Below are 142,556 nucleotides of genomic sequence, written 5' to 3' on the forward strand. Positions count from 1 at the left end.
ATTAAATCTTATTGACCATCTAAAGACACAGGTATAATTATGGTTTCTTTTTTAAAAAACACTTTTCCTTTTATATTGAAATATAGTTGATTAACAGTGTAGTGATAACTTCAGGTGTATAGCAAAGTGATTCAGTCTTGCATATGGTGATGGTGGTTTAGTCGCTCAGCCGTGTCCAGCTCTTTTCGACCCCATGGACTGTAGTCTGGCAGGCTCCTCTATCCATGGGATTTCCCAGGCAAGAATACTGAAGTGGGTTGCCATTTCCTACACCAGGGGATCATCCCCAATCCAGGGAGGGAATCTGCATCTCCTGCTTGGCAGGATTCTTTACCACTGAGACATCTGGGAAGCCCAGTTATACATACTCATGCATCTATTCTTTTTCAAATGCTTTTCCCATTTAGGTTGCTACATAATATTGAGCAGAATTCCCTGTGCCCTGCAGTAGGTTTAACCTCTTTTTTGACAGATGAGAGAACCAAGTCTCAGAGTGGGGAAATGGCTTGATGGTGCAGAGCTCAGGTTCTGGCCCAAACTGTCGAACCCCAGGACCTTCCTTCAACCACAGATCTCTGCTCACTCCAAGCCACACTGAAGACAAGTGATTCCCGCAGGGAGACGGGGCAGGGGGTCAGAGCACAGAGGTGCCAGGCGGCTGGCTTCTCGCCTCGCCCTGTGGACTCCCCGCCCCTCCCCATCGTGCGGCAAGAGCATCCTGCCTGCCCCACCCCCACGTGTCAGCAGCTGTGACCTCCAGCAGCCCAGGGGGATGCCTTTCTCCGGAAGCCCCCGCATCCTGCTTTCTGCTGAACCCAAGCACATCAGGCCGCCCATCCCAGCTGCAGCACGCAGACAACCTGACCTGACAGGCTGGGCTGAATCACCAGCCCCCTCAGCTAGAAATAGCCCTCCAAGAAGTGTGCGGTGGCTACGTGTCCACTGGGAGGGGAGGAGGCTGGGCAGGGGGGCCAAGGAGTCCCAGGACCCCGAGATAACACAGGCCCGGATGTGCGGCATCCCAAACCCGGTGGACTGGCCTGGGTCACAGGCTCCGAGGAGGTGAGTGGGCACCAGGATGTCTGCTCTCCGACGTGGGCTGCGTGACAAGCCCCAGGCATCCTGCGAGGGCGGGCTGGGTTCCGATGGGCAGCCTGCAAGTGCCAATCAGATCAGGCAGGCCGTGCACACACACACACACACACACACACACAAGGCAACTCTGCAGTTCACAGTTCCCATTGTTCTTCCCTGGACACAATCCCAGCTTGACAAGCATCCTTGTCTTCTCTCTGGTTCTGGTCAAAAGAGCAGAGTAGGAGGGGTTAGGAGGAGATAGCAGCCCAGCAAAGTTTAGCGAGCAGGATAACCAAGGCTTCTAGACCTTTCTCCTTCTTCCCCACCTGTGTGTGTGTGCTCAGTCATGTCTGACTCTTTGTGACCCCATAGACTATAGCCCACCAGGCTCCTCTGTCCACAGGTATTCTCCAGACAAGAATACTGAGGTGGGTTGCCATGCCCTTCTTCAGGGGATCTTCCCAACCCAAGGATGGAACCCTGGTCTCTTATGTCTCCTGCATTGGCAGGCAGGTTCTTTACCACTGGTGCCACCTGGGAATCCCTCTTCCCCACCTAAAAGAGAGAAAACATTCCAAGTTCCTCCTGCAGAGCCTAATTCCAGGGTACCAGATCCCTCCAGCTCTCCCTGCCACTGCTCTCTGCCCACCATGTTCCCACCCCAGCCACTCGGTTAAAGTCCCTGAAAATGGGAACACACACCAGATATGGGGCAAGGGGCTATCTTTGGCAGAGCTCTGAATTCAGAGCAAGAAGGCCAGGGTCTGTCTCCCGGCTGTGCCTCAGAGGAAACATAAAACCTTGCATAAGTCCCAGATTGATCCTCGGTTTCTTCAGACATCAAATGGGATTCCTACTCTCCCACGGAGTGGTTCGGAAGATCAGATAAGAGAATGCATGTAAGAGGGGCTTCCCTGGCGGTCCAGTGGATAAGACTCTGAGCTTCCAATGCAGGGGCCACAGGTTTAATCCCTGATCAGGGAACTAGAAATCCATAAGCTGCAGAGTAGCCAAGAAAAGAGAGAGAGAGAATGGATGTGAGGATGTTTTGTCAGACTATTCCATTTGGAAAGCCCTTTGTAAATGTTAAGGGTGGAGCTTTGTTATTACATGAGACCTAGGGCATGAGGGCCAGTCCCGGCTTCAGTGTGGATCACCTTGGAGACACTGCTGAAAATCTGCTGGGACACTGCCCTCACCTCCTCCTTGGGCTTACACAGGGGCTCGGGCCTGAGTAGGTGTGAGAAAGCACTTTATCCCTAGGGCTGTTTTTATACCTGGAGCAAGTGTGATGACCTTGGAAAAGGGCTTCCCAATCTTCCTCACACGGGGGTCCAGATAGAAGGTGGCATCTGTCTGCAAGCTGACCACCCATCCCCCCAGGTCCCAGCCATGCCCTGCGCACCTGCTATCCCTGGGGATTCACAGGACACAGAGCTCAGGAAAGCACCACTTCAAATTATAAACTTTTTTTTTTCAAGTGAGATTTGTTGGTGGGGGTCAGGGTAACAAATTGACAAACTTTATATTGAGAATCCACAGGCGGCAGAGAATGAGATGGTTGAATGGCATCACTGACTCAATGGACTTGAGTCTGAGCAAACTCCGGGAGACAGTGATGGACAGGAAGCCTGGTGTGCTGCAGTCCACGGGGTCGCAAAGAGTCGGACGCGACTTGGCAACTGAACAGCAACAGCAACAAACACTGAGAATCCTTATTCAAAAGCTGGCTACCCCGGTCCATCCCATGCTGCCTTCCCCGCTTGGTTTCCATGTTTGTTCTCTGTGTCTGTGTCTCTCTTGTGCAAGTAAGATCATTTATACCCTTTTCCTTTTACTGATTTACTTCTGTCTGGATGACACACTCTGGAGTCATCCCTGTCTGACTGGGACTGACACATATACACTCTGGATACCATGTATCAAATAGGTAACTAATGAGAACCTACCATATAGCCCAGGGAACTCTACTCAGTGCTCCGAGCAACCTAGATGGGAAGGAAATCCCATAGGGAGGGGATGTGTGTATACGTACGGCTGATTCACTTTGCTGCACAGCAGAAACTAACTCAGCATTGGAATGCAATTAGACTCCGATAAAAAATTAATTTTAAAAAATAAATGAAATCTTTTGTTTTTATACAAAAACATATAAAGTCCTATCTCAAAATAAAACCTCATCTCAAAAACAAGCTGTGTTCCCCCATTCCCTCCCCCACACCCTCAGGCCCACCTCTCCCCGCTTCCCCAGCAAGCCTGACCCCAGTCTCTGGCTTTGCTCTGAATGGACCCAGTGCAGCCCCTCTCTTGTCACCCAAAGTGAACCCTCTGAAATCCCTCCCGCAGCCCGGGACACGCGGTGTTGTCTTATCTCTCCCCGGCCGTCGTGGAGGAGGCCAGGAGAGGGCTTCCAGTAAGAAGGGTGTCAGCGGAAAAGAGGAAGGGGGGAGGTGGCGGAGGAAAGGGGACGTGAGCTGCAGCCTCGGGTCAGTCTATGTTCCGCTGTCAGGCTCTTCTGTGACCCGCCCTTGACCAGGGTCCCCAGCGAAGGCGTCTGCAAGGCTTTAACTCCTCTTTGTCCTGCAACATAAGCTTCATTCGGACCACCACAGGCCAGACAGCAGCAACATGGGTTCTGTGACATTCGAGAAGCCGTTTGCATTTCACTGGGGAATGTATCAGGCGGGTTCTGTCTATATATTTGGATTTCCTCTTGAGCACATCTGTTGGGCTGAGACTGATATTATAGAGACCTATAATATTAAATGTTAAAAATACACAATCCTTTGTGTGATGTTCAATATTAAATTAACAGCATCTGTAGCATTTGTAATTTAAAAAACTACATGATAAAGGACAGAGAGGAAATAGAAATTTAAAAAACAATTTAAAAAAATGAAAAAACCAAGAGCTGGTTCATTGAAAGGATAAACAAGACTGGCAAATCTCTGACCAGACTCACCAAGAAGAGAGAGAGAATCCAAATAAGCGAAATAAGAAATGGAAAAGGAGACATAACAACTGATACCGCAGAAACACCAAATAACACAAGGGAACACTATGAACAGTTACATACCAACAAATTCGACAGCCTAGAAAGAATGCGCAAGTTTCTAGAAACATACAGCCCACCAAAATTGAATTAAGAAAAAAACAGATCATTTAAACAGACTGATCACCAAAAACCAAAATCTCCAATTTTATAAAGTAGTACGATAAATAAAATAACATCTGTAATTTAAAACCAAATGATCGGAGAGGAAATAAAAGACAATAGAGAGTGAAGGCATCTTTCTTGCTTGAGTTGATCCCTAGTCCAGTGTGAACATTGTAAGTAAGGCAAGAGGGGAAAAATGAGGCCAGCAGCAGAGAACAATAAACCCTCTGTCTACATCCGCAGGTGGGCACTTCCCAGCTGACCAGGTCAAGTGTAGCAAGTGATAAAGTGAGTTATTGAGGAGGGGAATGGATGACATGACAGGATCTGACCCCAGAGACACTGCCAGACTGAGACACCCGGTAGGGACTTGAGAGATTATTTCATTCACACATCCACCTCCCCAGCAGACAGCTGGGAACACAGGTCAGAGAGGAGGATGCGGTTCCGCAGTTTGCAGGCACAGATTTAGAAAAAAACAAGTCTACACAGCGACGGAGAAGCTGCTCCATGTGACAGGGCAGGTGAGAGACTGAACGTGTCTTATCTCAAGGCACAAAAGGTGACGAGTCAACGCAGGTGGATGGGTGCTGTTTCAGCAGACCCCATTTCTCTGTCCCTGGAATGAATTGTTCCAGGTGGCAATCCCATTTCAACCCCCATTCAGGCAAATGCCATGGCTGAGTTTTGTTCTCATTCTTTGGAATATACGTTCTTTTTTTAGGGAAGTTATAACAGTGGGCTTCCCAGATGGCTCAGTAGTAAAGAATCTGCCTGCCAATGCAGGAGACATCAGAGAGGCAGATTCGATCCCTGGGTTGGAAACAGCCCCTGGAGGAAGAAATGGCAACCCACTCAAGTATTCTTGACTGGAGAATCCCATGGACAGAGGAGCCTGGTGAGCTACAGTCCATGGGGTCCCAAAGAGTCGGACACAACTGCTTGACTGAGCATACACACATAAGTTAACAACAAAATTGAGCAGAGAGCTTTCATATACCTCCCCCAGCACATAATCTCCTCTACCACCAGCATCTTGCATTAAGTATTGCATTTGTCACAATCATTGAAGCAATATTGAGATGTGATGACTAACAAAGGTCTTGAGTTTACATGAGGGTTCGCTCCTTGGGTCGTGACTTCTATGTGGGTGTGTGTCCACCATTGCAGTCTCTCTGAGAACAGTTTCACAGCCCTAAAGCTCCCCTGTGCTCCAGCGCTTGGCTGTGGGTGTCCTCCCAGCGCTCAGCTCCTCTCACTGTCTTAGATGGTGCCCAAATACCAGCCACAGACGACAGGGTGCAGGGCATGACTGTGCACTCGCAGGGCTGGCCCCGCCCTAAAGCCTTTGCCCTCCAGGGATGCTGTTTCCTAGGACGTTCTCCGTCTCCTCGTTCTCCTCGCCCCCAGCCACTCCTTCCACATTCTCATGACAGCTTCCTCTCAGTCAGCAAGTAGCAGAGCACCCCCACTCACACACAGACATACCCTGCAAGCCTCTTCAGAATTCCTATCCAGCATGACGTATACCTTCTTGAAAAATGTTAAACCCCTATGCTGAGCAAGCACTCAGATATCATTTTCATCAAACACACTTAAACAATTGTTATTTTTCAAAAAAGCTTTCGAGCTCTGTAGTGGTAGCAGTTTAGTCAATAAGTCGTATCCCACTCTTTTGCAACCCCATGGACTGTATGTAGCTCGCCAGGCTCCTCTGTCCATGGGATTTCCTAGGCAAGAATACTGGAGTGAGTAGCTGTTTCCTTCTCCAAGGGGATCTTCCCGACCCAGGGACTGAACCTGGCAGGCAGATTCTTTAACCAGCTGAGCCACCAGGGAAGCCCTTCAAGCTCTGCAGTAAGTTGATACTAGGTGGCAAAGTTAAATGGTATGCATTTGAAAGTCAAAGCTTATTTTTCCAAAAGTCAAGTAAATAACACCCAGATGCCTGTCCTTCTCATCCACAGCCATTGCCGACCCGTCAGTGTCAGTAATTACAGATTTACAAGGTCACTGGAAGCTTGGGGTTCACTGGCAGGAGCAGCAGGTGCAGACGACAAGTCCTCCCAAGGGCCTTTATTTTGGAAAGTTCTTTAAGAACTTCATCACCTCTCAGTCAAGTATCAAAACCTCCCATGGGGTCACTCACCTTCTCTTCCATCTTTATCCTCCCAAAAGAGATGTTTCAATTTCTCCTTCCCAAGGCAGACATTTCAGCTTATTTTTCTTGTCATGGCAAGTGAAAGTCGCTCAGTCATGTCCTACTCTTTGTAACTCCATGGACTATACAGTCCATGGAATTCTCCAGGCCAGAATACTGGAGTGGGTAGCTTTTCCCTTCTGCAAGGGATCTTCCCAACCCAGGGATCAAATCCAGGTCTCCCACATTGCAGGCAGATTCTTTACCAGCTGAGCCACAAGCAGAGCCCAAGAATACTAGAGTGGGTAGCCTATCCCTTCCCCAGGGGATCTTCCTGACCTAGGAATTGAATCAGGGTCTCCTGCATTGCAGGCAGATTCTTTACCAACTGAGCTATCAGGGAAGATTTGGTCATGGTAGCCTTCCCAAAATAAAGGCCCTTGGGGGGACTTGGGAGGACACCTTGGGAGATATTGATTCTTGACTGAGCGGTGATGAGCTTTTTAAGGGTATTTTATTGAACTACAGTGGATTTACACTGTGCGTTAGTGTCTGGTGTACAGCAAAGTGGTTCAGTTATACATACGCTTATATGTTAATATACATGGTTTATATATATATACATGCACTTGTTAATCCCAAACTCCCAGTCCATCCCTTCCCAACCTGCCTCCACCTTGGCAACCACAAGTCTGCTCTCTATGTCTGTGGGTCTGTTTCCGTTTTGTAAATAAATCCATTTGCGTCATATGTGAGAGTCCACATAGAAGTGATATCCTGTGATATTTGTCTTTGTCCGATTTACTCCACTTAGTATGATAATCTCTAGGTCCATCCATGCTGCCACAAATGGCATTATTTCACTTTTTTTATGACTGAGTCGTATTCCATTGTACATATATGTACCACATCTTCTTTATCCATTCATCTGTTGATGGACATTTAAGTTGCTTCCACGTCTTGACTATTGTAAATAGTGTTGCTAGGAACATAGGGTTCGTGTATCTTTTCAAATTATAGTTTTCTCCACATATATGCCCAGGAGTGGGATTGCTAGATCATATGGCAATTTTATGTTTAGTTTTTTGAGGAACTTCCATGTTGCTCTCCATAATGGCTGCACCAATTTACATCTCCACTAACAGTGTAAGGGGGTTCCTTTTTCTCCAGAATTTATTATTTGTAGATTTTTGCATGATGGCTCTTCCGACCAGTGTGAGGTGGTTCTTCATCGTAGTTTTGAGATATAAAGTTCTTGAAGTGACCTGACAGCCTGTCTCACAGGACTGTCAGAGCATCAAGTGGGATGCTGGGTGTAGACGCAGATTGTAGGTTGGGAAGAGCCAGACAGAAGCTAGGCGTCTCCTGCCCCGCATGTTATCAGCTCCTTGAAGAACAGGACTGTCCTTTTTCATTCTTAGGCTTCCCTAAAGACTTCCTACAAAGCACTGGCTATAAGATAGGGTTCCTATAAACACTTATGTGAGGATTGAGTGGATGCATTGGGGAAGAGAGAATCTGATTGGATATTAGGAAATGCACTTTAACTGTCAGCAGAACAACATACAGGGTGATGTTTTCAGGAAGGCCATCCCTCCTGGAGGCTTAGGCATTGATTTCCCTGACTCCAGGGGCTGGATGAGCAAGATGGCGGGGGAAACCACTGTTGAAATGATACACCGTGAAGACGTACAGGTAGGGAGCAGAGACCTTCCTCTGCAGACAGGGGCTTCACAGTCCCACAAAGCAGAGAAAACCCTGACCCACCCTGAGACCACCTCCCCACAAGGGAAGGGGCCAGGGAGGTTTGCCTTCCAACCAGTCTGGGACTAGAGCCAATGCCCACATCCTCCTCCCAAGACACCTGCCCTGCGTCCCACCGTGCCTTGGCGGGGGCTGGGACACCCCTCTCCATCCACCCTGTGAGTCTCCCTCAAGCCTCTCTTGCCCTCAAGTCCTCCTTGACCACTGCGTCCACCCAGAGATCTGTCCCTCCTCCAGATGCCCTCGTAAGCCCCGCCCATCCTGGCCATCCAGTCCTTCTCAGGAGGCAACTTGTAGGGAACAAATCACAGGATCACATCGTGGGTCCCTTGAAGACAAGTTTGCACTGTATTCTGTAACTCCTCCCCTGCCCGCTCTGGCACAGGGAAGGCTCTCAGTACCTGCGGCCGGCTTCACAGTGCTACCCACCACAGGTGCTCCTGAATGACTTGCACTTCAATCCTCAAAGCTGTTTCTTCAGTTCGCTGAGGCATGGGGTTCTTTGCATGGACCATTCTGTGACTGTTCCTAAAGAAGGCTGTCTGACACATAGCATCCGTGGTGGTGGTTTAGTCGCTCAGTCGTGTCTGAGTCTTTGTGACCCCATGGACTGTAGCCCACCAGGCTCCTCTGTCCATGGATTTCCCAGGCAAGAATATTGGAGTGGGTTGCCCTTTCCTCCTCCAGGGGATCTTCCCGACCCAGGGATGAAACCCAGGTCTCCTGCATTGCCAGGAGGATTCTTTACCAGGGAAACCCCACATATAGCACTGAACTGTCCTAAATCTTCTCTCTAACCTGGGGCATCAGCACCCTGTCTTAGAGACACATCCTGGGTCCAGGTGAGGAGCACTGTGCACCTCTGCTCCTGGTCCTTCCTCTCCTGCCCTCGTGACTTCAGCCCCAACCCGTGGTGGGCTCAGGATATGCAGCTTCAAACTCGACCACTCCCGGTATAAGCTGCGTGTTATTTAACTGTCTGCACCAGCCTCCTCATCTACACAGAGGAGGTAACAGTTCCTCCCCCAGAGAGTTACTATGAAGAATAAATGAGTTATATGTAAAGCACTTAGTAAGCTCTCTGTAAGTGCCATGTGTAACCAGGATTATTATTGGTCCAGCGGCCTGGGGAAACTAAGATGCTGTCCCTGCTCTCCCGCTCATCTGATTTGTGACTCCAGACATATAAACCCCAAGAGCTCCCTTTCTTCATGTCTAAAGTTAAAATATTGTTAATGCCTGGTGTGTCTACCTCACAGGGTGGCCATGAGATCAGATGAGCAAATACATGTGAAAAATGCTTTTATAAACTATGAAAACATGTATACGTGCAGAATAACAAACACCCGCTTTCTGTGCCTGCATCTGTGACCTCACACCCCGTGATGCCTTGTATAATAGTTCCTGACTCTTCTCTGCCTCCTGTGTTAGCTGGGGCAGGCATCACATCTCTCTCCTCCAATCAGAGGACACATCCAGTCCCAGGACCCAGGACCCCTAAGAACTGGGACACTGCTTAACTGTGGGGACCCCTGGCCTGCAGCTCTGCTCCAGGGACCCTCCTGGGCACTGCTCCCTGGGCATGGCCAGCAGACGTCCCATCTTCACAAGCTCTCTGAATTCAACTGCACACTGCAGGGGAGACCACTATACTGGTGGAGTGGCTCTGGGCAGTCCTCATCAGGGGAACCAAGCAATCGAACCTCAGCATTTCATAAAGGAGAAGTGACTTTGGGTCTTTATTCTTCCTTCCCATCTCGAATCCTTCCCAAGGCGGCAACTTTGGCTTTGGGTGCCTCAGGCTCTGGCTCCCAAATCTTCACGAGGATGGAGTCTTGGAGGATGCCACGGCCTGATGCTGACCTGGGTTACTTCTGCATCCCTCCATACACCCACCTAGCACCGTACACAGAGAACATTCTGGATGCACAGCTCCTGATTGGAATTCAAAACACTCGTTTGGGAGAGAAGCAAAATGAGTGGACTTGATGGGAGATTAATTGCACAGGCGTCTGTCGACTGCATGGCTGAAGCTGGATTTTTTCAGAACTGCTGGCTGCCTTCACATTTCCTGGTGGAAGTGGGGCAGGTCAGCAGACAGCCCAGAGTCGTAGATAACTTTTGCCCACACATCATTCACTTTTGGGAGCGTTGGCTTGAAATTGAGGGGTGTGTGTGTTTATGTGTGTGTGTGTGTGTGTCTGGAACCGACGTGCCTTCCGTGAGCCTCAGAGATCCCTGTATTCTCTTCAAATGGGCTGATTACAACACAGAGGATGTGGACGGCGGAGTTTTTCCTGTTTGATGTCACACTGCTACCCTTTAAAAGTCTGAGGGGAAAAAAGGAGGGAATGCAGCTGAGGAGCCTCAGGCCAGAAACCAGCAAGGAAGAGGAGAAAGAAGCTGGCAGAGTCAGGGAGGCAGGGTCGGGTTTCAGACTCAGCACCGATCACTCAGAAAGCTGCGATGCTGGGGGCCCGCCTGGGGCTCTGGGTCTGCACCCTGAGCTGTGTGGTCCAAGCCTATCCCAACAGCTCCCCGCTGCTGGGCTCCAGCTGGGGCGGCCTGACCCACCTGTACACGGCCACGGCCAGGAACAGCTACCACCTGCAGATCCACGGAGACGGGCACGTAGATGGCTCCCCGCAGCAGACTGTCTACAGTGAGTGGGGCTTTGCCTACGCCAGGGGGAAGGGGGCTGCTCTGGGGCCTCTGGGGAGGCCTTAGCTGGGCCAGAGGGCGAATGCAGCCTCCTAGACCCTCGTCCAGTGTGTGCGTGTGTGTGTGCGTGTGTGTGTGCGTGTGCGTGTGTGTGTGTGTGTGTGTGTGTGTGTGTGTGTGTTTAGACCTCGGGAGAATATTCTGTCACCTCCTCAGTTAGTGTTTATTGGTTTCTCCCAACAGAATAATTTCCATCTTAACTAAAATCTGTCTTCCCACAAAGAGCAACCTCTTCCCCTTTGCCCTGTCCAAAGAGTCATAAAAATGTACAAATGATAGACAAGGAGGCTGGGAGGAAGAGAAGCCAGACCAGTCAGTAGACACTGAGTTATGCTCATGAACGTTGGACTGGGTTAGCCTTGGAGGTTGTAAAGAGGATTCTTGTACCAGACCAAGGCTTGGGATAGATGAATCCAGGGGCTCTTTCCAACTCCGGGCTTCTAGTATTCTGGCCTTGTAAAAGTTCTCAGGAAAAATGCATCAAAGACTAGACTAGACAGCATTCACTGTCTTGATGAGTCTGACCCAGTGAATCCACACACCCATCCATCCACTCATCTATCCAACAACCTTACTGAGGGCTTCAGTGGTACCCAGGCTGCTATGAGCCAGTGAGTCTTCTCTGTGGAGCTGAAAGGTCTACCTAGTAGCAAATTGAGCTGCTTGGAAACTCACTGAAAACATAAGACAATCAGAATGTTTTTAAAGATCAGGTTTGTGGAAAATTGGACCACAGTCTACAATAGTCAGCCAACTAGCTGTGCTTCCGATGTCCTCAGAAGGGAAAATGGGGTGGGAAGAGGATGGATGTTTAAAAAAACATGGTCTTCTCTTTTATGAAAATTAGTAAAAATTACTCTAAGGATACAGAAAAATGCCAACTGATTCAAAATTCAATCAGAGGAGTGAAAGAGTAATCACAATCTCTGTTTAATTTTAAAAAGTGTATTGTAGGAATGACTTGCCCTTTATTGCTGCACGGAATGATTCAGTAATTTTGCAATGGGCTTGCTGTATGCAAGACATTCATTCTGCTAAGAATCAAAGGGCCTTAAACGTGGTAGCAAGACAGATGAACGTGCAAAGCCAAGAGTTCAGATCTCAAGTTCTCAGCAGATGGTGACGGGAGATAGGAAGAAGGTCTCCCCAAATACCAAATGGTTTCCAGAACTCAGGGGAATATGGTAGGATTCAGGCGTCAACATCTTGGGAGCCAAGTTTGAGCCACATGGCAAAAATCTGAACTAAATCGGGATACAGTTGTTGCCACCAACGGAGCGCGTGTTTTATTCAATGGATACTTAGCAGCATCTGCAATGTGTCCGACATTCCCCAAAGCTAAGGTGACTTCAAAAGAAGACCCAGCCCTTCAAGCACCTCCAGGCTTCTAACCCTTCATGTCTTCCCGCTGTGAAGAGACTATTAGGAAACATGGTTTTGCACCTCTCATTGAGGGTCGTCCTCCCTTCAAGATGAGAGATGATTTTCGATGCAGGATAGTAGAGGAATTACTGTGATTCCCCTAGATGGAAAGGGCTGCAGACAACTAAAGACTGCTTCTAAAACTTATCTTCCTTTGATGAAAGGAAGCCCCCAAAGATGCATCCTGGTGGGGATGGGGGGAGGGCTGTGAGTGGTGCCAGAAGGGGGCGGGGCTTAGCCTACTGAGTTTGCAGAATGAATCAGAGAGCTTTCCCTCTTGTAGCCACTGACCTCAGGCCCCCAAAAGGCACAGAGCGCTAGTTGGAATGAATTAAAATCAGTGAGAGGAAGCAAAGTGAAATGAACTGATTTCAGATCTTTTTTTTTTTTTTTTTTACAGAAATGTGCTTTCGTCATATATAGGTCCTAGCTAAGCCTGTGTCTCTGGCAATTAAGAAACCTGGGGAAGGGACAGAGTCAGGGGTGGGAGGGAGACACTTCTCCTAGTTTGTATAAACTTTTATATTATCCAGATCAGTTATCACATTACATTACATTACATACATATAGATTACATACATATAGAGCATTATATACATATAGATAAAGAAATAGAGAGAGAGAGAGAGAGGTAGGCTAAGATAAAAAGTTACCCAAAAAGGAAAGAAGAAACACCGATACATGTAACAAGGTAGCACAGCTAAGTACCAAGCCGAGGAAGAATTTGTAATGACCTCCCCAGTGAACACCAAGCAATGCTGGAATTTTTGTAAAACCAACGATGGTTTTACACTGATGGAAAGATGTGGGGTGTATTTTCCCTCCTAATTATTTCCAGTAAAATGCAGTTCACTTGATTAATGTGCTTTACTAAATTCTTTTTTTTTAACTTTTATAAGTGAGGGATTTTGATGAATCATTGAGTGTTCAGCCCATCTTTGGTTTGTTGATCATTATTAAATTATCTGCTACAAGATGCTAGAACCTCAGGACTCACAGCTGTGAATAGGGAACCCCTATGAAGCCTGTATCTCCTCCCTACTATAAACAAGATCACCCTTTTGAATTCCGTGAGCCCCACTTTGTGGCAAGAGTAGCAACGAGATGCTTATTACTCCCAGTTAATATTTCTCTCTAGATCCTAAACTTTTTACTTCCTTCACCTTCCCCAGTGTCACTTTCTTTACATGAAGCTGAACCGTCCTTGGGCTTTTTAATCTTTCAAAATAGTATCTTTCTTTTGGGGACCCCAAAGCTGTTTTGGAGAAGGAAATGGCAACCCACTCCTGTATTCTTGCCTGGAGAATCTCATGGACAGAGGAGCCCGGTGGTCTACACCCCATGGGGTCGCAAAGAGTCGGACATGACTGAGCAACTAACACACAACACAAAGCTGATTACACCCATCATCTTATTTATCACTTACTGGCCATGAGACGAGAATAGGGCAGAAAATTTTCTACTTTTACAGCAGAGGTTGAGGCAAATGGTCATAGTAACAATCACTGGTATTTAGAAAGTGTGTTTATAGTGGATAAAAATATTATCTCCTTACATCCCCAAGTTGACCAAATGGGGTAAATGATTGTGCTCCAAATGAGAAAAGAAATTCAGGAACACAGGTATCTGGCTCGTGGTCACATATGGTAAGTGACCTAAAGCACACCTGGACCGCATCCCACGCTTCTTCTGGGGTCAGGTACACAGACACGGCATCATGAAAGGAAATGTCCTTCACACCTGCCGGGCTCCAACAGATGTGGCCCCAGCAGCCAGGGGTTGGTTGATGCTTTCTTTCTGCCAAATTCTGCCCATGGGTCTGTGCAGACCTGCCTTGGGCCCCTGCACCAGGGAAGGAAAGCAGCTCTTGCCTTTGCTAGACTTCTGCATCGGCTCCCGTGGATTTGGTTCAAGCCTGCGCACCCTCACAGCAGCAGCTCCCTGTCCCTCTGCAGGCTGCCTTCTGTCCGCAGTGGCCCTGGACACCACACACACCACCCAGAGGGACGCAGGCATCTGCCAGTGACGGCCCACATGATGGCCTGTTGTCAAGGGCAGGCCAGCCACCCTCCATGGAGCCTTCCATCTGCTAAACATTTTCAAGGCACTTTTACAGCATCATCCCTTTTGATCCTGCTGCAGCCCAGGGGAGCAGGCAGCACAGCTGTGAGACGAGAGCGATGACTTGCTGAGGCTACAACATTAGGAAGAGGCGTAATGGGGAACAGAATCTTAGTGTATGGGTTCCGGGCTGCTGGCTCAGAACCTCTCCCCTGACCCCCTCCAGGGCACCATGACCTGGAAGCCTCATAGCCATGGCCTGGATTTTGGCCCCTGATTGTGTCTTCTGAGGCTTGTTGTGACCTCAGTTGGAGATGAGCTCCTGGGCCGTGGGCAGAGGATGTCAGGGTCATGGATCGGAGTTTGAATATTGCCATAGGTTCCTCATCATTTAAGTTGGGAGGTTGCTATTTCCAATATTAATAGTGGTGACATTAACAACATAGCAGCTGGGGTTTTAAAAAATTCTTTTTTATTTCTTTAGTTTTAGTGCCCAAGGCATGTGGGATCTAAGTTCTCCAAGCAGGAATTGAACCTGAGCCCCCCTGCAATGGAAACTTAGGGTCTTAACCACTGGACCAGTAGGCAAGTCCCATAGCAGCTGTTTTGAGAATTTAAAATATATCAAGTACTCAGAGTACAACCTCTCAAAAACAGTTATGAAGTGTAATTTTTTTTCAGCTAGACTAAAAAATCATCAAGCTAGAAACAGCTTCTTGTTCTTTATGTTTCAGGTCTTCCCTCAACAGTAGCTGTAGATCTGAGACACCCCGACAGACGCTACTATGGAGGATTTCATATCCTCTGTACCTCCCATAACCCACCCCACATCCAGAAGCTTCTGTCAAGGCCAATCCTTAGCCACACTTGGAAACCAATGACCACTCCACTTGGGCTTCTTTCTGGGCTTGCTCTCAGCCTCACGGCCTCTGCCTGTCATCATTCTGACTGCTCTGAGCTCACCTAGGGTCTGAGCACTGCCTGTAGCTGTCCTTGGAGGGCTCTGCATGGAGCCCACATGGGGGTATATCTGGGGTGTAACTCACCCAGGAGGTGACACCACTTACTGGGCACACAGGCCCGGTGTTCACAGCTCTCCAGGCTACCTTTCTAGAAGACCCCTGCCTGAACTACCTCCCTGGGGACTCTGAGGCCAAATGAGACATGTGGGGAACAATTATCTGGTTGGCTAAGGGAAGAGACCCTGAGACTTAAACAAATGAGCCTAGTAGAAAATGTCAGGAAGTTAAACAGCATTTGGGGAGGAAGTCTTGCTCAATTGTCACTCGCATCACACCTTTTATGGCCTACTTGTACCCTTGCTACAAAACAGAAACTTTAGACTTTATTTAACTAGTCACTGGTACTTGTTAAAACTGCAAGTCTCCACGGGGGTGGGCAAGGGAGTGGGGGGTCACACTTAGAGCTGCTGTCACTTACTCAGGGTGTAAGTAGTGTGAATGGCTGTCAGGCTTTTGTCCAGGGCTAGGGGCTTATTCATTTGTTATTTCTGGCTGTGCTGGGTCTTCACTGCCGAGCGTGACTTTCTCTAGTTGCGGCGAGTGGGGGCTGCTCTTCATTGCAGCGCAAGGGCTTCTCATCACAGTGGCATCTCTTGCTGAGGAATATGGGCTCTAGAGCGTGTGGGCTTCGGTGGTTGTGGTGCCCAGGCTTAGCTGCCCCGCAGCATGTGGAATCTCCCGAACCAGGGATCGAAACCGTGTCCCCTGCATTGGCAGGTGGATTCCCAACCACTGGATCACCAGGGAAGCCCCAGGGCTAGGTTTTGAGAGAGGCTACCCCTGGGGGAGAGGGGCACCAGCAAGTGAGAAAAGGAAAAAGAATAGTGATGAAGAAGCAAGAAGTAATTCCCTGCATCCATTCAACACGGAAAGCTAAACCACCTGTTTCTCCACCCTAGAGAGGCATAAACTTATTAACACAGGTGATGAGGTACATGCTCTGATGGTGTGAGGCATTGTTTGGAGGGGCTGAGAAGAAAGAACAGTCCATGCAGATGAGGGAGATTAGAAAAGTCTCCATAAAATGGTGACATATGAGCCTGGCCTTGGAGCATGAGTGACCTGGATACACAGAAAGGAGAGGAGAAGATTCACACAGAAAGGGTGCTGACTGCCGCCTCGCCGGCTCCACACAGCTGTCTCGGTGGAGGATCAGGCTCCACGTACAATCTGGATTCCTGAAAGACATCTGGGCATAGATTTCAAAATCACAAAAGCTTGGGAGAATGTGACCACCATGGCAAACATTAAGCAGTATGAGCCAAGGACTTCCCTGGTGGTCCAACGGTTAAGATTCTGCACTTCCAATGTGTGGGGGAAGGGGGGACACAGGTTCGATCCCTGGACAGGGAACTAAGATCCATACTGTCAAACAATAAAAGTATGAGCCAAACAAAGGGGACAACAGAGTCCAGGGAGAGAGAAACGTGTTGGCACGGGTAGAAGAATGCTGGGAGCTTGGGGTGCTCCCTACAGGCAGGGGAGAAACAGGAGGCAAGGTGGAGGGGAGGGGCGTGGGGAAGTGGGAGTCAGAAGAGGCTGAACAGGGACAACTGTGAGGAGAGTTCTGTGAAGTCCTCACCCTGCCCCTTCAGATCAATCAAGGCAGGCTTCTTGGAGGTGGGGACCACATGTGAAGCCAGGTTTGGACCTGAATGGTTTTCTCCACAGGCGCCCTGATGATCAGGTCGGAGGATGCCGGCTTCGTGGTGATAACAGGTGTGATGAGCAGGCGGTACCTCTGCATGGACTTCACAGGCAACATTTTTGGATCCGTGAGTTTCTTTCTGTGCTGGGTTATTAGTTGCAAATACTTATCCCACAGCTCTGGCAAAACATAGAACCTTATAGCTTAAAGATTTCCACCTGCAGTGTATCTTGGTGATCTTTTCACTGAGGACTTTTACCCATCTAAGTATCAGATGCTCTGGTTTATACAACTGGGGTCTGAACCCAGTAAGTCCAGCTCATGGTTCCTGGGCTCTCAGCTTCTAATCTGACCTGCCCCCCTTTGTCCCCATTTTTGTACCTGGCACAGCACCTTGTCTGCAGCCCAGGTCCTCACGGCACATCCGTTCATACTGTAAAGTCCGTTAGAAAGAAAGGGTGAGGAGCCACTGGCATCTCATGATGTTGTTCCTAGATGTCCCTGTCCTTGGGCAAGTCCTCTATTATCCGTCAATTTCAGTTTCCTGACCTGGAAGAAGTCAAGGGTGGGGATGTGGATCATATGCCCTGTGGGCTTCCCCCAATTCAAGGTCTGTAAGGAATTCTCTCTGTCCCAGCTGTGACAGCTGCTCTGAGCTGGAGAGCAAGGGCTTTTCCGACCTACAAGGCAGCACTGCCATTCCAAACATCATGCCTTAGAACAGGAGCAGGAAGGCAGAGCCCCGGAGCTCCTCCCACCAGAAATTCCAAGACAGCAATTACTTTATGTTTTGCTTGCTGTGTCCCAGCACCCACCATAGAATCTGACCCAGAGCAGATAAATATCTGTTGAACAAATATAGATAAATAGATATGAAAATACCTGTTGACCACATACAGGCATATAGAGAGTCCTCATCTTTAAAATACTGACTTCCTGGACTCTGGGGCTTCCCTGGTAGCTCAGTCGGTAAAGAATCTGCCTACAGTGCAGGAGACCTGGGTTCAAACCCTGGGTGGGGAAGATCCCCTGAAGAAGGAAATGGCAACCCACTCCAGTATTCTTGCCTGGAGAACTCCTCGCACAAAGGAGACTGGCGGGCTACAGTCCACGGTGTCACAAAGAGTCAGACACGACTCAGTGCCTAACACTTTCTTTCCTGGACTTTGAGGATTAAATGGCATACTCTGCAAAGGTCCCAGCAGTCACTGGGCAAAACCCAGCCCCAGTGAGTGGCTGAGTGAGGGCTTGCCTAGGTCATCTGGTGATGAAGTTCATGTCCTGAATTCGCACGTTCTGTCTCGGCTGGGAGCACTCTCACTTATGCGGGGCCCCACAAACCTCACCCCACCTTTGTCCAGGTGAAAAGGCTAACCCAAGTCGCCGCTGAGCCCAAAAAGGGTTTAAAGGGCAGTGACAGGGCGGAACGAGGCTGCATGGAAGTCGGCCTCCCTCCAGAAAGCTAGTTTTGTCCAGCGTGGCTCCAGGCAGCCACAGGCCGCCAGTGAGTCCCCAGGCGGGCCAAGAGGAACCGCGCTGGGGGCCGGGTAGCTTAGAAATGAGTGGAAATCCCTTTTGCCCAGCAGGGCACGAAGGGGTTTTTAAGGCACGGCTCTTGCAGAGTGGGTGGGAGGGATGGGGTCCCTGGGGTGCAGCTGGTCGCGTCCAGTCCCCGCAGGCTCCAGGCTCACCCCAGTCGCCCCGCCCCGCTTGCAGCATCACTTCAACCCGGAGAGCTGCCGGTTCCGGCAGCGGACACTGGAGAACGGCTACGACGTGTACCACTCGCCGCAGCACCGCTTCCTCGTCAGCCTGGGCCGGGCCAAGCGCGCCTTCCTGCCGGGCACCAACCCGCCCCCATACGCGCAGTTCCTGTCGCGCAGGAACGAGATCCCGCTGCCGCACTTCGCCGCCACCGCGCGGCCCCGGCGCCACACGCGCAGCGCACACGACGGCGGGGACCCGCTCAGCGTGCTCAAGCCGCGCGCCCGCGCCACGCCCGTGCCCGCCGCCTGCTCCCAGGAGCTGCCCAGCGCCGAGGACTCCGGCCCTGCCGCCAGCGACCCGCTCGGGGTGCTCCGCGGACACCGCCTGGACGTGCGCGCCGGCTCCGCGGGCGCCGAGCGCTGCCGGCCCTTCCCTGGCTTCGCCTAGGGCGCCCGACTTGGGAAAGCCACATCGTCTCCTGGGGGACAGGTTCCCCTGCCACCCCCAGCACAGGAGGTGGAGTGGAGTGGCGGCTCCCTCTCCGGGAAGACCGGCACTCCCTGCTCCAGGGGGAATCGCCCTTTGAGGCCTGCGGGATGGAACTCCTCACCTTCCTCATCCCACCTCTCCACGCACCCCTGGGAGAGAAGGTGTCCCCACCCACTCTCCTCTTCCCCCTCCTGTCCTCTCCATCAGTCCAATCATTAAGAACAAAGGCTTAGGGACTTCCCTGGTGGCCCAGTGGTTAAAATTCAGCCGTGCCAATGCAGGGCATGTGGGTTCGATCCCTGGTGGAGGAACTGAGATCCCACATATCTTGCGGGCCAAAACAAACAAAATTTAAAAAGCAACAAAGGTTTAGGCAGTTTATCCCCTCAACACGCCCACCTCTCACCCAGGGAGGTGAAGGGGAGACCCAAGCCAGCAGATCCTCCACTACCCACTACTTTGTGTCATCTGCCTGGACCCTGCTTGACCCTGACCTGAGAGGACACTAACAGATGGACTGGGCAGTCCTACTCGCAAACATCCTTAAGCATCTCTGGAAAAGCCTGTCCACAAGATTGGCGGTAGGCTGGTCAAAATTTAGCCAGAATGACTCCTCAGAGACCGGAGGCAAGGGATCAAGGTGGAAACATCCCCTCCCTACTGGGCGGTCCCCCTGCCCTGCCCTGTCCCTCTCTGCAACCAAAGCCTGAGGCCCAGAGTGACGCCTGCAGCCCTGACACAGCTCTGCCTCCTGGACCGCCTCTGGCTTGAGTGAATTGAGCCTGAGGAGGGGATCCGGTCTTGGCTCCAGAGAATCTACCCTGCTAGGATTTGTTTTTCCAAGGGGAAAAAAATTCACTCTGTTTAGAGGCGTTTAGCTAAGTCTCTGCTTCCAGGTTGAGTGGCAATCCCAACTACACAACTGTTGCAGGGAGGGGCCTTGAGAACACTACTGTGGGTTCTGGGGTCTTTGTGGCAATTGTGCCCTTTCATGAAGTGGCATTGAGGATCCTGGGGAAAGAAATCCAGGACTGGGGACCCCAGTGCAGGAGTTAGAAAAAGCCAGCACTGTCAGCTCTTCATCACCACCCTACCTGCCCTGCAGCCATGGCCAGAGGCTTAGCTAGGCTCCTAGGCCGGCATGTCTGGGTGTTACTCCACTTGGAAGTTCTGGGGGCACCAAAGACAGTTTTCAGTCCCAGAAGCCCCAGTGGCATCCTGAGGAATACCGACTCTCACTTACAGACGATGGAGCACCAGGCAGGGCACTGATGACTTAGGCATCCTCAGGGGCCCCGTTCCTACCTCTGTTTCAATGGCCACCTGAAGAGGAGAATGTGGGCAAGCAGGGCAGATCTGAATAGCAGCTTCTTCCCAGTCACCTCACCACCCTCCTTGCCGCCCCCCACTTCTCATCATGCACCCAATCGTAGAAACTGATCCACTGTCCTCGCCTGATGCTTTAGGCTGAAGGACCGGTTCCTATTTTGAAACACTCAGACTGTGTATGACACTAAATAGCAGCACATGGCAACTGTTTCCTCTATAGTCTTCATTTCCCATCAGAGATACTATTATACTGTTTAAGAGCTACTGGAGAACTCCATGGAAAGGACTTTGGCAGAAAACTGGTTCTTTGGGGTTTTCTCTTTGGCAGAGTCGAGGGAGCCCCACAGTCTTTTGTCCCTTAGCACATGGCAATATTTATTTATTTATTTGGAAGATTTTGCCTCTCGCTCTGTATTTATAGATATTTATAAAAATGTAACCCCACCCTTTTCCTTTCTTCTGTTAAAAAAAATAAAATTTATCTCAGCTTCTCTGAGTGTTTCTTTTTTTGTATGCGTACATAAAAATATATCAAAACATGAGAATAAAAGGAATTATGGTAGAGGAGCACTGGGAAAATGTAGAGAAAGCAAAGTTGAAAAAAAATCAGAACTTTAAAATATTCCGGGTTTTCCCCATACACAAACGAACTCAGTAATTTTGACTAATTCAGACAGAATTCTGGAAAACAAAGAAAAAATTTTAATCGTGATTCTATTTCTGATCACTCTAGCTTGTTGTTTCCTTCAAAGAAAGAAAATTTTCTATTTGAAAAATACCCACAGACACAACAACATCAAGATCCCAGTAACCCTCTGAAGGAAGACGACACATTCCAGGCTCTGGACAAAATAAGGGGAAATGGCCCACAGTCCAGAGAAAATGCAATCACTAGAGACCAGCCATTAGATGAGCCAGATCCTGGAATCAGTGACAGGAACTTTGAAGCAGTTATGATAAATATATTTAAGGATTTAAAAGGAAAGAATGGTACTAAGGAATAAACAGATCAGAGAAAAGAAATAATAAAGAACCAAGTAGAAATCAAGAATTGAAAGACACAATATCTGAAATAATAAATTTATTAAGCAGATAAATAGCCATTGAAGATAATAAAGTCAACATATACTCTTAATCTGAAGAAAGAATAAATACGTTAAAAAAAATCATGACCGGTGTCTCAATGATTTGTGTGACAGTATCAAATTGTCCAAAATGTGTGTAAGTGGAGTTCCAGGAAAGGTACAGAAAAAGTTGAGGAATATTATTTGAAGATATAATGACTGAAACTTCCCCAAAACTGATGAAAAATGAACGTACTGATACAAGAAGTTCATCAAACCTCAAGAAAAATAACAACAAAGGTAATCACAGTCAAACTGTGATTTGGGGATGGCTACAGGAAGAATTTGCAGGAAGAATCCACCTGCAATACAGGAGACACGGGAGACCTGGGTTTGGTCCCTGGGTCGGGAAGACCCCCTGGAAGAGGAAATGACAACCCACTCCAGTATTTTGCCTGGAGAATCCCATGGACAGAGCAGCCTGGTGGGCTACAGTCCATGCGGTGGCAGAGTCGGACACGACTGAGTGACTAACACTTTCAACACACTGAAATTTTGCAGGGGAAAGGGCATGGGATCTCCAGATTGCTCTCCAGTGTTTCAGGGGGAAAACATACCCATGAGCCTGCAGGACAAAACAAATGGCTCAAAATGTAAGCAAGTGGTGAATCTGGGTGAAGAGATTAACATGAGGAGTTTCTTGTATTATTCTTGCCACTTTTCTGTGGGCATGACATATCAAAAGCAAAAGGTTACCAACACACACACACACTTTGTTATAATTATTCTCCACTTAATATAAGGAAATAGAAGCTCGGGGACACGAAGAGACTCACTCAGCCACAAAACTACTAGAAGCTGAACGCAAGTCTACTGACCACGGATCTTCCCCATGTTGCCGCCTGGTCCCATCAGACATTAACCCATCAACAGATGAGCCCCAGCCCTTACAACAGGCACAAAGCCAGGCCTCCCTCCCTCATCCCTTCTGCTTTCTGCTCCCTTCTCCTGTCGCCCACCCAGACTTCCCAGTACCTGCTCCCCCCACACCAGCTCGGGTCCCACACAGAGCTTGACCCTTCCTCCTCCGTCCGTGTCCCCATCTCCATCTGGGTTGCTCGTCTCCTCCCACAGACGAGCAGAGTTCACTCTTGGTTTCAGTCTTTGGATCCCACCTTCTGCTCCCACCTGTGGGAACCCTCCCAGCATCCCTCAAATAAAGCCGCATGCCTCCCTCGGGTCTTCCCGCTTCATTTCCCTCCACTGCAAAGAGCCCACTGACAGGTCCTGTATTCATCTTCCTGGACAGAGTATGGCTTCCACAAGGATGGTCTATTTTTCTGTTCATTGCTATATATTCGCAGTTCTTAGAATAGCTCTAATAGTTCTTGTAACAGCCTGGCATGTATGTGCCATGCTCAAAATAAATCTACCGAATGACTAATTGAACACAGGCATGCGATTCCAGTTATAATTGCAACAGAGTTTTTCTGGAAATTAATGAACTGATTCCAACACGTGTACAGAATAGAGGTGCTCCCCGTACAGAGTACCTGGCCATGAAGCTGCAGTAACTGAGAGTGACAGTCCTACGGGAACAGAGTTGTTGTTTAGTGGCTAAGTCATGTCCGACTGTTTGCAACCCCACGGACTGGAGCCCACCAGGCTCCTCTGCCCGTGGGATTTCCCAGGCAAGTATACTAGCGTGCTTTACTGGGTTGCCATTTCCTTTGCCAGGGGATCTTGCCAACCCAGGGACTGAACTCAAGTCTCCTGCATCGCAGGTGGATTCTTTACAGCTGAACCACCCGGGAAGCCCGCATGGGAACCCAGAGCTCCCTGAACTGGGGCAAAGTCCACTCCCTCTAGCACATGTGGGTGCGTGGGGGTCTGCCTGAGAATCAGGAACCAACTGGGAAAAGAAAGACTTGGTAACCGTTCACCACATGGGAAAAAATATCTAAAACAGAATTCTGACTTTACAGTATTCAAAAACAAATTCCAGATGATGAGAGGAAACATTCAGAAAACTCCTTAACACTGTAAGAAAAAGGAGATTAGGATATGACGTCATGGTAGGAAAAGCTTCTTAAAGACACCCCCAACTCCCCCAAATCATAAACAATAGCGTATATCTGTTTGACTTCAAAATAAAAAAAGACACACATATGAAAAAGGTGTATGGTGGCATACACAAGAGATGAGTGAACTGGAGGACATCTTCAAGGCCTCCTATAACTCACCACAAAAAAGCTACGCAGCCGAACAGAAAGCCAGACCAAGAATGCATGCGGACTGATGACTTGCCAGAGAGGGAACCCCATGGTCAAGATGCACACACACACACACAAATGCCCAGACTCCAGCAGTCACAGAAGAGCTCATTAACACAGGGGCATAGCCTTCACTCGTCAGATTAAAACAATTTCACCAGACAAAATCCAGTGTTGCCAAAGATGTGGAGACCAGGAGCTTTTGAAATACTTCCAGTGAGACTGAAAAACCTCTGTTCTGTAGAATACTGGCTCCTGTCAGGCTGGGGATACACGCTTTCTCGGACACAGCACAAGACCACTCCCTGAAGCACTGTTTCTATTCAGAAAAGGGTGAATAAACCAAAACACCCACTGATGGGAGAATAAAGAAATAAAACGTACTGTGCTTATTCTGCAGAATACAGTGGTTAGAGAAGTGACCAGGTCTGTACACACCAGTATAGAGCCCCAAGATACACACAGGAAGTGAGAAGTCAGAATAGACCGATGCTGTGTCCATTTGTAAAACGCCAGAATGATAGCGTTCCCTGATGATACCAGGCAGCCATGTGAAGGACGGGTGGGAGTGCAGACCCGTGGTGCTGGCCGCCTCTGCGGAGCACAGGAGGCAACAGGGCAGTGACGGCTGCTTAGAGGAACTTTACTTCCATCTCAGTGCATTATTTAAAAAAGGAGGGCGTTAGTTATTACTTCTGGAGGGTGGGGGAGTGGGCATTTATTTGTCCTTTTCTGATTACTTGCCAGCTGTCTGCAGTGAGCTCCCTGTGCGCGACCACATCCTCCGTTCCAGGCCACCGGTGGCACTGGACACACTGAGGACTGCGTGATCCTAAACGTGACGCACGTCTAAGTGTGACTTTAGCCTTAAGTGACGGACAGACTCAGTCTTACCCTCTTGTGAGCTGAGGCTCACAGCATTCATCAACATGACTATTTATAAGCAAAACTGCATGGAAAACACTTTCTCCATGGAGACGGGGACTTCAGAGGGACCCCCATCTGTTGCACAGAATTTCAGTTCAGTTCCGTTGCTCAGTCCTGTCTGACTCTTTGCGACCCCAACGACAGCAGCGTGCCAGGCTTCCCTGTCCATCACCAACTTCCTGAGCTTGCTCAAACTCAGGTCTATGAAGTCGGTGATAACCCAAATCCCTTTTCTCTAGCACCATCTGGTGGAAAAGAGAGGAAACCTCATCTTGAACAAATCCCCACTGCTTTGAAGCAAATCAGCAACTGTGTGCTTTCTTAAGCACCATGTTCAAACTAAATTCTTCAGCCCACAGGTTAGATATGAAAGGTCTGCTCTTTTTGTTTCTCCTGCTTTGATTCCCTCTTTGAAAATTCTGTAATAGGTGATGGTTCTTCCTCAGTATACTGTTCTGAAACTACAAGCCACATTCATCTATATCTCAAACCCTCCAGAATCCACAGTTACAACAGTTGATTTCCATAGTAAAGATTTAGTGTCATTTGCTTTTACGTAAACTATGATAGCAGGTTTCCTTTAAGGACTTTTTGAATATAACATCTGTCACATAAATATGGAGTGGAAATTACAAGTACCCTCTTCCAAGCACTGGATGAAGACAGCAAAAGAAAAAAAAAAAAAAATACAGTATCATACCAAGAAAACAAGTTAGATTTTTCAGACATAAAAGAAAAACATTAAAAAAAAAAAAAAGATATTAAAAAGGTGAAAAAAAAAAAAAAAAAAAAAAACCCCAAACCATAGCAACAGGGTTATTCATGCCTCAATTCACAATACTGAGTTCCCTCATCCATTTACAATACAGAGAGGTCACTCAGCAGGGTGGTAAAATTACCCTGGAAAATTCCATCTGTACTTGCACCAAAGAAGTCCATTTTCGATGGTTTTCTATTAGTGTTTTACATGGCTCTGATTCCACTCGAGTTTTATAACCTGCTGTAACAGACAGCTTTTTAACTGTTTCCAAATCTGCATTAGCAGAGGACGGAAGTAAAGTCAAGAGGCACTCCCTCAGAGGCTCACATGTGCTGATTTCCATGCAGATGATTCAGATTTAGGGAGTTTTGTTCACCCCGGCCAGGTGGCCCTGGAGGTTCACACACACACACTGGGCAGTTGGTCTCCCTTTGCCTCCTTTCTCAAAGTTTAGGATGAAGACAGTCATCCCTGTGTTAGGGCTGACTGACGTGAGCTCAGACCTGCTCAGAGTCGCTGGGAACGAGCACTTGAGGTCAGTCAGAAAGTAATCCAACAGGCTTCGTATGTAGGCGCCATGACTCACGACTAAGACACTGGCTGCTAGGCCCGGGGTGCCGCTGTCAGAGTTAAACGTGGAGGCACAGTTCTTCCCTAAAGGAAATATCTCTGCCAGGGAACTTTCCAGACAGCTGCTCGGGGCTTCCTGGGAAAACTGTTCATTCTGACCGGCTTCTTTCAGGATCAGTTGACAAAGAAATTCAAAAAAGTCTTTCCCACGCCTTTTCAGCTGCAATGAAAGAAAAAAAAAAAGGTGAAATAAACTGACATTAATGACTATCTTAAGACATAAACAGGCTTCCCTGGTGGCTCAGATGGTAAAGAATGTGCCTGCAATGGAGGAGACCCGGGTTCAATCCCTGGGTCAGGAAGATCCCCTGAAGAAGGGAATGGCAACCCACTCCAGTATTCTTGCCTGAAGAATTCTACAGACAGAGCAGCCTGGCGGGCTACCGTCCATGGGGTCAAAAAGAGTTGGACACAATTGACTGAATAACACTTAGGATATAAACAGAACTGATTTTTCTGTAAGTCAGTAATACCACAGAAGCAGATGAAACTCTATTCATTCAATCAGTACTTCCACTGATACTAGTAAGTAAGCGCCTAATATATTTCTGGAACCATGAGAGCACTTTGGGGGCAAAGGTGAGTAAGCTACAATGCCCAACTCCTGACTTGAAGCAAACAGAAGGTCGTGAAACAGCGTCACCTAGGAAACCGCGTCCAACGCTTCTGAAGCTCAATGACAGCAAGGATGAAAGGCCGGCCCTCGCTGAACTCTGCAAAGTCCTTACAAGGGAACTACGAAAATTAAAAATGGGGGAGACGACCACCCGTAACACACCTGAGCAGCAGAACACTCCAGGGGATATGATGTCACCTGGAGGGGTGGGGGCGGGGGAGGCGTGACGGCCTCTATCGGCTGCCCTCCCCGAGCGGCACACACCTGCTTCACTGACCCCCCCGTCACTGCAAAGACTGCTGCTCCCCGTTCTTAACAAGACCATCTAACAATGCATTTCCTCAAATCCATGATCAGTAATGATGCCAAATTAATAAACGAGACAGGACAGGTTAAAAGGAGGGAAAAATGGTATCATGCAGAGTTGTTCTGTGAACCAAACAACTTGCAAATTGCTCAGCTAAAACTCAGAAAACATCTCGCTCACAAAGAGGAGTCAGGTTTCAGCTACTCGGATGTCGACCAGCTCGTGGACACAGCCACTTTCCCCCAGGCTGCATACCTGGTCCAAGGTCTCTCCTCCAGGTGGTGTGAACGCTGGGCACTCCTCCCCTGCCGCTTTGGCCATGGCCCTCAGCTCGCTCAGCGGCCTGCCTTCTGCAGCCCCATATTTCTGCAATGATCCAACAGACAAAAGTGCCTCAAGGGGAATTTGCAATTCACAGACAATTAAGTACATGTTTACAGCACACTTTCAGCTTACTTTATCCTATCTCCTCTGAAAAGATGCAAACCTAGGTCCATGTGACTTCATAGCTCGTTAGCTATTTAGGCTCTTAAAAATCAAGACTTAGCAAAATGCACAAGTCACAGAGGAAATACCAATGGCCAAGAGACACGGAAAATCTACCTTCTCAGGAATCCATAGTAAGAAAGATTAAAATGACACCTTTCATAAGTCATTAAATCAGAAGACCAAAGAGACCACTAACAACCAGTGTTGATGTAGAAGGATCAGAGGCTGGGAAGAGAACTTTTCACTTTTAAACTCTTCTGTACTGAGTCCTCACAAGTATGCCTTACTTTTATAATTTAAGATGCCTCTCGCCTACGATTTTAATGATTAAATAAGACACTATTCACGAGAGTAAGTAAGAGTAATTGCCACACAATAGATTCTTCATGTAATAGCCAATTTCACATCCCAAGCAGGAAGGCATTTGATTTCTAGCCATGGATAAACTGAGTTGCTGTAGTGATATTTTATGGTAGAAGAACAACATATAAGTAAGCTATTAATACTTACCCTTTCTCGGAGTCTTGAATCATACTTTACTGTCATATCTTTGCAAAATTTGCTCTTCTCCAAAATCCCATGCACGGTCTGCAAATCAAAAGACAACCATTTCTTTTCTCATAAAAATAATCATTACTGGGGAATCCCCTAGCACGCCAATGGTCGGGGCATGCTTCCATTGCAGGGGGCACTGTTCAGATCCTTGGTTGGGGAACTAAGGTTCTGTATGACACGCACCCCGCCCCCCAAAAAAAATCATTCTGGGAGGGCTCAGGATGGTATCATAGGAAGACTCTCAACTCACCTCCTCCCAAGGACAAGGAAAACCCCAAAAGGCTAATAGTAGATTTTCTAGTAGAAATCTTACAGGTCAGAGGTAGTGGTGTGACATATTCAAAGTGCTGAGAATTCCAGCTAAAAATACTCTACCCAGCAAGGTTGCTCGGAATTGAAGACAAGATCAAGAGTTTTCCAGACAAACAAAAACTAAAGGAGTTCATCACCACGAAACCAGCCCTACAAGAAATATATATGGGGCTTCTTTAAGCTTAAAAGAAAGGGCACTAATTAATAGCAAGAATACATGAAAGCAAAAATCTTATTGGAAAAGGTATATATATTAATATAATAAAGGTTGTAGATCAATCACTTATAAAAAGTTATTTACTGACAAATATATATGTGTCAGATATATACACACATATATAACATACACATTTATAATTTTCTCCCTCTATGTGTCTTATTTATGCTTTGTCCCAAAAAACTTTCATAAAGACCTTTCTCCTGTGTTTTCTTATAGAAGCCCCATAGCTTTAGCTTTTAGACTTGTTCTATGATGGGCTGCAAGTTAGTTTTTGTGTACTGTGTAGGCAAGAGTCACATGTCATGTTTTTCCAGATGGCTGGCCCATTGTTTCAACACCTTTTATTGAAAAGACCACCCTTTCAAACACAGAATTATCTTGGCATCTCTGTCAAAGTCCAACTGACCAAAAACACTTACAAAAACAACTGAGCATGTGAGTGTGGGTCCCTCAACTCACGCTTGAAAGAGAAAGTCTTTATTTCACCTTAATTTTTGAAAGCACTGCAGGGTTGTCATTTCTTCAAAGTATCTTTTACCTTCACACTCACCCCAACTCTCTTCCCTGTTTCCCTTTTGAGACTTCAACTATATGTTGAAGTCTGCACTGCCTGGTACTGTCCCACAGTTCAGAGACTCTTCATTTTTCCTTTTCCAGCCTTTTTTCCTTCCACAGTTAATTTTGGAATGTTCAGTTTCCATGTCTTCACATTCACTGACCTCCTCTTCTACAGTGTCTGTTGCTGTTGCTGCTGCTGCTGCTGCTAAGTCGCTTCAGTTGTGTCCGACTCTGTGCGACCCCATAGACGGCAGCCCACCAGGCCCCGCCGTCCCTGGGATTCTCTAGGCAAGAACACTGGAGTGGGTTGCCATTTCCTTCTCCAATGCATGGAAGTGAAAAGTCAACGTGAAGTCGCTCAGCCGTGTCCGACTCTTAGCGACCTCATGGACTGCAGCCTACCAGGCTCCTCCATCCATGGGATTTTCCAGGCAAGAGTACTGGAGTGGGGTGCCATTGCCTTCTCCATCTACAGTGTCTAACCTACTGCTAATCCCACCCTGTGGAATTATCATTTCAGAACACTGCCTTTTTCATCTCTAGAAGATGGAGTTGCTTCTGCCGCCTCCTACTTCTCCCCTCGTTATGCTCCTCTGAGGGCAGTTTAGCCTCACGGTGAAGGGGTGACACACTCTCTGTATTCAGCAAAGCCTCCACTTGTGCTGTGGGAGCTCTCACACCTCCCCACTTTGTGTGGGCCCCAGGAATCAACTGGACAACCGCATCCCAGCAACTGTTCTCCCCCGGAGTTCCGTTTTCTGCCCTCGTGCGGTTCCAGCCACACCTGTGCAGACTAACTGTTCACCAGAGACTGATGAGGACTTCTATACACGTGTCTAGAGTCTTCTCTGTGCATTTCTCCCTCCAGCACGCCCACAGATTTTAGTTACTTAAGCCTTCCAAATTTCTAAGCTTTGTTCCCTCAACTCGGAGACCAATGACCTCCAGCTGGCTGCTTTTGCAGAAGTCTGGAGATCACTTTAGTCAGAAAACCACGACAACTGAGGGCTCATCCCCTTTGTTTCACCCCATCTGAGACTGCAGCCCAAGCTTCCTGGAGTCCACTATCTGAAAACAGTTGTCTCACAGGTTTTGTCTTGTTTTCTGGTTGTTTGTTGGGGGAGGCTACATTCCAGCCCTGTTATTCCCCCATGGTTGTCACTAAAGTCTCCTTCCCTTAGCTTTCAGAAGTTGATTTGGTTTTTTCAAACCTCTAGGATTGTTTTTATAGTAATCTGCTCCCTAAAGATATTTCACACATCTTTCATTTCTTTATAGCAACATAACTGCTTTTTAAACTCTATCTGAGTTTCAATATCTGATATCTCAATCGTTAAATCTCTGGTGTTTCCACTGAGTTTCTCTCACAACACCCTCTTTGCCTTTTTTTTGGCATTTTGTTAGACATTTCCCCCCAAGCTGCTCTGATTAAATTACCAAACTAAAATAAAATATAAAAGTGAAATAAAAAGAACTTCTGTCAGCGAGGAAAGAGGATTGGGGATGATGTTTGTGTGCGATTTAATTCTCTATGAACTCTGGGAGGAAATTTTTCAAGGTACAACTGTTGAAACTTTTGACTTACGAGCCTCATCCTTGACTAAACTTACCTGCTTTGTCCTTGTAAGGTCACTGGAGAAAACATGAGTAAACTTCACATCTTTAAGAAATATACCAGCAGCAGCTGCTTGTTTAAATCCAGTTTCTGAAAGAGGCTCATCTATTCCTTGTCCTGCAGTATTAAGAGAAGGAACAATAATGTTCAAATATATATAACGGATGCAAATAAAAATCATACCTAAGAGAATATAAAGAGCGTTTATATTTTATTAAGACTTCCTTGAGTACTTTCCACATAACTGTTCAGAAAACCAAAAGCAAGCAAAATTAAGCTATAATCCCTATAGAGGTTCAGGTATCCAAGTGTTTTCCAGCATGTCTGCCTGATGGGAACTGGTGGGTGATGAGACTGTCTTCAGCTCCCCTGCCTTGCACCGCCCACCGCTTTACCAGCCTGTTTCATTAGTGCTGCCTCTGATCTACCTTCTCGGCCCAGCTGCTGTATTTGGGTGGTTGGATCATCACCTGGAGAAGTTTTCCTTCTTTATCTACACTGTTTAAATTCAGTAACATACAGTACTGCAAATTACTCTCCATAAAGGCCGACAAGCCTTCTACCAGCTTAGAGCAAAGATCAGTTCGGCCAGCGACACGACACAGGACAATAAACCATCGTGAATGAGGGTCAGCAGAAACAACGGGTAACGGACTTGGAACCGCCAGTGCTTGAGACGTGGGATCAGCAGAGGCTGCACTCTGCATCACAAAGACAAGCAACAGCAAGTCCTCAAAACCAGACAGGTTTCTGAAGGGGCTAAACAAATCTTTCAACAATGAAAAAACGGAATTGCTGTGGAGGTAAAAAATATCCCTCAGTGGATAAAAGGAAATTCATTAAGCTGAGAAGCTTCACGAACCCAAAGGTAAGGCTGAAGTCGTCCCCTGTGCCCCTTTCCCACAGATATGAGGAGATAAGAGCACGTCTCAGACAAGTTAAGACATGGAGGAAGGACAAGGATTCCTAACTACAGCCAGTGGGAACTCAAGAGAGAGAGAAATGGAGAACAAGAAGCATGAAATGGAACAGGAAGTGCTAAATGAAGAATAGGAAGTGTGAAATGGAGAACAGGAACTATGAAACAGAAATAGGAACAGGAAGTGCTAAATGGAGAACAGGAAGTGTGAAATGGAGAATAGGAAGTATGAAACGGAGAATAGGAAGTATGAAATAATAGGAAGTGTGAAATGGAGAACAGGAAGTGTGAAATGGAGAATAGGAAGTATGAAACAACAGAAGTGTGAAATGGAGAACAGGAACTATGAAACAGAACAGGAAGTGTGAAATGGAGAACAGGAAGAGCGAAATGGAGAACAGAAATCAGGAAAGACATAAAACTACAGATAAAGGAAACATGATGCACACCAAGGATAAATTATTTAAAAAAAAAAAAAAAAAAAACCTACCAGATTTAGTAAGAGAAACTGTAGAAAACCAAAATAAAAAGACTTTAAAAACAGCTACAGAGAAAGACAGATGGGACACCATGGGATATGATGGGACACCATGGCCATGATGGGATATCCACCATGGGACACCATTTGGTTGAGAGAAGATCTCTGGACAGGAGCAACAGAAGCCAAAATAAAAAAACCCAGCAGAGTAATGGCTTCCAAAAGAACCATCAGTCTAGAACTGGACTAAAGAAGACTAAAGAAAATAGAAACAGAACTGCCTGGAATAGAACTGATTGAAACTATCTTTACCACCAACCGATTTACACAAGAGAACTTCTCAGAAAAGATGCTTCAGGAATGAAGGTCTGAGATGCAAAAGAAATGGTGACAGGAGAAGCTGGCAAGTATGGCTGTAAATTAAACAAACACTAAGTAAAATAATGCCTAGGTTGCACAGGTGAAAAGGACAGGAGACTAAAACAACAGCACATGCCAACACATCTTTCAGGAGAGAGGATATTTACCTTATACTTTATTAGGTATGAATGGTGAAGATACAAAGACAACTATTAAAAGAACAGACATGGCTTATTTCAAGGCCAGAAGGCAAGATAACAGTGGGTTGGATAAGGGAAAGAAAAGCAGGCACCTAAGAAGTAAAGGTGAGTGAGAAGGAAAAGATTAGAAAACGAAGGAAAAAAAAGAACCACAAAGGAAAAATCCAAACACACCAGAAACCAGAGTCAACATGGATTAAACCACTCTCACCAGTTAACAAAAAGACTGCTTTTTTTTTTTTTTAAGAGAACCAGAATCAGCTGCCTACCATTGACAAGGTTAACACTTAGGAGACCAGTACCCAGCAATGCTGAAAAGAAAGGGATGGGAAAATACACACCAGGAAAATTCCAACCCCACACAGCTGGAGCTGCCATATCACTCTCAGAAATACATGACTTTGTGACAGAAGTCTCACTAAGGATTGTGAAGATAACTATAAATAAGGTTCAATTCACCAGGAAGATAGAGCAATCTTTAAATTTGTATGTACCTAATAAAATAGTCTCGAAGGATGTAAAAGCAGAATATATATATATAAAGCACAAATTGATAAAATTGAAGGTATTTAAGGATGAATTGGCTATCACAGTGGGAAATTCAATATATCTCATGCATAAACTGACCCTTAGGTCATACAGGCACATGAGTAAATTTACAAAACTAGTAAAGTATGGGAAGATTTGAACGACAAAATCAAGATTAATGATTTGATATCAAACTCCAAACCCAACAATTAGAAAACAAAGATTTTTCTCAAACATATAGTAAATTTATAAAAACTGACCACGCTAACCAATTTCAGACATATTACCAAATAAGCCATATTGTCAAAACAGAAAGCAATCACACTCTAAGTCAATCACAAAAGATGAAGAACAAAACCAAAGAGTCCACTCATTTGGAAATTTAAAAAACAGTTCGAAATAACTTACAGAAATCATAAATCATAATGGAAATTTAAGATACTTGGTACTGACTATTTACTAGATTACTATAAATCGAAACTGTAGGCATGCAACAAAAACGGTACTTAGAACCATATAAGCTTGAATGCTGACAAAACTTAAAAGAAAAAGGTGGCTGTGACTGAAGAAACTAAGCATCTAACTTCCAAAGTGAGAAAAAGAACACAAAACAAATCTAAACAACAGGTCCTGAACATGGAAACTTTTATTCATGTTCTACTGCCAGTTTCAAATGAAACGAGACAAGTGAGCAGGGCCCATGAACAAACAAGGTAATGAGTCCTGAGGATGCTCTGCGTGGGGCCCAGGTCAGTGGGAAACAGACTGGTTTCCAGCAGAAGGAGGCAGGCACGTGGGGTATTAAAAATCAGCTCCTGCAAACACCAGATGTCCCTAGCCCCAAAATATAAAACTCAACGCTTGTATCATCAGAGCACAGAAATAGCATGTCTAGCTGAAAGATATTCTTTAGAAGCCAGACCAGCTGGATCGCAGGGAGATTAAAAGAACCTGAGCCCAAATTAACAGAGCAAGCTCGGCTGAGGTGGGGTGGGGAGCAAGACAGAATAAAGTAACAACCCCATGTGAGAACAGGAATTCTCTTTTTAAACTATTTATTTCTTACGACTAAAAATAATATATCTTAGCAGGAAAAATACCATTAACACCAGCCAGTAAATTTTTGTTTCCAAATATGAAGTCATTTTAAACCCTGGCAGATATATTTGAAGACAATTAGACCCAATGCAGCTCCTTAATCAGCTGAGAGGTCGCTTTGGAGCCGCCCACAAACAATTTAGACCACTGGTCTTCACATCCAACTCACTCAAGATACTCACTCCTCTTGAGTACCATCTACTCTGATCATACTTCTGTGACCATAGGCTTTAATTCCGTAATCCCAGCTCACAGTCCAGACCTGCCCCCGGTCCATCCTACCCTATCAGATCTCTTTAACCTACATTTCACATGAACATGAAGAGAGAGAGCTAAACAATAAAAGTCAGAGAATACCAACCTTGAATTATTTTCTCCTTGTTAAGTCTTGTTTCTCCACTAAAATAGAAACACAGGGAGAAAGCCTTTATTATCAAATTAGGTTACTTTTGAAATGAGGGGGAAAAAATCAGCAATGAAAGGTCACGGTATTTGTAAAGACAGCACATTGTACCTACGTTAGAATCTAACCTGTAAAAATGACACTCTAAACTATCTGCAGCTGTCTATTCTATGTACCGAATTGATGAGCTAAAAATTTCAAACTGTTCCAAAGTAAAATGTATATAGATAAATCTTCAGTGAATTGAAGGCAGAGAATATTACTTTTCAAAGTATATGTACAGATACACAATGGAGTGTCACTCAGCCATAAAAAGAAATGAATCTGAGTCAGTTGTAAGTGATGTGGATAAACCCAGAGCCTGTCGTACAGAGTGAAGCAAGTCGCAAAGAGAAAAACAAATATTGTATATTAACACATATATACGCAATCTAGAAAAAAGTCTTGATGCACTCCTTGCAGGGTAGGAACAGAGACACAGATGTAGAAAGCGCATCTGTGGACGTGGGGGGGGAGGATGGCGGGGGCGGGGGGCAGACGAACTGAGTAGCACCGAGATGTACACACCACCACGTGTACAACAGATAGCTAGAGGGAGCTGCTGCACAGGGCAGGGGGCTCAGCTCGGCGCTCCGTGAAGCTAGGAGGGAGGGACGGCAGGGAGGCAACGTACGTGTACCGGTATCTGACTCATACTGTTGTACAGCAGAAACTAACAAAACACTGTAAAGCAATTATACCCCAATTAAAAAAAAAAAGTGTATGTACAGACAGAAAATTTTTGTTAAATCTTCAAATATGTTGACCAGAACTACTTCCCAGATGTCAGGACCAAATAGGACAGCCAGTCCACCCATTCATCTGCTGGGCTGAGCGAGCAGGTCCAGGGGACCATGAGTGGAGCGGAAAGGGGTACAGGGACCCACAGTCCCCACCCTGGCTTCCGAGTCCTCGAGTGGCCCCAGCTGCTCCGCTCTGCAATGCTGAGGGATTACAAAACCAAACCCAGCCCATTCTGAAGCAACCAGAAGAGTGACAGGGTGAGAAACACTGTCACAAAACAACTGGATTGAGGCTGGCCAGGGGAGGGCGGGGCGCACTGGCATCCTATGGGGCAGATTTTGCTTTCAAATCACCTTATAAACATCACAGAGAAGCAATCTAGTAACAGGATTTTTTCCCCCCCAAAAAATGTGCACAAATATTTAGTTTTACAGCTTTGTAAATGTTTGTTACAAACATTTCTCGAGAGGTTTGTACAAATTCTTGAAGCAACTGGTTATAGCTAATTTGGGGAGTGGGAAAGAAAAGTGGGTGGCTAGAATAGGTTTACTATTAATCCACTTCCCTAACCAAAGCTTGGCTTGTAGCAGCCACAGGGAAAATCAGGAGAGTGGAAAGGTCAGAGGAGTATATTTTGAAGGAGTCAGGAGTAACAGCACTCATTTGCAAAATCTGCAGTGGGATTCACTTCCAAGACAGATATCCGACTCTGTAAGAATCCCAAGCCTTATGACAAGAAGCCAAGTCTGATGACTGGCCATTTATAGGCCCTCAAATATGCACCGTTCGTTTGGGGGATTATCACGCTGTTCTTCACTTTAAAAGACATTTTATTTTGTTAGTTCTGGTTTATGCTCGACAGCGCTTCTCTAGAAACCATGTAAGAGAGCTTAATTTCCTAATCACATCCTTTTAAATAATTCAAATTCAGCAGACAAGTACTTGGGTTTGCCACAGGAGAGACAAATCATGGGACATTAGGGTACAACTGGGGCGAGTTGTCAAAGTAGATGTTCTGGTATACACGAGAATGGAGTGTACTCTCCCGCTATTCAACCATGAATATACAGCCTTACAGTGATTCCTCCACAATTAATTCATTTGAAAATAGCGAAGTTTCCAAGGGCTAGGAATGTGAGGATTTTCACTGGATGGTTGGGTGGGAGTTAGGGAATGTAAAATACCCAATTCATGATACATTTGTATCTACATTAGATTAGTCCTAGCTGCACAGGCTCTTCCAATTAATCAATCCTACTCCCAGAAAACACACATCACAGGAACATAGCAATTACATGTATCTTTATAAGAGTTTACAGATGATCCAATATTCAACTTGCCTGCTCTATTAGAACAATGATTAGCATTCAGTGAAAACTAAGTAACTGCCAAAAGAGGCAGAATTAAAAAAATAAAATCAGTGTTGCTGTCAATACCTATATTAATTAATCATCTTTCAGGAATTAAAAGTAAATTAGTTTGTAAAAATGTTTAAAGAACTAGCTAAAAATGGAAGTGAAATGGAGTAGTTTGGCAGGCAACTAACTGCAAACACCTACAAGAACGTTTCGAGGGAACCAGAGGCTTTTCTGCATTTATTGGGGTTTTCAACAATGCTGTTCTAAGACCATGAGAAACTACAGCTCAATCAGATTAGTAAACCTGAAGTCTGAAATCTGGGGTATTCTGTTCCAACAATGATACACACTGGCACTCTCACGTTCAAGGATGTTGATGAAGATCAACATGCTGACAGTAACAGCACAAGATTCATAAAGAATCTGGCTGAGCTTAAAGCACAAGATTCATAAAGGGTTTGGCTGAGCTTAAATTGCAATTAAAAAGTTTTCTTCCATTATCAGAAGAGTCACCATTCAATAAAACTCAATTCAGTTCAGTCGCTCAGTCGTGTCCGACTCTTTGCAACTCCATGGACTGCAGCACGCCAGGACTCCCTGTCCATCACCAACTCCCAGAGTCTACTCAAACTCATGTCCATTGAGTCAGTGATGCCATCCAACCATCTCATCCTCTGTCGTCCCCTTCTCCTCCTGCCCTCAATCTTTCCAGGATCAGGGTCTTTCCAAAGAGTCAGCTCTTTGCATCAGGTGGCCAAAGTATTGGAGTTTCAGCTTCAACATCAGTCCTTCCAATGAACACCCAGGACTGATCTCCTTTAGGATGGACTGGTTGGATCTCCTTGCAGTCCAAGGGACTCTCAAGAGTCTTCTCCAACACCACAGTTCAAAAGCATCAGTTCTTTGGCGCTCAGCTTTCTTTATAGTCCAACTCTCACATCCACACATGACCACTGGAAAAACCATAGCCTTGACTAGACAGACCTTTGTTGACAAAGTAATGTCTCTGCTTTTTAATATGCTGTCTAAGTTGGTCATAACTTTCCTTCCAAGGAGTAAGCGTCTTTTAGCATCTTGTTTCTTTTCCTGAAAGAATCATCAATTTTTAGCTTTGAGAATTCTGAAGGAGGAAACTAACTATTCCCTATCAATTATTTCAACACTTTCTCTGCAGTTTCTTATGGATGCCCGTGTGCTTGATGGCTAAGTAGCGTCCAACTCTTTTTGACCCCATGGACTGCAGCCTGCCAGGTTCCTCTGTTCATGGGATTTTCCAGGCAAGATTACTGGAGTGGGTTGCCATTTCCTCCTCCAGTGGATCTTCCCGACCCAGGGATCAAACCTGCATCTCCTGCACTACAGGTGGATTCTTTATCACTGAACCACCAGAGAAGCCCTTTCCCATGAACAGAAAAGAACAAAGCAAACTGTTCTTATCACTCTTCACAGTCAGATCACAAGAAGTAAAAAGTAGCTTCTGAAATGGCTGGTGATAGTCAAGCAATCCACAAACACTAGGCTTTAATTCTAAAATAGGAGTCAGAAGGGCAAAGCAGTTAACAGGATGGGCCACAGTACCACCACCTTGGTTTAAACCCCCTCCCCAACTCATCACGTGATTTTAAGCAAGTCACATGACCTCTGTGTCTGTTTCCTCATCTGCAAATTGAGAGGCCCTCTTTACCACACTGGATGGTAGTCAGAATTTAATTACAACAGTACCTGGCAAATACTAATTCATTAAGACTTATTTTTAAATTAAGTCCTCAAAGGATTTCTTTGAGGAACAACTTTACACCTTTCAAGCCCTTTTTAAGAAGGGAGGAGGGGATAAAATATACATTCATGTAACAATTATCTATTAAGCATCTAAATAGGGATCAGCTTGTTTTTCAAGGGGTGGTTTAGCCTAGATTTTCTATGGCTTCTGGGCTTCAATTTTATGTCAGGCACTGGGTCAGGCATCTAGAAAGTGCTGCAAATTAAGAGGAAAGTGCCATCAAGACTAGTTCCTGTTCTGCTACGGAGTAGCTGTAAGTCCTTGGAAGGTCACATGATGGTAATAAACCATTCTATAACATGCAGAGGAATGGGGTGGAGAAAGGATCTCCATTTCTCGCTTGGCCATTAAAATCCTGTGAGTCCTAAAGGGACAACTTCAGATAACAGCTGAGATAACCTTCCTATTCAGGAAGAACAGGACCAAAAAAAGACAGCAACTAAAGGCAGCTTGACAAGGTTAGACCATTCTGATGTTGCTTGCAAGCTCCAACAAGTCAAAAATGGAATCTTAGTGACCCGTAACCCAGTCCTCTGATACACAGAAGCCACTCAGAATGCTGGTCCCATTAACCACACACACACATACTGGACCACACGCTGCATTTTTATCAGAGCTGTCCTTAACACAAACAAAAGTTCGTTAATTCTCATATATGCTCCCCACCCCTCCCCAGTGCTATGCACTTTACCTTTCTAACATTTAATGATCACACTAATCCAGTGGGGTGGGGGCTATCACTATCCCCATTTTATAAATCAGGAAACTGAGGTCGTGTAAATTAAGTCGGTTAAAGGAAGCCCAGGTTACAAGGCTCCCAGGTGGAGCCCAGATTCCAATCTATGTCGCCCTTGCTTGAAAAATCTGTGCTCCTGACCGCCCTGAACTCAGTTAACACCGGGCAAACATAGAGTCGAAAAGGAAAAGGAAGGCATGGCAAGATATGTCAGCATTTGGCTCCCTGTAACGCTGCATGTTAAAAATATTTGTTGAGGGCGGTGCAGGCGGCTGAGAGCAGGGCGAGGCGCCCCCCCCCACCCCCCCACGGCCCCAGCTCCTCCCCTAGCGACCGAAGCTCTGCGGGGAAGAGAATCTCAGACCCGAGCCTGGGGGACAGAGGGTACAGAGTGGGAGCAGAGCCTGCAGGGGAAAGGTCAGCCCCGAGCCGGTCCACGCTGCAGACCCTGCGGGCCCAGCTGGGGGCAAACGCGCGGCCCGGGAGGTGAGGGGACTCGACTGTGTCTTCGGATTCAGCCAGCCCCAAGCTGGGGTGGGGGGGGGGGGGGGCGGGACCTTGACCTCACTCCTTCCGACATCCCTGTCCCCACGTACTGGGGGACCGATGACATCTGACCCCTGGCCTTCTGCTCAGCGTCGCTGGGCCAGTAGAGCCGGAAGGGGGTAACTCACTGGGAACATCCAGAAATCGCCAGGCCGAGCAGAGGGGGAACACACGTGACAGGACTGGCGCGGCGGGTGCGGATCCTGGGTCCCCCCGGCCCAGCCCCGCAGCACGCCACGGAAGGGACAAGGGCAGCCCGCGACGGCCATACTCACTGCCGGACCACGGTCAGAGCGAAGCGCGTCATCCCGCCCACGCCCGGAGCCAGAGGACCAAGGACCTCAGCGCCGCCAGAATCCGCACCCGCTGCCCAGCACTGCACCCGCTGCCCAGCACTGCGCCCGCCGAGCCCCGCCGCTTCCGCACCGCGCCGCCGGCCGGCTCCGCAGCTATAGGTGAAGGAGGACTCTACGTCACTCCCTGACCAGCCAATCAGAGAGGCGGAGGCCCGGCAGGTCGCGAAGACTGATGGGTGGCCAGATCCCGCCCAGGGCCGTGGCGCGTGCGCCGCTGCGCGCAGGCCCGTGATTGGAGCGCGGCAGGTGCGGCGGCCCCGCCCCGAGCCCGGCAGACGGGTCGCGCCGGGGCAAACCCAGGGCTGGAGGCTCAGCGATGATAAGGCTGCTGCGGCTCCGATTGCGGTTAGTCTGATTTGAGGCTGGAGTGCGGCCAGCAGTCCTGCTTCGTGGATGTACAGCTCCAGACACGTTCGGTCCTAGGGTTTAATGTTAACCGCTGGCACTGGGAGCGTGGGGTCAGCAGTGTGCTTAGACCCACCCGGCTTCAGCCCCCACCTCCGCCTAGACTGACCTGCTCCGGGCACAAAGTCCTAGGCTTGGCCCCTGGCAGCCCTTTGGCAACCCACTCCAGTACTCTTGCCTGGAAAATCCCATGGGCGGAGGAGCCTGGTAGGCTGCAGTCCATGGGGTCGCGAAGAGTCGGATATGACTGAGCGGCTTCACTTTCACTTTTCACTTTCATGCACTGGAGAAGGAAATGGCAACTCACTCCAGTGTTCTTGCCTGGAGAATCCCAGGGACGGGGGAGCTTGGTGGGCTGCCGTCTATGGGGTCGCACAGAGTCGGACACAACTGAAGCGACTTAGCAGCAGCAGCAGCAGCAGCCCTTATCTGGACTAGGCCTCTTGTATCGCCTGCAGGGCCCGATTTTTACCAAAAATCCTGCGAAGCCACTTGCTGGAGAATCCTTCCACCCTTGATGTCTAATCGAACTGCTCTTCCTCCATTCTGTAAATAAAATCACGTTCCTCTCCGTCCGCATTTCCCCAATATCTCACCTAGTTCCTCATGGTCGTATTTTCCGTTCTCTACCTCATTTTCTATTCTATCCTTCACCCTGCACCCTTGGCTATGCATGTGTGCTCAGCTGTGTGTGACTCTGTGATCTTATGCACTGTAGCCCGCCAGGCTCCTCGGTCCATGGAATTTTCCAGGCAAGAATACTGGAGTAGGGTGTAATTAATTTCCTTTTCCAGGGAATCTTCCCGACCCAGGAATTGAACCTGCATCTTTTGCAGTGCAGGCAGATTCTTTTCCCCTGAGCCTCCGGGTAGCCCACCCTTGGCTATAAATTTCCATTTGTCCTTGTGTTCAGAGTTGCATTCATTTGTCAAATCAAACATCTAAAAAAATTAGCTTTATAAGAGGAGAGAATTGTTTTGGAAAAATTTAGAAAATTAAAATAATATGAAATGTTTGATTATCCAAGAACTACCTATAAAAACCATGTATGTTTTCAAAAACGTTGAGAATCAGGAAAAAAACAGTTGAAAAATGAGACTCTTTGAAAGAATGGACATTATTCTGCGTTATTCGTTCAAGAGTTCAGAGACTACCCTACAGTTTATAAAATGAACAAGGAATTCATTTAAACTTTGTTTAGATATAAGCTGGAAATTACCACTGATAAGCTTTTGTTGACAACATATAAAATAACATGCTGGTTTGTTTTGTTTTTTATAAAAAAGGATGCTTTGTTGTGGCAACTCATATGATAGAATTCTGAATTAGTCAGGATAGGCCAAGTTATGGTAACAAATTAATCCTGGAGTTTCCATGGCTTACTACATAAAAGTTTTCTCTCTCATGCTACATGTCTGACATGGATCAGGAAGGGGCTTTACTCCACAAAGTCCTAAGGTAACGGTTAACAATGACCTCCTTACATGGATTCACAATAACCAGGGCAGGAAGTGAGAACAATTGAGGGTGTTGAACCAGTTTTTAGATACTTCATTCAGTGTCCGAAGCTACTCACAGGACCCTCCTTAACTGCAAAGGTGGCAGGAAAAGTGAGGGACATGTGAGTGTTTAGCGTGTGGACCACGCCCCCCGTACAGCGTGTGTCCAGGTCTCCGTGGGGTATGCCTTTGGTCCTCTTCTGTTCTCCACCATGCAGTCTCCTCACTGATCCTACCCAGTGCACAGATACTTGTGTCTCCAGCCTGCAGTCCCCTCCCTCCGCTTTCTCCTTATTCGTTTACTTTTTCTTCCAGTTTTACCGAGATATAATGGACATACAGCACTCTATCCGTTTAAGGTGTGCAACATAATGATGTAATTTATACCCATCACAGAATGACTGTCACAAAAAGTTTAGTGAATATCCCTCATCTTGTCATGTCATGTGTTAGTCGCTGTCAGTCGTGTCTGACTCTTGGCGACCTCCGGACTGTACCCCGCCAGGCTCCTCTGTCCATGGGATTTTCCAGGCAAGAGTACTGGAGTGGCGTGCCATTTCCTACTCCAGGGGATATTCCCAACCCAGGGATCAAACCCGGGTCTCCCGCATTGCAGGCAGCTTCTTTACCATCTGAGTCACCAGGGAAGTCCAGTAAAACTCTAGTGATTATCAATCAAGTTCGAAATTGTTTCTTTTCCTGAAAGAATCATCTTAGAGACACAAAATTGTAGCAAAAAAAAGGCTTTTCTCCTGATGACAACTCTTAGGATTTACTCTCTGCAGCTGTGTTTATATCTTTATCATGTTGTACATTACATCTCTAGTATTTATTTATCTTAGGGCTTCCCAGTGGAGAAGGCAATGGCACCCCACTCCAGTACTCTTGCCTGGAAAATCCCATGGATGGAGGAGCCTGGTGGGCTGCAATCCATGGGGTCGCTAGAGTCGGACACGACTGAGTGACTTCACTTTGACTTTTCACTTCCATGTATTGGAGAAGGAAATGGCAACCCACTCCAGTGTTCTTGCCTAGAGAATCCCAGGGACAGGGAAGCCTGATAGGCTGCCATCTCTGGGGTCACACAGAGTCAGACACGACTGAAGCGACTTAGCAGCAGCAGCAGCAGCAGCAGCAGCAGCAGCAGCAGGGCTTCCCAGGTGGCTCAGTGGTAAAGAATCCACCTGCCACTGCAGGAGACACCCATTCGACCCATGGGTCGGGAAGATGCCCTGGAGAGGAAATGGTAACCCATTCCAGTATTCTTGCCTAGGAAATCCCATGGACAGAGAAGCCTGGCAGGGTACAGCCCATGGTGTCAAAAAAGAGTCAGACATGACTTAGAGACAAAATTTTATTTATCTTGCAACTGAAAGTGTGTACCTTTGGACTGCTTTCATCCAATTTCCCCACTCCTCAACCTCCAGTAACTACAAATCTGATCTCCCCCCTCCATGGATTTGTTGTTGAAGTATAATTGACCTAAAACTCTATGTTAGTTCCTGTTACAACATAGTGGCTTGACACATTTCAAAATGATCACCAGGATAAGTGGTTACAACACGTCACCTGTATTCTCCACACTGAACCTGTAATACCCGCTGACTCATTTATTTTGCAGCTGGAAGTTTGTAATTCCTAATCTTTCTCACCTATTTGTTTCCTCCACTACCGCCATTTTGCCGCCTGTTTGCCCTCTGGATGTATAAATCCATTTCTGTTTTGTTATATGCTGGAATGTAGGGTTTTGGGTTTGTTTGTTTTTTTTTTTTTTTAAGGAAGGGACTCCCTTGTTCTCTTACACGTGCCTGGAATGTGACAGTCACGTTGCAGAAGCCCAATCAACATTTGTCATCCACAAAAATCATGCTCCTAAAGAATAAAGGGGGGGCGGGGGAGGAAAAAGCATAAGAGAAAACTCTTCACTATGGTCCGGGAAGAACCCACGTGCTCCTGAGCAACTGAGCCCGTGCACCACAACTTCTGAGTCTGCACGCCTAGAGCTTGGCAACATGACAAGCCACTGCTATGAGAAGCCCATGTACTGCAACGAAGAGGACCCCCATTCGCCACAACTAGAGAAAGCCCATGATCAGCAACGAGGACCCAGAGCAACTAAAAAAATAAAGAAAGAAAAAATGTTTTTAAAGACTCACCAAAATAGAGATGAGAAGATTTTGAGCTGAAGACTCAAAATGGACCAAGCTGACATCAGATATTAGTCTAAACTAACGAGAGTCTTCAGAACCAACTAAAATTTGGTGCTTTTTCAATTATCCCAGTTACTGTACTTTTAACACCATGACTTTGCTTTTTGCTCCTCTGGCTTTTAAGTTGGAAATTGTCAGGGTTTATGCAAATGTAATAAAAGAGAAAGTCTGGGACTTTTATTGGCAGGGATTTTTTTTTTTTTTACACCACCCACTGTCATAATTGATTACATGCTGTACCCTGATGGAAGAACAGAACTTCAAGGCCAATAACAAGTCACAAATACATGGTAAACCATCTGCTTTGTCCGGCGACTGAGAAATAATAATGTGAGCAGTGATCCAAGCAGGAAGGGGCTGCCAGTCCAACTGTGCCCAGTCCTCCATCAGCTTGATATCTGAAGATGCAAGGAGATTTGTTTTGGCAGTCACTCTGTCAACATCTGACATCTGTCACCCAGAGTTCGCCATTACTGCTGCTTCCAAAAAATTATATCTGCCAGTCAAACGGCTTTTCTACTGATGGATGGTGGAAGGAGCCTGCTTCTGGGGAACTCCCCTTTATTTGAATACATGTATCCAGTAATCCCTTTTCATGCCTCGCCTGATAGCCTGTCACTTAGTGGGGGAGAGAACTTTGCCTAAGCCCAAGTTCACTGATGTTTGGGAGAAGGGCAGCAGAATGAAGGGGATACTGTGGACAGAGTAAACGCTTATGGTTTCACTGTTGTGGATCAGAGCAGTCTCTTCTATCATGATCTACAGGCAAGCGATACCTCCCGTCATCTCTGCCCTTTTGGAAAGTTAACATTTGCATTCATAACGCCTTTAAAAATAGTTGACAAGGTACTTAATGTGTTTGCATATACAGTCACTGCCCACTGGAAACTGGTTCCAGGACCTTCCTTGGGTACCACCATCTGTGAATGTCCAAGTCCCTTATATACGATGGTGCGTATATAACGCACCATATACGATTGGCAGGTAACCTATGCACATCCTCCCAGACACTTTCAGTCATCTCTAGGTTACTCAGAATACCCAGAATGTAAAAGCTCTGTGAATAGCTGTCAGCACTCTGCAGATTCAAACTTTGCTTTTTAGGAGTGTAAGTCACTCAGTCGTTTCCAACTCTTTGCAACCTCATGGACTGTGGCCTGCCAGGCTCCTCTGTTCGTGGGATTCTCCAAGCAAGAATACTGGAGTGAGTAGCCATTCCCTTCTCCAGGGGATCTTCCCCACCCAGGGATCAAATCCGGGTCTCCTGCACTACTGGCAGATTCTTCTCTGTCTGAGCCACTAGGGAACTTGCTGGAATTTTTTTCTCAAATATTTTCGATCTTTGGTTGAACCTGTGGATGTGGAAGGGCTATGGTCACACACTGCTTGAAACTTACAGTATTAGGTGTTGTACCTACACTACCTCGTGTAATCCCTTTAATAATCCAGCATCTGACAGTTAACAAGCAACGGCCCTGGGATTCAAATGTAGAGCCTCTTGCTTAAGTGAAATGCCCTCTCTGCTACGCCATCCTGACCCTTCCTGTCACTGTGACAATCTGCAGGAAATGAATAAATGTACAACACTGTCAGCAACACTCCAGGCACTGGAGTATTGGGTCTTGATTGGGAAGGTTCCCCTAGAGCCAGGAAGAGTGCTCAGGAAGACCCTACAATCCTGTTCTCCTGGCCCTCGTATCTGGAAAGATTTAGGATGTGGAGCGGGTAAGGCCATAGGAAGTACCATATTGAAGCAGATCTTCCCTACCCTTTTTTCTGGTTTTGTTTTTTAATTTTTGGTCACACTCCACGACATGTGGGACCTTAGTTACCAGACCGGGGATCAATCCTCTCCCCTTGCATTAGAAGACACAATCTTAACCTGGGGACCACCAGGGAAGTCCCCCGTAGACTCTTCATTCTGACTCTGAGATAGAAGTGAGTGATTGCTGTCAAAACATCTGACGCATCAAGACTTTCCAGGAAGGTACTGACTGAGCTGTCCAGACTCATTGAGCCCTGCCACAAACGGAAACCCACACGAGCTGAGAGCACTTTCCCTACGTCAAGGCCTCCATTGTTGAGGGACCCTACGCTGAGAACAGCATGAGCCCTAGCAGGGTTCAGGTTATCTTGTCGACAGCAGGATACCTTTGAGATGGTAATCAGTGTTTTTAGCTCCAGCACTTTTCCCTTGCATTTTTTGGCTCTTTATCCCATGTCCTCTTTTTAGGGAAGAGGAGGTGCCAGAGGCCAAGGAAATGACCATCTCTCCTTGGAGGATAAAAAAATAATCTTGACATAAGCAAGGGCTTGGGAGACTGTGATGAGATCTTCCCTGTCCCCTGGACCAGGAAGATTCTCTGGGCTGAGTTGTCATTGTTCAGTCGCTAAGTCATGTCTGACTCTTTGTGTCCCCATGGACTACAGAACACCAGGCTTCCTTGTCCTTCACCATCTCCCGGAGCTTGCTCAAATTCATGTCCATTGAGTTGGTGATGCCATCCAACCATCTGTGGACCCCTTCTCCTTCTGCCTTCAATCTTTCTCAGCATCAGGGTCTTTTCCAGTGAGTCAACTTTTTGAGTCAGATGGCCAAAGTACTGGAGCTTCAGCATCAATATTTCCAATGAATATAAGTCGCGATGGGAGTCAAGCTAAACATGCCCAAGGGCTGGATTTGGTCCATAAATTACTTTTTGCATCTCCAAATTAGACACTGAGAAGAACGGTAAGAAGTCATGAATAGCACCAGCCCATCCCAGGAGAAGTCAGAAGGCAGCAGTGCTGAGAGAGGCTGGGGAGGCAGCTGCCAGTTCTGCTCACCTGTGGGAGGGAGGTGTCGCCCTATACCTGTCTGCCAAGGTTCTCTCTGCAAGTTGCTCCCGCCCATGGCATTAGTGCCACCTAGCGGACTTCCCAGGAAGTTGATACCCACCAAGGCCAGAGGATGGCGGGGGCCCAGCTTGAGTGCTCAGTTGCTCAGTTGTGTCTGACTCCTTTGCGACCCCATGGACTGTAGCCCACCAGGCTCATCTGTCCATGGGATTCTCCAGGCAAGAATACTGGAGTGGGTTTCCATGCCCTCCTTGCCTTCCAGGGCATCTTCTCCACCCAGGGATCGAACCTGTGTCTCGTGCGTCTCTCCAGGTGGACTCCTCACCCACTGAGCCACCTGGAGCAAAAGCCAGAGTCAGAGCAAGTCACCACCAGTGAAATGGAAGCAGTGTTTTGGATAAGCATAGACACCAAGTTCCCATGGGATGCTGAGGCAGGGCCCTGGGACTGTCTTGCTGTGTTCTCAGGCCGCCCAGTTCTGTCTGCCTGTCTGATTGGATCCTGACGGAATCTGCCCCTCAACAGCAGGACATCCCTGAGCCCAAGCAATAAAGCTCAGAAAGGCCGGCTGTATGTATTTTCCTAAAACTCATTTGCTTGAGCAAACCCAACCATCTTGTCAGAAAGCACCCGGAGCCACCCAGGGCATCGGCGTTTGCCATCAGAGCTCTGTGCCGCCTCAGGGGTCTCATGGAAAACCTCCTAAACCGGAGAGCATGGGTTACGTCTGCTCTGCTTCTCCTTGAAGGCCAAGTGTAGTTGGCCCTGCACACACACACGCTGGCCGTGGCTGGTCAGCTCTTTGAGACACGCTGAATCTTCACACCCACTGTCACCACCATTCTTGCTGCCGTTGTTGCTGTAAGGACAAGGCAGAAATGATCCGGTGTAACACTCAGGTCTGAACACTCTCCTCACGGCAGCAGGTTGAGTGTGTTACCTGGGCAACTGGAACTTTTCATTTTGGTGTGACCTCTGTATCCCGACTCAAAGCCCCAGATCTCTGCAAAGTTGTTAGAAAAGTTCTCCCTAAAGCAGAAACAAAGTTAAAGTGTTAGTCACTGAGTCGTGTCCGACTCTGTGACCCCATTGCCTGTAGCCTGCCAGGCTCCTCTGTCCGTGGGATTTTTCTAGGCAAGAATACTGGAGTGGGTAGACATTTCCTTCTCCAGGGACTCTTCCTGACCCAGGGATTAAACCCAGGTCTCCTGCATTGCAGGCACTCTTTACTGTCTGAGCCACCCGGGAAGACCAAAACATCTGGGTCTTACAGGGGGCACCCAGATTGAACCTGGGCCCCCTCCTTGGGAGTGCGGAGTCTTAGCCACTAGACCGCCAGGGAAGTCCCTAGAGCAGAAACAAAAGACCTGGGATTTTGACATCTCTGCTCCACTTGCAGAAAGAACCCTTGCATCCTTTTCATGAGGGTAACATCGGTGTTCCAGAGATGGCAATGGCACCCCACTCCAGTACTCTTGCCTGGAAAATCCCATGGACGGAGGAGCCTGGTAGGCTGCAGTCCATGACTGAGCGACCTCACTTTCACTTCTCACTTTCATGCATTGGAGAAGGAAATGGCAACCCACTCCAGTGTTCTTGCCTGGAGAATCCCAGGGATGGAGGAGCCTGGTGGGCTGCCATCTCTGGGGTCGCAGAGTCGGACACAACTGAAGTGACTTAGCAGCAGCAGCAACATCGGTGTTCACGATGTTTAAAGTCTGAGATTTTCCAAGTGTAAGATGAAGTGGGTCTGAAAATGTGTGTGACGGGGCCAGTGGATGGATCCCAAGCCAGCTGTGCAGGGTGAGGCTTCGGCTTCCTTCCCACCTTCAATACCCAGAGCCCCGAAAGGGAGAAGCCGGCAGCAACTGGACGGTATTTGGGAGGAGAGGTGCCGGAGTGTTACTAACAGACAGGGCACAAGCAGTGCGGGGCACAGATGGGGGAGGGGAAGGGAGGGAGGGACCTGGCTGCACTGTCGTGCAGAAGAGGATTCCAAGGATGGTTAAGAGCAACAACCAACCAAAGAGGTCTTGGAAACTCCCGAGAGGCCCAGCGGACGCCACTAGGCAGAAACCCAAGAAAAAGTTATGCCTGCTTTCCTCCAAGAACACTGGTAGTCCACGGCAGACAGAGACAAGGGGAACTTCTAGAGTGCTTCTAAGATGAAGCATCCTGTGGAGTGGAGTTACTAGGGGATAACAACGAAATGTCTTCATCCGGACTGTTCCTCCATGACCACTGTTACCCTTCCTGCTTGCAACTGGGGTCAGAATTAAACTGGAAAATAGCCTAAAGTGACTTTTTCCCCCCTTAGAGACTAGGTTATTATTTTCTGTCTCTACAGCTCTATTTCCTTTAACATTTTATTGTTTAACCCCCATAGAAATTCACATTTTTAAATTTTCATATTAGAAATTTTTATGTTGGAGTGTAACTGATTTACAATGCTGTTAGTTTCAGGTATATAGCAAAGTGACTCAGTTATACCTTTATCTTTTTCAGATTCTCTTCCCATATAGCGTATTGAATAGAGCTCCCTGTGCCATACATAGGCCCTTGTTAATTGTTTTATAACATACAGACATGTATCTGTACCTTAAGTCCAACCTCCTACTTTATCCCTACCTACCATCTCTCCCCTTTAGTAACCATAACTTTGTTTTCTAAATCTGAGTCTGTCTCTGTTCTGTGCACAAGTTCCTTTTTTAAAGAACCCACATGTAAGTGATACAATATGGTATTTGTCTTTCTGTCTGGTTTACTTCACTTAGTATGATCATCTCTAGGTCCAACCATGTCGCTGCAGATGGCAGTTTCCTTCTTTTTCACAGGTGAGTAATATTCCATTGTATATATATGCACCACATCTTCTTTATCGACTGACTTTGAAAGAGACAGGGAACTACAGAGAAAATGAATTTTCTCAGCAACAGCAACGGGCGTGACCCATCACTCTTGGGAAAGAGGCTAGTCTGAGTTTCTGAGGTCATGGAGCAACTGGCAATTCGTTTAAGGGTGGCCATTCCCACCCCTTTCCCAGGCTCTGCCTCCCCACCCTTTCCTCCAAGATAGTGGTAGTCCAGTCCTCAAGGGAGGGATAGAGAGAGAGAATCAAGAATCAGGTAGGAGCCATGAAGAGTGGGAAGCAACCAGGAAAGCTGCAGTGGTCAGTTCTCCATGGACACACCCCACCCAATCTAGAGATGGGGCTTCCCTGGTGGCTCAGTCGGTAAAGAATCCGCCTGCAATGCCGGAGACCTAGGTTCCATCCCTAGGTTGGGACGATCCCCTGGAGACAGGAATGGCTCCTCACTCCAGTATTCTTCCTGGAGAATCCCATATATGGAAGAGCCTGGCAGACTACATTCCATGGGTCACTAAGAGTCGGACACGACTGAGCACACACACACACAATCTTGAGATGGCACCTCAGAAGCCAGAAGATGCTCACTCAGACCCAGGAGTGAAGAGCTGGCAATAATCAGGGGACAGCATCTGAGGTCAGTCACGATAGCAGTGACTGACGCACCTCTTGAAAGCGGTCTGAGGCTCCAGTTTTTTACAAGAGGGGTGCCTGGGTGATCCTTAAGTGTTGCTGTTGTTGTTGTTTTTAGAAGGCCATCAATGGCTTGCACCCAAGTGACAGACCTAAATGAGCCTTCAGGTTAGGATCCACATTTTACCCCAACACCAACTATGGCCAAGAGTTCTGACCCGAGAAGGTTGTGCTCCACACTGAGGACTGCTGGTCTAAAAAATAAGTCAAAGAGCCAGAGACTTTAGGTCAAGGTGAGTTTATTGTCCAAATAGCATAATCTAATTGCATCCAAAACCATTTTCAAATCCATCTTTAAGCTAGTCAGAAAAACAGGTTATTATTTTTAAAAATCACTTAACACTGAAAAGATAGGACCTCAGAAAAGGCAGCTTGACTATACCATGCCACCATCATAGCCAATACAACATTTTTTTTCCCATACTTCCTAAAAACCTTCCGTGTATACTGATCATGCTGCGTTAGCACTTGCTTGCACGCCGACCAAATAAACACCCACACCTCTTATAGAGTACATGGTGAGAGATTAACATTGACTCGATATGGCATCACACTCGTTTAAAGCAAAAAAAAAAAAAAAAAATTATAATAATAATAAAAGAAAGTCCAAGACGAGAAACTGTAACTGAGAGAGAGAGATCTGAGGTACATGGTACAAGGGTAATGAACATAATGGAAAAAATCCAATGGCCCCGTGACACGCTGGGGATTTCAGAGGTGGTGAGCAGTAAGAAATAGAACTAAGAAGAAAAAAAAAAAAGAGAGAGAGAACTGTTTAAAAAAAAAAAGGATAGGCATCTGTGAAAATACACTGGCTACTGTAATGGCTACAGTCAGTAAGGCACTTTTTTCCCCCCAAAGAAGGCTGCAGGCAAAGGAATAAATGTGACAGCAAGAGCATGCGTGTATAAGTCTGCCGAAGGCTTCCGGAAACCCAAGCCAAGAAACGGGTCTGAGGGCCCACGCAAGTCTAGAAGCAGAGACACCGGAGGAAAGAGATGGTTCTGGGTTGTTTAGAATCCAGAACCAGGAAAAGCTGGGTGGGATGAAGAAGCCATAAACATCCTAATGAATTTCCCGCCTTGTTTCACACCAACGGGTGACGGGAACCATGCCGAGCCCACAGCTGAGGAGCCTGCGTTCATTCTAAAGCTACAGGGCGCGTGTTGGGTAAGGGACTTCACCGTCTCAGCACTGATTTCCCTTTTAAAGCTATTCTTGGGGTTGGACTGTCTCAAAGATAAACACGGAGGAACCCTTTTGGCTTAAAAGCCAGCTGGCTTACTCAAGATTTCCTGCTCATTCTTATCTCCCGTTCCCACTCTACCAATAATTCTTTCTTGAACTAGAAAAATCAGTATATTTACATGATATAAGGTGCACGTCTATTTCTTCTCCCAGCCCTGTCCCCCCATGGCCTGTGGGGAGAACAGTCTGCTGCCCTCTTTGAGAAAAAGTCATCCAGTCCTGCCGTCCTCCTCAGCGGGCAGTCCCAGGGCTCCTGGGGCCCTTGGGGGTGGGCAGCAGCCTCCTCGGAAGGGAAGACCCTGATGCCTACAGCCAAGGGCCGCCCCTCCCGAGTCACACGTGCCCGACTCAGGTGAGGACAGGAGGCAGAGCAGGGCCTCCAAACAACCCACAGACCAAGGGGGACCTGGCTGGGGAACACTGGCTGCTCAGTGGGGTCGGGACAGTTCCAGAGGACAGCCTCCGTGGACAGAAGCCCCTTCTCTCGGCTGGAAGGGGGGGTGCAGTCTGCTGAGGCACCCATCCCCTGCCCCCACCTGCAGGCTTCTCGGCTGCGATGGACAACCCACGTGGAACTGACTTATGCTCAGCATATATTTTTGGCATACGAGGATTTTCACCCCCTAGGATTTGGCCAAAACAGGGGAAGGAACAAAATTTGGCCGGCAAGGGGAACAATCAGTCCCCACTGATGGAGAAAAACAAACAACCAAAAAAAGAAAAGAAAAGAAAAACATAAAAGAGAACAAAGTAAAGGAGAGATACAATGACAACAAGGTAGGAAAAAAACCAGAATAGGTTTGGAACCTCCTTCACGGGAGGAGAAAAAAAAAATGCACCTGAATGCCTCTGGGACAGAAACTCCTACCGAGGAAACCAAGATCCAAGATCCAAGGAGAGGGCACGAGACAGTTCAACAATGCCTGGGCCCGTCTTCTGTTTAAGGAAGAAGCAGGCAGGAAAGCAGAAACTACGTAGCACCCTTCCTAGCTGCAACACTAGGCACGAGGAGGAAAAGGAGAAAAAGCTAGAAGGTCCCGGGGACCCCTAGGGCTCCAGGGAAAGTGGAGAGTGAGAGACTGCGGGGGGAGTCTGTTGGCCTGTATCCTTCCTTATTTCTCTCACTCGCTGCTTCTGTTTGAGCTGAGCAGCTGGTCACTGTTAGAGGGATCTGTACCTCCCTTTCTCTTTAGGTTCCAAGACTCTCAAGAACTCTAGGGCTCATGCTTTTCTCCACCACGCAGACTCCCCCCGACCTTGGGGCCCAGAAGAACGGCCTACGCGGGATGGCCTCTTGATAAAACACAGGCCGCTCAGCCTTTCTCCCCCAAACCTCAGAATTCACTGCCCACTGGCCCACCAGGAATCCTGAGCATCTCAGGATCACATAACTCACCGAGTCCTGAACCCTTCTAACCCACGTCAACGGAGCCTGACTCACCTGGGATTCCATCTCTGGGCAGAAGCAGCCTGCCCACCTGCCTTCAACCACCGATCCGATACTCACCCCGACCCGTTTTCCCGATCATGCCAATTCAGCGCACTATTTAAAACCTGAAAACCATTCAGTGCCACTCAGCGAGGACCACGCCCTTGCCCCAGCATTTTGCCTGTCACAGGCCAGACAGGTGGGAGCAGTTCCCATGGCAACCCTGCCTGCCGCAGGTTCAGACCTAGGAAACCCTCTGAAATCGTCCTGAAGGGGGGGGCCCAAGGGGCTGCCAGCGTCCAGGAAAAGAGAAACTTGCCAGAGAGAGAAACATGCTGAAGGAAGGGAAACTTCCCAGGTGAAAGGAGAACTGGAAGCAGGTGTGCTTTAGAAAGGCCCGCCTGATAAGGCTCTCTGAACAAACAGCCTGTTCAAATGGCTGGAACCCAAGTGCAGATGCTGCGTGCCCAGCACACCGCATCACTCAGCGCTGTGTGTCGGCCTTGCGGGGGAGGGGAAATCCCTTGGTCCAATTGCATTTTTTCCATCATGATGAGGATACCGGAGTCAGAATGGAAGCCTGATGACCTTCAGCACTGAAGAGGTCCCTGGGCATGAGACCCTGGGGTCAAGCCCCCCACCTTCCATCAGGGAGAGGCTGTGGCCCCTTCCCCCCTCCGCCTTCCCTAACTGATGGGCTCCCAAGCAGAAACTGTACGGTTGTGAGGTATTAATGAGAACAAAAATGTGAACCATTTTCTTTCGTAGCTATTGATTTTGTCCAGTAAACCTGAGGTAAAGAATACTCTGTCTTTGAAGGATGTGATCAGAGAGGGAAAAAAAAAAAAAAAAAACCATGAATACGCAACCAGAAGAAAACACACTATGTATGGAAGAGGGCTTTTCCAGTACGAAGAACTCCTATCTCAACCAACTACTTCAGGACTTGGAAATTTAAGCAGTAAAATAATATATTATAAAAATGTTTATATAATAGCAGCACACTCGGTGAAACATTACAGCTAGGTACTGTTAATGTGGATAACGATGAATGATCTTAGCTTCTTAGCAGCGCAAAAAAAAAAAAAATAATAAAAAACTGAACATAATAAAATGAAAAATAAGAGACCCCTTAGATTTTTCTCCATCTTAAACCCTCAATACTATGAAACAAGGCAGAATCTGCGTATAAAATAATTCTTCAGAGTAGCCCTGTTCTGATCTTATTTTTTTTTTTACTTAAAAAGGCAAATATTTTAATAGCTTCATTACCTGTCAATTATAATTGTGCAAAAAAAAAAAAAAAAAAGTTGGTGCTTCAACCTCTCTGCTAACTGAATGCCTCTAAGACGTGGAGAGGAAAAAAAAAGTTCAAGTACGCTGAATGCAACTTTGCAATGAAATCAACAACAAAAGAAACTCAACGGAAACGGGAACAAAATGTCACACGGATGCCCCGCTGTCTGTCTTTGCACCAGCAATCATGTTTCTTTCCATGTCCAAAGGGGAAGTACAGAGGTGGGAATTAAGATCCTTGTGTGCCATCAAAATGGTTACAGATCTCTGCTTTTAGGAATGTTGTCATAGGGATTTTCGCGGAAGGGGATGTGTCTTTTGAGTCCCCGGAGGGGAACCCAGAGAGTGTCGGATACAGGACAGCAACCTGACTCGGGGGGGGGGGCGGGGGGCAGGAGGGGAGGGGACACAGGAGGAGGAAGGAGGCCTCTGCTCTGTATGATTTGCATAAACCAATCCATCTACCCCCTCGGGAACAATTTTTCAAAGTGCTTTTCGAATGGAATGGTTTATACCAATGCTCACCTGTGGACCGGACATGCCAATCAGCACCAAAAAAAAATTAGGTTTTTTTTTTTTCCTAATGAGGGATGCCAAGGTCGCATTACTCTCTTGAACACCTCAGGAGGAAAAAAAAAAGTTCTAGATCCCACCCTGGGGCTCTGTCTGCCTCCATTTCACGGAGTTTGGGGGATGGCCCATAGCTAGATTGCCCCTTTAAGATAAAAATGGGGTGGTGTCCGCAACGAACCAAGTTTGGAAGAAGAAGCAAGGTATTGAAAAACATGAAACCCAGGATCCAATCACCTGTGTCCAACGGGCAGAACAGAACATCTCTTTCAGGTAGCAGCTACTGCAGACAGCAAGACTTGTCACTAGAGACCCAGCATCGCTTAGCAACAAACAGGTGGTTGGGAGTCGGGCGCTTCTCCATCCAAAATGGTTCGATCGCGCTGAGATTATTTGTCACTCCCTCCCCATCCTGTCCCTCCTTTATTTCTAATTCCTTCTCAAGTTCATTGCTTCGCAATCCAATCCTGCCATACGTGGCATCCGCAGTTCTTCCAAATTCCCCACGGGTGTATATGTGCTAGTTCATAACATGAAAAAAAAAGTCTCTAACTTGTTCCCATAGTGCAGGCGTACATTTTTCTCTAGCTACTCTGCAGGTTTTCCTGTAAGCATGTTACTATGACTTTTAACATCATCAAACAGTAACTGTTGGCATATATAAGGGATTCCCTTCTGTTGTACTTCAAATAGGCACCAAATGCTTGTAATGATTTCGTTTTTATAGGACCTTTATCTCTCACTTCTAAAAGATCTTTCAATAGGATCTAGGTGGGGGCAGAATTTTTTTTTTTTTTAAGTTTCATCCTAAAATGTAAGAGAACCAAATACAACCAGAGAGAAGGAGAGAGCGGATTGGACGCACCCCTCCCATTTGGCCCGCCCCACATCCTCACAGGTCGATATCCCGAACATCTGTAGGGGTGCTGGCTTGGTCCAGCTCATCCTCCGACTTGGATCCATCGCCCTGGTCCTGACGGTACTGCTGCAGGCTATTCAGCAGCACCACCTCAATCTGCTCCTGGCAGGCTTTGAGGCAATCCTAGAAGGAGAAGCATCGAGACCAGAGCCGTTAGCAAGGGCAACAGGGCACAGAGCAATCAACAAAGAGAACATACACGATTTGAGCCCGCCTAACTCCACACTCCAGCAGGTGGTGGTGGTTTAAGTCACGAGGTCGTTTCCGCCTCTTGCGACCCCCTGGACTCCAGCCCGCCAGGCCCCTCTGCCATGGGATCTCCCAGGCAAGAATCCTGGAGTGGGCTGCCATGTCCTTCTCCGCTTCCAGTAGAAAGAAAGTCAACATGTAAGGAGGTGCGTCCTCCTGGTGGCGGGGGAACCACTCCCAGTGGGGTCCACAGGCCGGCAGCATCTGCAGCACCTGGAAGCTAGTTAGAAATGCGATTCTCAGCCCTCTCTGAACCAACTACATCTCAGAATCTGCACTTCAGCAGAAGCCCAGGCAGCGCTGGCCAAGGCGAGGGGCCATTTGCGGCCATGCAGGACCTGGTAACTCAAGGACCGGCGGGATGCTTCCTGCTTGGGGCCACTGCCTGGTAAGGAGGAAAAGGGGAAGGTGAGCCCTCCAGATAGTGTGACGGAACTAGACCACCTGAGGGGCAGATACAAGCGAATGGACTCAACTACACTGAGCCTCAGAGCCACTGGCTCAGAAACAAGCCAGTTTGTCTCTCCACTTATTTACCGTTTCCTTAACTCTCATAAAAAATACAACAGCATGTTTGCAAAGTTCTGGACGCTTGAGCCGTCTAATTGGGGAGAAAGCAAAAAGAAAAAGCTGCGGCACTGCTTTGAGATTAGTCTATATTTGGTAGGGAAGATTCAGGGTGTGTCAGCCCCATGCAGAAGCTCCTCTAAATTGGGTGACATTGACACAGCAGGAATTCATGGGTGTCATCAGGGTGGGACGGTGGTTGGCACTAGCAACCGGGCTGTGAGCTGAAGTCACTGCTCATAGCAGATACTGGGTAGGCCAAAAGGTTCCTTCGGCTTTTCCTGTAAAATGTTATGGAAAAATCTGAATGGACTTTTTGGCCAACTCAGCATCTCCCGACCTCTCTACTCATCAAGACTGGTTTCCTGGCACTCTCGTAAACGTATGGAAAATATGTGAACTCCACTCTGCCTGGGTCTTTTCACAGTTTCATGTATGTTCCCGCCGTGTTTGCTCCACCATGCAATTTTCACTGCCCAGAGGTTGCAGTCTGCCAAGCACACAAGCATTATCTCTATTTTCCAAAGATCTAAAATAAAGTTGGAGCTCCCAGGAAAGTTTCCATGCCCCGACATTTTCCTTTTGTATCTCTCAGCCACCGTACGCTGTTAAACCACAACTTTTTAGGAAAATTAACATCTGGAGTGAGACCAGCCCAAGCGCTGAGAGCAGATATGAAATACCACTCAGAATGAGTGAAGAGGGACAGAGGGAGGTGGCATCTGCTGTCCCCACAACCAGACTTGTGGGCACCACTGAGTTATTCTCCTTCTCTGTCTTTGGTTTCCCCATTTGTAAAGTAAGGCTCAGGAGACGCTCACAGAGGGAGGATCAGTTGCAATGTCCAGATGAAGCCCTAATCATTCATTACAAAGTGGAAGTCTTGGAAATCTGAACAAATTCCTGAGGTTTCTCTGAAATGAGGTACGAGTGAGAATTTGCTCAAGACAGGTGAGGGGCACAGCGGAACGGGCACCGGGGATGGAGCGTTCAGCAGGGATGCAGACTCTTTGCGAACCCATGGACTGCAGCACGCCAGGCTTCCCCGTCCTTTGCTACCTCCTGGAGTTTGCTCAAAGTCATGTCCATTGAGTCGGTGATGCCATCCAACCATCTCATCCTCTGTCGCCCCCTCCTCCTCCTGCCCTCAGTCTTTCCCAGCATCAGGGTCTTTTCCAATGAGTTCACTCTCTGCATCAGGTTAACAAGGCAAAAACTGAGGACAGTCCAAACTGCTCTGGATGGTCCCCTAGGGACCAGCTCTCCACCAACCCTGTCGACTTTCTTCCCTCCGAGACTCTGTTTCTGCGTCAATGCAACTGCCACCCAACAATATGATGAACCCAGGATGCCGTGATCATTTCTGCATTAGCCACACCAGCAGCTGAGATGGGTGGTCCTCTGAACATAGGGATGCGGCTCCAGAGAGCTAAGCAGCTTGATAGGGGGCCATGGACAGTCTCCCTGGGGGTCACCCAGGTGCCTGCTCTTCCTGGTATTCAGGCTTCCCTCCCAGCAGCCTGAGACCCTAAAGGAACAGTTCTGAGAAAGTCCTTCGGGGCAGGCTGGTACACCGGGCAGTCACTTCTACAGGACTTCAAGATAACACAGGCATCGAACATCATATTTACCTAACTTGCAGCCCCAAACTTTCACGATTTCCTGAATAAAATCAAGAAATATATCACACAAAACCCAGACTCTCCTTCCTTCAGTCAATGTAAATCACTTTTGACAGTGGCCAGCTCTTCCTCTTTGATACTTCTTACTTCGAGAGAAAAGGAAGGACGGTAGCAGTTGCCGCAAAAATGAGGATGGAGCAGGAAGCGAAGGCTCTCAGGGGTCAATTTTGTCCCCCTTCCTGGGAAGCACTCTGAGGTCTACATCTAACCCTCCTCTGGTTCCACTGCTGACAGCATCTGAGTTTCAACTGTGGGATCTGTCGCTCTCCGCGAGATGAAAACCTATCTGAGGGCAAGAGCTCATTTTGCATAAAGGATGCTGAAGTTCTCCTATGATGGAGGCACAAAGGTAAGAAATCGGCCTCCCTCTTCCTGGAGCACAGAGCTCATGCCCTACATTTCTTTCCTAAAATTTTTTTTTTGGCCATGCAGCATGTGGGATCTTAGAACCTGAGCTCTCCACAGTGGAAGTGCAGAGTCTTAACCACTGGACATCCAGGGAATTCCCCACTCCCTGCATTTTAACATCTTCCTTCAGCATCGCAGGAGCCCTTCCCCTTTGTGGACTTCCTAAGGCTGTGAATTTCCTGTGAGCTGCTGGAAAGTGAAGTTGGAGGGAGGATGGGCTGGTGCCCCTACCTGCAGCAGACCAGCACCCCCACCCAGTCCTGCCCAAAGGGCTCTCAATCTCCCCAGCAGGGACCAGGGTGGAGGGTGTGGCCTAGAGGGAGGAGGCCAAGACTATAGATGGCAACAGACAAATAGATGGGGGAACAAGCTGCAGAGTCTGAAGGGAACAAGAGGCAAAGCTGAAGAGTGATGTCAGTGTGTCTTCGGGCGGAGTTCTTAGAGTGACACAGGCAGATCCTTACAGAATCTGAGAACAGGGGCTCTGGGGCAGGGGGAGCTGTAACAGCCAGCGGCCCTCACTTTCCAGCTTAGGGAACCGAACTGGAGCTGGCTCGTCCCCCAGTCACATGTAGTCAGAAGTTAACCCTGGCCTTCAGAGGGCAAGCTTCCTATTCCAGAACCCTCTTCCCTGTGCAACTCTCTGCTCCTTCCAGGCTCTAAGGAAAGACAGACCGGAGAATCTCCAGGAAAGGCAGACACAGCCCAAGAGTGGCCTGGAAACCAGCACCCGCCCCCAACCCCGCCCCACCCCACCGCAACAGTGCCTCGGATAAAAAGATGCCCCAGGGCCCTCTGCTCCTCGGCAGCCTCCAAAAGCACCAGCCATTGTGTCGAGATGCCCCAAATTAAGCTGATTAGAAGGAGAGCCATAATGCTCGTCTGTCAGCCTGGACAGGTGGCACTCCCCAGCGCTGGGGGTCGGGCAGGCCTCCAGCCCCACGAGGCTGGGCCCCCTCCCCCCGCCTGACGCGGCCCCGGAGCCCTGACAGCCGCGTTTGTGATGCCGGGCTCCGTCCCCCCGGGCCCCGACTTCCTCCGCTTGCTGGCTCCAGCCCCGCGCCCTGCACCCTCTTCGGCCTCGGTGAATGGGCTGCGGAACTGTTACCATCGGCCCCCAGCGTCGCTGCATCAGGGCATTGTCACCACACACGCACTGCACTCAACAGGGGGACAAAGGGCTGAATGAGCCCCAGACCCGCGGCCAAATCAGGCACAGACAACTTAGGAAACTATCTCATTCTTCCTTTCTTCGCAGCCTGTTGGGCTTATTTCCTTGAATACCAAATGAGGCCCGCAGTGAAAATCAGGCAGGCGCGCAGGGAAGCCTCAGCTCCAACTCTGCTTCCTCTGCCGCCCTGCCCCCGCTTTCCCTTCCTCCAGCCACTCTTCAGGAGGCCCCTGACCGCACAGACCCAGTCCCGTCCACGAAAGACAAGTCTGGGGAACAGAGGGGTCTCTGGGAGAAGGTGTGCTCACGAGGGCTCCGGGGACCAAGATGACGTAAGTTGCGTCCAACTCTGTGTGACCCCACAGACTGTAGTCTGCCAGGCCCCTCTGTCTGTGGAATTTTCCAGGCAAGAATACTGGAGTGGGTAGCCATTTCCTCCTCCAGGACAATCTTCCCGACCCAGGGATCGAACCCCCATCTCCTGCGTCGGCTGCACTGGCAGTGGGATTCTTTAACATGGAGCCACCTGGGAAGCCCAGTCTTAATCGCATCGCCTCTGGCACTGAAGGTGCGGTTTTGTAATAACCCACTGACAACAGGATTCTAATATGCCAGGACGACCCTAGGAGAGTGATGTCCTGGAACTTCTCTGGGAGCTATTTAAGACTGAGACAGAGTCTTCCAATTCAGGGGACCTGGGTTCGATCCCTAGTCCAGGAACTAAGATCCCACATGCCTCACAGCCAAAAAACCGAAACAGAAAACAGAAGCAATGTTGTAACAAACTCAATAAAGACTTTAAAACTGGTCCACATTAAAAAAGAAAATCTTAACAAAAGAATGCAACAGACTTTTGGTATAATCTAGGTATAATAGGGTATATACAATGACAAAATGACTTGAGTCTATACCTGTTCTGTTAACTATCTTCCGATAACTTCACATCTTCAAGGCCTGTGAGCCCCATTCTACTTGCTCATTAGGGATTTAGGGAACTGGTGTCATGTGACAGCGAAGTGACTCGCTCTAAGAGAAAGCCAGGTAAAACTCGAGGGACCCTGACATGCTAAGTCCTCTCTCACTTTCCAAGAGACCTGGGGAGACCAGAGCAGGGGAAACACACTTGACATCCACCTGCCAGCCCTTTGTCCCCTTTCCCTTCCTCCCACCACCCCAGCATCATTCCCCGATGACTCTGCCAGGGGATACAGAGAGAAAGGACTGAGTCAAAGTTGGGTCTCGTTCAAGAGTCTATAGACAAGTGAACAAGGAGATAAAGGCGGGCGCCAAGCAGAGCAGGATGCCGAGGGGACGGAAGAGGAACCCCGATTCTGCCAGGGAAGTGGCCCAGTCGGTTCTCCCTTCGCAAGCAGACCCCTGGCAACGGAAGCCCCGGTGGACAGTCCCCCAAAGCCAGCTCGGCCTCTCTGGCTGGTGTCTGTTTTTAGCAACCCTCATGAGTGGAAGGAAAGACTACTTAAAATACACCACCCTCTGAGACTTTTATTCCCTGTAAAACCGTCAGCCTTCTCACTCAGCTTTCTCTTTGGCATGAGGCGTTCCGGTTTATTTTGGCAACCAGAGCGAGCAACAGAACACGGCTTTCTACGGCCGCGTGCGTCCCTCCTATCAAAGCTCACTGCCGCCAGCCAAGGAGCTGGAGAGGGGGGTCTGGCCGTCCTGGGGTAGGGGAGTCGAGGGGACCCTCTTTCCGCAGCCTGATCCTTGACAATCCATGGGGAGAGGTTACCATCAGCTGGTCCGGGATCTCCAGGTGCACAGGGCTGACACACAGCTTCGGGGACTCTGGAGTCAGAGGCTAGTGCACCCCAATTTCCTAGCTGTCTGAGCATCAGGGCCAGTGGGGCACGAGGTGGTCGGAGCACCTGGCTTCCCCGTGGGAGGACTCAGGGCAAACCCCTGGGCCCTTCAGCGTGGTCCGAGGGTCTACCTCTACAGCTACAACTTTTTGTGAAGGCAAAACATTGGGTTGGCCAAAAATTTCACTCGGGTTTGTCCATACACTCTTACAGAAAGCCTTGAATGACCTTCCTTGGCCAACCCAGTATACGCCACCTAACACTGAGCATCTTCAACTCTTCTAAATGCAGTGTGTTAGCTTTAAGTTCCTTCGCTGTGTGTGTGACCATCACCCTCTCCAGATCTTTACATCAACAACCACTCTCCCCCGTCCCCCACCCTCTGGTCCCTGGGAACCTCTATCCCACTTTCTGTCCTTATGGATTCGATTACTCTAGGTAAGTGGAATCATATTTGGTCTTTTTGGTATCTGGCTTATTTCACTTTACATGCCCAAGGCACATCCATGTTGTAGCGTACGTCGGAATTTCATTTCTTTTTAAGGGTGAACACTAGACCACGGCATGTACAGACCATATTTTCTTTCTCCGTCCCAAGGACATTTCCTATCATCAAGTGATGAAACTTGATGCTTTTCCCTGAGTTTCACGTTAGGCCCAGGCCCAGAGAGTCCTGCCTGCGGGCTGATTTCCTACTATGCCTCTAGTTCCTCACGCCTGCTTAGCGTCCATTCATTTGCTCTTCATCTGCTGGGAGTTTAGGTGCTTTACTGTTGATTCTGCACACACTCGCTGAGTTCCTTGAAGACAGGAAGCTCATCTTTTATTTTCCACGTGTCACCCACCCCCGGACTTCTCCCACGCTTGTCTCGGGTCTGTGCCTTGCTCACGAGGTGACAGCCTGCACCAAGGACTCTCCAGATTATGACTCACACGGTCAAACAAACAGCATTGTAAAAAAAAAAAAGCTAAAGAAAACCCAGAGCTAATGATCTCAATCTGCAACCTGGGATCGTGAGCGGGAGCCCGGAAAGCAGGAATCTGAAGTCTCACCCACAGGGTGTGGGCACCGCCTGGGACCCTTTCCCAACTGGGACTCCAGACTGCAGTCATTCAGGACTTGCCAGTGCTGTTCAAGTCTGGATGCCGGTATCAGCCCAAGTAGCGGATGCATTTGCTGTTACTTCTCCCTACTGTTTCTATTTCTTTTAACGACTGTACATTAAAATTCCCTAGAGAGGGAAATGGCAACCCACCCCAGTATTCTTGCCTGGAGAATTCTGTGGACAGAGGACCCTAGTGGGCTACAGTCCACGGGGTTGCAAAGAGTCAAACGCAACTGAGCAACTAATATTTGAACACTTGATACTGAAATTAAGTCAAATATCCTCTATTAAATATTGTTTTAAACAAGAGCCCTCCAGAGAATCCAGACTGATGGGAGAGAGGACTCAGTGCCCAAGGACAAACACACACAACAGCCGAGGCACGGGGACAGACATGCCCCAGGAGAGCGGGAGCCAGGCCCCGGGGATCCCAGGTGAGGCCGGGGGATTCCTGGGGTCTCCATCAGCTCTCTGAAAGCCTGGTCCACGCATGCTCGGGATTTCACACCAAAATGTTACACCCCCAGACCCACTGGTGAGACTGAAGCACATGTGTGCGCCATCTCCATCAACAGCTGCCCTTTTTAGAAGGAACCTTTAAGCTGGGGCTGCATTCAGTTGACCTAGTCTGAATGGCCTGGCTAAATACTGTCTGAAAGAGGCTGGCAGCGTCTCCAGTATGAAGTGAGAGACTGGGTCGCGGGCACAGCCCACGAGCTCCAGTGACACCCTGGGAACAACCTCTGTCCATCTGAAGCCACTAAGGGGGTGACAGAGAGATGGGGGAAAAGGCTAGAGACCCCGTGGGGCCATCAGACCGTGAGGATGTATCTATAAATATCTGCAGGAGGTTACAATGCCTGAAGAGGGGTCAAAACTCTTGTCACTGATATGTTTTGTCTCTGGGGGTCGAGGAGGGGCTGGTCTGACGCTGGCTGGGAGTCCTTTCGGCAAGGCAGCCTTAATAGGAGACGTTCAGAAAAGGAAGGAAGTGTATCACTTCTATAAATCCTAATAAATTCTAAGATTTGCCTCTAGAGGATTCGAAAAGCATTCTGCCTGGGAGGGTCTTTTCGATCTACACCTCAGAAACCATGCTTCAAAAGCCTGTTTGCCATGTCTTCCTCCAGGGGATTTTCCTGACCCAGGGATCGAACCCACATCTCCTGCATTGCAGGTGGATTCTTTTACCCACTTTGGCAGAAACCACAATTTTGTAAAGCAACTATCCTTCAATTAAAACATAAAATTAAAAGTTAAAAAAAAAAAAGCCTGTTTGGAGCATCTGAAAATCAAGTCCAGGAGAACCCCTTTCTGTGCCATTTCCGTGAGATGGTAATAAAGGTCGGGGAAAAATCTAAGGAGGGGCTGGGGGAGGGGGGAAGCCAAGAGAACTTCAGCCTTTGCTGAGCTGACATTTACCCCTTCTGCCCAGCACTGCCAGAGGAGGCACCGGCCTCGGGCTGGTAAACCACATTCTCCCTTGTAACTCAATATATTCCCCCAGCAGGGCGCTCAGAATCCCCCTGACCATCCAGAGGGGGTCATCACGAAGTCCCTTGCATTCTTAAGCTTCTCCATGGTAACTCGAGAAGGCCTCGGAGCTGACACCCCTCTCCCGGGTTGCTTTAAGCCAAAGGCCTTTTTCAAACAAAAAGATCCCAGGAGCTGCAGCCAGGCAGGAATGCAGGGTTCCCAGGCCTGGGCGTCAGAGCCTCTGGGTTCCGGTCCCAGGCCAGTGACCCCGACCTCTCCACCTCCCTAACCTTGTAGAATCACCCTGGCCTGGACCTTCTAAGGACCGTCATTTCCAACCAGCTGAATAAGAGCCTCCCTGGACCCTGGCTTCTCCTCCAAACCTCTCTTTCTTCTAAGGAGCTTCAAATTCTGGCAACCAGAGTTACAGCCTCTGAACTGTCCACGGGGCACCCAGAATGGAAAAATCTATAGCTAATAATAGTTCCTTGCGTTTGCATGGCACTTAACTCTTTTTAAAGTGGTTTTTAATCCATCATCACAATGAACTAAAGGGAAATGAGAGACAGGCGCAAGGGCTTGAGAGGTCAGTGGAGGCGGACACCTCCTCACAGGAGCGGGGGGCCCTCCTCTCCCACGCCCTGTGGTGCAGGGGGGCCCCCCGCTCCGGCCCTGCCTGCCAGCCTCAGCGTGTGTGAGCAGGCGAGAAGGCTCCATGTTGGAGGAGAAGCAGGCTGGGGATTGTACATAAATGGAAACGAGCAACAAATCAGACCCGCGGGGAAGCCCAGGCCATACAGGAAAGCAGTCAGCGGCCTCCCTCCCGCCTCAGATCTGCCTGCTAAGTTCTCCTCTCTATCTTGAGGGCACACGGGCTGCTGAAACCTGAAGAGGCAGCCTCACCTGCTGAATTCTGTATGATGTCAGAGGCCACGGTCTCAGCAAAGAGAAGCCAGCTGCCACAAAGAACCTCTGACACATCATCATCCCACCAACTGTCTCTTTCCCCGAGCGGACAGACAAGATGCCTGGTCTCCGCCAGGAGGAGGGACAGGGGCCACCTACCACATCGGTGTTGGTGATCTTTGCCAGGAGATCCACCAGGGCGTCTCCAGTGAGCGAGCTCACATCCTCATCCTGCTGAAGCCCACAGATGGCGGCCCCCACGCTTCCAGTTGCAATCATCGACGGCGGGTACATGGCAAACTTGAAGTCTGTGGGGACGAGAGGTGGGGAGGTCAGGACAGGGTGGAGACGGGCGCTTCCCCGCTTGGTAGACGATAGCACAAATGCCGCCTGGTCCCTCAGAGGCATCAGAACCCGTGTGATTCACCACCCAAAAAGTGGAAGGCTGGGGTGGGGGCTGCTGGGGAAGGAAGACCTGCGTCCCAATTCAAATCCCAGCACAGGGGACTTTCCTGGCGGTCCAGAGGCTGAGACTCTGCACTCCCAATCCTGGGGGCATGGGTTCGATCCCTGGTCAGCAAACTAGACTGCACCTTACTGCAACTAAGAGTTCATGTGCCACGATGAACACCAAGTGCAGCTAGATAAATATTAAAAAAAAAAAAAAAACCAACCTGAGCATTGGGCTGAACCCGCAGAAACAGCTTAACCTATGGCTTCTCCCTCTTGCTAGCATATCAACATTGTCCACGGAGGCCCTTTTATCGCTGACTCCAAGGTCTACATCGAGTCACGGGCATGCTTAGAAACCATGCTGGGTGGCTCAACGAGGCACACACTCCCCACCCCTCCTGGCTGAATGCCATGAGCACAGCAGGCCTGGCTGTCTGTCTTTCTCCTTGGCCTTCTTTTCTTAGCCTGTGCACCATCTCCACCTCTTGAGGGGTGTATATTACAACATTCCACCCAGAGCCTGCTGTGCACTGACTTGTGCAGAGCCTCTTCTGTCCCCTGGATGGTGACGAAGCCAGCCTCTCCCTCCTCTCTGCTGTAGGTCTCTTCACATGGGGTCACAGCAGTGTTTCTCTGCCCAAAAACCTCGTTAGCTCCCCCCACCCCACCAGACATTCACAATGCACAGGAGCCAGCCAGCTCGTGGCCCTGGGCCCACAGGGGCTTGGGGTGGGAGCAGCTGGCAGGGAATGGTGGGGCAGGACGAGACCCCGCCTCCTTCCTCCCACCCCCCAGTGCCCAGGCCTCAGCCCAGAACCACAGTCCACACACTGCCTATCTCTGCATCCCGCTACCTGCATACCCAACCCCTACTTCTAGCAAATTAACCAACTTCTGGAAGCCAGGGGGTGCAGGTGGATGGTCCAGGGGGTGCCCAGAGGGCTGTACCTCCCTTTGTTTGGGTGGGGGGGAATGCTGAGAGACACGTCCCCCTGCCCTGCCCCACCATCCCCTGACCCCCGATGGCTGCACCTATGAAGCAAGGGAAGCCAAGCAGGCTCTGCTGAGCTGCAGGACTCTGAGCAGCTGCTCACTCTCCTCTGGGTTAATCCAGTGGACGTGACTTGAGTGCTGCCAAGCCAGGCTCAGCCCCTGGGGGTCCTAGACCAGTCATGCCCTCCCTCCCACCCTCAAGTTTTTCTAACTTCCCTTGCAACTCAGTACCAGTCACCAAGTTCACTTGTGGGTCGCGACCTGCATGTGCTGTTGTTGCTGTTGTTCTGAACAAAATAAAAGTATCAGGAAGGAGGGCAAGTGGTGGGGAGTCAACACTGTCTGCAGAAACTCTTGTATCGATTTGAGGTACACTGATGAGGCATCCCATGCGGTGTTATAAAATGTACTTCTTCCTTTATGGTAGGTCAAAAGTTGAAAAGCAGCAGGCTGGCTCATCTCCCAGGGGCCCCTCCAGGTCTAACGGACTTTTATTTACAAAAAAATTAGAATGTAACTGCTTTACAATGTTAACTTTCTGCTGTACAATGTAGCAAATCAGCTCTATATATACATGGATCCCCTCTCCATGTACATATGGAGAGCCTCCACCCACCCACTCCCATCCTACTCCTCTAGGTCACCACAGAGCAGACACCCTGGCTTCCACCAGGCAGCGAAGTCACAAGACATATGTCTCCATCGGGCAGTTCTGCATGGCCTCAGGGGCTGCCCCAAGACTACACCCAGAGACACTCCCCTCTCTGCTGATAGGGGAAACGCAGAGAGGAAAATACCTAATGAAACACCTGGTCTCGTCTTTGTCCTAGCTCCTGTTCGCTAACCTCCACACTCAACCCTGGAAAGTTCCAGCCAATCCATTCAGCCATTTCTGGAAACCTTAAACTTTCAGCTATGGAACTGGATGGAGAAATATTCACAATACCTACCTGGGTGAGAAGGGGGGCAAAAAAAAAAAACTATATGAGTGTGTGCTATGAACAAGATTACAACCACCCATAAATATATAAATAGAAAGGCATAAACCTGCATGCATATAGGGGAACTAGAAGATACAAAGATGTATGCAAACTTCCCCACCACTGGGTGGGGAAAACTTCTTTTAGCAAAAATTAAATATCATGAAACAATCTCCCCTGAATCTAAGCCTCTTGCTCAGAAATGCTGCCAAGTTGTATTCTGGTGCTGAAGGCACGATTGGGATAAGCGTCTCCCTCCACCCTCAGCTCCCTACCTGGAAAGGTAAGGTGTGTGTCACTTCCTGAGCAACCCGAGCCTCAACAGAGTGAGAAGTAGTTGGCTGAGCAGGGACCCATTCAGATCATGCTTCCCCATGCTCCAGGCACCACGGATGGCCCCCTGCCCCCAAAATATAGGACATAAAAATACAACACAGGGTGGTTCTTCTAAAGATACATCTCTAAGAAGGGAGATGTCCCCACGTGGATAGGAGTGTTCACGTGGAGCCACGCAGGCCTGCCCTAGAAGGTGGGGAAGGTTTGGGCCATGCAGCTCCAAGCACTGGAAGGCGGAGGCCATGGAGGCTGGTAACCCACTGCTCACCAGCTGCTTGAAGGTCTCCAAGGCCAGTCACCCGACCTCTCTGAGCCTCCGTTTTCTCACCTACAAATGAGGATATACCCACCTCCTAGGCTACTTCTGAGGCTTCAACCAAGACAGCAGCGCCCTGCTCATAGTCAACAGTCCACATCAACCGCCACCACCATCACCCCACTATTCCTAACACTGGGACGTGCTGTGGGATTGGGGCGGGCAGTACACTTTTTGGCCACACTGCATGGTTTGTGGAATCTTAGTTCCCCCTACCAGGGCTCAAACCTGTAACCCCTTGCGTTGTAGAAACACTTAATCTTAACCACTGGACCGCCAGGGAAGCCCCTGGGGTGGGCAGTTCTGACTGTCAAGAGATTCTGTTCAGCATCTGCAGTGATTCAGGGAAAGGTGCATGGGGAGCCCAGAAAGAACAAGGGATCTGCTCTGGGTCTGGAGGCTCTTTTCCGATCGTGTGTGTGTGTGTGTATGTGTGTGTGTATGTGACAGGAACACGGCCTCATGGAGCCCCCACCACCTCCTGCTGCTCTGTCAGGGGCAGAAGCTGAGATCCCGTGGGGACGTGGGGATGGGGGGGACAGAAAGACGACACAAGTATACAAGCAATGAAAGGGAAGCTGGATGGACCGTATTCATTCCTGCAAGAGGGGCACCCAGAGCCAAGGAACAGGCCCACACACCTGCAGCCCCGACCTGACCTCCGCCCTCCCAGTGAGGCGGGGCAAAGGGCGCGTCTCCACCGACCAGCCCTGATGCTGTTCCTACAGTTTGCTGACTTGGCCAACTATTAGCAAAAAACAAGGTAAAATTCACCTGTTTCAGGACACTGGCTTTTACGGGTGAATCGGTGAAATCTCCAGAGGTTAAGCGGCTTTGTTTAGCATCTGCTGCTGGGTTTGCAGGCGCCTGGACTTGGCACCCAGTGCGCTGGAGGACTCCTCGGAAGGTGAAGAGAGCCTCAAAGGGACCTCCCCCCTCCCCCCCCCCCCTCCAGCCCCACCAAGAACACAGGGTCGTCTCTCCCATCAGAAGCGGGAGAAATGCCCAGAGGAGGGAGCCTCAGCTTTGACGTCCAAGAGACAGGAACCCGTTCCATCCTCAGCCGCCCCCCCACCCCCAACCAACCCTGCTCTTGCTCTGGGACTCCGCAGAGATCCTCACCACGTCTCTCAAGGACCTCCGGGGGGACCGCTTAACCCAGGCAAGGGCAAGAGAAGTGCTCCACGTTTATCAACTCAGGAATATGTCACTGGAGGAAGAGTTCTGAGCTAAGCAGGTTTGCAACCACAGATTACAGGGCCCTGGCTGGTCGCGTTATCCCCGTTGTTTTGACTACGACGGCGGAAGCCTTGACCGGCTAAGTGTGACTGCTGTGCTTCTTCTGTTCACCACTAGGGGGCGAGAGAGACTCTCTCTGAGGTGTCAACCAGAGACGCGTTCCTCCATCTCTCCCGCAACCTGGCGTCAGTCCGGTGGGGGGTTTAAAAGGCCAGGATGGGGGTGCTCGCTGGCCACCGAATGACGTCATCGGCCGCCCCCAGAGCCGGCTCCCACCACGTCCTTGTGGGGGCCTCGATGCCAATTTAACTCCAGCAGCCTGGCTGGGAGCAGGTGGCAGGAGGGCCCTCAGCCCGCTCCTCACAGCAAGATGGGAAGTGAGCCGGCCTTGCCAGGCTGCCTGAAACCACGCAGGGAAGAAGGGAGACTCCGGGTCAAAGGGCCACACCCCCTGGGCCCCGCGACCTCGGCTCTTGGAGGACAGAAAGCGGTTTCCGTTCTTCCTTCCACTTTCCAACCACCCAGGCAAACCTGCCTTCCTGGCTCAGGCGCCAAGTGGTAGATCCTCTCTGGGCCATCACTGTGTGTGTGTGTGTGTGTGTGTGTGCGCGCGTGCATCCGTCCGATTCCGGACCGCAGTCCGCCAGGCTCCTCTGTCCACGGGTAGAAACCAACCCAATGCTGTAAAGCAATTATCCTTCAATTCAAAAAGAAGGGAAAAGGAATACTGGAGTGGGTTGCCACCACTTCCTTCTCTGGGGGATCTTCCCCACCAAGGGATCGAACCCACATCTCTTGCCTCAGCCTGCACTGGCAGGCAGATTCTTTACCAAGGGAGCCACCTGGGCCATCACTAGCTGGCTATAACCTGGGGATGAACTGTCACAGGAACACCTGGAGGCAAAGCCAAGAAGACAGTTGGAAGCACGGGGGGTGGCACCATCACCCGGGCCCAGGCCCGGATGTCTGGGGGGGATACTCATGTGCAGGAGAGCTGAGGGCAGCACCTTGGGGTGCGGGGCACCTAGGCAAAGAGAGGAGAGGCCGGGCACCATGGGTAGGGAGGCTAAACACCTCCTCTTCCCACCGCTTGCGCCAAGTTCAACCTCAATGCCATTGGCTCTTCTAGACATAACTGGAATCATCTGTTGAGCATGATATCATGCTTCAAGAATCTCCCCACGCCGGCGTGCAATCTTGAGTCATCCCAGTGGTCTCCTTCCCCCTTGGCGGACCTGGGGGGCTCTGCCATCAGGACCCGCCTGCTGCCTGGCTACTAAAGCCTCACAGGAGCCAGTGGTTATAAGGGCTCCCCTAGCCCCATGGCCTCCACCGACCAGGACCAGGACCAGCCCGGGGTAGTCTCCGCCCCAGAGGCTGTTCGAGATTGAGCAGGGGAGGAAAGGGGGCACCTCTCCGTCTCACCATATTATGCCTCGAGCCCCAGGAAGAAGACCGACACCCCCTACCCGTCCCGCCTCCCGCCTCTTCCCCTTTCACACACAGGCACTCTCTGTGGACAGAGGGACCAAGGCCAGCTCTTTCACAAGCAGCTTTCCCCCTCAACTGCCCACAATGCCCCAGGGTCGCTACTGCTGCCTCCAGACCTGGGCCTCTGCAGGGGCCTCTGAGCCCCTGGCTGCCAGAGCTCAGAGACAGAACCAGCGGGATCCACGTGGGGTGGGGGTGGGGAAACAGGACCTGAGCTCCTGGGACTTCCCACCTGCTACCCGTCCCAGACACACACCCGGCCCCAGGGTGTGGAATCTCATCTAACAGGAAGATGTTTCCTCCAAGAAAAGCAGCCCCAGGGCTCTTGATCCATCACGGCCTCAAAGCCCCAGCCAGTGAGATGCCATGTGACACAGCCTTGCAGACACATTCAAGGGCAGATGGGGCAAAGAAAACCCTCAGGAGATAGGCTCCTTCCTTCAGGAGACACAGGAGACCCTCCCTGTGCTCTGAGCAGACCACACCCGGCTTACTGGGTACCTGGCCAGAAGTCTCTTTTCTCCTATCCTCCCCCACTCCCTGCCCCACACTAGCAAGGCAGTCTTCTCAACTTCCTCCGCCTCCCCTCAGACCTCTGTCCTCAGTCCCTGAATCCCAGGCTCCCTACTCTGGCCCCAAACTTGGCAGCTGCCCCAAGGATCTGGCCAAGAAGGCCAGGAGTGGGGGATGGGATCCCCAATTTTAGAGAATGGGCCTTTAGAGAATGTGGGGACCTGCTCTAGGCCTGGGTGACTCCACCCACCCTCCTATCCGAGTCGGAGATCATCAAGGAGCGGGCAGACGGACCCCCAAAGGTACATCAGTTAAGAGACAAGGTCAAAGCAGAGCTCTGGCCGTCAACAGCTGGGCAATGAGGGAGCGCAGGGTCAGGGGTCAGCTGTCCGAGAGAGAAAAGGGCTGGCTGACCCCCTCCTCCAGTGAATCGCGACCACGGAGAAGGGACAGGCGGGGCCTGGGAGACAAAGTGACAAGTCAATGAGGGGCTGACCTCGAGGGCCTAGGCCAGACAGCAGAAAGGGAAGCAGCTAAGAATGGCCACGGCCTGCAAGGCAGCAGGGATCAATGGCTAAGAGTGGCCCTCGGGGCCACAGGAAGGGCACAGACTGCATCTGGGAAGCCTGGGGAGGGGAAGCTTGCCCTGGGATCCACCGGGTGGTGGTGGGGGGTGGCTGGACCCTGCATCTGAGCCAGCAAAGGCCAAGCGTGGCGTCCTGCTGGACTCAGACAGCGCAGCAGGGTCAGCGTGCAAGTCACTGTATCCGCCTTAGCTGGAAGAGTCAGCATCGGAGTCACGTTCACAGTACCAGGGCCCATCGCCTGTACCTTGCCTGGTTGACAAAGGGCTTCCTCGCCCTTCATCTCTCTTCTGATGTCTGCTTTCCTAACCACCCTGAAAGGGTTGCAGGAATGTTGTGGGTCAGTGTTTTGCAGATGAAGAAGCTAAGGTTCAGACAAAACTTAAGTGCCCGGAGGTCACCCAGAGATAAGTAACAAAGCCTGACCTTTTGACTGGGAACAGGGCATGGACGCTATTGCAAACAATGTGTTCATCTCCTTGGGCTCCAATATAATATGTAACAAGATACTGAAAGAAGTCAACCCCCAGGCCCACCTTTGCAATGCAAGTGCAGACTCCGGGCAACCTTGAACCACGCCCTCTTCCCCCCTCCCCCGCCTGCCCCCGGGGCGGGCCGGGAAGGGGAGGGGGGCTCGGAGAAGATCTGCCCAAACAAGTTCTTTCCCTGACACTTCTGCTTGTGAAAATATGAACTCCTGACGCTCCACCCTATTATGATTGCGGGTCCGGAGCTTCTCCCACAGCCACTACCTTTGGGGGGCGGGAAGTGGGGGCAATGTAGAAACTGGCCAAGGTTCAGTGTGGTGAGACTGTATCAAACCACTGCCTTTGGCGTATTAGTTAATGGCACAGGGGCCAACAAGATTATGTACCAATTGTGGCATCAACAGGGTGGGTGTAGGGCTTTTTAACATGAAAAGGCAGTTGCAACTTACAGGTTGCAATCAAAACCTCAACACGTAGGCGGGGTGGGGTGGGTGTTGGGGGGGGTGGGTGGGAGCAGAGCCCAGGCTTAGGAATTGACTCCCCGCTGCAAAAGCCCACAGGTCCACCCCCACCCTGCCAGAGGGAGCAGCCAGGAGGCAGTCAATGCCCTGCAGCCAGGAGAAATCCTGGGGCCTCTTCCCTTCCCAGTATCAGGGCAGGCGGTATTTATCTTGACAGGGTTCCTTAACCTGTATTTGCCTCCACCCCCCAAATTTCCTCTTGGGCTTATCTCCAAGCCATCCTTTTCCCTCCAAAGATGAAAGATTTAAACACGACCAGAGAGCAGTATATATAATCTTCAAAAGAGCACTTTAGACACCATAAAGAATATTTTAACAGGCGCTATTTTTTTTTCTTCCCCTTACCACACCTGTCCTCGTAAACCATTTATGAGTTTGGCAGAGAGAGAAAATATACCAGCTGAGATAAAGGAAGGAAAAAACTGCCCAGGAAGGAAACCTTGGACTCTATAGAGATTACTTGGGACCCCTCCCGTAAACACTCGGAAGTTAGGGCTGTGGTCTGCCTCCCCGTGCAGCCCCCCAAAGCCCTTCTCGGCACCCAGCCACCCCCCACCCCCAGGGCTCCAGCCGTTCCTACCAGTGGCGCACAGAGCGATGAAGGTCTGGGCGTGCTTGCGAATCAGCGACAGCTTCTCGCTGGGCTGAGGCAGCTTGCGAAGGATGTGTTCGATGAAGTCGTGGGGGGTGACAGCCGCCAGGTTCCATTTCAACTTGCCCAGCACCACCAGCTCCCACTCCTGGGGAGGGAGGGAGGCAGATAAAAGTATAAAACCCACACAGGCTGACCCAGTGTCCCGGATGGGAGGCTTGGGATCTAGACCAGTCTTTTGAGGATGTTCATTAGGACAAGGCTAGATTGGAAGGCCGGACCATTTATCAGAGTGGTCCTAAAGCTTTGAAGTGGGTGATGGCTCTGAAGGCTTCAAATGTCAAGCTCCCCGGAAACCAATGAGCGCCCAGGTGGCCACTGCCTCGATGGTCCTTTCTGCTATTTCTTCAGCCTCTCCAGCTGCACACCCTACCTCCCCATCCAACCCTGACTTCCAGAAGATGCTCTTGCCTGCCCACCCAGAAGGCTGAATTCACAGTAAAATACCGCCAAGGTTGTGGTGACCCTTTGGTAGGAACTTATTGTATATATCAGTGACTGGATTAATGAGTAACTTTTTTCATCCTCCTGGAAAAATGATGTACACAGAATGAAGCTCAAATGTAGGTTTCTTGGCCCAAATCCTCGGCAACCAATTAGCTCGCCTGCGTCGGTGCCAACAGTACCATTTTCCTCTCTGCTGCTAAGACTTTCCCTGGACACACAATGCAGAAGACCCCAGGAAACGACACCCAGACACCACGCACCCTTCCACATACGGGTCTGCGCAGGTTTTTGTTACCGTAACTAAAGGACCAGAGGGTCACTGGCCACCCCGTTTTGCGGCTGGAGGGGATTCAGGAGAGGATTAAAGTGCTTGTTCGAAGTCATAGGGAAGAATGCAGCCCAAATGCTGGCGCAGGGCTAACCCGGTGTCTGTGGGCCTCTCACCAGCAGCCCACCTACTGAAAAATGTTTTGTTTCTTTCCCTCTTGGAGATACTTCCGGGAGAATTATGCTCAAGGGAAACAAGTCAAAAAGAATGCCTTAAAAAAACGTGCTGTCAGATGGAAAACAGGTCTATTGATCGATCATCATCAGAAGAATGAGATGCTGAGACCAGCCTGTCTGTGCAGCTCGCTCCCACATTCACCCCAGGAAACTGACTCTCTTCCCCCCAGCCACCGGAGCCCCATTCTGCCCAGGGCACCCACCGGCTGTGTGGTCTCCGCCATTGCCCTCCCCTCCCTGGTCTTAGCTTCCTCATTGGTAAAATAGGAGGACCCCTCTAGATCTCCACTTCTGGGATAAAGAGACTAGGAAAGGGCAGATGTGTCTGCAGAAATACAAATTAGCTTGGCAGACCCTCAAAAAAAATTGGGGTGCTCTAAAAAGATCTGAGCCCCCCATCATGATGAAACAGTGATGCAAAAGGATTATTTTTCCTGGTCTCCCTTGGGGAAAAAATAACTGGATCTTATTTCTACCCATTTGTTTGTCTTTACTGGCTTTAATGTCGGCCTTCGCTTTTTTCCGGAGGTTGGGGGTAAAAACACAGACAGCCTTCTAAACAATCAGGGTCTTCCAAGACGGCTTGAAATTCCAGCTCTCCTTCTCACGGGAGAATGTGAGTATAAACCACTCGACCTGTACCATTATTAAAGGAAGCAGATCTCCCAGAAGAAAGCACCTTTCTGGGCCTCTCCGACCAAACCAGAAGCAGCTGAAATCTGGCAGCTGTTCAAAGGTGAGGTCATTCATGCCCCTCTGCATTCTCGGAGATTCCTCCCCGTCCTTGCACATGTCTGCCGCTAGGTGGCAGCACAGCCTCAGGGAGGAAGGCCTCTCACAAAGAACTCAGTTCAGGCAGCCAGTCCCGGCCCTGTGGACTTCGCTGCAGGCCTGGCCAGCAGGGAGGGAGGGTGGAGAGGAACAGAGGGGGCCCTCTTCCAAAGAGTTGGGAGATGGGTGTGCAGATCACTGAGGGTGGGCCTCTGGGGCCACTCAATCAATGCCACACTGCGGCTACATGGACGTCTTAAGGGTGAAGCTGCAGAGGCAAAGGGTCCTACTGGGTGGGAAAAAGGTTTGCTGGCAGAAAACCAGAGCCCAGACAAGATCCCCATGTCTGTACAGAGGTTACAGCCCCACCGAAGATGGGACTCCACGCCTCCGAATCCTCCCACAAAGGGCCAAACTTGACTCTGCTCAAAAGCCAGTGAGTTGGTGTTTAGTGAACAGCTACTATGTGCTGGTATGCTGGAGAGACTGAGAGATTCCCTAGAGTGTACCTTTGAACTCCTAGTTCTTGGGAGACACGTCACAACACGTCTGGATCACGGTGAGGTTGATGACTGTCTCGGAAGTCAGTGATTGAAAATTGGGAATTTAATTAAAACATTAACAGTGTTGTATACCTCCACTACACACACACACACACACACACACACACACACACACATTTTGCAAATGAGTGTCACCAACCCAAACCTCTGTGAAGGAGGCTCTTATGCATGGGCGGAGCCTGAGTACTTTGTATATACAGTCCAGCACACAGTAGGAACACAAAAAGTCTCTATAGGAAAGGTCAGAGCTTCCCGAAGGGTGGACATTTCACAGATGGGTAATTTGGGGTCCTAAGAGTTTGTTCTGGGAGCGATGGGTCAAGGCGGATTAGGCCAGGGCAGAGCAGAAAGGCAAGCAGGCAGGAAGGAGGCAGTCATTACCAGCAGCTCCTGAGGCTTGATGGAGTTGTCGGTGTAAATGCATAACTTCTCAGCGGTCAGCGGGATGGTCTCTTTGAGCTTGGACGCCAGGAACATGCACACGGCCCCCAGCAGCTGCAGATGGGTCTTCGGAGTTGGGACTCCGGCCAAGAAGCGGTCCAGGTAATTGATGGCGAGAGGAAAGACCTCCTCTTCGCACTTCTGCTCCTCACAGACCTACGACATGAGTGGGAAGGGGTCGGGGTGGGGGGAAGACCATAATATCAGGAAAGGAGGAAGAAAGGGAAATCGCACAATCTCGGGAAATGACAAAAATATTGGATTTGGGGGGAGGGGAGGGGAGTAGAATAAGCGATAAGAATGAAGACGAGGAAATTGGGGGCAATCTACATGGTCATCCGCGCGGGGGTCCTTCCCGGGAACTTAAAATCTCAAAGGTGAAGGGGCTTAAGGACCCCGAAGCCGAGGGCGCAGCAGCGCCGGCCCCGCCGCCCCCGTGGGCCGCTCACTACTCCGGGCGCTTGCACTCACTCACTCTCTTTTTTGGATTTCGTCATCTTTTCAAAAAATCAATAAAAATATTCTGGAGGCTCCGGGGGTCTCGTTCTTGGTCTCATTCGGATCCCCAGACCCTGCTCTATCATTCCCGACAATTGAAAAAATTGTCGGGAGGGGTCCCCGCGGCCCAGGCGCCGCATTTGGGGGGGTGGGTGGGAAGAGGTGGGGAAGCGGGGGGAGGGCGGAGGGAGCGAGCGCCGCGCAGCCTGGGCGGCCGGAGTCGGAGCAGGGGAGACGGGTTCAAAAAATAATTAAAAATCGAGGAAATATCCCAGAAAAGCCCTTTCGCCGTGAAAACCCCGCAGAGGACCCAGGCTTCCCGCAGCGGAGGTTTGGGGCGCCGGGAAGGTCTGGAGCGCGACCCCTGGGGCTTCGGATCCCGAGGGGAAACTTGCAGGGGAGAGCGCGGCGGCTGGAGTGTCCGGCCGCGGCCCACAAGGGCAGAGGCCGGGGACGGTGGCGAAGAGCTGGGGGACGCTCGAGGACGGGGAGCCGCCGGAGAGAGGCGCGGGGGGCTCCGGCCTCTCCTTCGGGGGGGCCCCGCTATCCCCCCTGCACACACCTCCTCCCCCTCCCACCCCACCCAGATCTCCGCACCCAGGAAACTGAAGGCCGAACCGTAAGTAACCTTCACGAGGGGGCGGGGTGGGTGATGGGGGAGCGAGGGCGCCATCAGAAGTGGGGGGACCGGGGTCGTGGGGTGCGAGGGAGAGCAGGCGACGCGTCCAGCCGCTCCACCCCCGAGTTTACAAAGCAACATGGCGAAACCACGGCAGGTCCGGAGCCGTGCAGACGTGGGCACACGGCAAGGGTTCGGAGCAAGGGGAAAGAAGTGCTTCTTCTGGGTTCCCCGAAAACACACGTTTCTTCAGTGTGACTTCCGGGGCTCCTGAATTCCCCGTTTCTCTTCTCCCTCCGCCCTCCCCCTCCCCCCTTAAGTGCCAACGCGGAGTCCCGACCACATGCGGGGACCCGAGGCTGGGACCCATTTGCTCTGGCCTTTGCGGGGAGGGGGGGGCGCAGCTGACTTTTTAACTTCGGGGTTCACGCTCCCATTCTCTTCTTCAAGGCACCGCAAGCAGCCTCGGCTTAGCAAAAGGTCGCGGCGGGGGTGGGTGCCGGTGGGAAGAGGTGGCAGCCGCATGCAGGCACACGCGCTCGGGATGCTCCCCCACCCTCCGCCCTGGGACAACCTCGCTGCTCTCCCTCTCCCCCCGGGAATCTTGCACCCCCCGCAAGGAACCGAGAGGAAGCCACGCGTCTCGCCGAGGGCGCGGGGGTAAGCTCTGGCGCAGGAGTGGGGAGGCGGGCTCCCGAGGCTGCCCTCGCCCAGGTTCCGGGACCCGGCGCGGGGGCCGACGGAGCGCTTGCCTGCAGCCCTACCTCCAGCATCCAGGTGGCCACCATCCTGCGCATGTAGGGCTGAATGTCCTTCTGCACGCACTTGAAGTAGGAGCACTGGGGCAGGTAGCGCTCCTCGATGGTCAGCAAGTTCTGCAACACGCGGTCGTCGTGGAGCAGGTTGGCGTCCGGCACGGCCCTGCGGACCGGCTCTACCTCGCCGCACAGCAGCTCCATGGCCAGCTGGCTACTCGCTCGTGCCCCTGCGATCTCCGGACTGGAAAAGTTGGGGGGTTTTTTTGGGAGGGGGGAGGGGAGAGGATTCCCCGTACCTCCTTCCTTTGGCTAAATAAGGGGTTTTTTTGGGGGGGGGGGGAGTTAAGGGCAGAGAGAGAGAAGCCGGGGAAGAAGAGTGGAAAGGGATAGGATGGGCGGTGGGAGAGGAGCGCCCCGGGGGCGGCTGACTCTCTCTGCCCTCCCCTTCAAACTTGTCTGCTCTCCCCAGCTCGCTCGGCTCTCTGCTCGCCGAGGCAGTGACGCACACTGGCTGGGCAGTTACTTCTCCTCCCTCTCGCCTCACCCCCCTCTCCGGTTCCTCCTCCCCTTCCCTCCCCTCCCGGCCCTCCCCTCCTCCTTTCAGTCTCTCCCTCCTTTCCCCTCTTGTTATTAAGGAGAACAGCAGCTGGCCCGACCAAACTTCAAACGCGGTCCCCCGCGCCGCCCCCCACCCTCTCCCTTAGCTTTCCGAGGCCCTCTCCTCCAAGCCAGGGGCCCTGGATAGGGGAACCCACCAAAAAAACCACAAAACCCCACCGATCCCTACTTATTCCCTGTAATTGCAGCACATTCTGTAGGTGCATCCCGCCAAAAATACGACCCTCCGACTCTGGCTTCCTCAAACATGATCGCCACACTCCAGCCCACAAATTTAAGATCCAGGAATGACGGGTGGGTGAGCTGAAGATGAGGTGGGCTCAGACGATTGAGAAATAAGATCCCTTATAAGAGCCGGAAGGAGGGTGATTTGGGGAAACAGTTAACTTTGCATACCCAGAGGGAAAGGGTATGTATATGGCCCTGAAATGTACGTTCTTGATCATTTTCAGCCTGTTTCCAAAACCCGATTATAAGGACCAGAATACATCCCCCCCCCCCCGCCCCATGCCACTGCTCACCCCCCACCCCCCGCAGATGTGTGGGGAGAGGAAGAAGGCGGAGGGGTGGGTGTCCGGAGGGAGGGGGCGCTTCTTCGACGTGGGAGAATGTGACCTAGGAGCAGAAACCCTCCCGTTCTTGGGGCGCCGCAGGCGCCACTGGGAGACGCGGGGAGGCGCCCCGAGCCGCCGCAGGCCGGGGGCAGGGCTCCCAGCGGTTCCGCCGCGGCCAGCGGCCACGCAGGAAAAACCCGCTTCCTCGCCCTGCATCTGCTGACAAGCCGCCCGAGGTGTCTGCGCCGAGCGTGGCCACCCTGATACAGCTTTCTAGGAAATAGCCCGGGAGGGGGGGGCGGGGAGGGGGGCGAGAGAGGGGGTAGATTGGGCTCCCTGTCTCTCCCCCAGCGCAAACGACACCACCCTTCGTTTCCTCCGAGGCCCAAGATCTCCCACCCCGGGTCCCTCGCGGACCCTCCGGGTTCACGCCTCCATCGCAGCCAGGGCTTTCTCCCCGAGAACTAGACTGCGGTAGAGACGCGGTCGGCTCCGACACGTGCTCCGACGCATCCTCGGGTCAAAGCCGCTTTGGGAGGGGATCCGGGGGCGTTTCCTCACCTCCTTCCTCCCGCCACCACCCCCCCACCCCCCACCACCCGGCCCTCTGTGCTATTTTACTCCGAGGGGGAAAGGAGCGGGCCCTGCGTCCCGGGTGCTGGCCGAGCTGGCACGTGCGGCGAGCGCCGTGTGGGTCGGGGCTCTCGCGACACCCCGAGGTCAGCCCAGCACCTCCCTCGCGGAGCAAGGAGGGTCTCAGAACCGGGGCACGGAGGGCGAGCGTGGGGGGGGGGGAGCGGGATGGGTGAACCGGGCGAGCGGTTCCCTGAAAGGAGGGGGAGGTGGAAGGGAGCGCGGGGAGCGCGCAGAAAACCAGAGGTGCGAGCGATTAACTCCGGCCCCCGGGGCCAGCCCCTTTCCACGAGGGTGGGGCGGAAGGGGTGGGTGGGTGGGTGGGTGGGTGGAGGGGGCTATCGCTTTAAAAGGGTGAGTAAGAGTTTGGGGCGCCGTCTCCCCTCCCTCTATTTGCATAGCCAATAGCTCTGGGTCTCCTGCTACTGCGCGCTGATTGTTACCGGGCAGATTACTTTTTTTTTTTTTTTTTTTAGTAGGACGCGTTCCCCGCTACATCAAAAGGAAGCCAAGGAAGGGAGGGCGGAGGGAGAGCGGGGATGGGGCGGGCGGGGGCTGGTGAGAGGCCGGGGCGCCCGCGACCTTATCAATAGCGCAGGAATTAGGATCCCATCGACTGTACGTAAAGAAAGGGGAGGGAAGGGGGCGGGCGAGGAGAATGTCTAATTGCGGTGGAAGCCATTAGCTTTCGGGAAGAAAAAAAAGCTCGCTGAAAAACCCAAGTTGCAAACTCAAAATGAAACAGCCCCGCGCGGCGGGTGACACCCGGGGCCCAGAAGCGTGTTCCTCGGAAAAGATCGGGTCCCTAACAATCACCTATTGATTTCAGTCAACGTGGACTTCCCGACTCAGGCCTTGAGTCACTCCGGATAAATACGTTAACTTACATTTTAAGACCCCATAAAAGACCTACTCAAACTTAAGTTCAACCACCTTTGAGCGGATCAAAGAAAGCCTGCAGGAGTGGGGGGTGGTGTGGGCTGGAGGCAGTGGGGACGAGAGAGGTATTTTTAAAGTATAAATCTGCCCCGACAGGCAAGGACAGAAGCCGGCCAGGGCCCCCAGCCTCTTGACATCACTTGATAACTAACGCAGCACGGTCTTTTCTCCACCTCCCTGCAGAGAAAGCATCCTGTGCTCCGGGTCCCCTGAAGAGGGGCAGCGGGAGGCTGGGGGTGGGGGGGGGGGGAAGAGGCGGGTGGTCGTCCTCAGGGCCTCGCCCACCCTGGGGAGAAAGCCTGGGTGGCAGGGCCTCAAGTCTCCGGAGCGAGCCGAGGGGCCCCCTCGCCCCTTCCCTCCCCCCAACCCCAAACCCGTCTGGCTTTACTGAGAAATTCCGGCGGGGAGCGGGGCCGGGGGCAGAGGGGAGGCGGTCGTGAAGGGGAGGGGCGCAGGCGGGTGCCCCTCTCCCCGCCGCCCTCGCCGTCCACCCCGATCCGCCAGTGCGGGTGCTCCCCGCGCGGCAGGCTCGCTCCTTCCAGTTCCCCGTTGACTTCCTCTTCTGATCACGGACTCTATCCGAACTGCAACCTCGCGGCGAATCCATCCCCCAGTGGTTCGGGCTCCGAGGCTCGGGGTGGGGCGTGCGAGGGTGCGGAGGTTGGCAGGAATGTCTCCGGGAGGCTTGGACTGGAAACTGAGTTTTCCCTTTTGGTCGCCACTCCGACCATGTGTTAAAACCTTAATTTTGCTTGTTAAAAAGCACACCGTCTCGCACGCGGGAAAAGGGACGTTGCCTTCTGGGCAAACCTGCGCATTTTCTTTGAGTGTAGACGTAGGTTTAGAGGAGAAAGAAAAAAAACAAAAACCAAACTTGTGCTCTAGCTTTTAAGTCAAAACTGGTCACTGTTGGGGGCGGGGGGAAGGAGAACGTTGGCTCTTCCTTATTCCTTTTCCATCCCTCAAGGGGAAAAAAAATTCCTACCCTTCGAAGGATCAGTGATAACCTTTAGCGAACGTCAGTTTTATTGGACTTTTATTCCCTCTCGGGCCGGCTCACCACCTCTCGCGTTGTGGAGTTTCGGTTGGAAAGTGTACAAAACCCTGTAGGTGTAGGGTGTTTATAGGCACATTTCTGCAGGAACCTGCAACGCTGAGCACACTTACGCCCCAGCTCACCTGGCGGACGCCGCCCAGCCAGGTGATCCTGCGGTCGACGGGAAGCTGCGTCCTCAGAGGGGCGCTCAGGCGGGGTGGGGGGAGGGGAGGGTAGCTCGGGCTCAGGCCCTCCCCCCACCCCTTACTGCCCCCCTAGAGCAGAGCTGTGTCGGGGTTTTCCCATTTAGGGATGCACAGGCAGTCAAAACCGAAAACCCGATGGTGGCTTGAAAGTAGATGGCCGAGGGTCCGAGCCCCGGCTCCGGGCGCCTGGGGTACCAGGGAGGAACCGGACGGGGTGCAGAAGGAGCGGCTCGAGTGGGAGAGTGGGGGGGGGAGGTAGCAGCAAGTTAGAAAAATGTGCACAAGGAGAGGGACAGGTCAGGAACTGGAGCGCACGGGGACAGAGGCTGAGTGGGTGGGGATGAGCCGTCGGGAGGCATCCCCCCACCACCACCCCAGGCCAGGCCCAGGGACACCAGGTGTGCGGGCGCTTCCGGGACTTGGCACGGCTGCCCCCTGCCCGCGGCGGCCCCGGGGCGCCTGGACCCTGCGGGGACAGAGCCGGGCGGGGGCTTGCGCTCTCCAGCCGCCCTGCAGAGGTCCGAACTCGAACCCGGGCTGCGTGCCTGGGGCGGCAGATGTGACAGACATGGGTCTGGAACGCCTGCCGTCAGTTCGCCCACCTCACATCTTCCTCCTCTCCCTTGGAAACAAAATAAAAAGTAAAAAGACCCGAACTTTCCCCCTCTTCCTGTCTGATTCAGCTGCTGGACACGCCTCACGCGGCCGAAAATAGCCCTGGAAATGTATTCGCTTTATTAAAAAAAAAAGTGACTTTTCCACTAAGATTTGGGGCGGGGGGCGTCTGGCCCGCGGCGTCGGCGGGCCCGGCCTGCGGGAGGAAAGGGAACCGGCCGGCTCACTGCTTCGCCCTCCCCCACCCAGGCGCCCGGGAGGGGCCCGCTGGGCGGCGGAATCGCGCCTCCGCTGGAGGAGCCACCACGCGGCTTTTTCGCGGAATTTTGACGTCACCCACACGTGGGGGAAGGGGCTGGGAGAGCGAGAGGAAGCGGCGGGGGAGGGGGCGGGCGGCGGCGGCGGCGTGGCCGGCACCTCGCGAGGGGCGCTCCTGCCGCGCGCCCCCGGCCGCCGCGCTCGCTGGGACCCGCCGTGCGCGCCCGCCCGGAGCCGAGCTGCGACCAGCTCCCAAGCCCTCCCCCACCCCCCCCCGCCCCCGCATCTTCCACCCGGGGGAGCTGATTTTCAGCCTTTGGAAGCCGCGAGCTGCTCCTAGCTCCGGGGAAAGCTAATTTCTTTGGGTTGCGGTCCAGTTGCGCTCGTTGGCGACATCAGATTGAATATCGCGATTGCTGGTCGCGACGCGCCGCCACCCGGCTGTCCTCCGCCTCTCCAGTGGTGGAGACGTGGGTGTGCTTTCTGTTCCCCGGCAGGGAGTTCGGCATATATGTTCACACCAGGAGTTTTTCACGCGTGACTTTTCCTCCCTGCCACCCCACCCCCCTCACCCGCCCCATCCACTACTTCAATACCGTCTGGCTGATGCGCTGAAAATGACATGTGACATCTGCATAGAAGCAGCTTGGGACGAATTTTAATGTGTTAGGAGCAAATCCATCTACAACTATATACTTTTCAAAAGAGTTCACAAATCGATGGGCAAACGTATAGGGCGACTCCCCTCCCACCCGCTGGGTACCCCCATGGTGTCCGAGCTCCGGGAGAACCTCCTAGACTCCCAGAGCTAAACACAGCAGCTGCAGAGTGAGCCCAAGTACCTTCCTTTCCCCTACATTTGGGCAAAGTCTTTTTAATCTTTCCGTTTGGGGGGGGGGGGGGGGGTGATGTCTGAACTGTGCCATTCCTGAAACCCACGGTGACAATGCTGCGTTTCTGCTGAAATTTACAAGGAGTTTGTGGGAATGTTTGGGAGAAAAATAGTCAAATGTGAACTAGCTTTTAACCTCAGTGAGGTATAGAGACTGTTGCAGGGATCAGATGTAGAAAGCTAGGGGCTTCTTAGAAAATGTGGATTGGAGGTGGAATTATTTGTTTCAAATGTAAAGGAGAAGCTTTCTGTTTGAATCAGATATGAAGTGTGGAACTGTTTCTTTTTGAAGATGTCAGACTTTGGTTATGAACTTTCTTCCTTCGTTTGAACACATTCCCTCTATTTTTAACTCATTATTTCTTTCTTTTTCGTTTAATGGTTGCTGCTGTGACCCAAGAGACTTTGTTTTGTTTCTTCTGGGGGAAAAACAGAGTTAAAATTAATAAAAAATGTCAATACTTGCTGTTGAAGGTCAGTCTGAGTGAACTGTATTTGAGTTCCTGCTTTTTGGTGCCTGATTTGATGGGCACTTGGTTTGTATGTACAAAGATAGAAAAATAGAATAAATTATTGAAGAAAAAAAAAGGGAAGGAGCCAAAGAAGTGTTTAAGAAACCAAAAGAGACAAATGTCTTTTAACTTTTACTCTTGCTTCACTTTAGACATTTAAGTTCTGGGAGGTCAGAGTAAGCATTTTGTACATTTAAATCCTTAGTGAAATATCAAAACTACCCCTACCAGAAATTTTCTTGGAGCAATGGTCATTTTTATTTGTTTTATAAACACTTCAATTTTGCCCAAGTTCAAACGTTCATTTGCCTTGAAAGTGTCCACTTTTCTAGTATGATTGAATATTCTTTCGATTTTGTGGCTTTATTTGGCTATGTATTAGCTACAACCAAATTGAAGCAATATAAAATATTTCTAACAAGTGGTCCTGATTTCATATTTTATTTTTCAATTTTTAAACACAAGGATTGTAAACATTTGTTAGTCTACTTTATAGCATAGCTGTACAAACACCCTGAATTCACATTCTGCAAACTTAAAAAAAAAAAAACAAACAACTAATTAATATAAACCGGAGACATAGTTTTCTCGTTGAGGTTTTAGGTTTTATTGTTGTTCTTGTTTGGGTTTTTTTTTTCCCTGGTAGCAAAATTCAGGAGGCAGATTGAAAATTTTTCAAAAATTATTTTCTTGGTGGTCTTTTGTTGGCATTTTTAATTTGAAATGTGGAATAGAGCATGTTTTAAGTTTTATAATCTTCAAAATGTGCACCTCTGGAGAGAGATGTTCTTTCTATTTTGGGATTGACTTGAAAGCAAGCAGTTTGCAGAAGTATGCTGGACAATCCCAGCTAGGATGGATTTACACTCCTACTTAAGTAAGGGCATTTGTTCTCATATGAACTCAAAACAAAGTCTGTGCCTATGCATTATATAAACAACTTTGAAAAGCACAAATTCAGAGGACAGGGGTTCATATGGAAGGTGAAATTAGAACAGAAAGTCCTAATTTATTTCTGCTGTTAGCCCTCTCCAATCACACTTTCATTGTGATTCCATCAGCTGTAAACCAAATAATTTTTTCTTTGTGACATACAGAGGTATGCTCTTTCAAGCCCTATTTAATAATGATGATGATAATAATAAATAATAATAATCCACCTATCTCCTTCTCTTCCAGTGAATATGTGTGAGCCTGCACTTTATTTTTCTTTAAAAATTGTGAGCATGTTGTAAAGAAATGCATCTCAAAGTTAGGTTTTTTCCCTGGGAAATAACAGCAAAAGCACTCGATTTTGTGCTTTTGAAAATAAAAAGTCACCAAGATTTAGTAGTCATGTTGCTTAAGAGGTAGGGGGAAAGGCACAGGATTAAAAATGAACAGGAAAAATCCTTTGCTTAATTTACAAATCCTTTCCTTCATCGTGCCCACATATGTTTCCATTTTTGAGAGCAGCCAGGCAGTCCGTTAGGTAAATGCAAACTCAGGACCTAAAGTCTTTCCTGGTGTCAAGGAAGATGTTCTAAAGTGAATGGTATGGTTTACAGCAGGTTTCGGATGAAATGTCTTACATCTGGCATCTCATGGGCACCAATTATTTCAGGATGATGAAATATTATTTTAAAGAAATATTTTGAGAGAGAGGGGAGTCTAGATCACGCATCACATGTGGGCAGGCCATTTTGTGTGTGGGGTCTTCCTAAAATCTATTAAACTCAAGAAATTTAGTTGTTTCACATAGCAGCCCATGAATTCCCTTTTGTATAATTTCAATAAACTGGTGAATAGCCTTTTTCATTTTACCCCCTACTTCTGAACATATATTCTTGTGATGTTTCTCTCTCTTTTAAATAAAATAGCAGACCTAATTATAAATTTCCCTAGCAGAATATAGACTAGGGCTTCAATTTACTTGCCTTTATACAAGAAGAGTTCAGATAATTACTCTTTGTAGTGTGATTACCAGCAATTTTATGTCATCTAGCAAATGATTTAAGTTAAGTCGGTAATCGAACTCCAGTGAAATCTGCTACACTTGGGATGAAAACCATACTTTACCTTGAGAAATTGAGGTCTGACCCTCCATTGAGACACTTAAGACTTTACCTTGGCTGCCTGTATGTTTCACTCAGTGGAGCTCTTTCAGATTTAAGAAACCTGGCTCTCTGCTATAGATTAGATGTAGTCTTGCTTAGAAACAGGGGAATGGATGATGGACCCTCATGACATTTTGGCCAGTCATAGAATATGCCTTCTGTGTCTGGGAGTCTGCAGTTGAAATTCTATATAGTATTCATCAAGGTTATTCATGCTGAGCGATCACATATGTGTTAAACTGATAACATCGCAGGTCTGTGCACAAGTACAGCAGAGCATGTCGGAGGGCACGCTTCAGATTTGTAAGGTAGAATTTAAGTGGTTTTAATGAAGGAGTCAGATATGCAGCGGTTTCTATACTTAGGAAATTGCCTTTGGCTTTTTTTGTTTTATTGTTTCATTTATTTGATACAAACTGAGTCCTTACCAGGTGTCAAACAATGTGCTAGAAGTCAGGGATGTGGAGGGTATGAAGACTGGACACTAAATGAACGTTTTGTAAGGTTTGCATGGAGGAAAAAGTATTGGATAATATAGTCCCTGTCCTTAACAAGCCCATTGTCTAGGGATCAAGCCTGGGAAAGAATTAACATCCCATACATGAACGCTTTAAGAAAGTTAATGTGTTAACTTTCTTAATTAACTTTAAGAAAGTTAATAAAACCTAGAACAGAAGGCATAGAGTGAGATGCTGTGTCTTACCCACCTTATGCCACCCACCTTAAGGCAGGGGCATGGAGATTTATATTTTCTTTAAAATTCAGTCTACACAAGTAGTTATTCCTTGGACTGCATAGTGTTTTAAAATTATTTTTCTTAAGTTATTCTTGAACTGTGTTCTTAATTTGATAATAATCTATTGGAACTTGTTGGTTGGATATATGGGTTACATGTCTGGGGTTTGGTCAGTCCTTTTAAAGTACCCAGACTCCTTTCTTGGTCCATCCGTCTGCAAGCAGTCGTTTCTTGGAGTAGCTGTTTTTCCCAGACCATCTGTTTCTCGTCTGAATGAACCTTCCCTGAATCAGACAGAGTATTGATTAGCGTTTCACTCCTTTGGTTAGGGAAGTTGAGGTCAAAAGTGGCTCATTTATTAATACTCATCCTGATTCATCCAGATGTTGAGAGAGCAGAGTGAGTATAGACCTCTTATTATGAGCTCAGATGTCTCCTAAAATACATAAAGGAAACATCTGTCCTTGGCACCATGTTGGTGAGATGGCACCAGCCTAGAAGTCAGAATTCTCATTTTCTGGTTCTAGCAGCGTGACCTGGGGATAGCTTAAGTGCTTCCATTTCTGATGTTCCTTTCTCATCTACAATATTAGCTAGCTGGAGTAAAGGATCGTGAAGTTCCCTTTCAGCCCTAAGTGTCTCAAGTTCCTGTGGCTTTATCATCATCATCATCAAAATGGGAATTATATCTTACAGCATCTTTTATGTATTTTATGTTTAACATTAAAAAATCTTAAATTGTGAATTTGGGTGGATGTATTCTCACTCCCTAGGTATCTGGAGATATTAACTCCTCATAGGTTGAAATCTTTTATTTACTTTTTATTTCTTAAAGAAATATTTGTTTCTATTTATTGGGGCTGTTCTGGGTCTTCGTTGCAGCTCAAGAACTCTTAGTTTTGGCACGAGAACCCTTAGTTTCTGCATGTGGGATCTAGTTCCCTGACCAGGGATTGAACCCAGGACCCCTAGCACTGGGAGTGCAGAGTCTTAGCCACTGGACCTCCAGGGAAGTCCCTTGAAAGCTTTCAAATTCAGTATGTTACATAGGTGAGCATTTGCTATCTGTTGTCAGCTGATGAAAAGACTACTTTCATTGTCCCAAGTCAGCAGAAGAAGATGGTAGCCTTTAAACTTCACGGAATGTAAAAATATATGGAATATAGGAGTGTTCTGGTGCTTAAGAAAATTCCAGGACAGAACTTAAACTCACCTAGTGCGTACACCCACATCCCAGACACAGCCCCATCATAGCATGTGTGGACATAGAGTTTCAACTGGATCCTCACTCACAGACCCTTCGTTAGGTAGCCCGACTAAGTGACCACTCAGAGCCTTGTGGGCCTCTCTTCAGCAACTCTCTTCAGCAACTTATTCCGAACTCGATGGAACTCCCAGGGCATCAAGTGACTCCTTTGACTTCCAGCGTTGCAGTCTTTAGACTGGACATTCCTCCTTGCGTCCCAACAGCTAAGAGTAAGCAAGGAGAGCTTTCTGCTCTGTCCTACTTTTCATTGCTTTGAACATGTGAGAAATGTCATTCATTGAGCAAAATCCACTTAAGTAAATTATTTACCATATAAAATTATGTGTTTTTAGACTATTTCCTTCTTAAAAGTGTGGGTACTGGGGAACTTCCCTCTGGTGGTCCAGTGATTAAGACACTGTCTTTCAGTGCAGGGGTGCAGGTTCAATCCCTGGTTGGAGAGCTAAGATTCCACGTGCCTTGAGTCCAAAAAAACCAAAACACAAAACAGAAACAATACTGTAACAAATTCAATTAAGACTTGGTCTTAACTGAAATGGTCCACAACAACAAAAGTCTTTAAAAAAAAAAAAGCCTGGCTGCTGAGAAGAAGAATTTCGTGGTCCTGATGCTGGCTAAGATTGAAGCCAAAAGGAGAAGAGGGCAGCAAAGGATGTGATGGCTAGAAAGCATCACTGACTCAATGGACATGAATATGAACAAAGTCCAGGAGACAGTGAAGGACAGGGAAGCCTGGGTGCTGCAGTCCATAGGGTTGCAAAGAGTCAGACATGACTTAGCAACTGAGCAAGAACAATAAGCAGTTACCTTTGGGAGAGTTTCTGGACGTTTCTGTATCATTTTAAGATTTATTTTTTAATTAATTACTTTGGTTAACTGTGCCACAGAGCATGCAGGATCCTAATTCCCCAACCAGGGATCAAACTCATGCCCCCTGCCGTGGAATCGCAGAGTCTCAACCACTGGACAGCCAGGGAAGTCCCCTGTAATTTTTTTAAACATGGTGTGTGGTGTCATGGAGAAAGCACTAGACTTGGGGTTATGAGAGGTGAGGTCTAGTCCCCATAATGTAGTGGGGTGTCTCTACCCACTGTTCACACCACTGTGGGTCAGTTCCTCAGTGGCTTCTGCCAACATGGTTTAATCTCAAACAAGTCAATTCTAAACATCCTGTTACTTCATCCTCAGAGAGACATGTACTCAGAGATAATACTCCAACCTTCATAATCTTCCAGCTTGTACAAGGGACAAAGGAGAACACATTTACACAATCATAGAAGTGGAGAGATCCTTACATATCAAATCCACTGTTTACCAAAGTGAGGTAGTTGGTACATGGAGGAGCATTTTCTATTTAAATGCTTCGAGGTTTATTTTAATGAGTAGCAGAAAAAAATGCAACATATTGAACTCATAGTTACACAAATACTATAGTGGTATTTAAGTTTTAAAAAAGGATCCATTTAAAAAAAAATTAAGTTGAAGCAGTGATATATAGATACACCTTTTAAAAATCAGGAAAATTATATGCAAATTATTAAAATTTAGGAAACACACTCCAATTCTTCCTTAGAAAACTGAGGGACAGCATCTCACTTACATCTATAATCTCACAGCCCGTCGGTGGTAGTCTAGGACTAAAATAGCACACCTCACATCTGAAATTAAAGAAGTTAAGTCTTTGGATTAACTTTTCATTGAATGGCATCTTTTCATTTAAACTATATCGTTACAATTTACCCATTCTGCTTGTTTCTTCCTCAGTGTTTTATTGTGATTCACAGATGGGTTGTGGTTTCTGAATGGCTTTAGATACTTCTTACTGTTCATTTCTGTTTTAGTGATTTTCCCTACTTTTAACTTTTGGGCTAGATGCCTTGCTTTTTTTTACCAGACCACTACTGCCTGTTACTTTTGCCTATCTAAGTAGGTTTTCCTTTTGTCCTGTCGCCCTTCCAAACTTATCTGCTTTTTTAAGGGTAGAGAAATGCCACTATTTGACTTATCTGTCAGTTTTCTGGAACAGCTTCTTTCTCAGGCTTTGTCATTATCTGACCTGACTAGGAGCTTGCTCTCTGAACAAGCTTTTCCTCAGGGTGTTTGCCCGAAACCATCAACGGTAATTGTTTAACATTTCAGCTACCTGAGGTGGTGCTACCCATTGGAGCTAACAAGAGGCTGGCTGAGAAAAGTAAAAGGAAATGCTGGAAAATGTGCTGTCCATATGGGCTTTGAACAGTTCTGACATATTCTGGGGAATCTAGAAAGTTGCACTGCATGTGCATGGCTTTTCATGTACACAGGCAAGACCTGAGAAAGCCCTGATTACTCACCGCCAGCCGACCTTGAGCCTCTGTGCAAATGGAAAGTGATAGTTAAGAGCTAAAGACTGCCTCCTTGCTGAAGGCAAACTCTCCCAACACACACACTGGGTCTCTTGGTAAAGCTAAGGGACATTGGTTCAAGGCATTTGCTGATAGGCTTATAATGCTTAAAGATGTAATATGCATGACAATAATACCCCAAAGGAGTGAGAGGGAATAGTGTTGTAATAGAGTAAATTTTTTTGCAAACTATTGAACTTAAGTTGGTATTAATGCATTGTTTTAATTGTAATCCCCAGGACACCTACCAAGAAAAAAAGATTTTTTTTAAAGGAAATAAAACAGGAGAATTTAAGTGGCACACTTAATAGTACTATTCAAGACAAAAGAATCTATCAATGGAAAATAGAAGAACAGAAAAGACATAATACATACAGAAGACAAATAACAAAATGACAGACGTCCATTCTAACTTAATTACATTAAGTGTAAATGAACTAAGCAGTTCAGTCGAAGGAAGTGGTTGGCAGAATAAAAGAAAACATGATCCAACTACATGCCATCTGCAAGAGACACACTTTAGATTCAAAGACATAAATTTAAAGCAAAAAGATGAAAAAATATGTATCATGCAAACACTAACCAAAAGAGAGCTAACGTGGCTATACCAACACCAGACAAAATAGACTTTAAGACAAAAGCTGCTACTAGAGACAAAAAGAACAGTTGATAAAAAGGTTAATTCATCTGAAAGATTTAATAATTATACACATTATGTGGCCCTAACAAATGAGCCCGCAGATATATGAACATAATCTTGTTTTGTATTGAGCAAGAATCAGTCCCTGTGGCTTTTACTCTGGAGCCTCACAAAGTCAGTCTTTTACTCTGGAGCCTCACAAAGTCAGTCTAACCCCTATGTGACTAGAGAGTTCTCCAAATATCTGAAGCCAACTCTCATGTCTTTTCTTACTTTCAATTTTTGTGTGACCTTTGCCTTATACAATTTTCCCCTAGAACTCAGTCATGGTCTCGTATAAAGAAATCCATTGCAACGTGAAGAACAGAACCTACTTCCATAACATTTCAGAGTTGAAAGGAAACGGAGTTTATTTTTTCCCCCAAATCTCCAATTTGATAGATGAGTCAACTGGGGCTCAGCTGGCTAGATCACTGAGCTAGTTAATGGCAAATCAACATCCATAATCTTGGTTTCCAAACTCCTTGTCTGGTGCTTGTTCCTACATTTTCTTTCTTTGATAGCTCCCCCCCACTTTGGGTACTAAGAAGGGTTGCTGGCTTTGGGTGAAAGAGACTAAGCCCTCACTTTTAGCGATACCTGGCATCCTTCATCTTGAATTTGCCGTAGAAGAAAAAAGCTAAGAATAATGGAAGGCACTGCACTGGGCATTAAGGGATATGGATTCTCATCTTTTTTGGTCACTAACCGATTTCTGATCCCTCGGATAAGTCACTTCAAAAAATAATGAGAAATACTCTTAATATCTATTGAACACCTGCTGTTTACCAGGCACTGTGCTAGGCACTTTGCCTACAAGCCTCGATATGTGTTCAGATGTGTTTCTTTCTTATCTATAAGACAATCGGATTGTACCAAATGTTGTCCGTTGTCTCATCAAGGTCCAGAATTGTGTGACTGTAAGGAGCTATCTATTAGGATATTCTTATAGCTCCTGAGGGTTCATCTTGATTCCCTTCCTTCCTATTTCCTGCTTCCCTGATGGCTCAGACTGTAAAGAATCTGCTTGCAATGTGAGAAGACCTCACTTCAAAGCCTGGGTTGGGACGATCCCCTGGAGAAGGGAATGGCTACCCACTTCAGTATTCTTGCCTGGGAAATGCCGTGGAGAAAGGAGCCTGATGGGCTACAGTCCATGGGATCTGAAAGACTTGGACAAAACTGAGCGCCTGACACTTTCACTTTCCTATTTCCTAGCTGGCAGTGGTGGGGTTGCTATAGAATAATTGCTTTAGACTTGTCTCTACAGCAGGCCCATGAGTTGTGACATTGTACTTTGCCCTCCCAAGAGACTTTCCACTTTACGATTTGGCTGGACTCTTACTGGTTCCTTTCAGGGTTTCCGGGACTGTATTCTTGACTCTCTTCTTTTTTTTAAATTTTATTTATGTATTTATTTTTGGCTGTGCTGGGTCTTCGTTGCTGTGTGTGGGCTTTCTCTAGTTGTGCTGAGCAGGGGCTACTCTAGTTGCGGGGCTTGGGCTGCTTCTGCGGTGGTTTCTCTTGTTGCAGAGAGGTCTCTAGAGCACTTGGGCTTCAGTAGCTGTGAACCACTGGCTTAGTTGCCTCACAGCATGTGGAATCTTCCCAAACCAGGGATCAAACCGTGTCCCCTGCACTGGCAGGCGGATTCTTAACCACAGGACCAGCAAGGACGTCCCTCTTCTCTCTTGAGCTTTTCCCCATGGGTCTTTGATTCACCTGTAGGCTCAGAGAGTCAAAAGCAAAGTGTTAGGCGCTCAGTCACCTCCGACTCTTTGCAACCTCATGGACTGTAGCCCGCCAGGCTCCTCTGCCCTTGGGATTCTCCAGGCAAGAATACTGGAGCGAGTTGTCATTCCCTTCTCCAGGGGATCTTCAGAGGAGTCAAATAATTTTAAAAAGTTCACTCAGCTTGTATATAGATGGCAGACGGCAGCTGTCTGACCCAACTGCCTCTGTTATTCCTGGTATAACAGGATTCTTATCTCTGAAAGTTCACTGGATCTGATTTTCCTGCCCTTGCTTAAGACCTAGCTCAAGCCCTGCCTTCTCTACCAACTGAGCCTAGCCAGCAGTCATTCCTCTCAGTTTACCCAACAAGTGTTGTCTGCAGTGCCCATCAGGCACCACACTGGGGCTTGTGTCTTGGGAGACTCTAGGGCTTAGTGGTTGTGAATGTGGGGCCTGGAGTCAGAAAGCCAAAGTAGGAATCCTGGCACTACTGCTTCTGAGCTGTGCAACCTTGAGAAAATTACTTAACCTCTCTGGGCTGGGTTTCTGCCACTACAAACCAGAGAGGCTACTGGTACTTACCTCCTAGGGTTGTCGTGAAGATAAATGTGAATCCATTCCATCACCCGATCTAGGGGTAATCCCTGATTGGCCCAAGCCAGTTGACATAATCCCATCCTTCTTGCTGGAGGGATTGAGTTGGCCTTGGGTACGTGAACTTGACTAGGCCAGCACAACCTTCGGGACTGAAGTTTGATAACATGGTCTCAGATGTGAGGTCTAGAATTGCTAGAGTCAGTTTTGATTTTTTTTTTAAACTAGCAGGAAGCCAGCCTGAGAACAAAAGGGACACAGGGAGTAGGGCAGAAGTGAGAAAAACCAAAGAGAGAGAGCTAGACGTCTGATCAAGCATCTCCTGAAGTCCCTCCAGCCTCCTGAATTTTCCACTGCGACTGAAAATACCTAATCCATACTTATTTGTTGTTGTTGAGTCGCTAAGTCGTGTCCGACTCTTTGTGACCCCACGGACTGCACCACCCCAGGCTCCTCTGTCCTCCACTGTCTCCCGGACACTCATGTCCACTGAGTCAGTTATGCTAACAGTCTCATCCTCATTATTATTGCCTTCCCATGTGTATACGATGTTTTGTTATTAAATTGAGATGTCCCTTGGAGCAGAGACTAACTTGCTCAGCTCTCTGCTGCCGCACCCCCTGGCACACACCACCTGTGCTTCATGCCACAGTCCTCACTGCCCCTGGGTACCTCTGGACTTTGAATATCTTCGAGGCAGAGAGAGAAGATGGCCAGAGTCTCAGGTAGGATGGTCCCCTGCTGGTTCTTCATCATCTTATTGTGCTAAGATAACAGGAAAGTAAAATACCTCATAGATCAGCTAAACCTTATTGAGAACAAGACACTGAACAGAGTATCATCTTTTTTTTTTTCTCGGTTACTGATGGTTACTATTACCATGCCCTATTTTGTACAGATGAGAAAAAGAGGCTTACAGAGTTTATTCAACTTGTATTGGACACGCAGCTTCTACATACCATAATTTAGGGACCCACACCCAAATGACTGCATTCTTGTCTCTAAGTTCTCCCTCTACTTCACAGAAAATGAAACTAGCAGTCACAGACAGTGCTTTATGGGTGTGGCTTACCAGGAAAGATGAGGGACCCATGCTAAAAAATCGGCGTTGGATTGACATCAAGAGTTTAGTAAATAGGCACTTCCCTGGTGGTCCAGTGGTTAAGACTCCATGCTTCCAATGTGGATACGTGGGCTTGCTCCCTGGTTGCGGAAGATCCCACATGCCACATGGCACACCCAAAAAGTAAAAATCAAAACAAAGCAACAACAAGCAAAACCACTAAAAACTTTAAAAAGATTAATAAATAAAGATACATCCACTTCAAACAAATGTTTCAGTTCAGTTCAGTCGCTCAGTTGTGTCCGACTCTTTGCAACCCCATGAATTGCAGCACGCCAGGCTTCCCTGTCCATCACCAGCTCCCGGAGTTCACCCAAACTCATGTGCATCGAGTTGGTGATGCCATCCAGCCATCTCGTCCTCTGTCGTCCCCTTCTCCTCCTGCCCCCAATCCCTCCCAGCATCAGTCTCAACTCTTCCCATCAGGTAGCCAAAGTATTGGAGTTTCAGCTTTAGCATCAGTCCTTCCAATGAACACCCAGGACTGATCTCCTTTAGGATGGACTGGTTGGATCTCCTTGCAGTCCAAGGGACTCTCAAGAGTCTTCTCCAACACCACAGTTCAAAAGCATCAATTCTTCAGCGCTCAGCTTTCTTTACAGTCCAACTCTCACATCCATACATGACCACCGGAAAAACCATAGCCTTGACTAGACGGACCTTTGTTGGCAAAGTAATGTCTCTGCTTTTGAATATGCTATCTAGGTTGGTCATAACTTTCCTTCCAAGGAGTAAGTGTCTTTTAATTTCATGGCTGCAATCACCTTCTGCAGTGATTTTGGAGCCCAAAAAAAAAAAGTCTGACACTGTTTCCCCAAAATAAATGTTTAGGTATGTATAATTCATTTAAAAATGATATCTCATTTCCCTGACATTTTTAGATAACCCAACACCTTCCCAATCACAGCAGAGAGATTTTTCTTTTTTCTTTCTCCAAGCATTGGGATTGTGAAAACCCTAACTAGGATCACACCAACATACTCTCCCGCTGCTGTATTTTTTTTCAGTGAACAGTTGGTATAGATCTGCTTCATTCATTGTAAGTGCAGAAGGTTTTTTAATAGTCGCTTGGTCACGTCCAACTCTTTGCAACACCATGGGCTGAAGCCCTCCAGGCTCCTCTGTCCATGGGATTTTCCAGGCAAGAGTACTGGAATGGGGTGCCATTCCCATCTGCAGGGGATCTTCCCAACTCAGGGATCAAACCAGCGTCTCCTGCATTCACAGTGAGAATGTATCATAATTCAACCGCTTCCTACAATTAATGGACATATGGGTGAATTCCCGCACCGCTTTTTTTTTTTTTGCTTTTATAAACGATGTGCCATCATCGTGCTCTGTTTCTTTGTGCATTTAAGTGTCCCTGGGAGGAGAACAGTCTTGAGACCTTAATGCTGCAACCTCAAAAGTGGTCTAAGATAGAAAACGAACACCTTGAGGTCCCTATCTTCAACAACTTCACGGTCTGTAGAGAGCAAATGTGTTCACACATGACTTTCCCTTTAATATAAGCACAAGGGAAATACTTTGGCCACCCTCATTGGAAAAGACCCTGATGCTGGGAGGGATTGGGGGCAAGAGGAGAAGGGGACGACAGAGGATGAGATGGCTGGATGGCATCACCGACTTGATGGACATGAGTTTGGGTAAACTCCAGGAGTTGGTGATGGACAGGGAAGCCTGGCGTGCTGCAAATCATGGGGTCGCAAAGAGTCGGACACAACTGAGAGACTGAACAGACTGACTGACTGAAGGGATATAGGGATCCCCTTCAATGTTACAGGAGTACAGGAAGAAGGAGACTGAGGGGCTCTGTTGAGTGGATAGCCAGGAAGGCTGCATGGAGGAGGTGGCACTTGAGTACAGTTGCGAAGGATGGGAAGGCTCTGATGCTTGGTCTGCCCATCTTCCTATCGTGGCCTGGCAATGTGTCTGTCATTTAGTTGGATTCTTTTTTAGGCCATTTGGTTGGATGACTAACGGTGAAGATGGATGGGGAGGATGCTTTGAGCAAAGGAGACATAGCCCTGGATCTAAAGTGACGAAGTGTCCCGTCTCTCAGAGGGCCAAGAACTGGCTGCTGTGGTCAGAGCACTAAGCACAGGCCACCTCTGAACAGCACGGGGATAGAAGGCTGTTGTGGGGGACGGGGTGGAGGAGTTGACTAAGAGACACCCAGGAGGCATTTTGATTTGTCTGGAAAATGATTTTTCTTTAATATGTATGCTGCAGGTCAGGCAGAAAGAGTAAGGACAGAGCAGATAGCTCTCTGATGAGACCATGGGAGCCAGACAGATGGGTCAACGTTCTTTATACGTAACCCCGAGCCCCAAGGTTTCCTGAGTCTGTTACTGTGACGCCTCTCTGCTTCACTGTGTCTCTGCTTTGAATTCAAGTGAAATCGCCATGTGGAAGACAAACTACAAAGTTTTAGGGGGGAAAAAAAAACCCACCAACTTTTAGCTGCTGCGGGTCTGTATCCTTAAAAGTTCCCTCCATGCTCCATGAATTTCAACATGTAGTTTATCTCTTTTGTTACGTAAAAACACAAGATGCGACTTTAATGGCCTAACCCCAAAAAGATAACCAGACAGCCATCAAACATTCAGCAGCATTCCAAATAACCTTTTGCTGCAGCCTGCCTTCTACGGGGCCGTGTGGATGTCAGACGCACACAACCGGAGTCACGCTGACATAGCTGACATGCCTGGACCGCAGTGGAATCTCGGGGGTACCAATCACAGGCCAGAGAGAAGCCATTGGCTGGAGGAAACAATGCCAGCGTGTTCACATCTCTGCAGAAGGAGCGGTGTTGATGGTGACGAGATTGACAATTGCAGCCAGAGGGGGACTGTGACCCCGAAGCTGGATGGACACACACGTCAGTGGTGCTGGCACGAGGCAGAAGCATTCCGGGGCTCAGGTCATGGCCCCATCCTCCTTCTGATCCCCAACCAGAACAATTAAGAAGACAGCAGATATGCCCTAAAAATACTTCCTGCCTAGAATGCCCTTCTCTCTTCAGGAGTTTGAGAAATCCAGAATGGATAACAATGACCCAAATTCATTCAGCACTTACATCTACCAGACAGCGTGTTGGGCATTTAACAAATAATTCATTTGCTTCTTACTCTGTGGTTGGTAGAGTCTGCCTGCAATGCAGGAGATACAAGAGACAGGTTCGATCCCTGGGTTGGAAAGGTCCCCTGGAGGAGAAAATGACAACTCACGCCAGTATTCTTGCCTGGAAAATCCCATGGACAGAGGAGCCTGGCAGGCTACAGTCCATGTGGTCACAAAGACTCTGATACAACTGAACGACTGAGCATGCACTCAGTGGTGAGGTGCGTGTGTGTGTGTGTGTGTGTGTGTGTGTGTGCTGTGTCCAGCTCTTTGCAACCCCATGGACTGTTGCCTCCCATGTTCTTCTGGTCATCAGATTCTCCAGGCGAAAATACTGGAGTGCGTTGCCATGCCCTTCTCCACAGGATCTTCCCTACCCAGGGATCGAACCCTGGTCTCCTGCGTTGCAGGCAGATTCCTTACCATCTTGAGCCACCAGGAAAGCCTATGGTGAGGTACTTTGCATAATTCCTACTTTAGGAAGGCGGGAACTGAGGCTAGGAAGGAGTAAGAAATCTACCCAAATTCCATAACCAGTAACTGGCAGAGTTGTGGACTTGAACCAGTCTTTCAAAAGCAAAGCCCAAGCTTCTGACCCTGGAACTCAAAGGCACGTGGCAAGTCCACACATTCTGTGGCACCCATGACAGCCACCCTCCCCGATGGAGGAGGTCTGTGTATTTATCGGGTGAGAAAAGTCCTTCAAGGGATTTTTTTCCTCCCCTGGTTTCCTGGGGGCTCAAGCAGGCATGCTTAAATATGCTATTGCTTGAACCCTGGTTTATTTCAGGACCCCTGGCTCAGCCTGGCAAGGGGTGCCGTGGAGGGGGCCCCTTCTTGGGTGAGGGGTGAGTTACAGACATTTTACATCTCTCTTGAGTTTGGTCATCACTCTTCTATCCAGACTTGATCAGCCTTTCGTTTTTTCTTCCTTTCAAGATTCTTTCTCTTGGGACTTCCCTGGCGGTCCCGTGGTTAAGACTTCACTACCCAATGCAGGGCTGCGAGTTTGATCCCTGGTCGAGGGGCTAAGATCCCACGTGCCTCGGGGCCAAAAAACCAAAACATAAGACAGAAGCAATATTGTAACACATTCAACAAAGACTTTAGAAATGGTCCATATAAGAAATACTAAAGGAAAAAGGTTCTTTTTTTTTTTAATGCTATAAACTTTAATGTGACTTACTACATGTCAATTACGGTGCTACCTAACACAGACCCATTAGCAGGCAGCATCTCCTATGGTCGTCCAACACTTTAGGGAAGTAGGTGCTATGATATTCCTACTGTAAGAAGATGAAGAAACTGGGGCTCAGAGAGGTTAAATGATGTCTCCAGGATGCCTGATGCAGTCTCCCACCCTGTTTTAACCACCATCCCAACCAGACCCTACACTAACAGGGCGCTCACTCTGCACAAGGCGCCATTCCATGCTTCTTTTATAGTGACTCATCCAGCTCTCACTACAGCCCGTGTAGGGGCACTGTTACCCCCTTTTAACAGATGGGGAAACGGAGGCTCGGAATGCACATGTCGCTCGCCGGGGCTCACCCTGCTGGTGAGTGGTGGGGTGTGTGTTTCACTTCTGACGTCTTGTGATGCAATAGGAAGACGTTCCTCCCTTTGGGTTTTGTTTCTCCCTGGAAATCTCCTGCGAGGGAAGGCCCAGGGTAGGATGCCAGGGTTCTGAGAATAGTCTCTGAGCTGAGCTGGGATGGGATGCCAGGGACAGCCGCATATCTGCAGCTCCGGAGATGGGGAGGGCGGAGGGGAGGGTGATGAGACAGCAGCCGCAAGCCTGGGGTTGGGCCAGGGAAGGCCTCAGAGCCCACTGGTGGGTTGGCACCCCCGAGCTGGGCTGAGCGCCAAGTGTGGCTTCAAGGGGACCAGACGAACATGGTCCTCGGGAGACGAGAAAGCCGGCGGGGGTGGGCTGGCATGACCTCAGCCTTCAGATCTGAGAAGGGCTGTTCTGTGGACGAGGGGATGTAGGAAGCGGCTCTCCTGAGAGCCAGGCAAGAAAAAGTAGGTTTGTGTTTGGGCAGCAGCAGTGGGATTTCAGGGAGAAAGAGAGACATCCCCGATGGTTTACAATGCCTGACCATGACAGAGGGTGGCTGTGGGACCTCGCCTAGCAAAGTGGCCTCTAGATAGAGGAGATGGGCCACCCCAAAGCTGGCCTCTTTGTTGTCTCTGCCCCTAACCTTCTGAAACCCCATCCATTCTTTAAGGTCTTGGTTCCATTGCCACCTCCTCCGTGGAGCCCTTCCTGACTGACCAGTACCCGCACACCCATAGAATCACAGTTCTGTTCTGAGGGTACAAAGCCTGGGTTCTCTGAGGTCCAGGCCAGTCCACACTCCTTGAGGGCAGGGGTCCCCAGAGGGCCAAGGTTCAGACCGGGTGATAAAAGCCTCAGACACTCTGGAAGCCAGCCCAGTCAGTCCAGGGACCTGTCTCCCCATTAACCCCATTCTTATGGCAAACATACCTTCCCTAGTGTCCATCTGGCCTTGGGCATTGGAGGTCTTGCTGGTGCGATGCCTCCTGGCCATAGCAGCTTCTTGCACTAATGCACCTCTCAGATGTTCACAAGATGCTTACGGGACACTTGGCATGTACCAGGCACCGTTTCCAGGGATTAGCTGGTTTAATCCTCCCAACAGCCCTTCAAGTCCGTGTTACCATTACTGCCACGTTACAGAGTAGGGACTGGAGGCCCCAGTCCTCGGCAGCTAAGGACCCAACTGCTACTGGATGGACCACAGCATTGAAACCCCGGGCAGGTGTCAGAGTCTGGGATTTGTCTCTGTCTTGTTCTCAACAAGACATTGTCAAGGACGTTCTTGTTCCTTTGTACCTCCTGTAGCCCTTAGCAAATGTCCCTGCAGAGTAGTTGCTAAAGACATATGGGCTTACTGATTGTTCAAAGACTCTTCTAGTCTGCTTTTCCAGTGATCTGTGAGTTTGGGTGCTTTTTCTTTTTTGGCCATGCTGTGCAGTTTGTGCTCACTCTTAGCAATATAGTCTGGAGTCCTAACCACTGGACCACGAGGAAATTCCTGAGTTCAGATGCTTTTGAGAGGACAAAATAGTATTGAGTCCTTGCTGGACAAAAGCCAGGTACTCCTTGGGAGAAGTGAGAGACTTCCATGCATTTTATTCCAAGTCTTCAGGGTAACTGTGACACACACACACACTGTATATTTATATATATATATATGTGTGTATGTATTTGGTCTTTGTCCCCAGTTCCCAACCCATAGCTTCTTACTTCCTTGGAATTTCCCAAGCGATAGGCCTGTCTTTTGTTATCATGAGGCCACTCCTGGTGGGCGGGGGGGAGGGGGTCCCCTAGAGAACTTCAGGATGGGGCTAGTCACCAAAGAGACCAAGGTTAGAGGGTTGGAACTTTGGGTCCCATCCCCCCTCCTCCTGATGGGGGAGGATGCTGGGGATTGAGTTCATCACCCATGGCCAATGACTTAATCAACCACGCCTGGGAAGGCAATGCAACCCAGCTCCACGGGGACAGAAGGTTCCATGCTTGGGACCCTTCCAGACCACACCCTCTAGACATCTTCATCTGGTTGTCTGTTTGGATCCTTTATCATATCTTTTATGTACGTGCTAAGTCGCTTCGGTGGTGTCTGACTCTTTGTGACCCCATGGCTCCTCTGTCCATGGGGTTCTCCACCCAGGAATTCTGGAGTGGGTTGCTATGCCCTCCTGCAGGAGATCTTCCCCACTCAGGGATCAAACCCAAACCTCTTAAGTCTCCTGCATTGGCAGTTGGGTTCTTTACCACTAGCGCCACCTGGGAAGCCTAGTATGGTTCATTAATAAACCAGTAATAGTGTGTAAATTGCTCCTGAGTTCTGTGAGCTGTTCTAGCAATGATCAAACCCCAGGAGGAGGCTGTGGGAACCCCTGAATTTATGGCCAGTTGGTCAGGAGTCCAGATGGCACCCCATCTGAGCCGGGCAAGTCTTGTTGGCTGAGCTCTTCACTTCAGGGTCTGTGCTAAAACCCTGTGGTCACTGTCAGAACTGAACTGACTTTTCGGACCCCCACTTGGCTTCAGGGAAGTTGGTTGGCGTGGGGATAAAGCCTGCATACTTGGGGTCACAAGTACAGTGAGTGAACACAGTCCATCGTGGCAGAGAAAAATGGGAAGACAGCCCACGTCAGTTGATTGATAGACTCAGCCAAACCAGAACATTGTGTTAACTGCTCTCCTGTCCTCCACTTGTAGGAGGATATACGATGAAACTGGCTCCCATGAGGATTGATGTTGAACTTCATTTACCTTCCAGAAGATGCCCAGCAGACTGGACTTGATCTCTACCTACTCTGCCTACATTTCCAGTCCGGGGCAGTCAGACCTGATGCTCGGCGGTGACCTGAAATCAGAAGAAACCTCTCGCCAAGCTCACCAAGAAGGTAGTATTTGTTCCTGCGTGGTGGTTAAGCTAGGAAAGCAGACACCTGGCTTTGAGTGGTTTTTTTTTTTTTTTTTTTGTAATGAGATTTGAAACCTAAAGGATTTTTTTTTTTTTTTCAGATTATCCTTAAGCTCTTAGAAATGAAGTTTGGAAGAACTTCTCCAGACTCTGTAGGTGTTGGTCAATGGACCTTAACAAAGAGATTGAAAAGCCAGGAAGAAATTGAGGCAGAAGGCACACCCTTCACCAAAACATTTGTTATACTGACCCAGACACTTTCCCGTGGTGATTCTTTAAATTGAGAGCATTGCGGATACATTGTAAACGGCTTCGTTCACTTGAAAGTGAGATTTGTGTGTTCCATTCAGAGAACCTGGTGAAGTGTAATTGATTTTGAAATCCTCGAAGATCATAGCATGTTCAAGCTGAAAGGAGCATTTCAGCTTCCTGCCCCTCCTTTACAGGAGAAATGACACAGCAACCCGAGATATGAAGTGATGGTGGCTGCACAAAGCTTTGTCCTCTGCAGGCCGTCCAGTTTCCGGCATCCCCCCGAAACTGGGCACCTTCTTTGCATCCCAGCTACCTGACTGTTCCGTGAGGACTCTCTACATGGTCCTCAGATGCCCTCATGGATGCTTAATCGTTGATCCCCTTCTGGATTTTTTCTTTTGGTATTGTTTTTATGGAAAGTTTTCAGACATAAAGGTAGAGAATACAATATAAATAACTCCCATGTGCCTTCACCCAGCTTCTACAATTATTAACATATGGTCAACCTTCTTTTATCTATACCCAGCTCCAGATTCCACTCCTGCAATGAAGATTTTGAAAGCAAATCCAAACATCAAGTGATATCATCTGTAAACACTCCACGTGCACCCATGGAAGAAATCTCTCATGGGTACATACCTACATATCTGCAGTACAATGATTATAACTAATAAAATGAACAGTAACTCAATATCCAATTTTCCCCACTGTTTGCCTGTCGCTCTTTAGCGATTGATCTGTTAGAATAAGGATGCAGTGGAAATTTGGGCCCCAGTACTCATTCAAAGTTCTTGCATGAGGTTGTTTGTTGAACGAGAGGAAATAAATTACATGATAAAGATGTGCACTGTGTCCTAAATCGCTTTAGTCATGTCTGACTCTGTGCGACCCTGTAGACTGTAGCCCTCCAGGTTCCTCTGTTTGTGGGATTCTCCAGGCAAGAATACTGAGTGGGTTGCTATGCCCTCCTGCAGGGGATCTCCCCATCCTAGGGATCAAACCCACTTCTCTTACATCTCCTTCATTGGCAGGCGGGTTCTTTACCACTATCACCACCTGGGAAGCCCTTAATAAAGATACTTTGTCATAATGATAGATCACAGTTAGCTACGCCTTTACATTTCCTAAGCAGAAGACCCCTGACCTTCGGGTCAGATGGAATAGATGGGTGTCATTTGCCTCCTGCAGAGATAACCAAGGCCTGGAGATGCTTCAGGATCCAATTAGTGATCAAGCTTAGACTACCTGTTTCCTGATGACAACAAAGCCTTGTGATCACCTCCATCTCATTAAAATTTGAGCCTCTACTTTTAAAGGGGGAGGCTCAAGAGATTCTCACCCTCTTTGAAACACATTTTATGGAGAAGCTCCTGAAACCTTCACAGCAACCCTGTGATGTAAGGGCCTTCATTCTTACTCTGCTGGAGCATCCCAGGCACAGAGAGGTTGAGACATTTCCTCAAGGTCACACAGCACCACCACTTAAACCTACCTCTGTCATTAGTATGAGCTTCCCTGGTGGCTCAGATGGTAAAGAATCTGCCTGCAACTGCAGGAGACTCAGATATGATCCCTGAATCGGGAAGATCTCCTGGAGAAAGGAATCACTACTCACTCCAGTATTCTTGCCTAGAGAATTGCATGGACAGTCCATGGAGTCACAAAGAGTCAGACACAACTGAGCGACTAACACTTTATTTTCAGTTGATTACAAGGCAACTGTAATTTTCAGTGTTGAAAAGGCGATTCAATGAACTTTATCATTTTTCCCTTTTATTTTTTAAAAAATAAAAAAATATTGATTGGCTGTGTTGAGATCTGCGTTGCATCTTGAAGATCTTTCTTTGTGGCACGTAGGCCCAGTAGTTGTAGCCTGCAGGCCCAGTTGCCCCACGGCACGTGGGGTCTTAGCTCCCAGTCCAGGGATTGAACCCGTGTCCTCTGCATTGTGAGGCGGAGTCTTAACCACTGGACCACCAGGAAAATCCCTTTTTCCCCATTAGAATGTGGCTTTGATTTATGAAATAAAGTGCCGTTTAAAGTGATGTCGACTGTTCGGACATTTCATCAACGCAGATGTGATTTTTCCTTTATCCAAGTTTTACACGACTCCTGACTCAATCATCAAGAGCTGAAAATAAATCCTAGACTGGGGACCTGTCTGCCCCCACCTTCTGCAGCCATGGGTAACGTCACAGAGTTCCCGCCATGGCCAGGCCCCGATTACTCTGTCCTGGGCCTTCAGGAGCAATCAAAGCCCTTTTTAGAAAATATTTCCTGGTCGTCTGTGGCCTTGGATGGACAGAGTTTTCCACTAGGCCTTTTTTTTTTTTTCCAGCCACACTGGCCCTTAAGAAGATGTTACTCAAGACTCCACACCTACTTCAAACATTTTTAGGGGCCTTGGCTGGGGCTTTGGGTGCGACTGCCAGGAACCCTACAGGGGGTGGAGCCCCGACTTGGGGCCTAGCCTCTGTCTCGGGACTCAGCGCCTGGGGGCCCACTGTTGCTGGGGTGACTTTCTCCCAGGGCCCCCACACAGCTTATTCTGATCAGGCAGCTGCCCTGACTGCTTCTCCCGTGTTTCTGTCCCTGGTAGGATAGACCCCTCCTCCCCTTCCCCCTTTTTTAAGGGCTTTCTCCCCAAGTCTGTCTGTCAGGGAACAGCTGTGCTCTGATATTAGATAGAATGTTTTCTGTGCTCACCGCGCGCCTAGGAACAAAAGGGTTTTAAGAACCCTGATAAATGAACAAGGTCCTTGGGAAGATGAAATGTTACCAGCGTTGCGAACAATTACAATCCTTGTGCATCTCGGAGGCTCTGGCCTCTGCAAAGCTGAGGGCCAGCCGGGCATTTGGTGGTGGAGCCTTGGAGACTGGGAGTTTTTTTCAGCCCCGTCTGGACCCGACATGGGAAAGTTGCTCAGAAGGTGGCCTTTTCACTGGCATCAAAGCCCCTGGCTGCTTTCTCACCGCTGCTTGTCCGGGGCTGAGGCCCTACTGGGTGTGGAGCGGGGCAGGTTCCAGGTATTCTGTGAGCACCAAGGCCACGGCTGGGCTTTCTGGTTTCTGAGATCTGCCAGGTGGGGGTGTTGGGGTCCTTTCCTGCCCCGAAGTGCACCCAGCATCGTTGGTTACCCGCTGCCACCTGTAGGTACCAGGCTGAGCCCTGGGCGGTGGCCTGTTCCATCAGTAGAGCAGCTGGTGACATCTGAGTCCCCACCCTTGGCTTTCCAACGTGGAAAGTGAAGCTTGGGGAAGTTAAGGGATTGACCCAAGGTCCTAGCAAGCAAGGGGTCAAGACAGCTTTTAAACATACAGTTGGGGGATCCCAGGAAGGACAGGGAAGCCTGGCGTGTGCAGTCCATGGGATCGCAAAAAATCAGACATGACCTAGGGACTGAACAGCAACAAAAGAGCCTTGGCTTCTTTGATAAAAGTGGCATCGCTGGGTGTCTGGCCAGGGCGGCTAGACAGGGAGGGGTTCCTACGCTGTTCTGTGGTCCCACTTCCACAGAGGACTCCTTCTCACTGGATCCTCTCCTTTCTTTCTTTTAAATTTAATTTGTCAAGGAAATTTTTGGCTGTACTGAGTCCTTGCTGCTTTGCACAGGTTTTTCTCTAGTTGTGGCAAGCGAGTGCCTTTCCTCATTGCAGGCTTCTCATTGAAGTGGCTTCTCCTGTTGCAGAGCAGGGCTCAGGGTACATGGGCTTCAGCAGTTGTGGTGCACAGGCTCCTGTGGCACATGGGATCTTCTGGCCCAGGGATCGAACCCACGTCCCCTGCAGTAGCAGGCGGATTCTTAACCGCTGGACCATCAGGGAAGCCCCTCTCCTCTCTTTAAACCTTTCTCTTCACCCCACCTGCCTCCATCCACAGCCCTGAAGGATGTATTCTGGTCCTTAATGCACCCTTTCAAGGTTATCTGACCCCAGTCTACTTGTCTAGGTTAATTTGTCCCCTAGTCCATGGCCCACCCCAGACGTTCACTCCCCAGCCCAGGCTTCTTCCTGGTACCACCCCACGTGGGAACAGAAAGGTCAAGGCATGAAGTAAAATGACAGATGGAAAGAAAAGCCGCTCCCAGCCTCTGAGCCCCATGAAATCCTTCATTATGGGATTTCCCTTGTCCGGGCTGCAAGGAGAAGCCTGAAGGCTCACAGCAAAAATCTGTAACTCGTAAGGGCACCGTCCACATAGGTGCTGCTCATCACAGTGGGGGCATCTGATAAGTGGCCCCACGGGTGGGGGCCAGCGAGGTGATGGACTAGGAGGAGGAGAGGGGAGAAGAAAGAAAAGAGGGAAACCATCAGCCTCCTGATTTCATTTCCTACCTGTTGGCATCCCGCCTGCTCTCTCTTCCACTGAGATTCAAAGGTCTTTTAAAAGTGCAGCAGGAAGGATTTAGGCTAGACTCTAAGTAGAACCTGAGACACGAGAATTGATCAAGGCACTCCCTTCTCTGGAAACGTGTAAGACCAGGGTGTAGATTCACCACTGGCAGAATTTAGGACTGTGTTGGACCTGGTGACTTCGGTTCTGTGGATTCAGGAATGAGCCTGCTGCCTTGGAGGGGTCTCTTCTCAAGCCAGTTGGGGTCAAGTTAACAAGTACACGCGAGAAACTGCCAAGAGGTGGACACGTCGCAGGAGCAAGTCCCTGCAACTGTTGTCTCCAGGCCCACAAGGGCACATGTCTTCCTCTTCTGCCCTCTTCCTCCCCCAGTTCTCTTAATTTTCTTTACCCTCTGAAGCTTCCCATTCCTTCTATGGAAAAACACAGACAAAGCATCTTTCTTTGGGGGTTTATCACATCAATCAAGAGATTTGCCCAGGACACAGAGCACATGTTTCCAGCAAGTGGGGAGGCAAGGGTGGATCTTGGTGCCCAGACGTGGTGAGGTTGCCCAAGAGGAAGTGAATTACTGTCTCCCCGCTGCCCCACCAGCTCCCTACATGGGGCACCTCCAGGGTCTTTTCTGAAAAAGGGAAGCTGTGAAAAGTGCAAAGACATTTTTGCTGTGACTTCTGGGAGTACGCTGTATCACCCAGAGAGGGTATGGGGCTAAGGACATGGCTTGCGGAGGACTCGGGGGTTCCCTGCCAGCGACCCTAACGTGGGACCTTGGACAAGTCATTTCACCCTCTTTGGCCTCAGTTTCTCCTCTGACCAAACAGGACTAGTCTTAATTATTCTGGGAACCAATGGGGACCATGTGGAATAAAATTTTAGAAAGTTCTTTGAAATGTGGAAGTGGACCCTTTAAGAGTGATGTTTGCTATTCGGGATTTCAGGGTGGGGGGAGGAATAGGAACCAGCAGTAGGCCACGCACCCCTCGGGCCAGGATCTGCCAGGCCTTGGTCCAGGCAGTGACCGTGCCCGCCAGAAGTCGTGGGAGGAAAGGGGTCCCGAAGCCAGCAGCCTTTGGAACCGCGGCCGCAGACACCGCCCACCTCCCTCCTTGCCTGGGCTGCTCCAAACCCCAGGAAAGTCAGAGTTTCTGTGGCAACTTAAGCCGTGCCTGCTGGACCAGACTGGGCTGGGGGTGGGGCTGCGCTCTGCCAAATGGTGGGCTTGGAGGGGGAGCGACAGCTGGAGGGTAGAGAGCTGTGTGGGGGCGTGGGGGCGGGCTGGAGCCCTTCCCCTGCCAGCCCTACCAGGCCTGGGCACTGCCGCCTGCTCTCAGCACAACCCACGTGGGTAGAGGGACCCCAGGTGGGGGCAGGGTGGGGCTCTGGGAGCCTGAGTAGGGGATGTCAGAGCGATATGGGGACTTCCCAGGTGTGCACTGCCTGCAGAGACCAAAAGAGCGGGGAGTCCAGCTTGCCTGTCCTGGTGACTTCTTCCTCCAGTGGAAGATGCTTCTCGCTTGGCTAGAATCCCAAGAAAGACCGTGGACTCGCCTGCTGCTCCTAGTGTCTAAAGACGCCCCCACCTCCAGACACATCCCCCCACACTCCCACTCCCGCCTTCCCTGTGCACATTCCCCCACGGCTCTACTGTCTGGGGGTCACACAGTGGAGAGGACTTTCCAGTTTGCCCCATGGACACAAGCATGATCTCTCTCTCTCTCTCCCCTCCACACCCCTGCCTGACCCCCCAGCCAAGCAGGAACCTCCCTGTGTCCCAATGACACATGTCACAGGGCAGGGCAGTGACGTGGAGGCCACAGAAATGTCTGCCCGAGGTGTGACCACCGCAACTCAGGACTCTGGGCTTCCATGGCAGCCGTCCAGACACAACTTTATCCTCCTAGACACTGGGGAGCAGCGTTTAGATCCTGGCTCCTGACATCAACTGGCCTCTCATAATTTAAATGACACATACCATGGTTTTTAGGGCTTCCCGGTGGCTCAAATGGTGCAGAATCGGGTTTGATCCCTGGGTAGGGAAGATCCCCTGGAGAAAGGAATGGCAACCCACTCCAGTATTCTTGCCTGGAGAATCCCATGGACAGAGGACCTGGCGGGCTACAGTCCATGGGGTCACAAAGAATCAGACAGGACTGAGCAACTATTTTCAGAAAACAAGACAGTTTTAAAAACCCAGATAGATGGTAGCATCTACTTGGAGCCACTGAACCAAGGTCATTGTCTTCACGGGCCCAAGGAGTCCCCAGTACTTGTTTCAATCCCTCCACTGGGCATTCCCACCCCAGCCCCACTCAGGGTCATGGCGGGGAGGATGGCTTTGCTTCTCTGGGCCTCAGGTTATTCATCTGGAAAAGAGGGAAATGGGCTGGTTTTCCATGACAAGAGGAATAATGATGCTAGGTCCATTGTGCTTGCTATGTACCCTGCATTTCTTCCCTTTAATACACACATACATACTCACACATACAATTCTTGTCGGTAAAGTCTTCATCTTAAATGCCTCTTGCCCATCACTCATCTTAAGTTTCACAAACTGTCCATTTCTCCTCCAAGCCCCTCTCATCTGTTGACTTGCGCCTTTCATTGGCATCCCTGCCCCCTGCCTCACCCACAGAGGATGAGATGGTTGGATGGCATCACCGACTCAATGGACATGAGTTGGAACAAACTCCAGGAGATAGTGGAGGACAGGGAAGCCTGGCATGCTGCAGTCCATGGGAGAGCAAAGAGTCGGACACGACTGAGCGACTGAACAGCAGCAACCCCTGCCATTAGCGGTTCAGCCCTTCTGGTGTTTTCCTGGAGGATTCTCATCTCCACCGTGGGGACCTTCACCCACATACTTCTTTCTGAGGCCCTTTTCTCCTCCTTTGTGTGATACAAAGGACATACAGCCCAAAACTCTGCAGCTGCCCCGTGCCCAGGCTACTGAGTAGATGCCACTGCCAAACGATGGGTGATAATTATTGGGGGTGGTTGTCCTGTTCTCCTGCCTTTCTACAGATGAGGAAACTAAGGCTCGGAGAGGTGAAGGCTCTTGCTTGTGGAGCTGGTCATGGATGGAGACGTGGGCGGAAGGCACGTCTTGCCGACGTCTTGCTCACTGCCCCTCCCTGCCCCCAGTTGGTCACTCATGCACCTTGGGGGCGCTGTGATATTTATAGCCTCTGGTTTCTTACAAGATGTTCCTTGGGGCCAGCGAGACGCCTGTCTTCCCAGGAAACTCCTATTCATGCGCCACGTTCTTGCTCAGGCATTTTCTCTTCTCCTTTGCGAAATCTCCCCAGACCACCTTCCACAGTTGGAGGTATTATCCCCTTGCCCGCGATTAACACTGTTCCTTTCACCCCTCTGTTATTCCATCCATTTCATCACACAGTCATCATTTTAAAATTTTTGGCTGCCCCACGTGGCATGTGAGATCTTAGTTCCTTGACCAGGGGCCGAACCACGAGCTCTACATTGGAAGCGAGGAGTCCTAACCACTGGACCCCCAGGGAAGTCCCACACAGTCATCACTGAATCTCCTGTCTGCCTCCTCTCTGCCTCTGTGAGCATTTGAGGATGGGGACCAGGTTTTGCGGGTCATTGGACCCCTAATCCCAGTGAGTACGTGCGCGCACATGTACTAAAGTTTCCCAAGTGCTGAGTGCTTTACATGGATTATCTTACTGAACTTACCCAATGACCTTAGTGGATATCATTTCCTCCCTTTTACAGATGATGGAAATTGAGAATGAGGGAGCTGCAGTAGCTGCTGAAGTTTAATCATTTTAATTTATGGATGCAGGGGTACTGGGAGACTAGTCTGAAGCTGGGTTTCAAAATGCGTTGTTTTCACTTTATACCTCGTGTGTTTGGGTGTGTGATAAAGAATCTGCCTGACAACGCAGGACACATAAGAGATGCAGGTTCGATTCCTGGGTGGGGAAGATTCCCTGGAGGAGAAAAAGGCAAGCCACTCCAGTACTCCTGCCTGGGAAATCCCATGGACGGAGGAGCCTGGCGAGCTACAGTCCACGGGGTTGCAAAATAATCGGACATGACTTAGCGACTGAGCACACAAACAGCCACGACAATTGTGAGGACTAAAGCCTTCCCTTGGTGCCACCTCTAGACGGACTGAGTCCTGCGGCTGGAAAGTAGCAGAGTCAGGATCTGGTGGGAGCCAGAGACCCTCAAGATGGGTGCTGGGGGCCGTTAGTCGGGTGTCACTAGGTAATGAGGTGTTAGCATGTAGTTTACAAGAAGAAACCCAAATGAATCAGTAGGTTTCTAGCTTGTAGGTTAATAGGAGAAATAAGTCATTAAAATGTACATAATGATGCATACACAAAGGCCACACCCAGCAGGTGCATAAAAACAGCAGCTGAGCAGAAATCAGAGTGTGGAGCAAAGCTGCTGTTGGGGGAGCTGGGCAAGTGGGTTGGTTTCTGGGTAAAAGGGCGTATGAGTCAAAGTTTTAAAGAGAAGGAGGAGGAGACGGGCTGTCCCGCTAGGCGGGCCCTGCCTCCCTGTGGGTTCCGGCTTCCTCACACAGAGCGGGGACTCACGCAGTGGTCTCAAGACCCCTCCCAGTGTTGCTAATTTATGACTCTGGGTTGGTTTTCAAAGCGGAGAAGATAATGCACACACACAGCACTCAGACTCTCCGGCAATTCCTGTGATTTTTAAAAGATTTCTTTTAATAAATCTTTTAAGATTTCTTTCTTGGAGAACAACCGCTCAGACTTGCTCGTGGCCAGCTTTCCATGAGGAGCCAGTTTCCCTCCAGCCCTGTCCAGGCGGTGCATGGATTTTAATATTCAATAGATTCGGGAAAGTCAGCTGCAGGAAAAGAACCACCAGTGCTCCCAAACCAGACAGAATGGGTCTGAGGTCCCTCATGTGTGTGCTGTGCTCAGTCGTGTCCAACTCTGCAACCCCATGGACCGTAGCCCTGCCCCAGGCTCATGTGTTCATGGGATTTCCCAGGCAAGTATACTGGAGTGGGTTGCCACTTCCTTCTCCAGGGAGTCTTCCCAACTCAGGGATCAAACCCACGTTTCCTGCTTGGCAAGTGGATTCTTTCCCACTGAGCCTTGGAGAAGCTTGAGATCCTTCATGATTTTATGTCACTGGAGCCATTCTTCCTTAGGACGGTGGAGATGCTGCAGGACTTTGATGAGGGGTGATGGGCGGAAAGCTGTGTGGTCCACGGGCATGAGCCTGGCCCTTCTCAGGACAGCAGGGAGCACTTAATCCCACGCTACTTCCTTGCTCTTGGCTGAGTGTCGCAGGGGATGCTGGGAGTCGGGGGGGTCCCAGAAGCCCACGTGTCCCACTGACCTTTGAAGGATAAGAGGAAGATGAATTGGATGATTCTGGTTCCAAGCCCAAGGGTCATGGCTGCACTGGGCGGAAGGTCGCCAACACTCAGGAGTCCAGAGGAGGGGCAGCAGCCTGGGGAGCCCTTGGAGCTGCCGAGGACCTTCCATCTGAGGATCCCAGCGGCGTGTGTGGTTGGCAGAGGCAGAGAAGAAATGGGGGAGGGGTGGTATGAAGGATAGATACTGGGAAAGGTTGCTGCTGGGGACCAGCTGTGCTGAGCCTCTGGGCTCCGTGACTTTCTGGGGTCCACTGGGTGCTTCTCTGGAGAAATTCTGAGGAGGGATGAGGTAGACAGTGGGGAGGTGGTGCCCCAAGCCCTGTCTGACAGAACAGCTCTCAAAACCAGAATCCTCCTGGCCTGCTGCAGGGAGACCCTTCCACAGAAGAAGCAGTTTTAAACATTCATTGGACATATCCTCTGTGCCGGTGGACAAACGATACCTATAAGGAATGAAAGTGTTAGTCACTCAGTCATGCCCGACTCTTTGCAACCCCGTACTGTAGCCTGCCAGGCCCTTCTGTCCGTTTGGAATTCTCCAGGCAAGAATACTGGAGTGGGTGTCCATTTCTTTCTCCAGGGGATCTTCCTGACCCAGGGATCGAACCTGCGTCTCCTGCATTACAGCCAGATTCTTTACTATCTGAGCCAACCAGGGAAGCCCCCTATAAGGAATGGCAGATATTAAATGTGACTGAGCCATGGATGTCTGGGGAGCTGGGTGAGTAGAGTCAGGATTTGAGTGAGAGTGCAGAAGTTGGTAACGGAGAGACAGAAGGCTCCAGAAAAATGATGGAGGACTAACTTGACCCTAAGGACTTTGGATCTTTATCCTCCAGGCACTGTGGCCCTGCTGAGTGTTAAGGGTTTGAGCACCACTGTCTGTCCCCACGTGCACCTTCCCTTCTCCAAGAGAGCCAGGGCTGAGCCTGGCTGCAGCTAACCAGCCTGGGTGTTCAATGGCCCTGTGGCCACAGCTGTCTCTGTGAGCCACATCTGCTCTTTAGCCTGGGTGAAGCAGCAGAGGAACGGGTGTGGGTGTACTTGGGGTGGAGGAGCAAGGTGGCTGGCAGAACCAAAATTCAGCCACATCAAGGTCCAGAAGCAATTTGGTAGCTTGGTACCATGAAAGGAATAGCAGGACCCAAGGCTCAGGGTCCCCAGGCCTTTCCTGGTTCTATAGTGAATGAGGTAAGCACGTGTGGATGGACCAATTATCTGACACACGGACTGCACACCAGGCCCTGAGCTGGACATGGAAATGCAGAGGGAAGGGAGCCAGTCCCACCTCCAGGGATGCGCACAGATGATGAAGTTGTTTCGGCACCACATCGGTCATCCTTACGTTCCTACCTATCTGTGATCTTGGTTTGTACCCATTTCTACACCCCAGGCCTATGTGATGGCCAGGGCGCTGGGCCACTGGGCACAAGTCCATGGGCTCGTGTCTGTCCAGATGGAGGGGACCCCAAGAGCTCTGCTTCCGGACCTCCCCCAATCTAAAGTCACGGAAAGCCTGGGAATCAGAATGTGGAGAGAAGCCAGCAGTGAGGGGGTGAGTACCGTACATCGTGGGTGCATTCTGTGTATACATGCCAGAAAGGACTTGATTTCCCCAGACAGCTCTTATCTCATGGACTGAAGAGAGGAGTAGGGGGTCGTGCTGCAATTTTCTTCTCCTAGATCGTGGCTGTCCTCCAGATATTGGGCTAGTCAAAACATTTGTTCAAGTTCTTCTGTAAGCTGTGATAGGAAACGAGAACATTTTGGCCAACCCAATACATGGACTCCCAAGGGTCAAGGAAAACCCCACTGTTTTAACTGGAAACCAGTATACACAGGGGCTTCCCACATGGTGCAGTGGTAAAGAACTGCCTGCCAATGCAAGAGATGCTGGTTCGATCCCTGGGTTGGGAAGATCCCCAGAGGAGGAAATGGCAACCCACTCCATAACAACTTGCCTGGGAAATCCCAGGAACAGAGGAGCCTGGGGTAGGGGGGTGGCTAGAGCCCGTGGGGTCACAAAGAGTTGGACATAACTGAAGCGACTAAGCACAGCACAACACAGCACGGGACACACAGAGTTCAGCAGAAGAGACAGAACCTTGGGCTCAGAAATGTGCAGACAGGCTCTTAGAGAAGGAAAGTACCCAAGACCCAGGCCTGGAGTCCACCACCCACTGCCCTGACTCAGACCAGCTCTGTGTCACTTGCCAGGCCGCGCTCCTCATGCGAACCAGATTCTACCTCACTGCCACCCGCTCGGCCTCTGCTCCTGCCTCCCCTGGTGTCTGCACCGGGGCTGCTCTCCACCCTGGAAATGCCACACCCTTCTCTCTAGCAGGCTCTGACCTCCCCAGCTAAACCCAGCTTCCAAGATGCTTTCTGGACTGATCCTTTCCAAGTGATCCTTGGTGCTGCCAGGCACTCCATCTCCGCATACCTGCTCAGCATTCACACTCTTGACCTCCCTTCACCTGGTGTCCCCTCTGGGCCTCATTTCTGAGCTATCTGATAAGCAAGGGGACCTCCTTAACCAATAGTCACCACGGGGGCTACCAGACACGGGGGTATGCCAGAGGCAGGGGGTTAGGAAGAAAAATAATAAACTTCTATTTATTTCAAAAAATATCATTGTGGTCTGTGGCAGTCCAGTGGTTAGGACTCTGAACTTCCACTGCATGGGGTGTGAGTTCAATTCCTGGTCAGGGAACTAAGTTGCTGTATGCCACACATGATGTGACCAAAAAAACCCAACAAAACAAACACAATAAAGCAGGGGCTTTAAAATAATCATAACGAAATCAGTATTAGTTTATGAACTCCACTACTATGGAAGATATTCATAACAAGGGAAATGTTGTTGTTTAATCGCTCAGATCAGATCAGTCGCTCAGTTGTGTCTGACTCTTTGCGACCCCATGAATCGCAGCACGCCAGGCCTCCCTGTCCATCACCAACTCCCGGAGTTCACTCACACTCACGTCCATCGAGTCAGCGATGCCATCCAGCCATCTCATCCTCTGTCGTCCCCTTCTCCTCCTGCCCCCAATCCCTCCCAGCATCAGAGTCTTTTCCAATGAGTCAACTCTTCGCATGAGGTGGCCAAAGTACTGGAATTTCAGCTTTAGCATCATTCCTTCCAAAGAAATCCCAGGACTGATCTCCTTCAGAATGGACTGGTTGGATCTCCTTGCAGTCCAAGGGACTCTCAAGAGTCTTCTCCAACACCACAGTTCAAAAGCATCAATTCTTCGGCGCTCAGCCTTCTTCACAGTCCAACTCTCACATCCATACATGACCACAGGAAAAACCATAGCCTTGACTAGACGAACCTTTGTTGGCAAAGTAATGTCTCTGCTTTTGAATATGCTATCTAGGTTGGTCATAACTTTCCTTCCAAGGAGTAAGCATCTTTTAATTTCATGGCTGCAGTCACCACCTGTAGTGATTTTGGAGCCCAGAAAAATAAAGTCTGACACTGTTTCCACTGTTTCCCCATCTATTTCCCATGAAGTGGTGGGACCGGATGCCATGATCTTCGTTTTCTGAATGTTGAGCTTTAAGCCAACTTTTTCACTCTCCACTTTCACTTTCATCAAGAGGTTTTTGAGTTCCTCTTCACTTTCTGCCATAAGGGTGGTGTCATCTGCATATCTGAGGTTATTGATATTTCTCCCGGCAACCTTGATTCCAGCTTGTGTTTCTTCCAGTCCAGCGTTTCTCATGATGTACTCTGCATAGAAGTTAAATAAGCAGGGTGACAATATACAGCCTTGACGAACTCCTTTTCCTATTTGGAACCAGTCTGTTGTTCCATGTCCAGTTCTAACTGTTGCTTCCTGACCTGCATACAAATTTCTCAAGAGGCAGATCAGGTGGTCTGGTATTCCCATCTCTTGAAGAATTTTCCACAGTTTATTGTGATCCACACAGTCAAAGGTTTTGGCATAGTCAATAAAGCAGAAATAGATGTTTTTCTGGAACTCTCTTGCTTTTTCTATGATCCAGCGGATGTTGGCAATTTGATCTCTGGTTCCTTTGCCTTTTCTAAAACCAGCTTGAACATCAGGAAGTTCATGGTTCACATATTGCTAAAGCCTGGCTTGGAGAATTTTGAGCATTACTTTACTAGCGTGTGAGATGAGTGCAATTGTGCGGTAGTTTGAGCATTCTTTGGCATTGCCCTTCTTTGGGATTGGAATGAAAACTGACCTTTTCCAGTCCTGTGGCCACTGCTGAGTTTTCCAAATTTGCTGGCATATTGAGTGCAGCACTTTCACAGCATCATCTTTCAGGATTTGGAATAGCTCAACTGGAATTCCATCACCTCCACTAGCTTTGTTCGTAGTGATGCTTTCTAAGGTCCACTTGACTTCACACTCCAGGATGTCTGGCCCTAGGTCAGTGATCACACCGTTGTGATTATCTGGGTCATGAAGATCTTTTTTGTACAGTTCTTCTGTGTATTCTTGCTATCTCTTCTTAATATCTTCTGCTTCTGTTAGGTCCATACCATTTCTGTCCTTTATCGAGCCCATCTTTGCATGAAATGTTCCTTTGGTATCTCTGATTTTCTTGAAGAGATCCCTAGTCTTTCCCCTTCTGTTGTTTTCCTCTATTTCTTTGCACTGATCGCTGAAGAAGGCTTTCATATCTCTTCTTGCTATTCTTTGGAACTCTGCATTCAGATGTTTATATCTTTCCTTTTCTCCTTTGCTTTTCGCTTCTCTTCTTTTCACAGCTATTTGTAAGGCCTCCCCAGACAGCCATTTTGCTTTTTTGCATTTCTTTTCTATGGGAATGGTCTTGATCCCTGTCTCCTGTACAATGTCACGAACCTCATTCCATAGTTCATCAGGCACTCTATCTATCAGATCTAGGCCCTTAAATCTATTTCTCACTTCCACTGTATAATCATAAGGGATTTGATTTAGGTCATACCTGAATGGTCTAGTGGTTTTCCCTACTTTCTTCAATTTAAGTCTGAATTTGGCAATAAGGAGCTCATGGTCTGAGCCACAGTCAGCTCCTGGTCTTGTTTTTGCTGACTGTATAGAGCTCTCCATCTTTGGCTGCAAAGAATATAATCAATCTGATTTCGGTGTTGACCATCTGGTGATGTCCATGTATAGAGTCTTCTCTTGTGTTGTTGGAAGAAGGTGTTTGTTATGACCAGTGCATTTTCTTGGCAAAACTCTATTAGTCTTTGCCCTGCTTCATTCCATATTCCAAGGCCAAATTTGCCTGTTACTCCAGGTGTTTCTTGACTTCCTACTTTTGCATTCCAGTCCCCTATAATGAAAAGGACATCTTTTTTGGGTGTTAGTTCTAAAAGGTCTTGTAGGTCTTCATAGAACTGTTCAACTTCAGCTTCTTCAGCATTACTGGTTGGGGCATAGACTTGGATTACTGTGATATTGCATGGTTTGCCTTGGAAACGAACAGAGATCATTCTGTCGCTTTTGAAATTGCATCCAAGTACTGCATTTCGGACTCTTTCGTTGACCATGATGGCCACTCCATTTCTTCTAAGGGATTCCTGCCCGCAGTAGTAGATATAATGGTCATCTGAGTTAAATTCACCCATTCTAGTCCATTTCAGTTCGCTGATTCCTAGAATGTCAACATTCACTCTTGCCATCTCTTGTTTGACCACTTCCAATTTGCCTTGATTCATGGACCTGACATTCCAGGTTCCTATGCAATATTGCTCTTCACAGCATCGGACCTTGCTTCTATCACCAGTCACATTCACAGCTGGGTATTGTTTTTGCTTTGGCTCCATCCCTTCATTCTTTCTGGAGTTATTTCTCCACTGATCTCCAGTAGCATATCGGGCACCTAGGACCTGGGGAGTTCCTCTTTCAGTATCCTATCATTTTGCCTTTTCATACTGTTCATGGGGTTCTCAAGGCAAGAATACTGAAGTGGTTTGCCATTGCCTTCTCCAGTGGACCACATTCTGTCAAATCTCTCCACCATGACCCACCCGTCTTGGGTTGCCCCATGGGCATGGCTTAGTTTCATTGAGTTAGACAAGGCTGTGGTCCTAGTGTGATTAGATTGACTAGTTTTCTGTGAGTATGGTTTCAGTGTGTCTTTCCTCTGCTGCCCTCTTGCAACACCTACCGTCTTACTTGGGTTTCTCTTACCTTGGGCATGGGGTATCTCTTCACGGCTGCTCCAGCAAAGAACAGCCATTGCTCCTTACCTTGGACGAGGGGTATCTCCTCACCGCCGCCCTTCCTGACCTTCAGTGTGGGATAGCTCCTCTAGGCCCTCCTGCGCCCACGCAGCCCGGCTCCTGGGCTCAGCCTTGTCCAGTTCTTTGCAGCCCCGTGGACTGCAGCACGCCAGTTTTCCCTGTCCTTCACTATCTCCCAGAGTTTGCTCAAACTCATGTCCATTGAGTCCGTGATGCCATCCAACCATCTTATCCTTTGTTGTCTCCTTTCCCTCCTGCCTTCAATCTTTCCTAGCATCAGAGTCTTTTCCAATGAGTTGGCTCTTCGCATCAGGTGGCCAAAGTATTGGAAGTATATAGAAGTAGGTAGATACACTGGTTTCAAATTGAGAAAGGAGTACGTCAAGGCTGTATATTGTCACCCTGCTTATTCAACTTACATGCAGAGTACATCATGCGAAATGCCAAGTTGGATGAAGCACAAGCGGGAATCGAGATTGCTGGGAGAAATATCAATCACCTCAGATATGCGGATGACACCCCCTTATGGCAGAAAGCCAAGAGGAACTAAAAAGCCTCTTATGAAGATGAAAGAGTAGAGTGAAAAAGCTGGCTTAAAACTCAACAAATCAAAAACTAAGATCGTGGCATCCAGTCCCATCACTTCATGGCAAATAGATGGGGAAACAGCGGAAACAGTGACAGACTTTATTTTCTTCGGCTCCAAAATCACTGCAGATGGTGACTGCAGCCATGAAATTAAAAGATGCTTGCTCCTTGGAAGAAAAGCTATGACAAACCTAGACAGCATATTAAAAAGCAGAGATATTACTTTGCCAACAAAGGTCCTTCTAGTTAAAGCTATGGTTTTTCCAGTAGTCATGTATGGATGTGAGAGTTGGACTATAAAGAAGGCTGAGCACCAAAGAACGGATGCTTTTGAACTGTGGTGTTGGAGAAGACTCTTGAGAGTCCCTTGGACTGCAAGGAGATCCAAACAGTCAATCCTAAAGGAAATCAATCCTGAGTATTCATTGGAGGGACTGATGCTAAAGCGAAAACTTCAATGCTTTGGCCACCGGATGCAAAGAACTGACTCATTGGAAAAGACCCTGATGCTGGGAAAGGTTGAAGGCAGGAAGTGAAGGGGATGACAGAGGATGAGATGGTTGGATGGCATCACCAACTTGATGGACATGAGTTTGAGCAAGCTCTGGTGTTGGTGATGCACAGGGAAGCCTGGCGTGCTGCGCTCCGTGGAGTCACAAAGAGTCGGACACGTCTGAGCGAAAGAACTGAGATATGCTTAGATTGAGGCCGCTGCTCAGTTTTCTAAATTAATCTTTATTGGAGTATAGTCACTTCAGAACGTTGTGTTAGTTTAACCACTGCTCAATTCTAAAAACTGATCAGGGTGTGCAATCAAAACTGTTTGGGTCACCATCTAAGATGCTAGCGAGGCCGCAGTGTGCATCTCTGGCCCCGGCTTTAAATTTTTTTAATTTAATGCTTTAAATTTTTGTACTTTGCTGAAAATTCTTTTTCCCACGGCCTATAAAACATTAATTTGTTTTTATATTTTACTATTTTGGGGTGTTTTTTTTTGTTTTTAAATCAATAAGTAATCTAGGACTAGCATTATGTTTGCTAGACCTGGCATTTGCTCGGTACATAAGGTTCAAAGTTTCCTTTCCTTTTTTATTTAGTTTATATTTTGCAATGTTTTTTTCCATAGTATTTAAGTTTTTCAATGTTTAGGTATTTTACTTTGTTCCAAGGTCCAGTCAGGTCTGGTAAACACGGTGTAAGTTACTGCTGGTCGGTTTCAGATCCCAAAGCCCCCTGTCCTTTGGGTCTTCATACCAGCTCCCCTTGTGCCCTGGAAGCCAACCTGCTTTCTTAGGAAGATCCTTCCAGTCCATGTGGCTGAGGGAGTGAGGAGGAGGGGTGGGGAAGGACAAGGACAGCGTCTGAAAGAGGTGGGCAGACAGAGAAAGAAACAATGCCAGATAAAGGCTGAGGGCGATAAGGAGAAAGAGAGAGCCTAGGCGTTGGGCCTGGAGCCCAGGAGAGGGCAGCCAAGGAGGAGAGAGGTGGCCCCAAAGGAATTGGACTTTTATTTGGGGACCGGTGAGGTCACCTACCCTCCAGAGGTGAGAAGGCGAGTGGTGTACATCCTGCTTTGCCAAGGTCGTCTGCCCTGGAGGTCATCTGAGAAGGCAAGAGGGAGGGGCAACTTTGAAGGTGAGCCGAGGGGATGGGTCACCCACATTCTGCTCACACTTGGGGCAGACTGTGTGTAGGTCCTGTGTTTACTTGTGCAGGAGAATTACCTTCTGGGTCTGTGCTCTTATCTCCCAGGAGACCACAGATGCCCCCAGACACATTCCCCTCGAACTTAGAAGAACAAAGTTTCAAGCCAGGTGAAATGGGGCTACCTAAGTGCTTGGGATAACTTTCACACGGGAGAACTGGGGAGGACTTCCTGGAGGGCTTCCCGGAGGAGGTGGCGGCCTTGAAGGACAGGAAGAGAAATTTTAACAAGTAGAGATGGGATGAGGAGGAAGGGCACCAGGGTAGAGGGAACCCTGTTATCAAAGGCAGGAAGCACCGAAGGAGGAAGGCAGACAGTGGGAGGGAGGAGGGACCTGGGGAGCTGCCGCACTGGAAACAAGAAAGCAACAAAGTGACTTCCCAGGAGTTACAGGCGATAAACACAGCTCTGTGTTGCGTTTTCTGTCTACAGAAGATAGGTTGGGACCAGGTGTCTGGGCTCCTGGTCTGACAATGGGCAGCATTCTGCAGAGCCTCTGCCCCGGAGGCCCTGGGTGTGGGGAGTTCATATCTGCACGATGACATCTCTTTCTCATCCTGAGGATCAGTTTCCCGAGTCCTGGTCATCCTGGCTTCCGTGGGGCAGCTGTCCATTGTACAGATAGTCAACTGACAGAGTGATTCCCCCCACATACCCCCTCTTCCCATTGCCCTCTGCCTTCTATTATTGATTTCAGTCCATGTCTGTGTCACTTCTTCTGGACCCTTCCATTCCGTGGACTTGCGGGACACAGGCTCTAATTCTCTCCCACCCCCAGTGATGCTCTTCCTCTGTCTCACTGCTCACTTTCCCTCTCCAACTCCGTAACCATTGGCCTCCCCTTTGTTTTTTCCTCTCTGCACACTCCTTGGCTTTATTGTCTGCTTTGTCAGGGAGCTCTTTCTCTGCACAGGTGGTATACTGGTTGAAATACTTAGTACAGCATGGATGGAGACCTCGACTCAAGGGGCTTAAGTAAAGAGGACATATGTCATCACACGGTGAGGAGTCCTGAGCTTCTTTCTGCGGTTGGACAGTCTGACGGCCCAGTAGCATCAGAGAGCCAGCTTCTTTCCATCTTTCTGCTCGGCCACCTTGTGTGTGGGTGTGTGTGTGTGTATGTGTGCATGCAAACTCAGTCGTGTCCAGCTCTTTGCGACCCCATGGACTGTAGCCTGCCAGGCTTCTCTGTCCATGGGATTCTTCAAGCAAGAATACTGGAGTGGGGTGCCATTTCTTTCTCCAGGGGATCTTTTTGACCCAGGGGTCAAACCAGGGTCTCCTGCATTGGCACGTGAATTCTTTACAGCCTGAGCCACCAAGGAAGCTTCTCTGCCATCCTAAGCATGTTGATTTTTGCCTTTAGGATTTTCCCCTCACTGTCACAAAGTGCGGAGAAGGCAATGGCACCCCACTCCAGTACTCTTGCCTGGATAATCCCATGGACTGAGAAGCCTGGTGGGCTGCAGTCCATGGGGTTGCTAAGAGTCGGACACGACTGAGCGACTTCACTTTCATGCATTGGAAAAGGAAATGGCAACCCACTCCAGTGTTCTTGCCTGGAGAATCCCAGGGGTGGGGGAGCCTGGTGGCCTGCCGTCTATGGGGTTGCACAGAATCGGACACGACTGAAGTGACTTAGCAGCAGCAGCAGCAGTCACAAAGTGATGCAGAGCTTCAGGCCATGAATCTTCAAACAAATATCTAAAAAAGAAAACAGACCACCTGGAGTTACAGAACCATAGATAATAGACCTGGCTATGCACAACAGAGCCGGGTAATTATAGTCTCCTTGCCCCTCTCCACCTGTTTTTCGCAGCTCATGGCAGGAGTCGTTTGTCGCCAGTCTGGGAGGACTCGGCCAGGTCCCTGGTCTCACACAGGCCAGCTACCCCGGTGCTCTTGGTGCTCTGACTTCTGAGTGAGTTCAGGTGATGGCCATTATCAGCGTCACCATCCTCATCATAACTATCTTTCCCAGCATCAGACAACGTTGCTCTTTTTCCCTACTTTTTGGCTGTCCCACTAGACATATGGGATCTTAGTTTCCTGACCAGGGATTGAACCCATGTCTCCTGCAGAGGAAGCATGGAGTCTTAACCACTGGCCTGCCAGAGAGGTTCCCAGACAGCATTTTTAAATAGCTTCAACTGCAATGTGGTTTCCCAGGCAGCTCAGCGGTAAAGATTCCACCTGCCAATGCAGGAGATGCAGGTTCAATCCCTAGATTGGGAAGATCCCCTGGAGAAGGAAATGGCAACCCACTCCAGTATTCTTGCCTGGGAAATCCCATGCACAGAGGAGCCTGGTGGGCTGCAGTCCATGGGGTCTCAAGTCAGACATGACGGAGTGACTAAATAAAAACAAATACCAGAATGCTAGATTGAACTAGGCTATAAGGAAAAGGAAAGAGTCTAGTTTGTCCTGTCTTCTAGAAGCTTTTAAAATTCAGGGACATCCCATGCCAAGCCAAACATAGAATAAACACAGTGAATTTCTGCGCTTTCCCATCTTGGGCTTCCAAGTTCCCCTCTCTGAAATGGGAATGACTAGGACTGCCTCCCTTCCAGCCCTAAAGGATAAGAGAGACTTCAATGAGATAATGGAGGTGAGAGCTTTTGAGCATCTCATTCCAAAGTTATCAGAGCATCTTTTGCCTCCGGCTCTTGAAACCTCTTAAAAGCACCACCACATTTTCATCCCATAAAAATTGCCCAAGAGAAATCTCCTCCTTCTCAGTGCTTGGTGGGAATCTGGCATGCACCCTCACATTCCCCTATGATCACAGAGTCTGTTTGGTCCAAAGAGACCGCAAAGAGCATCTTTCTGCTGGCTTTATCTGCAGAGCAGTCTGGAGCACCAGGCAAAAGCCCCAGAGGTTCTTGCTCATCTCCTCCTCTCTCCTGCAGCCCAGGTGCTGGTTCCCAAGTTTAGTCCTCAGCACCCTGGTCTCCTTGGCATGCTCACTCTGTTTGCCAAGCTGAGTCTTAGTGAATTCTAGTTTCTACCACAGACCCACTAAGAGAATTTTGCCCACTGTTTAAGTTCATGTGACCTGTATGTTGTGTGGGCCAAGCATGTCCAAGGAACTGTGGGTACAGGGTGGGCAGGAAAAAGTGAGTAAAAGCAGGAAGGGGTCTCTCGTCACCTCCTCACTGACAGATGAGGCAGACAGGATGAGCAGGTACCAGCCAGGGCAGACGGTTCCCATGACTGAAGCATCCTGGTTCTGACTTCTGAGTTGTAGCACGTGGTGCAAAGAACTGAGCTTTAGGGCTAACTGGATCTGGTTCTGCCACTTCCTGTCTGACCTTGGGCAAGCAACTTACCACATAAGAACCTCGATTTTCTCAGCTATAAATCTGAGATAATAATTCCCACCGGATCATAACAAACACTCAATAACGGTAATTATTATAATCATTAAATTTTCTGCTATAAATTCAATGATTCTCTGTTGAACATGTACTTTTTATTCACTTGTCTGTTCAAATATCCACTCATTCATAGACTATTTATGAACTCAGGATAGTGTTGGGTCTGATGGATGGTCCCACCAAGAAATAACAAGCTGTACCCCTGAGGTTAAGAAACTTGGGCTAGAATGGAAAACAATAAATGAGAAGAGTTGAATTATAAAGTGGAAATGTCATGCCTTCTTGACTGTGTTGTGAATGTTTAGTGGGCTAAGCCTCCAAACTCAGCCTTTGGTTCAAGGTAGACTCCTCAAAGGGTAGCCAGAGGGAACTGTATCTTACCTGGGGGTGGACTACAAAGAGGCTGTGGAGCATGAACTTCAGTTCCCCCCCACTCACACGGCTTATTCTAAGGCTCTGTAATCGTTTTTCTATCCTAGGGAGGACTCCCCAACCACACAAGCTTCAAGGCTGATGAATCTCAGGTTATCCTTCATAGGGGATTAGATTTTAACATCATGTGATAAAATAGAAATCTCCAAGTGCACGCCTCACATCTCGTGCTCTCAGATGAGTGTCAGGAACAGGTAGAGGAGGTGAAGAATCAGGATTCCTTGGATCCAAAAGAAAGGTACTGATCAAGACAGGCTTTACAGTGGAGCAAGGATTTGAAAAATAGAAAGTGGGTGGACTGGGAGAAAAGATGCAGGGGCAGGTGGTGGGGGATTTGAAGCTGGGAAAGCATACTTTCCAAAAAATGCTCATATGGCTTTCACATTGCATGCTCAAGAATAGTAAGAAAGTATAATTGGGGAATGGGTGTTTGGGGCCACCCCCACCTGAGTTCTGCTTATTTGGGTACCATGACGCTGGACAGGTTCGGTAGCATCACAGAATTTCAGTTTCATTTGTGAATGCTAGCAGTAACATCTAATTCGGGAGATAGTTTTGTGAAAGTGCCTTGTAAGGAGCTCTGCTTAATCAACACTGGTTCCAGTTCATTTTCCTCATACTGCAAAAAGGATTTTCCTTGTTTCCGAACACAATAAGAGTGAAAAGAGCCCTAAGAGGAAGACAGACAACCCCGGGACTCCCTGGATAACAGCTCTGGCTTGTTACATGAACTTCAGCAACTCCCATTGCTCCTGCAAACCTCAGCATCTCCGTGTACAACTGCCCATGGTGCAGTTCTCAAACACCAGTGAAGCAATGTTTTGATTACTGAGCTTTCAGTTCCTTGGGAGGAAATAAATGAACATGTTCTGATTTTCTATCCTTATTCTGACCTTTACCAAACTCTGGAAAGGAGACTTTCAGCAGCAGACAGGAGCCTGGGAGCCACAGCCCCATGTGGGCTGGATTGTGATAAGAATGGAAACAGGGATGTAGGAGGGTGACATAGAAATGGCTTCCTTTAATTATTCGTTTTCTTTTTTATTTTTTTTAAATTATGAAAGTATGATAACAGTTAAACGAGACTTAAAAAATACAGAACAAAGTTACATATAGTTCCACAATATATTACTATTATTTTGTTGTTGTTGTTCAGACACTAAGTCATGTCTGACTCTTTGCAACCCCATGAACTGCAGCACACCAGGCTTCCCTGTCCTTCACTATCTCCTGGAGCTTACTCAAACTCATGTCCCCTGAGTCAGTGATGCCAGCCAATCATCATCTCATCCTCTGTTGCCCCCTTCTCCTCTGGCCCTCAATCTTTCCCAGCATCAGGGTCTTTTCCAATGAGTCGGAAGTTTTAGTTGGAGTTTCCACATATCAAATTCTCAAAAATTAATAGAATGAATAGACAGAGAAGTAGAAGGATACAGCAGGCTTGAAAAGTAGTACGAACCAATTCAATATAGAGATTTATATAATTTTCACACAACAACAGGATACAAATCCAAGTTCCCAGAGACTGTAAATCTGGAGACACTAGAACATATCCAGGGACATAAGGTACTGAAATCATACAGAGTCTGATCTCTGATCACTGTGGAATTATATTAGAAATCAATATCAAAAGATATTTGAAAATAACCCATGTGTTTTCAAGTGCAAACTGACATTTACCAAGAGAGTTCTTTGACTTAGCCATTGAATGACTTCCTTTAATTAAGTGCAGTGCCTTCTGGGTTTCTAACAGAGTTTGTACCAGTCACATCATGGACCTACAGGCTTGGTGTTACGGTTTATGCCTTCCAGATGAGGAAAATTTGGCTCAGAATATTAGAGTAACTTCTCAGAAGTTCCACTTCTAGGAAATGAAAGAGCAAACTTCGAACCCCGGTCAGTGCTGAGCCTGCTTTCCTGGTGTCCAGTTGCTTTGCAGGCCTGGAGAGCTGCGTCTACGGTTGACAGGAAGTCACGATACCTGGTCCAGGTGAGACTGCAGGTGGGTGAGCCCGGCCCAGCCTCTAGCACCCGATGGAACTGCTAAGGTTAAGTTCACACCGAGGAGAACACCTCCACCCCTGCTCCCACGAGGACAAGGTTGGCTTCAGCGTCTGATGGTTTTTGCCACCCTTGTATTTCAGGTAACAGTATCCAAAGTAAGAGGCTCCATCTTCTTTATCTTTTAAAGAAATTTATCTTTTTTTTTTTAAATTTATCTTTTTAAGAAATTAAAAGACACTCACTCCTTGGAAGGAAAGCTGTGGCAAACCTAGACAGCCTATTAAAAAGCACAGACATCACTTTGCTGATTAAGGTCCATCTAGTCAAAGTTACGGTTTTTCCAGTAGTCATGTACAGGTGTGAGAGTTGGACCATAAAGCAGGCTGAGTACCAAAGAATTGATGCTTTTGAACTGTGATGCTGGGGAAGACTCTTGAGTCACTTGCACATCAAACCAGTCAATTCTAAAGGAAATCAACACTGAATATTGATTGGAAGGACTGGTGCTGAAGCTGAAGCTCCAATACTTTGGCCACCTGATGTGAAGAGCTGACTCACTGGAAAAGACTCTGATGCTGAGAAAGATTGAGGGTTGGAGGAGAAGGAGGCAACAGAGGATGAGATGGTTGTATGGCATCATCGACACAATGGGCAGGAGTTTGAGCAAGCTCTGGGAGATAGTGAAGGACAAGGAAGCCTGGCGTGCTGCAGTCCACGGGGTTGCAAAGAGTCAGACACGATTTAGTGACTGAACAACAGCAACAATCTTCTCTCTGGGGGCTTCCCAGGTGACACAGTGGTGAAGACTCTGCCTGCCAAAGGAGACCCAGATTTGATCTCTGGGTTGGGAAGATCCCCTGGAGAAGGAAATGGCAACCCATTCCAGTATTCTTGCCCGGAAAATTCCATGTACAGAGGAGCCTGGTGGTCTACAGTCCATGGGGCCACATGACTTCAGACATGACTTTGTGAGTAAAGAAGCAACAGCAATCTTCTTTATATGTTGTGGCTGTTTCTGTTAACCCATCTCTTCAAGGGTCTAATGAAGGAGGACACCATGGCACTTGTATGTCACAGAACGCACCTGTCTCCATGATACCAAGGACTGGTTTCCAAAGCCAAGACCACAGACAGTTTTGGAGCCTGTTCCTCACGTGATGTTTGATAGCCTGCAGACAGTGACCGAGGAACCAACGGGACCATCTCAGCATCGTAATGCCGAGTAACAGCACAGACGGTTGCACAGTTCCCACGCCCACCGCCCGCTGCCCTTCCGGCAGCACCTTCCCCATCCCAGGCTCACACCAGCTGGTTCACCATTAGGTGAGTAATAAACCAGCCCTTCGGGCCAATCCCCGAGAAAAAGCAACATGTTCAAACACCTTGTTATTATTGCTACCAATGATAATAAGAGGAATAATGAGCAAGAATTGCTTTTATTAAATAAATCAGGAAAATGCACTTTACAACATGTTCCCGGGGCGCGTCAAGAGGCTCTAAATGCTGGGCTGCTGTTACAGCTCGCGCTGGGCTCCGACAGGAGGGAGGTCCTCTCCAATTACTTGTCTCTCCACAGCAGGTCGGGACTCATTTTATAAATATGTAATAGCATAAACGGACGTTATGTTTATCAACTATTTTATAAGTGTGTGTCTCCCTCCTATAAACCTGCCTTTTTAATAGGTGTGTTTGGGAAATGGTACCATTAATTGTAGTCATTTAAAGACCAGGATATTTTACCTTCATCTCTGTCTATTTTTCTCAATTTTGGAATTAATAGGGAAATTGTGGCTTCCTCGGCCCTGGAACTTTTTTCAGGGTAAAGTGCAGTGCTCTAAATAAACCAAAGTCACAGTAAAAGTGTCTGATCGGTGCTTTTTTGAATGAATGGATCAGGGCAGCATTCTTGTAAGTGATCATCATCCCCTTTCTTCCCAGCAGCTGAAACTATCCTGAAAGGTGCAACAGTCATGATATAGGACATAGAGCTTGAGAGCTAAATTTGTCCAGCTCGATTCACTCAGTGTTTCGTTGAACGATACCCATTCTTTGGTATCCTTAGTGTATTTAACTCCTCGGATAGATATAGTTTCTGCACTTCCTCCCTTTATTCCCCAAAATTACTTCCCATAATTCTCATGCAAGAATCATGATTTTCTTGATTTGTTCTTTAGTTTTAAAATAACAATTAAGGGACTTCCCTGGCGGTCTCAAGGTTAAGTCTTCACCTTCCGGCAGTTTAGGTTCAATCCCTGGTCTGAGAGCTAAGATCCCACCTAAAAAGCTGGCTTAAAACTCAACATTAAAAAAACTAAGATCACAGCATCCGGTCCCATCGCTTCATGGCAAATAGATGGGGGAAGAAATGGAAACAATGGCAGCTTGAATTTTCTTGGGTGGGCTCCAAAATTACTGCAGACGGTGACTGCAGTCATGAAATTAAAAGATGTTTGCTCCTTGGAAGAAAAGCTATGAGAAACTTAAACAGCATATTAAAAAGCAGAGACATCACTTTGCCGACGAAGGTCCATTTTGTTAAAGCTATGGTTTTTCCAGTAGTCATGTACAGATGTGAGAGTTGGACCATAAAGAAGGCTAGGTGCTGAAAAAATGATGCTTTTGAACTGTGGTGCTGGAGAAGATGGACAGCAAGGAGATCAAACCAGTCAATCCTAAAGGAGATCAACCCTGAATATTCATTGGAAGGACTGAAGCTGAAGCTCCAATACTTTGGACACCTGATGCAAAAAGCTGACTTATTGGAAAAGACCCTGATGCTGGGAAAGATTGAGGGCAGGAGGAGAAGAGGGTGGCAGAGGATGAGATGGTTGGATGGCATCATCAACTCAAAGGACATGAGTTTGAGCAAACTCCGGGAGGTGTTGAAGGACAGGGGAGCCTGGCATGCTACAGTCTATGGTGTCGCAAAGAGTCGGACAGTGACTGAACAACAACAACAGCAGCAAAATAATTGTAATATATGCAGCTGAGGGAGACAGCAGAAAGCAAACAGCCGCAAAGCCCAGGTAGGAGCAACCTCACAGAGTCCCTGCAGGCACTTCCCAGCAAGAACTGGCTACACCCCAGCTTATGACCTTAAGTAAGATGTCTTGGGTCTTACTTTCAAGGAGAAATTTCCCAGACGATATCTTGTGTCTATCTGCTCACCGCACTGACAGACCAGAATCCAAGAGATGAAGTGTTGAGGCAAGGAATATGACTTCATTTAGAAAACCGAATAAAGAACCATCTTGTCAGTCTGGATGCCGGGTTCTTTTATGGATCAGAGATGGGGGAAGGTGAGGAAACAAAGGAAACAAGGCGATTAGTCTTGCAAATATCTCCTAGAATGGCAAGCCTCAGGCAGGAGGATGTGTTAATTTCTTCCTTCCTGCCATCCTCAGTTGGACAGGTTCTGAACAAAAGCACTTGAGTTTAACAGGCAGAGGGGCAGGCTTCTCTGAGGCAGGCCTTTAGGTAAGATTATAATAACAAAAGCAACAGGGAAAGCAAGTCAAGAGAGAGTTCCAACGGGGAGTCGGAACTGACTTCCCCCTGCAACAGTCCGTCTTCCCAAACCCAGTATGGGTGCTACCCCCCAGCCCTGATTCATAGCTTAGAAATTCAGTTCCAGAGAAAATCATCCAGTCTCCCCAGGTGGTAGAGCAAGGACCTGAACCCTGTTCTTGTGAAGCTGTCCTTTTTCTGAGTGGTTCTGGATCAGGGATGACAAAGGAGAAATCCTGCAATGTGCATTAAAGATACTGATGTCATGCCCCTTGTACAAAAGTAACTTCAGAGACTGGAGTGAAAAATGAGGACCCCTCTCTGCTTTCAAATTTTAAAATATTGAGAGACATGTATGGATTTTGAGTCTCCATATAGAGTGACAGACTCAAGTCAGTCAGAAAGTCAGAGAAAAACAGACATTGTACATTAACGCATATGTGTGGAATCTAGAAAAAATGCATCAATGAGCCTGTTTACGCTCAGGAATAGAGATGCAGACAGAAGAATGGATGTATTAGCCTCTAATTAAAATAAATAAATTTAAATTAAAAAAAAAAAAGAATAATGGATGTGTGGACACGGGGTGGGGAGGAGGTGGGATAAATCGGGAGACTGAGACCAACATATATACACGACCACGTGTAAAGTAGATAGCTAGTGGGAAGCTGCTCTCAGCACCGGAAGCTCAGTTCAGTGCTCTGTGATGACCTAGAGGGGTGGGATAAGGAGGGGATGGGAGGGGGGGTCCAAGAGGAGGGGATATATGTACACATAGAGCTGGTTCACTTCGCTGTACAGCAGAGACTAGCACAACATTATTGTTGTTCAGTAGCTCAGTCGTGTCCCACTCTGCAACGCCATGGACCGTAGCACGCCAGGCTTCCCTGTCCTTCACCATCTCCCAGAGTTTGCTCAAACTCATGTCCATTGAGTCGGTGATGCCATCCAACCATCTCATCCTGTATCCCCACCCCCCTTCTCCTCTGGCCCTCAATCTTTCCCAGCATCAGAGTCTTTTCCAGTGAGTTGGTTTTTCTCATCAGGTGGCCAAAGTGTTGGAGCTTCAGCACCAGTTCTTCCAATGCATATTCAGGGTTGATTTCCTTTAGGATTGACTGGTTTGATCCCCTTGCTATCCAAGGGACTCTCAAGACATTGTAAAGCTAAATAAATACAAAAAATAATAAAAAATAAATTGAAAAAAAACAGAAGTATAACTTCATGGAGTGAAGAACCCAAATTGCAGGTGGACAGCAAATGACTGCAAGCATTTAATCCCCACCTGGGTCCGCAAAGAAACCCACAGCCCAGCAGGCTCCCCCACCCTCCCAGCAGTGCCCACCCCTTCTCCAGGGGCAACCACTGATCCTGGTTCCATTGTAGGAGGTACATTTAAAGATTTTTTTTCACCTTTTTTTTTTTTTTTGCATTTACAATACACAAGCAACTTATCAGACTGGTACTTTTCATAAAATTCATTTATCTTTGTGACACAGTCCGTCTCAGAAACTTTGTCCCTGTGTCCCCCACCCCGGGAATGAGCCTTCCCCAGAGAGCCACCCTGCATTGCTCCCTCACCTCCAGCTCCCCCTCAGACACCTTGGTGACACCTCCTCTGAGCAGAGGAGTTAACATTGCCGCCTGGACCCTGGCATTCCACGCTCTCCCCCTGCCTCGTTTCAGGCAACAGCATTTCCTGACGTAGTCTGCGTTTTCCTTGTCGTACTTCTTCTCCATCTCCTGCTGAAATGTCAGCTCCTCGGAGGCAAGGCTGTTGGGCTTACTTCTGTTTCCCTCCAACAGTAGCATCTGGTACTCAGTCTCTGCTCAGTAAATATTTCTTTTAAGAAATGAATATCATGAATAAAGAAGAGAAAATACTCGTACGAGTAAGGCTAAAATTAATGACTATCTACACCATTATTTTTTTATCATTATGTATTATACAGAAAAAAAAGAAATGACTATCAAGAGAGCCACTCCAAAACACTCAAGCAAATGACACAGCACTGAATCTTCACTTCTAACCTGGGAAGTTAAATATGTAAGTGCATAGGTTATACTGGGAATTATGAGCTCATACCTCAGTGGGTTACTCTGTCTTACACATGTGAAGAAGGAAGCTGCCGGGAAAATCAAGATCTTCAGAATCAGAAGGAATCCTGGTTCTACTGTTTCCTACCTATTTGAACTCGGGCTAGTTAGCTTATGTGTATGGGCCTTCGCTTTCTCCTCTTCTGAAAAATGAAAATGGTAAAGTTCATTTCAGATGATCATCCTAAGTGAAGTAAGCCAGAGAGAGAAAGACAAATATCATACTGTGTTGGTTATATGTGGAATCAAAAAAAAACAAAAGTTACTAATGAACTTATTTGTTAAACAAATAAACTCACAGACATAGAAAACAAGCCAATGATTACCAAAGGGGAAAGTGGAGGGAGGGATAAACTAGGAGGTTGCGATGAACAGACACACTGCTAGGTATAAAGGAGATAACCAGGAAGGACCTACTACATGTACTCAATATTTTGTAATAACCTATTAGGGAAAAAGAATCTGAAAAAGAATATAAATGTATGTATATCATTTACACCTTAGTGTGAATGAGTTCATCTCCTTTCATCAGAGCGTGTCAGATAAGGGAAGAGGGAAAAATACGGATGAACAGTAACTGAGGAAACCAGGTGGATTGTGAGGGAAAAGGCTGCAGAGAGGAGGCTCTGGAGCTAAAAACATGCCAGCCTTGTTTCCTGTGGGTCTCTGAGCCTGAGGTAGGAGTCTCAGCTCTGACTGGACAACACAGCCCGCCCGTAAGCCGTCCGTAATTTTTGCTTCACGGTGGCTCAGAAGAGGTGCTGTCCACTGCCTTCAACTTATTGATACTTTTCCCAAGCCTGAGAGCTGAAACACTGTTCATAAATTGATGCCACGTGTAAACCAACAAATAAAAGGACAAAGGGAGTCTTCTAATTGAGGTTCATGCTGTGTGTGTGTGTGTGTGTGTGTGTGAGTGCGCGCGCCCGTTTGTGGATCTGACAGGTGCTGAAACTTTTCTTTAGAAGAGATTAGATTTCCCTGGAACCTATCTGATTTCAGTGCAAAGAAGGCTTTTCTTTTTTTCATCTATAATTTTTTTTAAGAATTTTTTTTGACGTGGATCATTTTTAAAGCCTTTATTGAATGGGTTACAATATTGCTTCTGTTTTATGTTTTGTTTTTTTGGCATCGAGGCGTGTGGAATCTTAGCTCCCGGACCAGGGATGGAACCCACACCTCCTGAATTGAAAGGCAGAGTCTTAACCACTGGACCACCAGGGAGGTCCCTCATCTACAGCTTGTAACAATGATCCCTGTGGTATAAACAGTGCAGTTGGATGCAATGGAGTAAATATTGACACTGTGACCAGTAATTAACGATTTTATTTGATGAATACTTACCATGAGCTTGTTATGAGTTAACCCAGGACAGGAGGTATCTCTGGTGAACAAGACACACAAGGTCCTCACTCTTCTGGTGTTCTCATCCTTGAGGGTCGGGGAAGACTGGCAGCAAACAAGTAAAGATAAATTAGGAAATCTTAGGTAGTGCTAAGTGCCAAGAAGAAAGTGAAGGGCACCGTGGTAGACAGGGCTGTGTATGCTGAGGGCGTGTGACGGGTCAGACAGCAGAAGCCAGGACAGGACAGCTGAGCCCAGACCTGAATAATGGGAAGGATGTGGACACGTGTGCACGGGAGAAGTGGCTTGTCAGGCCTTGAGAAAGCAGATGCTTGGCTGGTATTATTAAGGACTGAAAGGTCAGTGAAGTTTGAACCCAGGAAGGGAGCCGGGAAGAAGCAGGGGACCAGCCAGAGAGACGGGCGGATCTTGAAGAACTTGTCGGCTGTGAAGAGAATCAGTGAAGACAATGAGATGACAGAGGTGATTTTAGAACAGAGGTAAAATGTTACTGTTTTTGTTGAAAATGTCCCAGTCTTGCCAGGAGATGGGAAAGAAAACATCCTCCAGTTTCCTGTTTCTTTTGTTTTCAAGCTACTTCCTAGACTCTATTAAATGAAGAGCACATAAAAGAAAGAAGGAATCCCAGGGGGGAGCTAAGTTACTAGCAGAAAGGACCTTGACCTCTGGCTCGAGTTAGAGACTATACCGCTTGCTAGATGTGTGGCTTTGACAAGAATCTCCGTTTCTTCACTTGGAAGATGGGGTTAATACCTCCCTGAAATGCTCATCGTGGTGCTGAGGATGAGACCAGAAGTGCGTCTATAGACTGATGATGAGAAAGAGGAAGAGGAGCTGTTTGTTGGGGTAAGCCACAGAGGGGTCCCTGGATTTTAACTTCAAAGCCTTTGATGTTCATGAAACATCTTAGAGTTTTGTTTGGAGTCGGTGGTACTTTTCAGCCAACTTGTCCGTTGGGTGGTTTGCTTCCTTCTGCGTCAAGTAACGCTGCCTTTATTTATCCTTAAAGCTTCAAGAGAGGAACTCCAGCTCCTGTACACAATTCAAATCCCTTGTCCTTGCCTTGGCACCAAACAGCTGACAAAATGCTTTCAGAGATGTTATCGTACTGGAGGCTGGCAGCTCCGCCAAGGAGGCCTCTCTGGCTGGCTCTCCCGGCTAGAACTCCGCACAAGACTCATGTCTGTTCTCAGCTGTCTTTCCAAGCTAATAAAAAAGTCCTAAAGGTTTGGGTTTCTCATCCCAAGGAAGTCCTTCCTAGCTAGGGTGACGGGTGTATGTTTTCCAGGAAAGACATTGGAATTCCTGCCACGTCTCTTAATGTGTCAGCCAGTCCTTCTCTCTTATCCAGATCACTCTGTCTTCTTGGGGCTTCCCTGGTGACTCAGAGGGTAAAGAATACACCTGCAGTGCAGGAGACCCGGGTTCTATCCCTGGGTTGGGAAAATCCCCTGGAGGAGGAAATGGCAACCCATTCTAGTATTGTTTCCTGGAAAATTCCTTAGACAGAGGAGACGGGAGGGCTATAGTCCATGGGGTCGCAAAGAGTCGGACACAACTGAGTGACTAATGCTTTCTATCACTTCTTGTTCTGTCTTGACATTTCCTGTAGTTCAGTGTGGTCCTATGGCACCAGGGTGGTTATATTGATGTACCCTGGCAGATTGTCAGTAGGTTGGATTCTCTGAGCTCAGCAGCCCCGTCGTCTTCTTGTTTTACAGGTGGGTAACCGGAGGCCTGGCATGACACAGCCCCCCAGTGGCAGACAGAGTTAGGGCTGGCCTCCTGGGACCGGATCAGATGTTCACCATACTGGTGTACGCAGAATGTACACCACGTACTCCCTAAGCCACTAGGATCAGTGGCTAAGGACATGGCAGATTTTTTTTTTTTTGATGTGAACCATTAAAAAAAAATTCTATTGAATTTTTTACAACATTGTTTCAGTTTTATGTTATTTATTATTTATTTATTTTTGGCAGCAAGTCACCTGGGATCTTAGCCCCCTGATCAGGGATCAAATCTGTACCCTCTGCATCGGAAGTCTAAGTCTCAACCACTGGATCTCCAGGGAAGTCTCAGGACATCGAAAACTTTCAATGCCAAAAGTGTAGTATATATCAGAGCTGTTTTGCTGGGAACTGGGAGATGGTCCTTCTAGATTCTTGCTGGTAGGGGGCTTTAGAATAAGGAATCAGAGGCTAGAACCAGGGAAAGCATGAGGTATTGGCTGGGATCACTGGGGCTGGGTAGCTTGCTTTCCAAGGATGTGATGCAATCTAGTGGGAAGGGCAGTCTCTGGAGTCAGGTGGACCCTATTCATAGCTCTGTGCTTTCACTTACAAACTGTAAGGCTGTTTCTGAGTCTCAGTGTTCCCATCTGTGAAATAGATGTATGAATCATGGAACTGGACTTCCTTGTAGTCCGGAGGTTAAGACTCCATGCTTCCACTGCAGGGCATGTGGATTCGATTCCTGGTTGGGGAATTAAGATCTATCATGTTGAGTGGTGTGACAAATAAAAAAATAATCATGGAAGATTTTGAAGAATTAGGTACACTTCCTCACCATGCCTTGGCTCCACTCTCCTTTATAACGTGGGTTGTGTCTCTCCAGCTTCCAGCCAGTTTAAGGGTTTGGAGTAGATGGACTCAGAAGACCATGAGGAAAAAAAAGGATCTCAGCATCTTAGTCATCAAATAGCTCTCACAAACCAAACTTTGCTGAGCTATTTTCATTGAATCAGACACCCTCAAATTACATTACCCTTGAAATCCAGAAAGGTATGAAAATCAGAGAACACGCTGGGGGCAAAACCTTTTGGGGTTCTGCCAGCTCAAGCTCCTGCAGAAAGTAAATCCGTGAGGGGTGCTTCACTGAGCCTGGAGCCCTGCTGGCCTCCTCGCCCACTGCAGGAGCCAGCGAGCCAGCAGGCAACAGGAGGAGAGCCCGGTGTTGCCTCATCAGCCACCTCCCAGGGCTCACATCCGCAGCTGCCAGAGCCAAGGGTGCAAGGGGGAGATGGTCGCCTTGTACAAGAGAGTTTACAATTGAATTCTTTTAAATACACGCATGCCAAATGCTCTAGCTTCCAACAGTTCACTGGTCACTTGAGATTCTCTCGTACCCCTGATCAAAGCCTTAGAATACTTAAGAACTTTGAGTTTTCTCCTGGAGATAGGCAGTGGACCTACCTTCAGCTGCTTTCTTTAAGGTCATGTTAAATATTAAAGTGAATCTGCACTCCCTGAGCACACATTCATTGTGTGAGGGGTGGGATGAGAATGGTTCGTGGACTAGAGGCTGGTGCTGAGGCCATCAGGGACCACTTATCCTGTGATGCAGTAAGATGCCCAGCTTCTGACTTCGGGTTGACCAGTTGGCCTACTTGTGTCTGGCCCCTTCACGTGAATAGCATTTAGGGGAGTGGGCTTCTGTGCTGCAGTGGGGCTACTGGTCTTGGTGGCTATTCAGTGCAGTTCCCCCAACCTTCCCTTACATTTTCCCTTAAGAAGCCCTACAGGGATGTAGGTCTCTGTGAAATGACTTAGAATCTGCTTTTTTTCCCCCCTGAATCCTGTGAACAGAGGAACCTTGTGGGCTATAGTCCATGAGGTCACAAAGAGTCAGGCACGACTGAGCAACTAACACTTTCACTTTCTTGCACTTTCACTGCAGCCCACCAGGCTCCTCTGTCCACGGGATTTCCCAGGCGAGAACACTGGACTGGGCTGCCATTTCCTTCTCCACGCTGTTTCTTTTTTTTTGGCCAACCTTAGACTTTCACTACTTTGTATTTTGAATTGGGGGCCCTGAACTCAGTAAGTTCCTCAACACTCAGGGGATCCCACCCCATAGATAAACTCACATAAAGAGTGGAGGGGGAGAGAGGGAGATGGGAGAGAGAATGTCTGCAGATATTTAGAGGAAGCAGCCAGTCTTCATGGATGTTGAATTTTCACATCTTCGCAGGTCCAGCTTCACAGGTTCAGGACACATGCAGGGGTGTGTCCTGCATGTCGGCTTTGTGAAGGTTTTTTATTTTTGCTGTAACAAAAGCATTGCTTTCTTGTTGTTGCTTAGTCACTCAGTCATGTGCAACTCTTTTGCGACCCCATGAACTATAGCCCTCCAGGGTCCTCCGTCTATGGGATTTTTCAGGCAAGAATACTGGAGTAGGCTGCCATTACCTTTTCCAGGAGATCTTTCTGACCCAGGGATCCATTCTGCATCTCTGGCCTTGGCAGGCAGATCCTCTGCCACTGGGCCATCAGGGAAGTCCATGCCTTCTTCTCAAGGAGGAAGCACGAAACTGTATCAGGCAGCCCGGTACAGACTAGGGTGAGGGTTTTGTAAACAGCCTGGAGTCAGAAAGGACAGAGGTTGATGGATAACTCTGCATCAGGTTCGAGTGGAATCTTGCTACCCTCCGCTCTCCCACCCCTCCCCTCCACTCCCTCCCACTCCCCCGTTCTGTGCATCCCTGGCTCCACGCTGACACCAATCTCTGTGTCCCTCTCCAGTGATTCAAGCCACATGAGACGGTGGGAGAGTCCTTACAGGAGGTTTAACCCCAAGACCCTTTCCACCAGAGAGGCAAGGTTGTCTAAACAATCTGTCACATGAAAGATCGGCCTCTGTCCTCTGAGTTAGGGAAGCCTAACAGATCAGGGTCTGTAAAGAGGATGAGAAATCCCTTTTATCTTGGCCTCTTTTTTTTTTTTAAGCAGCTCTATCATTGTAAGCATACCTCCCCGGTGGGAAGATTCTGAATGCCCACTGCTTGCTGCCTATCTGTTTGCAGAGGTCAGTATCCTTCCCACACCCTACCCTAACCCCTAAGTGTCTGCTCTTGCAAATAACCACTTGTCTACTGGCCCAGAAAACAGAGCACCAAATGGCTTAGAGGGTAAAGAATCCACCTGAGATGCAGGAGACACAGGGGATGAGGGTTCCATCTCTGGGTCGGGAAGGTGCCCTGGAGAAGGAAAGGGCAACCCACTCCAGTATTCTTGCCTGAAGAATCCCATGGACAGAGGAGCCTGGTGGGCTACAGTCCTTGGGGTCATAAAGAGTCATAAAGAGTCAGACACGACTGAGCACACACTCCAGTGCTAGACTGAACACCAGAAATGCACCTTTTGTCTGACTTCAAAGCGGAAAGGACGGGGCTAGCCATGTCTGTGTGGACAGGCTTGTTCTGCAGAGTTGGGAGGTTAGCAGGTGTTGGAAAAACAAAGACTGTAGATTTTGTTGCTGGCAGAACTGAGTTCAGATCCTATCTGGATGGCTTAGGAAGCTGCATGCCTTTGGGCAAATGATTTCCTCTTTAAATACTTTCTTGGCGTGTTTGTTGTAAGGATTAAAGCTAATGTATGTAGAGTGCCTGGAACTAGTGTGACCTAAATACGCGATAATTACAGCAATCTGGGTTGAAGCTTTCTGCAACAGCTCCTCATAGGTTGTTATGACATGTGGGCTGTTAATTAATCCATTCAGTCGGTCCATCAAGAAATACTGACTTATAAAAGCATTTATTAGACAGTAATGAGATTAGTCATGGCTCAGATGATAAAGAATCTGCCTGCAATGCAGGAGACCCGGGTTCGATTCCTGGAATGGGAAGATCCCCTGGAGAAGGAAATGGCAACCCACTCCAGTATTCTTGCCTGGAAAACTCCATGGACAGAGGAGCCTGGCAGGCTACAGTCCATGGGGTCACAAAGAGTTGGACCTGACTGAGTGACTAACACTAACTAATGAGATTAGTAAGTACAGAATTATGTCAGGACCCCTGGACTTAGAATTTCAGAGGAAAACACTTTGCAGCAATCAGTTGACCTCCACCAATGGGGTCTCCCTTGCATCCCAGAGTGAGGTGGGCTGAAGGGAGCCCTCTCTGAAAATAGGTCAGGTCACTACCTCCACTCACCGTCATCTGTTTTGGCCCTGGGTCTTGTGTGCTGGGGTAAAACTGAAGTTTCTTTTATTTTTAGTTTTGATGTGGACCATTTTTAAAGTCCCTATTGAATTTGTTACAATATTGTTTCATTTTCTGGATTTTTTTTTTTTTTTTGCCTCCAGGTGTGTGGGATCTTAGCTTCCCAACCCGGATTGAACCAGCACCGCCTGCATTGGGAGGTGAAGTCTTAACCACTGGACCAGCCCAGAAGTCCCCCTAGAATTGAAGCTACTTGAGAGCAGGAGCTAGGGAGCCTCTGCTTACGAGTCCGTGCCTGGAGAGACTGCTTTGTCTATTGACATGTGGATGGACAAGCCCAGAGCCACAGGTGTGCTGTACTTGGATCTGACAATAGAATCATACTGCTTGTTAGAGAGTCTGTAGGGCTGAAAATAGAGGGTAGCCAGGGAACTGCTGGGCACTTCTGTCTTCTGGCTTTATTTTGGGTTTTGTTTTTTAACATCCTTGGAGAGATGAGGGCAGAGATGTGGGGGAGGGGAGGAATCCCAGCTGTCATGGTGGACCCCCAGCATCATGGCTCTGAAGGTCCTGAGTGGCTCAGTGTGAAGGCGAGGGTCCTAGCATCATGCTGCCTTGAACTTGCAGGATGAAGCTCCTTGTGAGCCTCCGTGTCTTTGTCTGTAAGACAGAGCTATTGGCAAGGTCATTGCTAAGGTTTCTCATAGGACAGTCTAGGATTTACTTCCTGTGGTGCGTGTTTATGAAGAGACTTTTTGGACAGTTACCATTTTGACTTTTTCTGTAGATTCCATGTGGCCGAAGCTTCTGGACAAGGTGTGCGTCTCAGGAGTATTAATCTGCTGCTTTCAAGTCAAGCCTTGGATGGGAATGAGGTGACAAGGTCAGGAATTCACACGCCTCTAGCCTCTTACGTCAGACTGACTACAAAATACTACACAGCGAGCCAACAGGAACGACCAGCGTCCAGGACCAGTTAGTCTCCCATTCAAACATCTGGGGCCGCTGATGTTTTGTCTTTGCTGGCAGCTGCTGGGGAGGCCATAACCTGCTTTCCAGTCCCAGGCTTCTTTCCGTTTGCTAGTAGAATCCTGAATATGTAAGAACTAAGCCATTACCTTATTCTCATTCCTACACAGTCACCTTTGGAAAGTCAAGCTAGAAATGCCTGCAGGAAGAAAATGCCTCTGTCCTGTTTAATGCTCTTCATTCATTCATGCTTTTCAAAAATATCTGTAGAGCAGGTGCCAGGGGCTACGTTGGGCACTTCAGTCATGAACAAAACCAAAAGTGGACTCTGCTCTCATGGGGTTTATAGCCAGATGGGAAGGCAGATACTAACACAAGACACAAACTAATGAGGGTGTAGCTTTGAACTTGGGGAAGTGTTACAGCAGAAAGGGGACAATTCTGTGGAAGTGTATGTAGCTGAGGCTACTGATTGGCCCCTCAGCAGCCAGCCTCCCATCTTGACTCACAGAATCTCTGATTTGTTGGAGGGACTAATGGGCCCAGCTAGAACATGACTTTTCCTAACCTCTCCTGAAGATGGCTCAGTGGGTAAAGAACCAGCCTGTAAAGCAGGAGACCCAGGAGATGCAGGTTCGATTCCTGGGTTCCCTGGAGAAGGGAATGGCTAACCCAGTTTTCCTGCCCGGGGAATTCCATGGACAGAGGAACCTGGCAGGTTCCAGTCCATGGGGTCTCAACAACTGAGCGACTAACCCTTTCTTTACCACTGAGCCACCTAGGAAGCCCCAGAGAGATGTGGGGAGGCTACCTAAGGGAAGGGACCCCTCTCCAAGCTTCACTCCTCTGGTCCTACCAGATGCTTGACATTCCAGCCTCTGGCCCTTGGGGAGCCTTTGTTTAAATGCAGATTGTATCTGGTACTGTTTAATTGGCCTTCATTCCAGTTATTAGCACCTTAGCTCTAATC

At 48.6% G+C, this 142,556-nt stretch overlaps 3 protein-coding genes and 1 long non-coding RNA gene across 5 annotated transcripts; 2 read left to right on the forward strand and 2 right to left on the reverse strand.

The window, feature by feature from the left end:
• The first annotated feature begins 10,525 nt into the window (after positions 1-10,525).
• On the forward strand, positions 10,526-21,020 carry FGF23 (fibroblast growth factor 23). The gene is made up of 3 exons (XM_019961678.2): positions 10,526-10,800; positions 17,036-17,139; positions 18,729-21,020. The coding sequence occupies exons 1-3, from the start codon at positions 10,605-10,607 to the stop codon at positions 19,164-19,166; spliced, it is 738 nt and encodes a 245-aa protein (XP_019817237.2). The 5' UTR covers positions 10,526-10,604; the 3' UTR covers positions 19,167-21,020.
• A 585-nt stretch (positions 21,021-21,605) lies between these two features.
• Positions 21,606-40,485, reverse strand: TIGAR (TP53 induced glycolysis regulatory phosphatase). Its single transcript, XM_019961679.2, has 6 exons — positions 40,328-40,485; positions 34,808-34,845; positions 30,859-30,980; positions 28,114-28,191; positions 27,370-27,480; positions 21,606-26,351 (listed from the first exon to the last, which is right to left on the reverse strand). Exons 1-6 carry the CDS (start codon positions 40,357-40,359, stop codon positions 25,920-25,922), a joined length of 813 nt encoding a protein of 270 aa, XP_019817238.1. The 5' UTR covers positions 40,360-40,485; the 3' UTR covers positions 21,606-25,919.
• A 10,656-nt stretch (positions 40,486-51,141) lies between these two features.
• On the reverse strand, positions 51,142-79,437 carry CCND2 (cyclin D2). Its single transcript, XM_019961681.2, has 5 exons — positions 78,940-79,437; positions 76,999-77,214; positions 74,261-74,420; positions 65,926-66,074; positions 51,142-56,504 (listed from the first exon to the last, which is right to left on the reverse strand). The coding sequence occupies exons 1-5, from the start codon at positions 79,132-79,134 to the stop codon at positions 56,355-56,357; spliced, it is 870 nt and encodes a 289-aa protein (XP_019817240.1). The 5' UTR covers positions 79,135-79,437; the 3' UTR covers positions 51,142-56,354.
• Positions 77,750-105,695, forward strand: LOC109559746 (uncharacterized). 2 transcript variants are annotated; one of them, XR_002180832.2, is made up of 3 exons: positions 77,750-78,175; positions 103,188-103,375; positions 103,497-105,695. It is a non-coding gene; the product is annotated as an uncharacterized lncRNA (long non-coding RNA). The 2 variants fall into 2 exon arrangements; XR_011566778.1 differs by having other exon boundaries at positions 103,249-103,375.
• The last annotated feature ends 36,861 nt before the right edge of the window (positions 105,696-142,556 follow it).

Source organism: Bos indicus, chromosome 5 (assembly GCF_029378745.1).
Source record: "Bos indicus isolate NIAB-ARS_2022 breed Sahiwal x Tharparkar chromosome 5, NIAB-ARS_B.indTharparkar_mat_pri_1.0, whole genome shotgun sequence".
Lineage (NCBI taxonomy): Eukaryota > Metazoa > Chordata > Mammalia > Artiodactyla > Bovidae > Bos > Bos indicus.

What these genes read in the sequence shown, in the direction of transcription:
- CCND2 (XM_019961681.2), bottom strand. Translation starts at nt 79,134, where the DNA reads ATGGAGCTGCTGTGCGGCGAGGTAGAGCCGGTCCGCAGGGCCGTGCCG. An exon ending in CATCGCTCTGTGCGCCACTG is followed by an intron (nt 66,075 to 74,260) that starts GTAGGAACGGCT and finishes TCGTCCCCACAG; the next exon opens with ACTTCAAGTTTGCCATGTAC. An exon ending in AGATCACCAACACCGATGTG is followed by an intron (nt 56,505 to 65,925) that starts GTAGGTGGCCCC and finishes TTCTCCTTCTAG; the next exon opens with GATTGCCTCAAAGCCTGCCA.
- FGF23 (XM_019961678.2), top strand. Translation starts at nt 10,605, where the DNA reads ATGCTGGGGGCCCGCCTGGGGCTCTGGGTCTGCACCCTGAGCTGTGTG. An exon ending in CCCGCAGCAGACTGTCTACA is followed by an intron (nt 10,801 to 17,035) that starts GTGAGTGGGGCT and finishes TTTTCTCCACAG; the next exon opens with GCGCCCTGATGATCAGGTCG. An exon ending in CAGGCAACATTTTTGGATCC is followed by an intron (nt 17,140 to 18,728) that starts GTGAGTTTCTTT and finishes CCCCGCTTGCAG; the next exon opens with CATCACTTCAACCCGGAGAG.
- TIGAR (XM_019961679.2), bottom strand. Translation starts at nt 40,359, where the DNA reads ATGACGCGCTTCGCTCTGACCGTGGTCCGGCA. An exon ending in CAAGGAGAAAATAATTCAAG is followed by an intron (nt 30,981 to 34,807) that starts GTTGGTATTCTC and finishes TTAATACTGCAG; the next exon opens with GACAAGGAATAGATGAGCCT. An exon ending in ACCTTACAAGGACAAAGCAG is followed by an intron (nt 28,192 to 30,858) that starts GTAAGTTTAGTC and finishes TTTGATTTGCAG; the next exon opens with ACCGTGCATGGGATTTTGGA.